This window comes from Dendrobates tinctorius, unplaced genomic scaffold, assembly GCF_039654945.1.
Source record: "Dendrobates tinctorius isolate UK_male_01 unplaced genomic scaffold, ASM3965494v1 ptg000184l, whole genome shotgun sequence".
Taxonomy (NCBI): domain Eukaryota; kingdom Metazoa; phylum Chordata; class Amphibia; order Anura; family Dendrobatidae; genus Dendrobates; species Dendrobates tinctorius.
In genome coordinates this window covers 8,162,044-8,306,222 of record NW_027361851.1, presented here as the reverse complement: position 1 = coordinate 8,306,222, position 144,179 = coordinate 8,162,044, and the positions used below count along the sequence as shown (strand labels likewise).

At 47.8% G+C, this 144,179-nt stretch overlaps 2 protein-coding genes across 2 annotated transcripts; one reads left to right on the top strand and one right to left on the bottom strand.

Moving 5' to 3' along the window:
• Nucleotides 1-32,991: 32,991 nt before the first annotated feature.
• LOC141055096 (protein NYNRIN-like) lies at nt 32,992-37,928 on the bottom strand. Its single transcript, XM_073552049.1, has 2 exons — nt 36,534-37,928; nt 32,992-33,021 (listed from the first exon to the last, which is right to left on the bottom strand). Exons 1-2 carry the CDS (start codon nt 37,926-37,928, stop codon nt 32,992-32,994), a joined length of 1,425 nt encoding a protein of 474 aa, XP_073408150.1.
• Nucleotides 37,929-75,328: 37,400 nt separating this feature from the next.
• Nucleotides 75,329-124,037, top strand: DBP (D-box binding PAR bZIP transcription factor). The gene is made up of 4 exons (XM_073552096.1): nt 75,329-76,066; nt 84,625-84,957; nt 113,198-113,418; nt 115,762-124,037. Exons 1-4 carry the CDS (start codon nt 75,904-75,906, stop codon nt 115,975-115,977), a joined length of 933 nt encoding a protein of 310 aa, XP_073408197.1. The 5' UTR covers nt 75,329-75,903; the 3' UTR covers nt 115,978-124,037.
• Nucleotides 124,038-144,179: the final 20,142 nt, after the last annotated feature.

Genomic DNA, 144,179 nt, shown 5'->3' with positions numbered 1-144,179 from the left:
CAGCGCGGTGCCTGGATCTCTATCATGTGACCTTGTTGACACCTGGGGCCGCTATCCAGCAGTGTGCGCCATCTGCACATGTGCATTGTGACAGCGCGGAGCTTGGATTGCTGTCATGTGACCTTGGTGACACCAGGGGTCGCTATTCAGCATTGTGTGCCATCTGCACATGTGCTCTGTGACAGCGCAGAGCTTGGATTGCTGTCATGTGACCTTGGTGACACCTGGGGCCGCGATCGACCAGTATGCGCCGACTGCACATGTGCATTGTGACAGCACGGAGCTTGGATTGCTGTCGTGTGACCTTGGTGACACTTGAGGTCGCTATCCAGCAGTGTGCGCCGTCTGCACATGTGCATTGTGACCGCGTGGAGCTTAGAACGCTGTCATTTGACCTTCTTGACACCTGGGGCCGCTATCCAGCAGTGTGCGCCGTCTGCACATGTGCATTGTGACCGTGTGGAGCTTAGATCGCTGTCATGTGACCTTGGTGACACCTGGGGCCACTATCCAGCAGTGTGCAGCATCTGCACATGTGCATTGTGACAGCGCGGAGCTTGGAAAGCTGTCATGTGACCTTGGTGACACCTGAGGCCGCTATCCAGCAGTGTGCACCGTCTGCACATGTGCATTGTGAACCCGTGGAGCTTGGATCGCTGTCATGTGACTTTGGTGACACCTGGGGTCGCTATCCAGCAGTGTGCGCCGTCTGCAAATGCGCATTGTGACAGCGCGGAGCTTGGATTGCTGTCATGTGACCTTGGTGTTACCTGGGGTCGCTATCCAGCAGTGTGCGCCGTCTGCACATGTGCATTGTGACAGCGCAGAGCTTGAATCACCTTAATGTGATCTTGGTGACACCTGGGGTCGCTATCCAGCAGTGTGCGCTGTCTGTGGGTCGCCCTCCCAGGGCTGTGGGGTACTCGGTACCGGGCCGGTGTCAGTGGGATGTGTCATAGCGGCGGTGACCCGGTCCATGGCCCTGGGCGCCCAAGTAATGGGAGAATTGAAATGGTGGAATGTAATTGATTGAATGAATAGTTCGTGACGCCACCTGTGGTGTTCGGCAAGTGAGATGTTAAGCCGACACTGCATGCAGATCCTCTGGGACTGGTGGTGTGTTGCAGCCAAGATGGTGAAGCTTCCCACAGGTGGAGCTGTAGTCCCAGGGCAGTGTAGATGTAGGGGTAGAGGAGAGGCGCAGGTGGTGTAGAAGCTGGTACCCAGATGTAGCGGCACTGATTGTGTTAGCGTAGGAATGAATGGAGGACACCAGGGCTTGTAGTTCCAAAGTTTTACTCACAGTCTGTAGTACACACAGGTGCCTGCCTCCGTGCTGTGTCCTCCGGGTCAGGGACTCAGTCAACCTCCAGGTCAGATGGAATGCTCCCTTTCAACACTCCGCCAACATGTGCCTTTCTGAACGTCTCCTCTTATAGCGCCTTTGTTGTGAAGCACTCCTAGTACTGAGTTACACTGGAGTTCCTCCTTTAAGATGTTCCCAAGAACTATAATTGTACGGCAGACAGCTGTAGCCTGCTTCGGGGACTTCTTACTCCTAAGTCCCGGCTCACTATCCAAGTTGCTGTTGTCCCCACAAGTCTTAGATGGGAGTAATGCTTTTACAGCCCACTACTCCACCAGTGTCTGCTGTAGGACCCTTAGTATCCATACAACCTCGGGGACCGGACCCCGGCCTTGCGCTTAGAACTTCTAGGCAGGGTTCTTCCTCTAACCCACGTCCTCTGTTCCCTTTTAATCCTATGTTCCGTACTAGTCTTTCCTTCCCATGGAAGATCAGGTTTCTGTTCAATGTTTTTCTCCTTCTTTCCTTTCCCGTGCCAGCAGACTCAGGTCACTCAGATCTGCTGCAGCACCTCCTTCCTCCATCCCTCTCTCAGGGATCCTCACTCTCTGACTGACTGACTGAAATCCTAAACCTTCCCACTCTTTTATGTATTCTAACTCCACCTGCCTCCCAGCACGTTTCGTGTTCCAAGCAGGGAGCCACCAAAGGTGCTCTGCTACACTCCAAGCAGGGAGCTGCAATGTGGCTTTGCTGAACTACTGTGTTGTGTGGGATGCAGGTGTTGGAGCGTGGTCAGGAGCCTCCAACTTACCTGGATGGTGGGGTACCACACCTCAGGAGGAGGTGCAGTACCTCTGTGGCAACTGAACCCTCAGGGGCGCCACACTCCCCCCCATTAAACATAAAAGGTCCGCGGGCTGCAAGGTAAACAAAGTTGACAGTACAAGAACATACAAAATTTTGTAATGCTGAATAAACATTTCTTATACTAAACCTCCCTATATGGGAGGCACGGCTTCTTGAACGTTGCAAACAGTTTTAACTAGCTGTCTAAATTCAAAATTATGCTATATAATTTAACCCCTTCACCCCCAAGGGTGGTTTGCACGTTCATGACCGGGCCAATTTTTAAAATTCTGACCACTGTACCTTTGTGAGGTCATAACTCTGGAACGCTTCCATGGATCCCGGTGACTCTGACATTATTTTCTCGTGACATATTGTACTTCATGTTAGTGGTAAAATTTCATTCAAATAACTTGCGTTTATTTGTGATAAAAACGTAAATTTGGCGAAAATTTTGAAAATTTCGCAATTTTCCAACTTTGAATTTTTTTGCCCTTAAATCACAGAGATACGGCACACAAAAAACTTGATAACTAACATTTCCCACATGTTTACTTTACATCAGCACAATTTTGGAACCAAAATTTTTTTTTGTTAGGAAGTTATAAGGGTTAAAAGTTGACCAGCGATTTCTCATTTTTACAACACCATTTTATTTTTAGGACCACATCACATTTGAAGCCACTTTGAGGGGTCTATATGATAGAAAATACCCAAAAGTGACACCATTCTAAATACTGCACCCCTTAAGGTGCTCAAAACCACATTCAAGAGGGTTATTAACCCTTTAGGTGCATCACAGGAATTTTTTTGAATATTTAAAAAAAAATGAACATCTAACTTTTTTTCATAAAAAAAATACTTCAGGTTCAATTTTTTTTATTTTACCAAGGGTAACAGGAGAAATTGAACTGCAAAAGTTATTGTGCAATTTGTCCTGAGTACGCAGATACCTGATATGTGGGGGGAAACGACTGTTTCGGCGCATGGCAGAGCTCAGAATGGAAGGAGCGCCGTTTGACTTTTTCAGTGCAAAATTGGCTGGAATTCATATTGGACGCCATGTCACGTTTGGAGAGTCCCTGATGTACCTAAACAGTGGAAACCCCCTACAAGTGACCCCATTTTGGAAACTAGACCCCCCAAGGAACTTATCTAGATATGTAGTGAGAACTTTGAACCCACAAGGGCTTTACAGAAGTTTATAACGTACAGCGGTACAATTAAAAAATCATATTTTTTCCACAAAAATGATCTTTTCACCCTCAATTCTTATTTTTCCAAGGGTAACAGGACCCTAAAAGTTATTGTGCAATTTGTCCTGAGTACGCTGATACCCCACATGTGGGGGTAAACCACTATTTGGGCGCATGGCAGAGCTCGGAAGGGAAGCAGCGCCATTTGACGTGTTTGGCTGGAATTGAGATCGGACACCATGTCGCGTTTGGAAAACTCCTGATGTACCAAAACAGTGGAACCCCCCCATAAATGACACTATTTTGGAAACTAGACCCCCTAAGGAACTTATCTAGATGTGTGGTGAGCACTTTGACCCCCCCAGTGCTTCACAGAAGTTTACAACGCCCGGGCGTGAAAATAAAAAATTCGTATTTTTTCCACAAACATGATCTTTTAGTCACCATTTTTTTATTTTCCCAAGGGTACCAGGAGAAATTGGACCCCAAAAGTTGTTGTCCAATTTGTCCTGAGTAGGCTGATACCCCATATGTGGGAGAAAACTACTGTATGGGCACACGTCGGGGCTCGGAAGGGAAGTAGTGATGTTTTGGAATGCAGACTTTGATGGAATGGTCTGCGGGTGTCATGTTGCCTTTGGAGAGCCCCTAATGTACCTAAACAGTGGAAACCCCCCACAAATGACACCATTTTGTAAACTAGACCCCCCAAGGAACTTATCTAGATGTGTGGTGAGCACTTTGAACCACCCAGTGCTTCACAGAAGTTTACAACGCCCGGGCGTGAAAATAAAAAATTCGTATTTTTTCCACAAACATGATCTTTTAGTCACCATTTTTTTATTTTCCCAAGGGTACCAGGAGAAATTGGACCACAAAAGTTGTTGTCCAATTTGTCCTGAGTATGCTGATACCCCATATGTGGGAGAAAACTACTGTATGGGCACACGTCAGGGCTCGGAAGGGAAGTAGTGATGTTTTGGAATGCAGACTTTGATGGAATGGTCTGCGGGTGTCATGTTGCCTTTGGAGAGCCCCTAATGTACCTAAACAGTGGAAACCCCCCACAAATGACACCATTTTGTAAACTAGACCCCCCAAGGAACTTATCTAGATGTGTGGTGAGCACTTTGAACCCCCAAGGGCTTCACAGAAGTTTATAATGCCAGGGCATGAAAATAAAAAAATCGTATTTTTTCCACAAACATGATCAATTAGTCCCCAATTTTTTTATTTTCCCAAGGGTAACAGGAGAAATTGAACCCCAAAAGTTGTTGTCCAATTTGTCCTGAGTACGCTGACACCCCATGTGTGGGATAAAACTACTGTATGGACACACGTCAGGGCTCGGAAGGGAAGTAGTGACGTTTTGGAATGCAGACTTTGATGGAATGGTCTGCGGGTGTCATGTTGCCTTTGGAGAGCCCCTAATGTACCTAAACAGTGGAAACCCCCACAAGTGACCCCATTTTGGAAACGAGACCCCCTAAGGAACTTATCTAGATGTGTGGTGAGCGCTTTGAACCCCCAAGGGCTTCACAGAAGTTTATAATGCCCGGGCATGAAAATAAAAAAATCGTATTTTTTCCAGAAACATGATCAATTAGTCCCCAATTTTTTCATTTTCCCAAGGGTAACAGGAGAAATTGGACCCCCAAAAGTTATTGTCCAATTTGTCCTGAGTGCGCTGACACCCCATATGTGGGAGAAAACTACTGTATGGACACACGTCGGGGCTCGGAAGGGAAGCAGTGACGTTTTGGAATGCAGACTTTGATGGAATGGTCTGCGGGTGTCATGTGCGTTTGGAGAGCCCCTGATGTACCTAAACTATTGAAACTCCCCACAAGTGACCCCATTTTGGACACTAGACCCCCCCACGGAACTTATCTAGATGTGTGGTGAGCACTTTGAACCCCAAAGTGCTTCACAGAAGTTTATAACACTCGGACGTGAAAATAAAAAAATCATTTTTTTCCACAAAAATGATATTTTTGCCCCCAAATTTTTATTTTCCTAAGGGTAACAGGAGAAATTGGACCCCAAAAATTGTTTTGCAATTTGTCCTGAGTAGGCTGATACCCTACATGTGGGGGTAAAACACTGTTTGGGCGCATAGCAGAGCTTGGAAGGGAAGGAGCACCATTTGACTTTTTCAACTCAGAATTGGCTGGAATTGAGATCAGACGCCATGTTGCATTTGGAGAGCCCCTGATGTGCCCAAACAGTGGAAACCCCCAATTCTAACTTCAACCCGAACCCCAACACGCCCCTAACCCTAGCCCTAACCCTAGCCCTAACCCTAGCCCTAACCCTAGCCCTAGCCCTAACCCTAACCCTAGCCCTAACCCTACCCCAACACACCCCTAGCCCTAACCCTAGCCCTAACCCTAATGGAAAAATGGAAATAAATACATTTTTTTAATTTTATTATTTTTCCCTAACTAAGGGGGTGATAACGGGGGGTTTGATTTACTATTTATGGCGGTTTTTATGTTTGGCGGCTGTCGCACGCTAAAAGACGCTTTTTATTGTAAAAATAGTTTTTGCATCACCACATATTGAGAGCTATAATTTTTCCGTATTTTGACCCACCGAGTCATGTGAGGTCTTATTTTTTGCGGGACGAGTTGATGTTTTTATTGGTACCATTTTCGGGCACGTGAAATTTTTTTTTTCTGATTTTTGGGACGCAGAATGAACAAAACCCAGCGTTTCATGAATTTCTTTTGGGGGGTGCGTTTACACCGTTCCGCGTGCGGTAAAATTGATAAAGCGGTTTTATTCTTCGGGTCAGTACGGTTACAGCGATACCTCATTTAGGTTGTTTTTTTATGTTTTTGTCGGTTTTATGCAATGAAAACTATTTTATATAAAAAATAATTATTTTTGCATCGCTTTATTCAGCGAGCTATAACTTTTTTATTTTTTCGCTGATGATGCTGTGTGGCAGCTCGTTTTTTGCGGGACAAGATGACGTTTTCAGCAGTACCATGGATATTTACAGTGGGGCAAAAAAGTATTTAGTCAGTCAGCAATAGTGCAAGTTCCACCACTTAAAAAGATGAGAGGCGTCTGTAATTTACATCATAGGTAGACCTCAACTATGGGAGACAAACTGAGAAAAAAAAATCCAGAAAATCACATTGTCTGTTTTTTTTTCATTTTATTTGCATATTATGGTGGAAAATAAGTATTTGGTCAGAAACAAGCAATCAAGATTTCTGGCTCTCACAGACCTGTAACTTCTTCTTTAAGAGTCTCCTCTTTCCTCCACTCATTACCTGTAGTAATGGCACCTGTTTAAACTTGTTATCAGTATAAAAAGACACCTGTGCACACCCTCAAACAGTCTGACTCCAAACTCCACTATGGTGAAGACCAAAGAGCTGTCAAAGGACACCAGAAACAAAATTGTAGCCCTGCACCAGGCTGGGAAGACTGAATCTGCAATAGCCAACCAGCTTGGAGTGAAGAAATCAACTGTGGGAGCAATAATTAGAAAATGGAAGACATACAAGACCACTGATAATCTCCCTCGATCTGGTGCTCCACGCAAAATCCCACCCCGTGGGGTCAGAATGATCACAAGAACGGTGAGCAAAAATCCCAGAACCACGCGGGGGGACCTAGTGAATGAACTGCAGTGAGCTGGGACCAATGTAACAAGGCCTACCATAAGTAACACACTACGCCACTATGGACTCAGATCCTGCAGTGCCAGACGTGTCCCACTGCTTAAGCCAGTACATGTCCGGGCCCGTCTGAAGTTTGCTAGAGTGCATTTGGATGATCCAGAGGAGTTTTGGGAGAATGTCCTATGGTCTGATGAAACCAAACTGGAACTGTTTGGTAGAAACACAACTTGTCGTGTTTGGAGGAAAAAGAATACTGAGTTGCATCCATCAAACACCATACCTACTGTAAAGCATGGTGGTGGAAACATCATGCTTTGGGGCTGTTTCTCTGCAAAGGGGCCAGGACGACTGATCCGGGTACATGAAAGAATGAATGGGGCCATGTATTGTGAGATTTTGAGTGCAAACCTCCTTCCATCAGCAAGGGCATTGAAGATGAAACGTGGCTGGGTCTTTCAACATGACAATGATCCAAAGCACACCGCCAGGGCAACGAAGGAGTGGCTTCGTAAGAAGCATTTCAAGGTCCTGGAGTGGCCTAGCCAGTCTCCAGATCTCAACCCTATAGAAAACCTTTGGAGGGAGTTGAAAGTCCGTGTTGCCAAGCAAAAAGCCAAAAACATCACTGCTCTAGAGGAGTTCTGCATGGAGGAATGGGCCAACATACCAACAACAGTGTGTGGCAACCTTGTGAAGACTTACAGAAAACGTTTGACCACCTCTGTCATTGCCAACAAAGGATATATCACAAAGTATTGAGATGAAATTTTGTTTCTGACCAAATACTTATTTTCCACCATAATATGCAAATAAAATGAAAAAAAAAATAGACAATGTGATTTTCTGGATTTTTTTTTCTCAGTTTGTCTCCCATAGTTGAGGTCTACCTATGATGTAAATTACAGACGCCTCTCATCTTTTTAAGTGGTGGAACTTGCACTATTGCTGACTGACTAAATACTTTTTTTCCCCACTGTATATGCGTCTTTTTGATCGCGCGTTATTACACTTTTTGTTTGGCGGTATGATAATAAATCATTATTTTTTGCTTCGTTTTTTATTTTTATTTTTTAAGGGGTTCACTAAAGGGGTTAACTAATGGGACAGTTTTATAGGGCGGGTCGTTACGGACGCGGCGATACCTAATATGTGTACTTTTATTGTTTGTTTTTTTTATTATTTCCAAAAAATGGATTTATTGGGGGAATTTTTTTTTTTTTCTAATATATTTGGCGATTTTTTTAAAATTATTTTTACACTTTTTTTATTTTTTTTTTTTACTTTATTAAATAGTCCCAGGTGGGACATCACTGTCCTGTGACAGATCGCTGATCTGTCACATCACAGATCACTGTGACAGATCAGCGATCTGACACAGGCACTGCAGAAGGCTTCCTCATGCCTGCGCTTTGCAGGCACTGAGGAAGCCAGCTTCCTGCAGGCCCCCGAAGGCCCCCGTCGCCATCTTGGATTCGGGGGCTGGAGGAAAGGAGTCCCCCGCAGCAGCGCTGCACATTGCGCTGCCGTGGGGGGCTCAGGGAAGCACGGAGGGAGCCCCCTCCCTGCCGATGCTTCCCTTTAACCCCCGGTACACCGCGATCGTGTTTGATCGCGGTGTGCAAGGGGTTAACGTGTCGGGGGCGGTCCGTGACCGCCCCTGACACATTGTGCCGGGTGTCAGCTGTGATAATCAGCTGACACCCGGCCGCGATCAGCGGCGCTCACCACGTGGGCGCCGCTGATCGCGCCGACGTACTATCCCGTCCATGGGCATAGGGGCCCAGGTCCCATGGACGGGATAGTATGTCGGATGGCAGAAAGGGGTTAAAGTGCTATGCAAGCAACTCAATATCAATTCACATTTTCTAGCAACACATCTCTTTTCTGTTACTTTACTCATTCTCTTACTTTCTTAAATGACAACCGCTGGTGTCTGGTTCATCACCTGTAACTTCAATTCTTTATTCACATTCAAGGCATTTGTACTTCAAAATTTCTTCAGTATACCATTTACTATACTTCTACATTTGTAAAACATTCACTGTATTCCTTTCTCAATTTTACCCTAAAATCTGTCATTAAACATTATCACTTTCTAGCTTTCTGTTTCAAAAATATGTTAACCATTATCAATAAGTGCTATTGTAGACACTGGTCCGGCCAACATGTCTAGAAATGTTCCTATGATGCCGGAGGGGCAGCAGAAGGAACAAGAGGAAATGGCACAACCGTGGACCAGCTGACGGTGCTGGAACACGGTTACTAAGCAGGAGGTACCTGTGCTAAAAAGCACTACCAAGGACCAGCAGACGTTGCTGGAACTCGGATACCGAGAAGGAGGCACCTAAGCCAAAGGCTCTGCTGAGAACCAGCTGACAGTGCTGGAACCAGGATGGGTAGCACAAGGTACCCAGGAAAAAAACAAAGTTGCAAGGCCGTGAGCCGGCCGCAGTTACCGAAACCCACAGTCCAGCAGGGGGTGCTTGTCCTATTGGCACTACGGAACCAGCCTTTATTACCAGAACCCGCAGCCCACATAGGAAGCACCAAAACTGCAGGCACCATAGACTAGGCTAACCCGACCGCAACACGACAGGACAACGTATTGGTGGCAAAGTGACGTTGACACTACCCGGAAACAGCAGGCTTGCTGAAACCAGGCTGGGCAGGAGGGAGTGCCCGTGCCAAAGACACTTCCAAGAACCAGCTGACGGTGCTGGAACCCAGATGGGTAGCATTAGCTACAAGAGTCAATGGAACTACCGAGAACCAGCTGACGGTGCTGGAACCCAGAGTGGCAGCAGAAGGAACAACAGCCAATGGCACAACCGTGGACCAGCTGACGGTGCTGAAACACGGTTACTAAGCAGGAGGTACCTTTGCTACAAAGCACTACCAAGGACCAGCAGACCTTGCTGGAACTCGGATACCAAGAAGGAGGCACCTAGGCCAAAGGCACTGCCGAGAGCCAGCTGACGGTGCTGGAACCCGGATGGGTAGCAGAAGGTACCCAGGAAAAAAACAAAGTTGCAAGGCCGTGAGCCGGCCGCAGTTACCGAAACCCACAGTCCAGCAGGGGGTGCTTGTCCTTTTGGCACTACGGAACCAGCCTTTATTACCAGAACCCGCAGCCCACATAGGAAGCACCAAAACTGCAGGCACCATAGACTCGGCTAACCCGACTGCAACACGACAGGACAACGTATTGGTGGCAAAGTGACGTTGACACTACCCGGAAACAGCAGGCGTGCTGGAACCAGGCTGGGCAGGAGGGAGTGCCTGTGCCAAAGACACTGCCGAGAACCAGCTGACAGTGCTGGATCCCGGAGGGGCAGCAAAAGGAACAAGAGCCAAAGGCACAATCGGGGACCAGCTGACGATGCTGGAACACGGTTTCTAAGCAGGAGTTACCTGTGCTAAAAAGCACTACCAAGGACCAGCAGACGTTGCTGGAACTCGGATACCAAGAAGGAGGCACCTAGGCCAAAGGCTCTGCCGAGAACCAGCTGACGGTGCTGGAACCCGGCTGGGCAGGAGGGAGTACCCGTGGCAAACACACTTCTGAGCAGCAACATGCGATGTTGAAGCCCAGGGGTCAATCATGCAGCGGGCTGAGGCCAACTTGGAGCGAGTTTTATATTGGTTGTACACAACTACTGATTGTAACCGTGCTCCACTTTGGCCTCTGGCTCTACTGTCTCTAGTATTTCCCCTGGCCTCCAACCACGCCAGTTGCTGCTCTGCAGTGTTGTCTGCACAATCCACACTTGTTCCTGAGTTACTGGGGCTCAGTCACGTCAGTTGATCCCCTGATGTGTGTCCGGCAAGGTGTCCTTCTCTGTCCACATTCCCACAACTATTAATGGGAATGGGAACAGAGCAGGAGACATTGCCGGACACACATCAGGGGATCAACTGACGTGACTGAGCCCCAGTAACACAGGAACAAGTGTGGATTGTGCAGATGGCACATCAGAGCAGCGACTGGCGGGGTTGGAGGCAAGGGAAATACTAGAGACAGTACATCCAGAGGCCTAAGTGGACCACGGTTTAAAGTCAGTAGTAGTGTGATGTTGGAGGCAGCAGGAGACTTTGCCATCTGCACAGCAGGGCAACAGCTGGCGTTACTGAACCCCACAGACACAGGAGCGAGTGTTTCTATGTGTGCGGACGGCACTTCCAAGCTACAACTGGCTGTGTTGAAGCCCAGGATCAATGCTCCGAGCAGGCTGAGGCCTACTTGGAGCAAGTGGAAAATAACATGTAGTGTGATGTTGGAGGCAGCAGGAGACTTTGCCATCCGCACAGCAGGGGAGCAGCTGGCGTTACTGAACCCCACTAACACAGGAGCTAGTGTGTTTCTCTGCGAAGACGGCACTTCTGAACACCAACTGGCGTTGTTGGAGCCCAGGAAGAGGCATGGAGCAGGCTGAGGCCTGATAGGGTTGGCATGTGGAGGCAGCAGGAGACTTTGCCATCTACACAGCAGGGGAACAGCTGGCATTACTGAACCCCACAGACACAGTAGCGAGTGTGTTTTTCTCTGCGAAGACGGCACTTCTGAACACCAACTGGCGTTGTTGGAGCCCAGGATGAGGCATAGAGCAGGCTGAGGCCAACTTGCAGCACATTTTATAGAGGTAGTAGACTACTACTGATTGTAACCGTGCTCCACTATGGCCTCCGGCTCCACTGTCTCTAGTTTTTCCCCTGGCCTCCAACCCCACCAGTGACAGCTCTGAAGTGGCGTCAGCACAATCCACACTTGTTCCTGTGTTACTTGGCCTCAGTTCCATCAGTTGATCCCCCGATGTGTGTCCGGCAAGGTCTCCTGCTCTGTCCTCATTCACACTACTAGAAATGGGAATGTGGACAGAGCAGAAGACCTTGCCGGACACACATCAGGGGATCAACTGACGTGACTGAGGCCAAGTAACACTGGAACATGTGTGGATTATGCAGACGCCACTTAAGAGCTGTCACTGGCGGGGTTGGAGGCCAGGGGAAATACTAGGGACAGTGGAGCCAGAGGCCTAAGTGGAGCAGGATTAAAAATCAGTAGTAGTTTGAATGTGGATGGAGCAGGAGACTTTGCCGTCCACACAGCAGGGGAGCAGCTGGCGTTACTGAACCCCAATAACACAGGAGCTAGTGTTTTTCTCTGTGCAGACGACACATCTGAGCGACAACTGGCTGTGTTGAAGCCCAGGGATTATAGTTCAGGTGGTAGAAACATGAACACAACAGGAGACCTGGATACAGTTGCCAACCAACTATTTAGTCGGGAAGAGGACTGGCAAATTCTGGGGAGATCCAGGCCTTGTTCATTTTCAGAAAAGTAAGCCGGTCGACGTTATCGGAAGAAAGTCGCGTGCCACGGTCTGTTAGTATACCACCTGCGGCACTAAAGATGCGTTCCGATAATACACTGGCAGCAGGGCAAGCCAGCACCTCCAATGCATACTGGCTAAGCTCTGGCCATGTATCCAGCTTAGAGACCCAAAACTTGAAGGGGGAAGAGCCATCTGGGAGTACACTCACAGGGCTAGACATGTAGTCTGTCACCATCTGACGGAAACGTTGCCTCCTGCTGACTGAAGTCATCAGTGATGGTGTAGACAATTGTGGCGGACACACAAAACTTTGCCACATTTGGGCCATAGTGGTCTTGCCTTGTGCTGAGGCGCTGCCTCTGCTCCCTCTTTGTGCCGAGTTTCCTCCACTGGCTCGACGCACAGAGGTGCTTTGTAAAGCACTAGCACCACTGCTGTCGGGTGGAATGGAAAACATGATGGACTGCACCAGTGTGTCTTGGTACTCCCGCAGTTTACGCTCCCGGTTCAACGTTGGTATGAGGGTTTGCAAGTTGTCCCGGTAGCGAGGATCTAGGAGGGTGTACACCCAATAATCAGCCGTGTAGAGAATGTGGGCAATGCGGCGGTCGTTTCTCAGGCACTGCAGCATGTAGTCAACGATGTGCTGCAGACTCCCAACTGCCAAAGAACCGCTGTCCCCTGCTTGAGGCGTGATCTCTGCCTGCTCTGCATCACCCCACCCTTGCTGTACATACTGACTAGAGCTTTGTGTACTTCCCTCCTGTGGAGAGATGTCTTCCTCCTCCATCGACTCCTCCTCATCCCCCTCACAAAGTGTCCCCTGCCTAGGCCTTTGTGAGGAAGCACGTAGCGCAGACTGTCCAGAGGCAGATGGCATTTGGGACTCCTCATCCTCCACCTCTTCCAAAACCTCATCCCTTAGTGCTTGCAGTGTTTTTTGAAGCAGGCAGATAAGGGGGACAGTCATGCTGACTAGTGCATCATCTGCACTCACCATACGCGTGGAATCATCGAAGGCACGCAAAACGAGGCAGATGTCCTTCATAGAGGCCCACTCAGTGGTGCTGAAGTGTGACCGGCGCACATTGCGACTTGTTTGCGCCTGATGCAGCTGGTACTCCATGACTGCTGCCTGCTTCTCACACAACCGCTCCAACATATGTAACATTGAATTCCACCTGGTGGGTAGATCACATATGATGCGATGTTCCAGAAGGTGTAATCGGCGCTGCAGAGCAGCAAGGTGCGATCTTGCCGTGCTGGAACGACGCAAGTGAGCGCACTCTATGCGGACCTTGTGCAGCAGTGCATCAAGATCCGGATAGTCCCTCAGAAAGCTCTGCACGACCAAGTTGAGCACATGTGCCAGACATGGGATGTGAGTGAGGTTGCCAAGGCCAAGAGCTGCCACCAGATTTCGGCCATTGTCACACACTACCAAGCCCGGCTGGAGATTCGCTGGCAGAAGCCACACGTCACTCTCCTGCTTGATGGCATTCCAGAGCTCCTGCGCTGTGTGGCTTCGATTCCCCAAATAAATTAATTTCAGTATGGCCTGTTGACGTTTGGCCACGGCTGTGCTCATATCGGTCATAACAGGCTCCTGCTGCGCTGTTTCAGAGGAACTTGAGTAGGAGGAGGAGTCAATGTGTACAGACTGGATTCCTGCAATCCGTGGAGTTGGCAGAACACGTAGAGCGCCACTCTCCAGATCTGTACCCGGCTCCACAACATTGACCCAATGGGCAGTGAGGGAAAGGTATCGTCCCTGTCCATGGTTACTGGTCCACGCATCGGCGTTTAGTAGCGCATGTTTTATGTTTGCCTCCACTTGTTTCTGCAGGGCAGGCACGGCTCGCCTGCTGAAATAAAAGTGGCTGGGCACGGTGTATTGTGGGACTGCCAATGCCATGAAGTCCCGGAAGGTGTCAGTCTCAACCAGCCTGAATGAGAGCATTTCAAGTGCCAGTAGTTTGGCAATGCCAGCATTCAGAGCCTGTGCTCGGGGATGGTTTGCCGAGTATGGCCGCCTTTTCTCCCATGCCTGTGCTACCGATGGCTGTCGAGTGGCCTGGGAGTGTGAGGATGACTTGGAACGTGGTCCTGTGGGTGGAATGTCACAGGGTCTCCGGACAACAGTGCCAGAGGTTCTTCCTTGGCGATCCTGTGAGGAAGCCGAACCAGCTGTGTGTGAGCTGGAGGAAGAGGCCCCAACACGAGCTGAAGAGGTGGTAGGTGGTGCTGTACGTTGGCCTACGTCTTCAGTGTGTCTGTGTAATTCCACCTCGTGCTTGGTCCGCACATGTTTCCACATATTAGTGGTATTGAGGTTGCTGACATTTTTCCCTCTTTTGACTCTCTGATGACACAGCTTGCAATTGACAAAGCAAATGTCATCTGCAACTGTCAAAAAAGGACCACACACTGCAAGTCTTGGGAGCGCTCGTTTTGCCTTTTGAAAGTGGAATGCTCCTAACGGGTGCCTAAGTGGAGGCTACAGGCAACCAAGTCTGCCCCCTCCCTCTCCCTCTGGTTTTGGCCGTTCGGGAAATCTCTTCCTCAGAGCTGCTCCCACTACCTTCCTGTTCCTCATGCCATGATGGGTCAAGGACCTCATCATCTACACTCCCCTCTTCAAACACCTGCTTCTCCTGGGTTGTCTCGCCAGCACCGTACGCACCAGAAAGTGGTAACTTAGTCTCGTCATCATCTGATGCGAGTAGGTGTGCTGACCATAGCCACTGGCCCACCCACCTCTTCAGGTTCAGAGGGACAAAGAAGTTGCGCATCACTGCATACTCCCTCTTCTTCACATTCTGGAATGCTGCTTGGCTGGCCCCCTCTTTCCAAACCCACAGATTCCGAGAACAGAAGTAGAGACTGTGATGGCTCCTGTCCAGGGCTCTCTGACTGCCTGGGCACTTTGGCAGGTGGTGAAGAGACAGATGGTTGCTCTTCAGTGCTCTGGCCCTGAGAGGATGTGGAAGTAATTGAAGTTGATGCGTTAGCTGCCATCCATCCGACAACGGCTTCAATTTGTTCCTCCCGCAGCAGTGGGGTACGGCGAGGTCCTACAAAGCTGCGCATAAAGGACTGTTGCCTGCTAAAACTGGGGGATGCTGTCTCACTGGTGCCAACAGCAGGCACAGAATCCCCACATCCTCTCCCTGCAGAATCCCCACGTCCTCTCCCTGCTGAAACTCCACGCCCACGGCCACGTGCCTTACTTCCCTGCCTTCTTCATCTTGCTAGAAAAGAGAGAAAGATAGGCAGAAAAGTACAAAGGGGGGCCTTAGTGTGCTTATTCCTGAACAGCTGGTTACAGGTATAAGAAACACTAATTTTATGAAGTGTGTGTGTCGACTACACTTTAAAGGGAGCTAATGTGGCCTACACAACTTTCAAATGTAGTGTTTGGTGAACTTTGTTGTTTTTTTTTTGGGGGGGAAACTAAAAGGATGTGACCAAAGATTTGAAAGTCAGAGTATCACCAACTTTCTGGAGCTATTACAATGCAGGCAGGTAACCTACAATGCAAAAGATGAGGCTCCAAAAAAATTGGGTAATACTAATCTGGCTGCAGCTGAAGGGCACAAGCCAGAAAAAAGGCTCCTCTATCTACTCCTGTATAGTGTTTGCAACCAACCAATGTAGATGGATAGGGATGGATGCACACTAATAGGAGAAGAAAAATGAGCTGCAATTAAAGAAAAATGTGTGAGGCAGTGACGCAAGCTGAGCGGCCTACAACCAGACATAGCTGCAGGACACACTACTCAGCGTGAGCTGCACTCACACACAGTCAGAGACCTCTCAGACAGCCGTGAACAGTGCAGCTAAGTGGGCACTAGCACTGAAAGGCTGCAGAAAGGCTCCGCTGTGTACTCCTAGAGTGTTTGCAACCACCGTATATGGATACGGATGGATTCACACTAATAGGAGAAAAAATGAGCTGCAATAAAAGAAAAATGTGTGAGGCAGTGACACGCTGAGCGGCCTACAGCCAGACGTAGCTGCAGGACACACTACTCAGCGTGAGCTGCACTCACACACACAGACCTCTCAGACAGCCGTGAACAGTGCAGCTAAGTGGGCACTAGCACTGAAAGGCTGCAGAAAGGCTCCGCTGTCTACTACTAGTGTTTGCAACTAACGTATATGGATACGGATGGAAGCACACTAGATAGAATTTTTTAAAAATAAGCAGCTCAAAAAGAAAAATATGTATGAGGCAGCCGTGAGGCACGCTGGGCGGCCTACAACCAGACGTGGCTGCAGGACCCACTCCACAGCATGAGCTGCACTCACACAGCCCTTGCAGACAGCTGAGAGCACTGCTGCTAGGGAAAAGAAAGCTACAGTGGTGGTTTATGTAGCCTGGGTAAAGCACAATATTGTTTTGAGAATCGCTATTTCTAACTGTCCCTCACAGTCTTCAACAGCAGCCTGTCCCTAACTGAATTCACAGCAGAGTGAACAGAAATGGCGGCGGTGGTGGCTTTTATAGTGCATCATGACATCATTTCAGCAGCCAATCACAGCCATGCCAATAGTTAACATGCCTACATGCCTAACAGGATGTGCCCACACTTCTGAGGATTCCCATTGGCTGAATCAAAGCGAGCGGGCTGATAGCATTATGGGAACTTCCGATTCCGGTATCCGATACGAAAAAAGTATCGGAAGTCAGTATCGGAATTCCGATACAGCTAATATCGGCCAATACCCGATATTTGCGGTATCGGAAAGCTCAACACTAGTTGTCCAGGCTTTTCACATTATCTCAGGGCATATCTGGGCTGCAGAATTGTGACAATTAGTATTTTACTTTCTGTCACTAGTTTGCACAGTTTTGTAGATATTCTTAACAGAACATCCAAGGCGGGGTGTGTTATGGCATTGAAATGACAACTGGTCGTTTCCTCCTACGCTACAAAAAACATGCCCTCTGTAGCAACAACCCCACCCTCCATAGCTACAGGCCCTCCCCGTCCACATAAAGAAGCCCTCCTCACACAGTAACAAATCCTCCCCGCCGCTCCATTCTGCCCCCTTCCCCCTGGCACCATTCCCCTCCTCCCTGCCACTCCATTACCCCCCACCATGCTGGTCCGTCTCACCCGATCTTCACATTGCTGGTGAAAGTGCAGCAGGGAAGGGGCGGGTTATGTGACAGGCTCTGTGCACGTCACTTCAGCCAGCCTGTCATATAACCCGCTCCTTCCCTGCTGCACTTTCACCGTTAATGTGAAGACCGGGTGAGATGGACCGGCGTGGTGGGGGGGGAATGGAGCGGCAGGGAGGGGGGGGTGAATGGCGCCGAGGGGAAGGGGGCGGAATGGAGCGTCGGGGAGGGGGCGGAATGGAGTGGCGGGGAGGATTTGTTACTGTGTGAGGAGGGCTTCTTTATGTGGACGGGGAGGGCCCATTGCTATGGAGGGTGGGGTTGTAGCTACAGAGGGCAGGTTTTTAGTAGCATAGGAGGAAACGACCAGTTGTCATTTCAATGCCATAACACACCCCGCCTTGGACGTTTTGTTAAGAATATCTACAAAACCGTGCTAACTAGTGACAGAAAGTAAATTACTCATTGTCACAATTCTGCAGCCCAGATATGCCCAGAGATTATGTGAAAAGCCTGGACAACCCCTTTAAGTGTGTAACAGAACAGACACAGAGGGCTAATGGATGCATAAAGCATGTGGGAACATGATGCGTGGAACCTGGTTATGGTAAAACTTTTGGCTGTGCCACACAGGGATAGATTAGGTTAATGTGTTGAGGCGATAGGCCAGTCTGAATAAATGCGTTTTCAGGGCACACTTAAAATTGTGGGGATTGGGGACTAATCGTATTGACCTGGGAAGTGCATTCCAAAGAATTGGCGCAGCATGCCTAAAGTCTTGGAGACGGGAGTGGAAGGTTCTGATTATTGTGGATGCTAACCTCAGGTCATCAGCAGAACGGAGAGTGCGGGTAGGGTGGTATACTGAAACAAGGGAGGAGATGTAGAGTGGTGCTGAGCCATGGAGGGCTTTGTGGGTGAGGGTAATAAGTTTATACTGAATTCTGGAGTGGATGGGTAGCCAGTGTAATGACTGGCACAAGTTAGAGGCATCGGTGTAACGATTGGTGAGGAATATGATCCTGGCTGCAGCATTCAAGACAGATTGGAGAGGGGAGAGTTTAGTAAGAGGGAGACCGATTAGAAGAGAGTTACAATAGTCGAGACAAGAATGAATAAGAGAAACAATAAGAGTTTTTGCAGAGTCAAAAGAAAGAAGAGGGCGAATTCTAGAAATGTTTTTGAGGTGCAGATGACAAGAGCGAACCAGTGATCGAATGTGGGAGGCAAAGGAAAGCTCAGAATCAAGTATGACCCCAAGACAGCAGGCATGTTGCTGGGGAGTAAAAGTGGAACCACACACAGAAATGGCAATGTTGGGTATAGGTACATTAGTAGAGGGAGGAAACACAAGGAGTTCAGTCTTTGACAGGTTCAGTTTCAGATATAGTGAGGACATGATGTTAGACACAGCGTTTAGACAATCGCCGGTGTTTTCTAGAAAGGCTGGCATGATGTCAGGAGAAGAAGCGTATAATTGGGTGTCATCAGCATAGAGATGGTACTGGAAACCAAATCTACTGATTGTTTGACCAATAGGGGCAGTGTACAAGGAGAAGAGGAGGGGGCCTAGAACCGATCCTTGAGGAACCCCAACAGTAAGGGGAAGGTGAGAGGAGGAGGAACCGGCAAAAGATACAGTAAAGGAGCGGTCAGAGAGATAGGAGGAGAACCAGGAGAGAACGGTGTCCTTGAGGCCAATGGAACGGAGCATAGTGAGGAGGAGCTGATGATCCACAGTGTCAAATGCTGCAGAGAGATCCAAGAGAATTAGCATGGAGTAATGACCATTTGATTTAGCTGTTAGTAGATCATTAGAGACTTTAGTGAGGGCAGTTTCAGTAGAGTGTAAAGAGCGGAAACCGGATTGGAGAGTGTCAAGAAGAGAGTTATCAGAGAGATAGCGGATAAGACGGGAGTGGACCAGGCGTTCCAGGAGTTTAGAGGTGAAGGGAAGATTAGAGACAGGTCTATAGTTAGCGGCAACGTTTTACATAGTAACATAGTAACATAGTTTTGAAGGCTGAAGGAAGACCTTAGGTCCATCTAGTTCAGCCTATTTTTAGTGCAGCTGTTCTGCATTGTTGATCCTGGGGAAGGCAAAAAACCCACAGAGTAGAAGCCAATTTTCTCCATAGGGAAAATAATACCTTCCCCTAAGCTGGGTCAATCATCTACCTATAATATTATGTTATTTATAACCTTCTATACTGTTACTCACAAGAAAAGCATCCATTCCTTTCTTAAATTCATTCAGTGAGTTGGCCATCACCACTTCCTCAGGAAGAGAATTCCAGAGCCTCACTGCTCTTACCGTGAAGAACCCTCTTCTATGCTGGTGCAGAAATTGTCTTTCTTCCAAACGAAGAGAATGCCCCCTTGTTCTTGTCACAGTCCTTGGTACAAATAGTTAATTGGAGAGATCTCTGTATTGCCCTCTGATATACTTGTACATATATATTAAGTCTCCCCTAAGTCTTCTCTTTTCTAGAGTAAATAGACCTAATTTTGATAACCTTTCTGGGTATTGTAGTGAACCAACTCCATTTATCATTTTAGTAGCCCGCCTTTGAACCCTTTCAAGTTCAGTAATGTCTTTCTTGAGCACCGGTGTCCAAAATTGCACACAATACTCCAAGTGTGGTCTGACGAGTGATTTGTATAGAGGGAGAATTATGTTTTCATCTCGTGTCCCCAGACCTCTTCTAATGCATCCCATGACCCTATTTGCTTTGGTGGCAGCTGCCTGACACTGGGCACTCCAATTTAGCTTCTTATTGACTAAGATGCCTAAGTCTTTTTCCATGTCTGATTTCCCCAGCAGTTTCCCATTCAGTAAGTAATTGTAGCATCTGTTTCTCCTTCCCATGTGTATAACCTTACACTTATCTGTGTTAAACCTCATTTGCCATTTTTCAGCCCAATTCTCCAATTTATTCAAATCTGTTTCCTTTGTGTTAACTACCTTACATAGTTTTGTATCATCTGCAAATACTGATATTTTACTGTGTAAGCCATCCACTAGATCATTAATAAATATATTAAATAGTAGGGGGCCCAATACAGAACCCTGTGGTACCCCACTAGTAACCCTGGCCCAATCTGAGTATGCACCATTAATAACCACTCTTTGTTTTCTGTCACTAAGCCAGTTACCTACCCATCTACACACATTTTCCCCTAGCCCAAGCTTTCTCATCTTACTTACCAATCTTTTATGTGGGACAGTGTCAAATGCTTTAGAGAAGTCGAGATAAATGACATCCAATGATTCTTCTTGGTCCATTTGAGAGCTTACATCCTCATAGAAGCTGATCAGGTTAGTTTGACAGGAGCGATCCTTCATAAATCCATGTTGATATGGAGTTAAACATTTATTAACATTGAGATATTCCATAATGGTATCCCTTAGAAATCCTTCAAAAATTTTACCCACAACAGATGTTAAGCTTACCGGCCTATAGTTTCCAGGTTCCCTTTTACACCCCTTTTTGAATATTGGTACCACACTTCCTTGCCGCCAATCAAAAGGAACAGACCATGTTTCTATAGAGTCTTTAAATATAAGGAATAGAGGCCTGTCTATCACATTACTTAACTCCCTTAATACCCGAGGGTGAATGCCATCAGGGCCTGGTGATTTGTCAATTTTAATCTTACTAAGGTGGTTCTGCACTTCTTCCTGGGTTAGGCAGGTAATACTTAATGGGGAGTTTACATTATCACTCTGCATTTCCCCTGGCAAATTCTTTTACTGTGTGAACCTTGTTGAGAAAAAAGTATTTAAAACATTTGCTTTTCCCACATCGCTCTCTATGATTTCACCCTCATTGTTCTTTAAAGGGCCTGGGAGGCAGCATACTTCTCGTGCGGTTATGCCCGGCCTGCAGATAGTTGCCTCTGTGCCTCTTAGTAGTGAGTCGCCCATAACTACCACTCTTCTTTTCTTTCCGAACGCACTGCTTGTTGCTCGTGAGTGTTTTTGAATGTCATTTGTTTCCGCCTTTGTTGACACAGTAACTTCTTTTGTTGATAGTGTGTCTTCTCTTGTAGATACGGTATCATCCTGAGCTGTGCCATTTTCGTTCTCCAGCATGAGGGCTTCATATTGGTTACTAAGCTGTGTGGGTGGTGATGACCACTTGATCCATTTGCTTCTTTTCATCACATGGCTCCACTTTTCAGCCTCTGTATGTGCTCTGAAGCTTTTCTCACTTTCTGTATCCTGAATGGTTGCTTCTGCTTCATCCAAGAAGTCCTCATGTTCTTTAATTACCTTCAATGTTGCTATTCTTTCTTCTAGTCCCTGCACCTTTTCCTCTAAGAGGGCAACAAGTCTGCACTTCTGACAGGTAAAGTTGAGTTTTTGGGCCAGAAGATCTGTAAACATGTAGCATGTGTTGCAGGTGACCATGTGGATTTTCATCCCTTCCATATTGCTGATGCAGGCTATGATGGGTGGAAGCTTCCTGCTTCTCCAATCCCTGGTTTTGCGATGTCCTCAAACAGCGAGACCCGGCAAGTCCCAGCGATCGATCAGCTTAAGGCGACTCTTTTCCTCTTCCCAGAATGCACCAGAAATATGCAGATGAGCTTCCTGCTTCTCCAATCCAATCCAATTTTGGTCGAGGGATGGTTTTTTAAGTAGTGGATGTATGATGGCATGCTTAAATGAGGAGGGAAAGATACCAGAAGAGAGAGAGGTTAAATATTTTAGTTAGGTGAGGGGTGACAGTAGGGGAAAGGGACTGGAGGAGATGTGACGGAAATGGGTCACTGATGTAAGTGGTTGGGCGAGAAGATGCAATGAGCCTGCTTACTTCTTCTTCTGTGACTGGTTCAAAATCAGAGAGTGATCTAGATGCAATGGGGGAGGGAGGACAGTGCATGGTATGTGGTGATTGGGAGATAATTTTCTGTCGAATCTAGTCAATTTTTTCTTTGAAGTAATTGGCCAGATCGTCAGCTCGGAGCTCCATGGTTGGGGCCTGTACTCTTGGGTTGAGTAGAGAATGAAAAGTGTCAAAGAGACGTTTCGGGTAATTGGACAGTGAGGTGATGAGGGTGTTGAAATAGGTTTGTTTGGAGAGGTGAAGGGCAGTGGTGTATGTTCTAAGCATAAAATTATAATGGATGAAATCTTTGTGTAGATTGGATTTTCTCCACAGATGTTCGACGCACCTGGAGCACCGCCGCAGGAAATGTGTTTGCAAGGTGTGCCAGGGTTGTCACCGTCTGTGTTGTGGTGTTCTATTTATAGGGGGTGCAAATTCATCCAGGGGACTTTGAAGTGTTTCATTGTAATGCTTCAATGCAGAATCAGGACATGAGAGGGAGGAGATAGGGGCCAATGAAGAATGCAAGTTCTTCATAAGTTTATGGGTGTTAATGGCCTGTATGTTTCTATAAATATGGACAGTGGGGGTGACCTGAGCAGCCTGACAGTTCTTGATAGAGAATGAAAGAAGATTGTGGTCAGAGAGCCGGAGAGGGGAGTTTGCAAAATCATCCACTGCACAAAGCCGAGAGAAGACCAAGTCGAGGGAGCTTCCGTCTTCATGCGTTGGAGAATTAGTAAGCTGCGAAAGGCCAAACGAGGAGGTTAGAGATAAAAGGTGAGTAGCAGATGGGGAGAGGGGAAGAGCAATGGGGATGTTGAAATCTCCCATGATGAGGGTAGGGATGTCACAGGAGAGAAAATGTGGAAGCCAAATGGCAAAATGATCCAGGAACTGTTGACAAGGGCCGGGAGGACGATACACCACCGCCACTCGCATGGAGAAGGGGGTGTAGAGTCTGACGGCATGATCCTCCAAAGAAGGGAAGACTAGTGAGGGTAGTTGAAGGATATCCTGAAAGGTACATTTTGGTGATAGGAGCAGACCAACGCCTCCACCTGCTCTATTGTCTGATCTTGGGGTATGAGAGAAGTGTAGTCCCCTGTATGAAAGAGCAGCAGCAGCGGTAGTGTCTGACTGCTGGATCCAGGTTTCAGTAAGAGCCAGGAGGTTAAGAGAATTAGAAAGGAAAAAGTCATGAGTGAAGGAGAATTTGTTACAAACTGAGCGAGAATTCCAAATTGCACAATTAAGAGAGACAGATGGCATGCAGGGAATATTAATAAGATTAGAGGGGTTTCTGAGTGTAGCAGTTGGGCGTTTGACTTTCTATAACATGAGGGACCAGGGTTGGGAGCAATGTCTCCTGCGACTAGGAGGAGGATAGAAAGAGTGAGCAGATGGTTAAGTGATTTGTGAGAGCGTCTCTTATGTTGAATGGTGGGACTGACTGAATCTGTGTAATTTAACAATGTGAAAAGAGCGTGAGTGCTATACATAGGAGAGGAAAGGAGCGAGGGGCCGATATGGATGGAGTGTAGAGAGTAAATGCCAGGGCGGTGGATGCGTGTGAATGCAGCGGCCAGGATATAAATTACACAAATGCATATGGTATATATTTGTTGTACTCCAAATGTACAGGGAATAGATTTATTTATTTGTCTTACCTGTCTCCTGCCCTGTCTAACTGCCATGTTATAACTGCCAGTAGTTTGATACATGTACTTCGATTACATGTGCATAGATGCCCCCTGCATAAATGCTCCCCCAAGCTATGTCTGAATATATAGGAGGCTAAAGCTTAGATTTTTTTTTTTGGGCTCTCTTCTCGTTAATCAATCAAACTAAATTGAGACAGCAGGACCCAATAAAATGTTGTGGTCAGATAAACAGATGTCCAGCACTGCATGGATCATAAAGCACTTTGAAAAGTTTCTTGACCTCACAACATAAGTGTCATGATCCATGCTGGATCATGACAGATAAAAGCACATGTAACCTTTTTTTTTCCTTAAGCTGTGTGCTTAAGTTTGGTTTTGCCCCGGTGGCCATTAGGATTATTACACAGTGGTGTCTTTTGTTCTAGTTTGCCCCTGGAGGTGCTGAGCATCATTGCACTCTGGTTTCTTTAGCTTAGTGCATGTGATATAAAGCAGGTGTGATTGCTGGCTCTTAACTATAAAAGAGTGTCAGGTGTTGCAATCACTGTTGGTGATAGTGTTCATTTCAACCATCCTTGGTGGAGGAAGGATCTAGAGAGAGGTCCTGGCAGCTCAGTCAGAGCCCTGTTGTGGAAAGAGTCAGAGGGGATTTCCTTGCAGCTCTGACAGAGCTTGGTGGCAGCTATTTAGGAGGAAGGATCTAGAGAGAGGTCCTGGCAGCTCAGTCAGAGCCCTGTTGTGGAAGGAGTAAGAGGGGATTTCCTTGCAGCTCTGACAGAGCTTGGTGGCAGCTATTCAGGAGGAAAGCTGCATTCTGATGGTGGACTCTGTTGCTGGGAGCAAGAGCAACAGAGCAAAGCTAAGTAGTGTTTCCCTGTCTGTATTTTTCCCTGGTGTGTATTAGTACAATGGTGGGGCCAGTGCCTGCATCACCCAGCTCCATAGCAAGGGATAGGTGTAGGGTGTGCTAGGGTGACAGGTATCCTGATCGGTGCCCGGTGCGGAACCGGCCTAGGGAATGTCGTTTGGAGTGTGAGGGACACTGACTCAGGGGAGTGTAGGAGGTCTCCACGTCCCTGTTCCCTATCGCAGTGCCCACCATTGTAACTGTTTCCCCTTTCCCCGTGTCTTGTTGTTTTAGTTACCAGCCTGCGGGCCGTGTCACACAGGACAGTTTCACGTGCCGTGTCTTGTTGTTTCAGTTACCGGCCTGCTGGTCGCGTCACACAGGACGGGTCCACGTGACAATAAGGGGACAAGCAGAGTAAGTTGAAATAGCTATATAGCAGATATAAGCTTGCATAGTTGAAAATACATATATAGCATTTAGGATTAACTGCTTGCTGACATTGAATGGAGTAGAGAAAGACAGGAGTTGATTCAGAGCAGAGATTGAAAGAGCTGGTTACCAGATATAAGCTTGCATAGTTGAAAACACATATATAGCAATCAGGATTAACTGCTTGCTGACATTGAATGGAGTAGAGAAACACAGGAGTTGATTCAGAGCAGAGATTGAAAGAGCTGGTTACCTGTATGAAGAGAATAGAGATGCGTGTCACATTCATCCATGTTATAACTGCCAGTACTTTGATACATGTACTTTCATTACATGTGTATAAATGCCCCCTGCATAAATGCTCCCCCAAGCTATGTCTGAATATGATCACTGTCAAGTGACCTTGGTGACACCTGGGGTCGCTATCCAGCAGTGTGCGCTGTCTGCACATGTGCATTGTGACAGCATGGAGCTTGGGTTTTGATCTTGTGACCTTGGTGACACCTGGAGTCGCTATACAGCAGTGTGCGCCGTCTGCACATGTGCATTGAGACAGCGCGGAGCTTGAATTGCTGTCATGTGACCTTGGTGACACCTGGGGCCGATATCCAGCAGTGTGCGCCGTCTGTACATGTGCATTGTGACAGCGCGAAGCTTGGATCGCTGTCATGTGACCTTGGTGACACCTGGGGCTGGTATCCAGCAGTTTGCGCTGTCTGCACATGTGCATTGTGACCATGGGGAGCTTGGATTGCTGTCATGTGACCTTGGTGACACCTGGGGTCGCTATCCAGCAGTATGCGCCGTCTGCATGTGCATTGTGACAGCGTGGAGCTTGGATCGCTGTCATGTGACCTTGGTGACACCTGGGGCTGGTATCCAGCAGTTTGCGCTGTCTGTACATGTGCATTGTGACCATGCGGAGCTTGGATTGCTGTCATGTGACCTTGGTGACACCTGGGGTCGCTATCCAGCAGTGTGCTCTGTCTGCACATGTGCATTGTGACCATGCGGAGCTTGGATTGCTGTCATGTGACCTTGGTGACACCTGGGGTCGCTATCCAGCAGTGTGCACCGTCTGCACATGTGCATTGTGACAGCGCGGAGCTTGGAAAGCTGTCATGTGACCTTGGTGACACCTGGGGCCAAAATCCAGCAGTGTGTGCCGTCTACACATGTGCATTGTGACAGCACGGCGCTCGGAAAACTGTCATGTGAAATTGGTGACACCTGGGGCCGATGTCCAGCAGTGTGCGCCGTCTGCACATGTGCATTGAGACAGAGCGGAGCTTGGATCGCTGTCATGTGACCTTGGTGACACCTGGGGTCGCTATCCAGCAGAGTGCGCAGTCTGCACAAGTGCATTGGTACCATGCGGAGCTTGGTTCGCTGTCATGTGACCTTGGTGACACCTGGGGCCGATATCCAGCAGTGTGCGCCGTCTGCACATGTGCATTGTGACAGCGCGGAGCTTGGATTGCTGTCATGTGACCTTGGTGACACCAGTGGTCGTTATCCAGCAGTTTGCGTTGTCTGCACATGTGCATTGTGACAGCGCGGAGCTTGGATTGCTGTCATATGACCTTGGTGACTCCTGGGGTCGCTATCCAGCAGTATGCGCCGTCTGCATGTGCATTGTGACAGTGCGGTGCTTGGATCACTGTCATGTGACCTTGGTGACACCTGGGGCTGATATCCAGCAGTGTGCGCCGTCAGCACATGTGCATTGTGACAGCGCGGAGCTTGAATCGCTGTCATGTGACCTTGGTGACACCTGGGGCCGATATCCAGCAGTGTGCGCCGTCTGTACATGTGCATTGTGACAGCGCGAAGCTTGGATCGCTGTCATGTGACCTTGGTGACACCTGGGGCTGGTATCCAGCAGTTTGCGCTGTCTGCACATGTGCATTGTGACCATGCGGAGCTTGGATTGCTGTCATGTGACCTTGGTGACACCTGGGGACGCTATCCAGCAGTGTGCTCTGTCTGCACATGTGCATTGTGACCATGCGGAGCTTGGATTGCTGTCATGTGACCTTGGTGACACCTGGGGTCGCTATCCAGCAGTATGCGCCGTCTGCATGTGCATTGTGACAGCGTGGAGCTTGGATCGCTGTTATGTGACCTTGGTGACCCCTGGGGCTGGTATCCAGCAGTTTGCGCTGTCTGCACATGTGCATTGTGACCATGCGGAGCTTGGATTGCTGTCATGTGACCTTGGTGACACCTGGGGTCGCTATCCAGCAGTGTGCTCTGTCTGCACATGTGCATTGTGACAGCGCGGAGCTTGGATTGCTGTCATGTGACCTTGGTGACACCTGGGGTCGCTATCCAGCAGTGTGCACCGTCTGCACATGTGCATTGTGACAGCGCGGAGCTTGGAAAGCTGTCATGTGACCTTGGTGACACCTGGGGCCGAAATCCAGGAGTGTGTGGCGTCTACACATGTGCATTGTGACAGCACGGCGCTCGGAAAACTGTCATGTGAAATTGGTGACACCTGGGGCAGATGTCCAGCAGTGTGCGCCGTCTGCACATGTGCATTGAGACAGAGCGGAGCTTGGATCGCTGTCATGTGACCTTGGTGACACCTGGGGTCGCTATCCAGCAGTGTGCGCAGTCTGCACAAGTGCATTGGTACCATGCGGAGCTTGGTTCGCTGTCATGTGACCTTGGTGACACCTGGGGCCGATATCCAGCAGTGTGCGACGTCTGCACATGTGCATTGTGACAGCGCGGAGCTTGGATTGCTGTCATGTGACCTTGGTGACACCAGTGGTCGTTATCCAGCAGTTTGCGCTGTCTGCACATGTGCATTGTGACAGCGCGGAGCTTGGATTGCTGTCATATGACCTTGGTGACTCCTGGGGTCGCTATCCAGCAGTATGCGCCGTCTGCATGTGCATTGTGACAGTGCGGTGCTTGGATCACTGTCATGTGACCTTGGTGACACCTGGGGCCGATATCCAGCAGTGTGCGCCGTCAGCACATGTGCATTGTGACAGCGCGGAGCATGGAAAGCTGCCATGTGACCTTGGTGACACCTGGGGCCGATATCCAGCAGTGTGCGCCATCTGCACATGTGCATTGTGACAGCACGGAGCTTGGATCGCTGTCACGTGACCTTGGTGACACCTGGGGTCACTATCCAGCAGTGTGCGCCATCTGCACATGTGCATTGTGACAGCGCGGAGCTTGTAAAGCTGTCATGTGACCTTGGTGACACCTGGGCCCGATATCCAGCAGTGTGCGCCGTCTGCACATGTGCATTGTGATAGCGCGGAGCTTGGATCGCTGTCATGTGACCTTGGTGACACCTGGGGTCGCTATCCAGCAGTGTGCGCTGTCTGCACATGTGCTTTGTGACAGCGTGGAGCTTGGGTATTGATCTTGTGACCTTGGTGACACCTGGAGTGGCTATCCAGCAGTGTGCGCCATCTGCACATCATGTGCATAGAGACAGCGCGGAGCTTGGATCGCTGTCATGTGACCTTGGTGACACCTGGGGTCGCTATCCAGCAGTGTGCACCGTCTGCACATGTGCATTGTGACAGCGCGGAGCTTGGAAAGCTGTCATGTGACCTTGGTGACACCTGGGGCCGAAATCCAGCAGTGTGTGCCGTCTACACATGTGCATTGTGACAGCACGGCGTTCGGAAAGCTGTCATGTGACCTTGATGACACCTGGGGCCGATATCCAGCAGTGTGCGCCGTCTGCACATGTACATTGAGACAGCGCGGAGCTTGGAAAGCTGTCATGTGACCTTGGTGACACCTGGGGTCGCTATCTAGCAGTGTGCGCCGTCTGCACATGTGCATTGTGACAGCGCGGAGCTTGTAAACCTGTCATGTGACCTTGGTGACACCTGGGGCCGAAATCCAGCAGTTTGTGCCTTCTACACTTGTGCATTGTGACAGCACGACGCTCGGAAAGCTGTCATGTGACCTTGGTGACACCTGGGGCCGATATCCAGCAGTGTGCGCCGTCTGCACATCATGTGCATAGAGACAGCGCGGAGCTTGGATCGCTGTCATGTGACCTTGGTGACACCTGGGGCCGATATCCAGCAGTGTGCGCCGTCTGCACATGTGCATTGAGACAGCGCGGAGCTTGGATCGCTGTCATGTGACCTTGGTGACACCTGGGGTCGCTATCCAGCAGTTTGCGCTGTCTGCACATGTGCATTGTGACAGCGCGGAGCTTGGATTGCTGTCATGTGACCTTGGTGACTCCTGGGGTCGCTATCCAGCCGTATGCGCCGTCTAAACGTGCATTGTGACAGAGCGGAGCTTGGATCACTGTCATGTGACCTTGGTGACACCTGGGGCCGATATCCAGCAGTGTGCGCCGTCTGCACATGTGCATTGTGACAGTGCGGAGCTTGGAAAGCTGCCATGTGACCTTGGTGACACCTGGGGCCGATATCCAGCAGTGTGCGCCGTCTGCACATGTGCATTGTGACAGCGCGGAGCTTGGATCGCTGTCAAGTGACCTTGGTAACACCTGGGGTCACTATCCAGCAGTGTGCGCCGTCTGCACATGTGCATTGTGACAGTGCGGAGCTTGGAAAGCTGTCATGTGACCTTGGTGACACCTGGGGCTGATATCCAGCAGTGTGCGCCGTCTGCACATGTGCATTGTGACAGCGCGGAGCTTGGATCGCTGTCATGTGACCTTGGTGACACCTGGGGCCGATATCCAGCAGTGTGCGCCGTCTGCACATGTGCATTGTGACAGCGCGGAGCTTGGATCGCTGTCATGTGACCTTGGTGACACCTGGGGTCGCTATCCAGCAGTGTGCGCTGTCTGCAGATGTGCTTTGTGACAGCGTGGAGCTTGGGTTTTGACCTTGGTGACACATGGAGTTGCTATCCAGCAGTGTGCGCCGTATGCACATCATGTGCATAGAGACAGCGCGGAGCTTGGATCACTGTCATGTGACCTTGGTGACACCTGGGGTCGCTATCCAGCAGTGTGCTCTGTCTGCACATGTGCATTGTGACCATGCGGAGCTTGAATTGCTGTCATGTGACCTTGGTGACACCTGGGGTCGCTATCCAGCAGTGTGCACCGTCTACACATGTGCATTGTGACAGCGCGGAGCTTGGAAAGCTGTCATGTGACCTTGGTGACACCTGGGGCCGATATCCAGCAGTGTGTGCCGTCTACACATGTGCATTGTGACAGCACGGCGCTCGGAAAGCTGTCATTTGACCTTGGTGACACCTGGGGCCGATATCCAGCAGTGTGCGCCGTCTGCACATGTGCATTGAGACAGCGCGGAGCTTGGATCGCTGTCATGTGACCTTGGTGACACCTGGGGCTGATATCCAGCAGTGTGCGCCGTCTGCACATGTGCATTGTGACAGCGCGGAGCTTGGATTGCTGTCATGTGACCTTGGTGACACCAGGGGACGCTATCCAGCAGTTTGCGCTGTCTGCACATGTGCATTGTGACAACTCGGAGCTTGGATTGCTGTCATGTGACCTTGGTGACTCCTGGGGTCGCTATCCAGCAGTATGCGCCGTCTGCACGTGCATTGTGACAGTGCGGAGCTTGGATCACTGTCATGTGACCTTGGTGACACCTGGGGCCGATATCCAGCAGTGTGCGCCGTCTGCACATGTGCATTGTGACAGCGTGGAGCTTGGAAAGCTGCCATGTGACATTGGTGACACCTGGGGCCGATATCCAGCAGTGTGCGCCGTCTGCACATGTGCATTGTGACAGCGCAGAGCTTGGATCGCTGTCATGTGACCTTGGTGACACCTGGGGTCACTATCCAGCAGTGTGCGCCGTCTGCACATGTGCATTGTGACAGCGCGGAGCTTGGAAAGCTGTCATGTGACCTTGGTGACACCTGGGGCCGATATCCAGCAGTGTGCGCCGTCTGCACATGTGCATTGTGACAGCGCGGAGCTTCGATCGCTGTCATGTGACCTTGGTGACACCTGGGGCCGATATCCAGCAGTGTGCGCTGTCTGCACATGTGCTTTGTGACAGCGTGGAGCTTGGGTTTTGATCTTGTGACCTTGGTGACACCTGGAGTGGCTATACAGCAGTGTGTGCCGTCTGCACATCATGTGCATAGAGACAGCGCGGAGCTTGGATCGCTGTCATGTGACCTTGGTGACACCTGGGGCCGAAATCCAGCAGTGTGTGCCGTCTACACATGTGCATTGTGACAGCACGGCGCTCGGAAAGCTGTCATGTGACCTTGGTGACACCTGGGGCCGATATCCAGCAGTGTGTGCCGTCTGCACATCATGTGCATAGAGACAGCGCGGAGCTTGGATCGGTGTCATGTGACCTTGGTGACACCTGGGGTCGCTATCCAGCAGTGTGCTCTGTCTGCACATGTGCATTGTGACCAAGCGGAGCTTGGATTGCTGTCATGTGACCTTGGTGACACCTGGGGTCGCTATCCAGCAGTATGCGCCGTCTGCATGTGCATTGTGACAGCGTGGAGCTTGGATCGCTGTCATATGACCTTGGTGACACCTGGGGCTGGTATCCAGCAGTTTGCGCTGTCTGCACATGTGCATTGTGACCATGCGGAGCTTGGATTGCTGTCATGTGACCTTGGTGACACCTGGGGTCGCTATCCAGCAGTGTGCTCTGTCTGCACATGTGCATTGTGACCATGCGGAGCTTGGATTGCTGTCATGTGACCTTGGTGACACCTGGGGTCGCTATCCAGCAGTGTGCACCGTCTGCACATGTGCATTGTGACAGCGTGGAGCTTGGAAAGCTGTCATGTGACCTTGGTGACACCTGGGGCCGAAATCCAGCAGTGTGTGCCGTCTACACATGTGCATTGTGACAGCACGGCGCTCGGAAAGCTGTCATGTGAAATTGGTGACACCTGGGGCCGATGTCCAGCAGTGTGCGCCGTCTGCACATGTGCATTGAGACAGAGCGGAGCTTGGATCGCTGTCATGTGACCTTGGTGACACCTGGGGTCGCTATCCAGCAGTGTGCGCAGTCTGCACAAGTGCATTGGTACCATGCGGAGCTTGGTTCGCTGTCATTTGACCTTGGTGACACCTGGGGCCGATATCCAGCAGTGTGCGCCGTCTGCACATGTGCATTGTGACAGCGCGGAGCTTGGATTGCTGTCATGTGACCTTGGTGACACCAGTGGTCGTTATCCAGCAGTTTGCGCTGTCTGCACATGTGCATTGTGACAGCGCGGAGCTTGGATTGCTGTCATATGACCTTGGTGACTCCTGGGGTCGCTATCTAGCAGTATGCGCCGTCTGCACGTGCATTGTGACAGTGCGGTGCTTGGATCACTGTCATGTGACCTTGGTGACACCTGGGGCCGATATCCAGCAGTGTGCGCCGTCAGCACATGTGCATTGTGACAGCGCGGAGCATGGAAAGCTGCCATGTGACCTTGGTGACACCTGGGGCCGATATCCAGCAGTGTGCGCCGTCTGCACATGTGCATTGTGACGAAACTGTCGGGATCCCTCAGATTACCTCTTTCACCTGAAGGACCGATGTTCTTGGGTGTGAGACACCATATGTCTCTAATTGATTGCTCCGTCGAGAAGAATAACACAGACATACGCTGTATAGTACAACTCGGGAAGCCTGCTGAGACGCCTCTGGCTTATCAGTTAGGTTTCCATTCTTTATAGCAAAGAAGTTAAACATTTACAGACATGCGTAGTATAAAACAATTTCACAACTGGTTTCAACAAGACAGGGGAAGCCACGTAGGCTGAAAAACAGGAATTCATCTGTTATCTGGTTTTAGTTCTCAAGGGGACAGGAAAGATGAGTCTAAACAAGAAAATACAACATAGACAGAACTCAATTTAACTCCTTCAGTTCCTATCAGTCCCCCCTTTGACATCTTCATTCTTCACAATCTGGAACACTGGATCCTGTAATGACAGCTGATAGTGTCCTATTCACCAGGTTCTATCCCAGGCCGACGGGTTGCCCGAGGGAGACAGATATCTTCTTTTACCCTCTCCATCCCCCAGTTACTAAGGCCACGTCTGTCATCACAAGAGTACGCTCCTTCATGTCAGAAATGAGATGTCAACCTAAGACTTAAAGGAAACAATTATCAACTTTGGTAAGGGTTCTGTCATTAATTCATCTTTCTCATCTGTTTCTGTATCTTTTCTTACACACAGTTAAACACCAAAAAACGAATTTTAAAAATACATATATTACGAAAAGACAAACAAAGATACGTAGTAAGCTTAATATAATTCCAGCTATCCAACCCCCTATACCTTTAAACCAATTGGCTGGATTCAAAAAGGAGAAGGTATCTGACCACCAACTATCTTTATTGCGATCATTGTCTTTATCATACTGATCTCTGAGTCTTTGAACATCCTCTAATTTTAGTTTTAATCTTAAAGTTTTGTCAGGATCTATATAATGACAGCAAGCGGGTCCGATGACTTGACACATACCTCCTTGTGCTGCAGTTAAATAATCTAATACTATGGTATGCTGATTAGTGACTATGATAAGCTGATTTTGAACAGCAACAGTGGTGTTCAGTATATCCAATATATCCCATATTTGGTCATCTAAATAATCTGTAGCTCTAACTAATTTATCCCACATTTGAGTGATCATTGGGTAGATAAAAATAGAGCTAACAATTTTATTGGCCACACTCATCTGCACTATGTGTGGTCTTCCAGAGAGGCGAGGTGTATTATCAGCAGCTCTTTTGTACAACGTGTGTTTAGGTATGCTCTGAGTACTCAACTGGTCATTCGGAATAACAAAGGTAGCTGAAGTCAAACGACCCAGAGTACAAGCACCTTTTACCCCTACTGGCAACCATTTATATGCATTGTCTCCACATACCCAGTACATGTCACTAGGTAGGTCCCATAGGGCTGAATGTTGTAGTACTAGTCTATGAACTAAATCTATGAACGCAGATGCATTCTGGAGCATGCACCAATGTGAAAATTGTCCTAAAGGACTACAATAACCTGCATCAGGGTTTCCACAAGGGGAGGTTCCCTTCTTATATTCCGAGGACTCGTTACAAGGCATATTACCAGGAATATTAATACAAGTTTCGTTAGTGCCCTGGGGAAATAAATTGGAGTACTCCCATGACATATTATGTAACTTTCTTTCTAGCAACATTGGTTTGAAGGCATCAGTAGAATGGGAAGTTACATTAAAGCTAACTTGTAAACCATACGTTGGAACTTGTCCCAAGTAGGTTAACCGGGTTCTATTCCTAGGTACCCAAGGCCCCCCCTTATATGCCAGATATTGAAGGTGTGTATTACTTCCTGAAAGGTTACCTTGCCACCAGGGATATCCTACCCATCCCACAATGGGTATACCAACCGTTGTGTTCCATAACTTCACATTATTTGTGGCATTATTAGCAAGTGTATCAGAACAACTGGTCCAGGCAAATAATTCCTTGGGTGGCACAGGAATAACAAGGAACGGAATACTGGTGGCTGATACTGGTGAATGTGTGCAGATCCAGCAATCTGCTGGAGACTGAGTGTCATTTGACCAATCATTCAGTAATTTTTTATGATGTTGTATAAACTTATTATTCAAGGACATTGGAGAATTTAGACTGTCCCACGCAGCTACCATTATTACAGATAATGCAACAAAACCAAACCAAAACATTATGCACTCTTATGCTTTGTTAATTCCTGTGGCTAGTTTGCAATGCGATGCGTGGATCCAGGTTGGTCTTCCTTCCAACTTAACAGAAGTAGGCGTTGTTAGGAGTACTTGGTAAGGTCCTTGATATCGGGGTTCAAGGGTCTTTCTGGAGTGTTTCTTGACATATACGTAATCACCGGGTTGTAGACAGTGAGTTCCTTCCACACTATCTGGATCTGGAATGGAAGAGAAAACTAGAGAATGCATTTGAGTTACCGTATATACTCGAATATAAGCCGAGATTTTCAGCCCGTTTTTTTGGGCTGAAAGTCCCCCTCTCGGCTTATATTCGAGTCATATACACCGGGGGGTCAGAGGGGGAGGGGGGTGGGGGTGTCAGGTCATACTTACCCGTCCTGACGCTGTGTCTTGAGCCCCCAGCTTCTCCCCGTGCTCTCTCTTCCTGCCTTCAGCGGTCACGTGGTGCCGCTCATTAAAACTCATGAATATGCGCATATTCATGAGTTTTAATGAGCGGCACCACGTGACCGCTGAAGGCAGGAAGAGAGAGCGCGGAGAAGCTGGGGACTCATGCGACAGCGTCAGGACGGGTAAGTATAGCGATACTCACCTGTCCTGCGTCCATGGCTGCTTGCTGCTGTCTGTCATCGGTCAGTGACTTCAGACAGCAGAGGGCGCGGTGACGTGATTAGTGCGCGCCGCGCCCCCTGCAGTCTGAACGTCACTGACTGATGACGTGGCAGATAGCGGTGAGCAGCCATGGACGCAAGACAGGTGAGAATCTGACACCCAGCGACGGAGAGGTGAGTATGTCATTTTTTTTATTTTTACATGCAGCAGCAGCGGCAGCATATGGGGGAATAATCTTAAGGAGCTTCTAATGGGGGCAGTATATGGGGGAACAATATGGAGCTTCTTATGGGGGCAGTATATGGAGCTTCTAATGGGGGCAGTATATGGGGGAACAATATGGAGCTTCTAATGGGGGCAGTATATGGGGGAACAATATGGAGCTTCTAATGGGGGCAGTATATGGAGCTTCTAATGGGGGCAGTATATGGGGGAACAATATGGAGCTTCTAATGGGGGCAGTATATGGGGGAACAATATGGAGCTTCTAATTGGGGCAGTATATGGAGCTTCTAATGGGGGCAGTATATGGGGGAACAATATGGAGCTTCTAATGGGGGCAGTATATGGAGCTTCTAATGGGGGCATTATATGGGGGAACAATATGGAGCTTCTAATGGGGGCAGTATATGGGGGCACAATATGGAGCTTCTAATGGGGGCAGCATATGGGGGAACAATATGGAGCTTCTAATGGGGGCAGTATATGGAGCTTCTAATGGGGGCAGTATATGGGGGAACAATATGGAGCTTCTAATGGGGGCAGTATCTGGGGGAACAATATGGAGCTTCTAATGGGGGCAGCATATGGGAGAACAATCTATGGAGCTTCTTATGGGGGCAGTATATGGGGGAATAATCTATGGAGCTTCTTATGAGGGCAGCATATGGGGGAATAATCTATGGAGCATTTCCCACCCTAGTCTTATACTCGAGTCAATAAGTTTTCCCAGTTTTTTGTGGCAAAATTAGGGGGGTCGGCTTATACTCGAGTATATACGGTAAATGCTTTTGCAACTGGATTACATAACTTGTCAAATTATCCACATTGAGTGTTGAGACCTGTGGGTAGTACAACCCTGTGTTTGGTGGTCTTCCAAACAATATCTCGAAGGGTGACAGTTTAGTTTTCCCCGTGGGTGTGTACCTTACTGAGAATAATGCTAATGGGAGACACTCTGGCCATGGTCTATGGGTCTGCTCCATGGTTTTCTGTATTTTTAATTTTAGTGTCCCATTCATTCTTTCTACCTTCCCTGAACTCTGTGGGTGATAGGGTGTATGAAATGTTTTTTCTACACCTATCATTTGCATTACATTTTGCATTACCTCAGCAGTGAAATGTGTGCCTCTGTCTGATTCAATTGTTTCAGGAACACCGAATCGTGGTACTAGTTCCATCACTAGTTTCTTTGCAGTGGCTCGAGCTGTAGCCGTTTTCACCGGGTAGGCCTCTGGCCATCCAGAGAACATGTCAACACACACCAGAACATATTCATATGGTCCACTTCTGGGGAGTTGAATGTAGTCGATCTGTAGTCTCTGGAAGGGATATAATGGCCTAGGACTGTGTTTCCGTGGAGTTTTCACTACCTGTCCGGGATTGTGTGCTAGGCATATGGGACAGGAGGTACAGTGTAGCTGCGCCACCTTCCCAAACCCAGGAGCAATCCAAACCTTCGTGACTAGGCGTGTCATTCCATTGGCGGACATGTGAGTTGGAAGGTGAACTGCTTCTGCCATCCTTGGGTACAAAACCCTAGGCAAGCAGTACTTCTGATCTTTCGTCCACATTCCGTTCGTCTTCTCAGCTCCCATCTTTTCCCAAGTTTCCTTGTCCGTCTGAGCGGAGTCTTCTTGGAACCTTTGTAAGTCTGTAAACAATTCTGATGCATCCTTGTGCACTATGTTTACTTTTTCTGGAGTCCCCAAGGCAGCTTGCTTCGCCGCCTGGTCTGCTTTCTCGTTGCCTTTTGCTTCCATGTTGTCTTTTCTGGTGTGTGCTGGCACCCTCATAACGGCCACCCCCTGTGTCTGGGCCACATTCTCGAGGATGTCTCTGATCAGTGTGGCATGTTTTATGGGTGTTCCTGCTGCTGTCATGAAACCCCTTGTGCGCCACAAAACCCCAAAATCATGTACTATCCCAAAGGCATATCTTGAGTCAGTGTAGATATTTGCTGTTTGTCCTTTGGAAAGTTTTAATGCCTCATTCAGAGCTGTCAGCTCAGCCTCTTGTGCGGACATGTGGGGTGGAAGTGCCTTTGCTACAATAGTCTCATGTGGTGACACTACCGCATATCCTGTGTGGAATTTTCCACTTTCATCGGCATATCTGCTGCCATCCACAAAAAATATAAAGTCTGGATTTGACAATGATGTGTCTGTGACATTGGGCAAGCCAACAACTTCTTGCTGCATCAGTTCTATGCAATCATGTTCAACCTCGTATGAAGGCTCAAAAGAAAGCGATAATGTGTTCTCATCTATATCCCCCCCCTTCAGAATCTGCAATTGGCAACAATGTAGCCAGATTCAGATTCTGAGTTTTGGTAAACGTAACATTAGGAGGCATAAGCAAGGCACATTGCAATCTGAGTTGTCTTGCCATAGAAATATGTTTAGAAGAAACCTGATTCAGGATACCGTATATATCATGTGTGGTACAGACAGTTAGTGGGTTATCCAGTACAATATCAGAAACTTTGTCAAGTAGCAATGCAATTGCAGAGACCGCTCTAACACAGGATGGTGTTCCCTGTGCTACTGAGTCTAGTTTGGCAGAATAGTATGCAAGGGGTCTATTCTTTTTGTCATGTTTCTGTGTCAAAATGCCAGTAGCATGCCCTCTAATTTCAGCGGCCATCAGTTGAAAGGGTATATCATAGTTAGGTATACCTAATGCTGGGGCTGACACTATGGCCTTCTTCAGATACTGGAATGAGTCTCGTGCAATGTCAGTCAGTTGAAAAGGTATTGTGTTGATGCAATCATACAGTGGCTGCATATGTTCAATAGCATTTATGACCCATTGGCGGCAAGACGAAACTAAACCCAAAAATGCTCTCAACTGCTTGTGGGTTGTCGGTTCCTTCATTTGTTGTACAATTGTAATTCTGTCATTGGTTAAGTGTCGGGTACCGTGTGATAGACAATGTCCTAAGAATATAACTTTTGGTTGGCAAAACTGTAATTTTTCTCTGTTGACCTTACATCCATTGTCTGATAAAAACATCAGTAGTGAAAGTGTATGGATTCTACATTTAGCCTCATCAGGTGCACAAAGCAACGGGTCAGCCACATATTGTAAGAGCACAACATCAGGTGGGTGTGGCCAGCCGGCCAACACAGATTGCAATGCCTACGTGTACAGTGTGGGTGAATGCTGCATGCCCTGTGGTAGTCTGGTCCAGGCATATTGTTTGCCCTTAAATGTAAAAGCGAACAGATGCCAACAACTTTTGTGGAGGGGCACTGAGAAAAATGCGTTTGACAAATCAATCACTGAAAAACATTTCGATTGACTAGGGATTTTTGCCAATAGCGTGTGTGGGTTAGGTACTACTGGTGTCAAAGGAACAAGGATTTTATTTATTTCTCTCAGATCATGTACCATGCGATATTTCGGGGCATCACCTGGTCCTCCTTTCTTTTTGACAGGAAACAATGGCGTATTAGCTTGTGATTTAATTGACACCAATGCTCCATTGTTTACAAGATCAGTGACTTGTGCCTCAATAGCAGCCTCTTGTTGGGCACTGATAGGGTACTGCCGCAGCTGTGGCAATCTTGTGTCTGCGGGCACCTCTACCACAACTGGGGATACGGGAAGTAAGCCAATATCCGCATTCCCTTTTGCCCATAAGGTATCAGGTAATTCGTCTAGGGCTGAGTCCCATGGTTGTGATGTGGTGTCATCATGATTTTGTGACTCGAGAGCTTGAATTATCATGCAAGCCTCAATAGCATCCCCTTCCTCATCTGGAATGGTAAGGTGTACTGTACCATCTTCAGTAAATTTGATATCTGCCTGCAGTTTCTTTAGTACATCTACTCCCAATAGGCAAATTGGTGCTTTTTTGACAAACAAAAATTTATTCAGAAACATTTTAGGTCCTACTTTAACTGGCAGAGGTTTGCTAAAAGGGATTAAGCTAGATTGTCCACTAAATCCTGAAACAAAGGTCGAGTTTTCTGAAAGGAGATCTGGAGTTATTACTTTGTCATTAACCACTGAAGAGGTTGCTCCGGTATCTACTAGAAAGGGTACCTTTTTTCCATTTACTTTGATTTTAACTACTGGTTCCCTAGAATCAAGTTGCATTCTAACTGCACCTAGTCAGTTAGTAGGTTCCTCCCTCCTAGGCTGAGATTCTCTATCCGCTTTTCATTTACGGCAATCTCTCTGGAAATGACCTGGCTTTTTACAGTAATGACATGTAAAAGTTCTCCTCCTAACCTCATTGATTGGATGTCCTTGGTTGTCAAATTGGGTCACCGCTACTCTTGTTTTAGCCGGTGGTGCATTCTTCCTTTCCTGCAAATCTAATTCAATGCCCATAGCTTTTTTTTTGTCTTAATCCATGGACATCAGGTACTGATCTCCAATCAGGGGTGCTTATTTTCAGGGGATCTCGTATTTCTTTGAGCAACCCTTCCATAAAGGCTTTTGCCAATAGTCGTGATACCCCCTCATTATTTGTATCAAGACCCTCATCTTGGAACGCCGTTTCCAATATCCGAAAGAAATAGGTCACTGACTGTCCCGGTTTCTGCGGTATGGCTGTCATGTTACCTCTCTGTCTCTGCTTCGTCTGCATAAAATTGTCAAGGGCAGTTAAAAAGGGCTCTCTCGAAGCCTGAGTTCGAGGATTACCTTCTTGATCATTATCAGCGGGTCTATTTGGTCCAACAATCTGTGAAAACTCCCCTTGGGTAGTTATTGGTAGTTTTAATCTGCATAAGTCTTCCCCATCCAACCAGGTCCCTCTGTGTACAGTCAGTACTTGTCTTATGTATCGGGCAAACCCCATAGGAAAGGTAGTGGGATCTGGAGCATTAGACAATAATGCCATACATTCTGGAGCGGACCATGGAGTATAATGGGTAGTCTGAATCTGTCTGGTGAGGGTAACACCCTGTTCATCTGTTTCCCTGAAAGGGCGTGTTTGGGTCCTAACGGGGGCTAATCTGCTAGGGTGATGGTAACGGGGTGCTCCACAGGCTAGACACGTCTCTCTCCAGTCTGGATTTTGTTGACCACAATTATTACAAGTCCATCCTAGATTGCCATTGCTAGATAATGGTGATTGTACATCAGGGCACAGTCCGGTGGGCAGTGATATAACCGGTGCTGCAGGTGGGGTTGTTATACGGGCTGGGGCAGGATATGGTGGTGGTTCCTGCTTCTCTGACACAGGGCTAAATTCTTTGGGACGAATCCATCGTTTTGTTTTCTCATTATATGCCCAGTTCTCTCGCTTAGCAACCTGTGATACTTTAATGCATGCCTCCACTTGTTCCCCCCACTCATTGTCTGCAATTCTTCCTGATTTTATGTCTTTTATCTCCTTCCACTTTTCTTCATCTAGAGCTTCTTTACCTTTTAACTTAAACTCTCTTAATACTGCTTTTAGGTCCTTTGCTGCACTACTTCCACATCTGTCCTTTATTATCTCACTTAACAATTTTCCTTCTACCACTGTTTTCCCCTGACTGTTTCCCATTTTCTTGTCCCGTATCACTTATCCCTTCTGTTAATCCCCTGCCTTAGGTGGTGTATTGGGTAAGCTCAAGACTCAGCTCTACTATACCTCGTTACCTTCTTCCTAAGGTGCTAACAGACTGAATGGAGTTTCTGTTCCTCTTTGTATTATATGTTTCGTATACTTATACGCTATATACACTGCAAACAGAAGCACTCCCACGATACACAGGGATGTGAACAGGACATCCATTCACTGGGTTTCTTCAGTCATATCTTGTCACAGGCTTATATTGTTATCCTGTGCTCATTCAATCACACTCTTATCTGTCACAAGGTTTATTCGTAAAGGGTGTTGATTTAAGCTTAGGCGGTGACCTCCCCGAAAGGACGCTGTCACATGACCCAGTTAGGCAATATCACCACTCTTTGAACGAATACCTGCTGTGCAGCTTATTTTCTACTTTCCACAATCCTTCAACTCAGAGCAGCCACTCAACAACCTCCCTGATTCCTAACACGGAATCTTCTATTGTGGAAAACTTGTCCGTCTGGGCTTTGTAATATGAACTGTTCACCTAGCCTTATATTCCGTAATGTCTGACCTCTCAACGTATTACTCAATGGGATATGTGTATTCAATGCTAACAGTATCCACCACTGATCTCCCTTTTTGGCATAATGAAACTTTCTTATATTGGTGTCTGGGGTTGTTCCTGCAAATATCCAATCACCATACCCGTTATGATTTGCATCAGTTCTTCTCCTGAAGATAGCAGTACACAGACAGAATCTGCAATGACCTCTTATTCGAGCAAAAATTACATATGCGTATCACACCCGATTTCCTCAGAGTTCTTATATAGACCTGATCCTACGGCCCCCTCCTCTACTAGATTCCCCTTTACACGGACCTTAGTTATAATGATAGATTATGAAGAGCAGAGAAGAGAAGAATTAATCTCTTACCTGGCCAGGTGTTTAGGTCTGCTGTTCACAATTTCATCAGTAAGTGGAATGGTCTGTAGATCGGGTAGTCTTGGAGAGGTGCCTATATCAGGTCCCTGTTTCGGGCGTCAGGAAACTGTCGGGATCCCTCAGATTACCTCTTTCACCTGAAGGACCGATGTTCTTGGGTGTGAGACACCATATGTCTCTAATTGATTGCTCCGTCGAGAAGAATAACACAGACATACGCTGTATAGTACAACTCGGGAAGCCTGCTGAGACGCCTCTGGCTTATCAGTTAGGTTTCCATTCTTTATAGCAAAGAAGTTAAACATTTACAGACATGCGTAGTATAAAACAATTTCACAACTGGTTTCAACAAGACAGGGGAAGCCACGTAGGCTGAAAAACAGGAATTCATCTGTTATCTGGTTTTAGTTCTCAAGGGGACAGGAAAGATGAGTCTAAACAAGAAAATACAACATAGACAGAACTCAATTTAACTCCTTCAGTTCCTATCAGCACGGAGCTTGGATCGCTGTCACGTGACCTTGGTGACACCTGGGGTCACTATCCAGCAGTGTGCGCCATCTGCACATGTGCAATGTGACAGCGCGGAGCTTGTAAAGCTGTCATGTGACCTTGGTGACACCTGGGCCCGATATCCAGCAGTGTGCGCCGTCTACACATGTGCATTGTGACAGCACGGCGCTCGGAAAGCTGTCATGTGACCTTGATGACACCTGGGGCCGATATCCAGCAGTGTGCGCCGTCTGCACATATACATTGAGACAGCGCGGAGCTTGGATCGCTGTCATGTGACCTTGGTGACACCTGGGGCCGATATCCAGCAGTGTGCGCTGTCTGCACATGTGCATTGTGACAGCGCGGAGCTTGGATCGCTGTCATGTGACCTTGGTGACACCTGGGGTCGCTATCTAGCAGTGTGCGCCGTCTGCACATGTGCATTGTGACAGCGCAGAGCTTGGAAAGCTGTCATGTGACCTTGGTGACACCTGGGGCCGAAATCCAGCAGTGTGTGCCTTCTACACTTGTGCATTGTGACAGCACGACGCTCGGAAAGCTGTCATGTGACCTTGGTGACACCTGGGGCCGATATCCAGCAGTGTGCGCCGTCTGCACATCATGTGCATAGAGACAGCGCGGAGCTTGAATCGCTGTCATGTGACCTTGGTGACACCTGGGGCTGGTATCCAGCAGTTTGCGCTGTCTGCACATGTGCATTGTGACCATACGGAGCTTGGATTGCTGTCATGTGACCTTGGTGACACGTGGGGTCGCTATCCAGCAGTGTGCTCTGTCAGCACATTTGCATTGTGACCATGCGGAGCTTGGATTGCTGTCATGTGACCTTGGTGACACCTGGGGTCGCTATCCAGCAGTGTGCACCGTCTGCACATGTGCATTGTGACAGCGCGGAGCTTGGAAAGCTGTCATGTGACCTTGGTGACACCTGGGGCCGAAATCCAGCAGTGTGTGCCGTCTACACATGTGCATTGTGACAGCATGGCACTCGGAAAGCTGTCATGTGAAATTGGTGACACCTGGGGCCGATGTCCAGCAGTGTGCGCCGTCTGCACATGTGCATTGAGACAGAGCGGAGCTTGGATCGCTGTCATGTGACCTTGGTGACACCTGGGGTCGCTATCCAGCAGTGTGCGCAGTCTGCACAAGTGCATTGGTACCATGCGGAGCTTGGTTCGCTGTCATTTGACCTTGGTGACACCTGGGGCCGATATCCAGCAGTGTGCGCCGTCTGCACATGTGCATTGTGACAGCGCGGAGCTTGGATTGCTGTCATGTGACCTTGGTGACACCAGTGGTCGTTATCCAGCAGTTTGCGCTGTCTGCACATGTGCATTGTGACAGCGCGGAGCTTGGATTGCTGTCATATGACCTTGGTGACTCCTGGGGTCGCTATCCAGCAGTATGCGCCGTCTGCACGTGCATTGTGACAGTGCGGTGCTTGGATCACTGACATGTGACCTTGGTGACACCTGGGGCCGATATCCAGCAGTGTGCGCCGTCAGCACATGTGCATTGTGACAGCGCGGAGCATGGAAAGCTGCCATGTGACCTTGGTGACACCTGGGGCCGATATCCAGCAGTGTGCGCCGTCTGCACATGTGCATTGTGACAGCACGGAGCTTGGATCGCTGTCACGTGACCTTGGTGACACCTGGGGTCACTATCCAGCAGTGTGCGCCATCTGCACATGTGCATTGTGACAGCGCGGAGCTTGTAAAGCTGTCATGTGACCTTGGTGACACCTGGGCCCGATATCCAGCAGTGTGCGCCGTCTGCACATGTGCATTGTGATAGCGCGGAGCTTGGATCGCTGTCATGTGACCTTGGTGACACCTGGGGTCGCTATCCAGCAGTGTGCGCTGTCTGCACATGTGCTTTGTGACAGCGTGGAGCTTGGGTATTGATCTTGTGACCTTGGTGACACCTGGAGTGGCTATCCAGCAGTGTGCGCCATCTGCACATCATGTGCATAGAGACAGCGCGGAGCTTGGATCGCTGTCATGTGACCTTGGTGACACCTGGGGTCGCTATCCAGCAGTGTGCACCGTCTGCACATGTGCATTGTGACAGCGCGGAGCTTGGAAAGCTGTCATGTGACCTTGGTGACACCTGGGGCCGAAATCCAGCAGTGTGTGCCGTCTACACATGTGCATTGTGACAGCACGGCGCTCGGAAAGCTGTCATGTGACCTTGATGACACCTGGGGCCGATATCCAACAGTGTGCGCCGTCTGCACATATACATTGAGACAGCGCGGAGCTTGGATCGCTGTCATGTGACATTGGTGACACCTGGGGCCGATATCCAGCAGTGTGCGCTGTCTGCACATGTGCATTGTGACAGCGCGGAGCTTGGATCGCTGTCATGTGACCTTGGTGACACCTGGGGTCGCTATCTAGCAGTGTGCGCCGTCTGCACATGTGCATTGTGACAGCTCGGAGCTTGGAAAGCTGTCATGTGACCTTGGTGACACCTGGGGCCGAAATCCAGCAGTGTGTGCCTTCTACACTTGTGCATTGTGACAGCACGACGCTCGGAAAGCTGTCATGTGACCTTGGTGACACCTGGGGCCGATATCCAGCAGTGTGCGCCATCTGCACATGTGCATTGAAACAGCGCGGAGCTTGGTTCGCTGTCATGTGACGTTGGTGACACCTGGGGCCGATATCCAGCAGTGTGCGCCGTCTGCACAAGTGCATTGTGACAGCGCGGAGCTTGGATTGCTGTCATGTGACCTTGGTGACACCAGGGGTCGCTATCCAGCAGTTTGCACTGTCTGCACATGTGCATTGTGACAGCGCGGAGCTTGGATTGCTGTCATGTAACCTTGGTGACTCCTGGGGTCGCTATCCAGCCGTATGCGCCGTCTAAACGTGCATTATGACAGTGCGGAGCTTGGATTGCTGTCTTGTGACCTTGGTGACACCAGGGGTCGCTATCCAGCAGTTTGCGCTGTCTGCACATGTGCATTGTGACAGCGCGGAGCTTGGATTGCTGTCATGTGACCTTGGTGACTCCTGGGGTTGCTATCCAGCCGTATGCGCCGTCTAAACGTGCATTGTGACAGTGCGGAGCTTGGATCACTGTCATGTGACCTTGGTGACACCTGGGGCCGATATCCAGCAGTGTGCGCCGTCTGCACATGTGCATTGTGACAGCGCGGAGCTTGGAAAGCTGCCATGTGACCTTGGTGACACCTGGGGTCACTATCCAGCAGTGTGCGCCGTCTGCACATGTGCATTGTGACAGTGCGGAGCTTGGAAAGCTGTCATGTGACCTTGGTGACACCTGGGGCCGATATCCAGCAGTGTGCGCCGTCTGCACATGTGCATTGTGACAGCGCGGAGCTTGGATCGCTGTCATGTGACCTTGGTGACACCTGGGGCCGATATCCAGCAGTGTGCGCCGTCTGCACATGTGCATTGTGACAGTGCGGAGCTTGGATCGCTGTCATGTGACCTTGGTGACACCTGGGGTCGCTATCCAGCAGTGTGCGCTGTCTGCAGATGTGCTTTGTGACAGCGTGGAGCTTGGGTTTTGATCTTGTGACCTTGGTGACACATGGAGTGGCTATCCAGCAGTGTGCGCCGTCTGCACATCATGTGCATAGAGACAGCGCGGAGCTTGGATCGCTGTCATGTGACCTTGGTGACACCTGGGGTCGCTATCCAGCAGTGTGCTCTGTCTGCACATGTGCATTGTGACCATGCGGAGCTTGAATTGCTGTCATGTGACCTTGGTGACACCTGGGGTCGCTATCCAGCAGTGTGCACCGTCTGCACATGTGCATTGTGACAGCGCGGAGCTTGGAAAGCTGTCACGTGACCTTGGTGACACCTGGGGCCGATATCCAGCAGTGTGTGCCGTCTACACATGTGCATTGTGACAGCACGGCGCTCGAAAAGCTGTCATTTGACCTTGGTGACACCTGGGGCCGATATCCAGCAGTGTGCGCCGTCTGCACATGTGCATTGAGACAGCGCGGAGCTTGGATCGCTGTCATGTGACCTTGGTGACACCTGGGGCTGATATCCAGCAGTGTGCGCCGTCTGCACATGTGCATTGTGACAGCGCGGAGCTTGGATTGCTGTCATGTGACCTTGGTGACACCAGGGGACGCTATCCAGCAGTTTGCGCTGTCTGCACATGTGCATTGTGACAGCGCGGAGCTTGGATTGCTGTCATGTGACCTTGGTGACTCCTGGGGTCGCTATCCAGCAGTATGCGCCGTCTGCACGTGCATTGTGACAGTGCGGAGCTTGGATCACTGTTATGTGACCTTGGTGACACCTGGGGCCGATATCCAGCAGTGTGCGCCGTCTGCACATGTGCATTGTGACAGCGTGGAGCTTGGAAAGCTGCCATGTGACATTGGTGACACCTGAGGCCGATATCCAGCAGTGTGCGCCGTCTGCACATGTGCATTGTGACAGCGCAGAGCTTGGATCGCTGTCATGTGACCTTGGTGACACCTGGGGTCACTATCCAGCAGTGTGCGCCGTCTGCACATGTGCATTGTGACAGCGCGGAGCTTGGAAAGCTGTCATGTGACCTTGGTGACACCTGGGGCCGATATCCAGCAGTGTGCGCCGTCTGCACATGTGCATTGTGACAGCGCGGAGCTTGGATCGCTGTCAAGTGACCTTGGTGACACCTGGGGTCACTATCCAGCAGTGTGCTCCGTCTGCACATGTGCATTGTGACAGTGCGGAGCTTGGAAAGCTGTCATGTGACCTTGGTGACACCTGGGGCCAATATCCAGCAGTGTGCGCCGTCTGCACATGTGCATTGTGACAGCGCGGAGCTTGGATCGCTGTCATGTGACCTTGGTGACACCTGGGGCCGATATCCAGCAGTGTGCGCCGTCTGCACATGTGCATTGTGACAGCGCGGAGCTTGGATCGCTGTCATGTGACCTTGGTGACACCTGGGGTCGCTATCCAGCAGTGTGCGCTGTCTGCAGATGTGCTTTGTGACAGCGTGGAGCTTGGGTTTTGATCTTGTGACCTTGGTGACACATGGAGTGGCTATCCAGCAGTGTGCGCCGTCTGCACATCATGTGCATAGAGACAGCGCGGAGCTTGGATCGCTGTCATGTGACCTTGGTGACACCTGGGGTCGCTATCCAGCAGTGTGCTCTGTCTGCACATGTGCATTGTGACCATGCGGAGCTTGAATTGCTGTCATGTGACCTTGGTGACACCTGGGGTCGCTCTCCAGCAGTGTGCACCGTCTGCACATGTGCATTGTGACAGCGCGGAGCTTGGAAAGCTGTCATGTGACCTTGGTGACACCTGGGGCCGATATCCAGCAGTGTGTGCCGTCTACACATGTGCATTGTGACAGCACGGCGCTCGGAAAGCTGTCATTTGACCTTAGTGACACCTGGGGCCGATATCCAGCAGTGTGCGCCGTCTGCACATGTGCATTGAGACAGCGCGGAGCTTGGATCGCTGTCATGTGACCTTGGTGACACCTGGGGCTGATATCCAGCAGTGTGCGCCGTCTGCACATGTGCATTGTGACAGCGCGGAGTTTGGATTGCTGTCATGTGACCTTGGTGACACCAGGGGACGCTATCCAGCAGTTTGCGCTGTCTGCACATGTGCATTGTGACAGCGCGGAGCTTGGATTGCTGTCATGTGACCTTGGTGACTCCTGGGGTCGCTATCCAGCAGTATGCGCCGTCTGCACGTGCATTGTGACAGTGCGGAGCTTGGATTACTGTCATGTGACCTTGGTGACACCTGGGGCCGATATCCAGCAGTGTGCGCCGTCTGCACATGTGCATTGTGACAGCGTGGAGCTTGGAAAGCTGCCATGTGACATTGGTGACACCTGGAGCCGATATCCAGCAGTGTGCGTCGTCTGCACATGTGCATTGTGACAGCGCAGAGCTTGGATCGCTGTCATGTGACCTTGGTGACACCTGGGGTCACTATCCAGCAGTGTGCGCCGCCTGCACATGTGCATTGTGACAGCGCGGAGCTTGAAAAGCTGTCATGTGACCTTGGTGACACCTGGGGCCGATATCCAGCAGTGTGCGCCGTCTGCACATGTGCATTGTGACAGCGCGGAGCTTCGATCGCTGTCATGTGACCTTGGTGACACCTGGGGCCGATATCCAGCAGTGTGCGCTGTCTGCACATGTGCTTTGTGACAGCGTGGAGCTTGGGTTTTGATCTTGTGACCTTGGTGACACCTGGAGTGGCTATACAGTAGTGTGTGCCATCTGCACATCATGTGCATAGAGACAGCGCGGAGCTTGGATCGCTGTCATGTGACCTTGGTGACTCCTGGGGTCGCTATCCAGCAGTATGCGCCGTCTGCACGTGCATTGTGACAGTGCGGAGCTTGGATTACTGTCATGTGACCTTGGTGACACCTGGGGCCGATATCCAGCAGTGTGCGCCGTCTGCACATGTGCATTGTGACAGCGTGGAGCTTGGAAAGCTGCCATGTGACATTGGTGACACCTGGAGCCGATATCCAGCAGTGTGCGTCGTCTGCACATGTGCATTGTGACAGCGCAGAGCTTGGATCGCTGTCATGTGACCTTGGTGACACCTGGGGTCACTATCCAGCAGTGTGCGCCGCCTGCACATGTGCATTGTGACAGCGCGGAGCTTGAAAAGCTGTCATGTGACCTTGGTGACACCTGGGGCCGATATCCAGCAGTGTGCGCCGTCTGCACATGTGCATTGTGACAGCGCGGAGCTTCGATCGCTGTCATGTGACCTTGGTGACACCTGGGGCCGATATCCAGCAGTGTGCGCTGTCTGCACATGTGCTTTGTGACAGCGTGGAGCTTGGGTTTTGATCTTGTGACCTTGGTGACACCTGGAGTGGCTATACAGCAGTGTGTGCCGTCTGCACATCATGTGCATAGAGACAGCGCGGAGCTTGGATCGCTGTCATGTGACCTTGGTGACACCTGGGGCCGAAATCCGGCAGTGTGTGCCGTCTACACATGTGCATTGTGACAGCACGGCGCTCGGAAAGCTGTCATGTGACCTTGGTGACACCTGGGGCCGATATCCAGCATTGTGTGCCGTCTGCACATCATGTGCATAGAGACAGCGCGGAGCTTGGATCGGTGTCATGTGACCTTGGTGACACCTGGGGTCGCTATCCAGCAGTGTGCACCGTCTGCACATGTGCATTGTGACAGCGCGGAGCTTGGATTGCTGTCCTGTGACCTTGGTGACACATGGGGCCGATATCCAGCAGTGTGCGACATGTGCATTGTGACAGCGAGGAGCTTGGAAAGCTGTCATGTGACCTTGGTGACACCTGGGGTCGCTATCCAGCAGTATGCGCCGTCTGCACGTGCATTGTGACAGCGCGGCTCTTGGATCACTGTCATGTGACCTTGGTGACACCTGGGGCCGATATCCAGCAGTTTGCGGTGTCTGCACATGTGAATTGTGACAGCGCGGAGCTTGGATCGCTGTCATGTGACCTTGGTGACACCTGGGGCCGATATCCAGCAGTTTGCGCTGTCTGCACATGTGCATTGTGACAGCGCGGAGCTTGGAAAGCTGTCATGTGACCTTGGTGACACCTGGGGCCGACATCCAGCAGTGTGTGCCGTCTGCACATGTGCATTGTGACCGTGCGGAGCTTGGATTGCTGTCATGCGACCTTGGTGACACCTGGGGTCGCTATCCAGCAGTATGCGCCATCTGCACGTGCATTGTGACAGCGCGGAGCTTGGATCGCTGTCATGTGACCTTGGTGACACCTGGGGCCTATATCCAGCAGTGTGCACCGTCTGCACATGTGCATTGTGACAGCGCGGAGCTTGGAAAGCTGTCATGTGACCTTGGTGACACCTGGGGCGATATCCAGCAGTGTGCGCCGTCTGCACATGTGCATTGTGACAGAGCGGAGCTTGGATTGCTGTCATGTGACCTTGGTGACTCCTGGGGTCGCTGTCCAGCACTATGCGCCGTCTGCACGTGCATTGTGACAGTGCGGAGCTTGGATCGCTGTCATGTGACCTTGGTGACACCTGGGGCCGATATCCAGCAGTGTGCGACATGTGCATTGTGACAGCGCGGAGCTTGGAAAGCTGTCATGTGACCTTGGTGACACCTGGGGTCGCTATCCAGCAGTATGCGCCGTCTGCACGTGCATTGTGACAGCGCGGCTCTTGGATCACTGTCATGTGACCTTGGTGACACCTGGGGCCGATATCCAGCAGTTTGCGGTGTCTGCACATGTGAACTGTGACAGCGCGGAGCTTGGATCGCTGTCATGTGACCTTGGTGACACCTGGGGCCGATATCCAGCAGTTTGCGCTGTCTGCACATGTGCATTGTGACCGTGCGCAGTTTGGATTGCTGTCAAGTGACCTTGGTGACACCTGGGGTCGCTATCCAGCAGTATGCGCCGTCTGCACGTGCATTGTGACAGTGCGGAGCTTGGATCACTGTCATGTGACCTTGGTGACACCTGGGGTCGCTATCCAGCAGTATGCGCTGTCTGCACGTGCATTGTGACAGCGCAGAGCTTGGATCGCTGTCATGTGACCTTGGTGACACCTGGGGCCGATATCCAGCAGTTTGCGCTGTCTGCACATGTGCATTGTGACAGCGCGGAGCTTGGAAAGCTGTCATGTGACCTTGGTGACACCTGAGGCCGATATCCAGCAGTGTGCGCCGTCTGCACATGTGCATTGTGACCGTGCGGAGCTTGGATTGCTGTCATGCGACCTTGGTGACACCTGGGGTCGCTATCCAGCAGTATGCGCCGTCTGCACGTGCATTGTGACAGCGCCGAGCTTGGATCGCTGTCATGTGACCTTGGTGACACCTGGGGCCGATATCCAGCAGTGTGCGCCGTCTGCACATGTGCATTGTGACAGGGCGGAGCTTGGATTGCTGTCATGTGACCTTGGTGACTCCTGGGGTCGCTATCCAGCAGTGTGCGCCATCTGCACGTGTATTGTGACAGTGCGGAGCTTGTATCACTGTCATGTGACCTTGGTGACACCTGGGGCCGATATCCAGCAGTGTGCGCCGTCTGCACATGTGCATTGTGACAGCGCGGAGCTTAGATCGCTCTCATGTGACCTCGGTGACACCTGGGGTCGCTATCCAGCAGTATGCGCCATCTGCATGTGTATTGTGACAGTGCGGCTCTTGGATCACTTTCATGTGACCTTGGTGACACCTAGGGCCGATATCCAGCAGTTTGCAGTGTCTGCACATGTGAATTGTGACAGCGCGGAGCTTGGATCGCTGTCATGTGACCTTGGTGACACCAGGGGTCACTATCCAGCAGTATGCGCCGTCTGCACGTGCACTGTGAAAACGCGGCTCTTGGATCGCTGTCTTGTGACCTTGGTGACACCTGGGTCCGATATCCAGCAGTTTGCGCTTTCTGCACATGTGCATTGTGACAGCGCGCAGCTTGGATCGCTGTCATGTGACCTTGGTGACACCTGGGGCCGATACCCAGTAGTGTGCGCTGTCTGCTCATGTGCATTGTGACCGTGCGGAGCTTGGATTGCTGTCATGTGACCTTGGTGACACCTGGGATCGCTATCCAACAGTATGCGCCGTCTGCACGTGCATTGTGACAGCGCGGAGCTTGGATCGCTGTCATGTGATGACCTTGGTGACACCTGGGGCCGATATCCAGCAGTTTGCGCTGTCTGCACATGTGCATTGTGACAGCGCGCAGCTTGGATCGCTGTCATGTGACCTTGGTGACACCTGGGGCCGATATCCAGCAGTGTGCGCCGTCTCCACATGTGCATTGTGACCATGCGGAGCTTGGATTGCTGTCATGTGACCTTGGTGACACCTGGGGCCGATATCCAGCAGTGTGCGCCGTCTGCACATGTGCATTGTGACCGTGTGGAGCTTGGATTGCTGTCATGTGACCTTGGTGACACCTAGAGTCGCTATCCAGCAGTGTGCGCCGTCTGCACATGTGCATTGTGACCGTGCGGAGCTTGGATTGCTGTCATGTGACCTTGGTGACACCTGGGGCCGATATCCAGCAGTGTGCGCCGTCTGCACATGTGCATTGTGACCGTGTGGAGCTTGGATTGCTGTCATGTGACCTTTTTGACACCTGGGGCCGATATCCAGCAGTGTGCGCCATCTGCACATGTGCATTGTGACCGTGCGGAGCTTGGATCGCTGTCATGTGACCTTGGTGACACCTGGGGCCGATATCCAGCAGTGTGCTCCGTCTGCACATGTGCATTGTGACCGTGTGGAGCTTGGATTGCTGTCATGTGACCTTGGTGACACCTAGAGTCGCTATCCAGCAGTGTGCGCCGTCTGCACATGTGCATTGTGACCGTGCGGAGTTTGGATTGCTGTCATGTGACCTTGGTGACACCTGGGGCCGATATCCAGCAGTGTGCGCCGTCTGCACATGTGCATTCTGACCGTGCGGAGCTTGGATTGCTGTCATGTGACCTTGGTGACACCTGGGGCCGATATCCAGCAGTGTGCGCTGTCTGCACATGTGCATTGTGACCGTGCGGAGCTTGGTTTGCTGTCATGTGACCTTGGTGACACCTGGTGCTGATATCCATCAGTGTGCGCCGTCTTCAAATGTGCATTGTGACCGTGCGGAGCTTGGATCGCTGTCATGTGACCTTGGTGACACCTGGAGTCGCTATCCAGCAGTGTGCGCCGTCTGCACATGTGCATTGTGACAGCGCAGAGCTTGCATTGCTGTCATGTGACCTTGGTGACACCTGGGGCCGATATCCAGCAGTGTGCGCCGTCTGCACATGTGCATTGTGACCGTGCGGAGCTTGGATTGCTGTCATGTGACCTTGATGACACCTGGGGCCGATATCCAGCAGTGTGCGCCGTCTGCACATGTGCATTGTTACCGTTCGGAGCTTGGATTGCTGTCATGTGAGCTTGCTGACACCTGGGGCCGATATCCAGCAGTGTGCGCCGTCTGCACATGTGCATTGTGACCGTGCGGAGCTTGGATCGCTGTCATGTGACCTTGGTGACACCTGGGGCCGATATCCAGCAGTGTGCGCCGTCTGCACATGTGCATTATGACCGTGCGGAGCTTGGATTGCTGTCAAGTGACCTTGGTGACACCTGGAGTCGCTATCCAGAAGTGTGCGCCGTCTGCACATGTGCATTGTGACCGTGCGGAGCTTGGATTGCTGTCATGTGACCTTGGTGACACCTGGAGTCGCTATCCAGCAGTGTGCGCCGTCTGCACATGTGCATTGTGACAGCTGTGAGAATCATGTGGGAATAGTGGATGAGGGCAGGTATATCTCGCCCAGATTCCTTTCCTATGTGGCCTAGTCTGGTCAGTATCGCACCTGCTTACTAATGGATAATGGGAGGTGGATATAAAAGGATGCCAGGTGGTTGTGTGAGTGTCTCAGCCTGGGAACACAGAGAGCCTGTCTGTGTGAGAGACACACGTGAGTGGAAGCAGTGCCCACTGCAACTGTGGTTTGGCTGGACGGGAGAAGCCCGCCAGTTGGTAGTTAGGTTGTCCATTGTTTAGTTAGTGCCGGACAGGCAAGGATTTGTTTTATGTTTTATTTCCTTTTGCATTGCTTTCACCGTTAATAAACCTGACCCAGGGTCAGTTACACCCGAATCCCAGCTCTGCGCCTGAGTTTTATGCTGAACGCACGTGACCTTTGACCCCAGCAAAGGCGATCCCGGAGTGTTTTATCACATTGTGGTGGAGAACGCGGGCATCACGTTGCAAGCATGAGCATGGAGGACGTGGTGAAAGCGCTGGTACAGTCCACCACCGTCCAGCAAGAAGCTAATCGGGTGATGATGGCCCAGCTGAAGGAGTTGGTGGACATGACAGCTACCGATCGTTCGCTTCTCCAGCAGGTGGCGCAGTGCCTGGCAAGCCTACAGGAGGTTAACCTGGAAGCCGAGTCGAGAGTGATTCACGTGAGTCGGTACTGGCAGAAGATGACGACCGAAGATGACGTCGAGGCATACCTGACCACGTTTGAACGGACGGCGGTGCGAGAAAAATGGCCGAAGGCACGATGGGCCGGCCTGATTGCACCGTTTCTTTCCGGTGAGGCCCAAAAGGCTTATTATGACTTAGAACCTGAAGCTGCGCAGGACTTTGACAAACTGAAAGCCGAGATCTTGGCCCGGCTGGGAGTGACGACCGCTGTCCGTGCACAGAGAGTGCATCAATGGACTTATCAGCCGGATAAACCACCGCGGTCCCAGATGTTCGACCTGATCCACGTGACGAAGAAGTGGCTACAACCCGAGGTGTTGACAGCGCCAGAGATAATCCAGAGAGTCGTCATGGACAAGTACCTGAGAGCTCTACCTCCAGCCCTGAGGAAGTGGGTAAGCCATGGAAATCCTACGACGGCAGATCAACTGGTGGATCTGGTTGAACGTTACTCCGTGGCGGAAGGACTCCGAGACGACGCTTCCCCACCTCGCTCTTCATCATCTCCACGTGGAACCGGTAAGACTGTTCCAGGGAGTAGGGGAGATGGAAAAATCCCTAAGACAGTGGGGGAGGAAAACGGGACTGCCCGCACTGCGAGGCTGAGAGTAACGAACTATGGTCTAAGCAAGGGGCCCGTTAGGTGTTTCCGCTGCCAAGAGATGGGACATATTGCTGCGAACTGTCCGGTCACTACTGAACCCATGCAGTGCGACGTCACAGACTCTAAAAACCGCATGTCTATGGTTGCACGGGTAGTGAGTGTGAATGCCGGTCAAAAGGATGTGGAAAAACACTTGTGTGATTTAACTGTTGATGGCAAAAATGTGGTGGCATTGTTAGACTCGGGAAGTGTGGTGACTCTGGTGAAGGCCAGTCTGGTGTCAGCCCCGACTGGACCAGCAGACAAATTTTCTGTAACGTGTGTGCATGGAGACACCTGTTCGTACCTCACCACGGTCATATGCATTACAACTTCCTATGGGTCTGTGCAACATAAAGTGGGACTCGTCCCGGCGTTATTGCATGATGTTATCCTGGGCCGGGATTTTCCCCACTTCTGGCAATTGTGGGAGAATCAGTTGATACCCCAGGGTAATAGTGTACATGATTCTTCTCCCAGGGCACGTGTGGGTCCAGAACCCCTGGAAGAGGTCTCCCCGGAAGACTCTGGGGAAGAGTCTGCGGGAAATGACCTGCAGTTCCCGTTTTCAGTTATGGCGGGTGATACGGAGGAGACCGGGGAAGAGGAGGAGGCCGACAGCCGTCCACCTCCCCGTTTGCCGGATTTAGAAGTTCAGAAAGATGACTTCCAAAGCGAGCAAATAAAGGATCCTACCCTTTCTCAGGCTAGGATAAATGTAAAAGTGATAAATGGGGTACCCGTAGAACCTGGCTCTAGGCTGGCATATCCTTACATGGTTCTGGAGAATGATTTACTCTATCAGATAGAGAAAAAGGGGGAAGATACGGTGCAACTATTAGTCGTGCCAAAACCCTACCGGCGGCAGGTACTGGACCTGGCCCACGGAGATGTGATGGGAGGTCACCTGGGAGTCCAGAAAACCACCGAAAGGATATTACACTGTTTTGTTTGGCCAGGCATGCATCACGATATTCGTGTATATTGTGAGTCTTGTCCTGACTGTCAAGCCTCTGCACCTAAGCCCCGGTTCTGTAGCCCTTTGGTACCCCTACCTATTATTGAAGTCCCGTTTGAGAGGATTGGGATGGATTTAGTTGGGCCCCTTCCACGGTCTGCACGTGGACACCAACATATCCTGGTCATCTTGGATTATGCCACTCGTTACCCGGAGGCCATCCCTTTGCGTAACACGGCCACCAAGACGATTGCCAAGGAACTGGTGCATGTGTTTAGTCGGGTCGGTATACCAAAACAGATACTCACCGACCAGGGGACCCCCTTTACGTCCAGGGTAATGAAGGAGCTCTGCCGATTGTTACAAATTGAACCGTTACGCACATCCGTGTATCACCCTCAAACAGACGGGTTGGTCGAACGGTTCAATAAAACTCTGAAGCAGATGCTGAGAAAGGTGATAGACAAGGATGGGAAGAACTGGGACTATTTACTTCCGTATTTGCTTTTTGCCATCAGGGAAGTACCCCAGTCTTCCACGGGATTCTCGCCTTTCGAGTTATTGTACGCCCGACGTCCTCGCGGACTGTTAGACGTTGCAAAGGAAACCTGGGAGGGTCAGGTCACTCCGTTTAAAACAGTGATAGATCACGTCACACAAATGCAGGACCGTATTGCGGCTGTTATGCCTATCGTCAAAGAACATATGTTACAGGCCCAAGGAGCCCAAAAAAGAATCTATGATAGGGGCGCCAAGATCCGTACGTTTGCACCCGGAGATAGGGTGTTGATCCTGGTCCCCACTGTGGACAGTAAGTTCCTGGCAAAGTGGCAGGGCCCCTTTGAGATCAAGGAAAGAGTTGGTGAAGTAAACTACAAAGTATACCAGGCAGGTAAACCGAAACCTGAACAGATTTATTATGTAAATCTGATAAAGCCCTGGAAGGATCGGTCTGCCTTGTCAGCGGAGCTGGCCCGTCCCGTCTGCTCACATACCGTACCGGAGGTACGGGTTGCAGAGACTCTCTCGGAGCGGCAAAAGACTGAGGTCAGGCAGTTTTTACTTCACAACCAAAAGTTTTTCTCAGAAAAACCCGGGCAGACTACGCTAATGAAACATGACATCGTAACGGAACCTGGTGTCACTGTTCACGTGAAACCCTACAGAATTCCGGAAGCGCGCCATGAAGCCGTTTCCCGAGAAGTGAAGGCAATGTTAGAGTTAGGTGTCATTGAGGAATCGCACAGTGCTTGGTCCAGCCCGATTGTGTTAATTCCTAAACCGGACGGCACCATCCGGTTCTGCAATGACTTCAGGAAACTGAATGCGGTCTCAAAATTTGATGCCTACCCTATGCCCCGGGTCGACGAGTTAATAGATCGGTTAGGAAAAGCCCGGTATATTACGACCCTAGACCTAACAAAGGGGTATTGGCAGATCCCTCTGGTGGAGGCTGCCAGAGAAACGACGGCATTTGCTACGCCGGAAGGTTTATTTCAGTATGTGTATATGCCGTTTGGACTGCACGGGGCACCGGCGACCTTCCAGAGACTGATGGATCGAGTCTTGAGGCCACATAGGCGGTACGCTTCGGCCTATTTGGACGACATTGTCATTTACAGCTTGGACTGGGAGACTCATCTCCAGAAAGTACAAGCTGTGATTGACGACCTGTGGGAGGCAGGTCTAACCGCGAACCCCAAGAAATGTCACGTCGGGCTAGAAGAAGCCCGGTATTTGGGGTATGTAATTGGGAGGGGTGTTGTTAAACCCCAGGTTGATAAGATTCAGGCGGTTCAGGACTGGCCACAACCTGTCAACAAGAAGCAGGTGCAAGCCTTCCTGGGGATCGCCGGCTATTATCACCGGTTCATACCCAATTTTGCAGCCATCGCTACCCCCCTGACGGATCTTACAAAAGGGAAAGACTCCGTCATGATTAAATGGAGTTTAGCGGCTGAAGAAGCCTTCCATAGCCTAAAACGGGCACTTTGCTCTCAGCCCGTACTGGTGACTCCGGACTTCCGCAGCGAGTTTGTGGTACAAACGGATGCCTCTGATACCGGTATCGGGGCCGTACTCTCACAAGTGAGGGACGGAGTGGAACACCCAGTCCTCTATCTCAGCAGGAAGCTGAATAAACACGAGCAAAGGTATGCAGTCGTAGAAAAAGAGTGCCTCGCCATTAAGTGGTCTCTAGAGGCCCTCAAATATTACCTGGTGGGCCGAAAGTTCAGGCTGATCACGGACCATGCCCCTCTCAAGTGGATAATAATAATAATAATAATAATAATAATAATAAATTTTATTTTTATAGCGCCGACATATTCCGCAGCACTTTACATTTCAGAGGGGATTTGTACAGACAATAGACATTACAGCATAACAATAATCACATACAGTAGATTATAACAAAAACCAAGAGGAAAGAGGGCCCTGCTCGCAAGCTTACAGTCTATGAGGAAAGAGGGAGACACGAAAGGTGGGTGGTAACAGTTACCCTGATTGTATGGACCAGTCATAATGTTAAGTGTGTAACAGTACAGACACAGAGGGCTAATGGAGGCATAAAGCATGTGGGAACATGATGCGGGGAACCTGGTTATGGTAAAACTTTTGGCTCTGCCACACAGGGATAGATTAGGTTAATGTGTTGGGGTGGTAGGCCAGTCTGAATAAATGCGTTTTCAGGACACGCTTAAAATTGTGGGGATTGGGGACTAATCGTATTGACCTGGGAAGTGCATTCCAAAGAATTGGCGCGGCACGTGTAAAGTCTTGGAGACGGGAGTGGGAGGTTCTGACTATTGAGGATGCTAATCTCAGGTCATCAGCAGAACGGAGGGCGCGGGTAGGGTGGTATACTGAAACAAGGGAGGAGATGTAGGGTGGTGCTGAGCCATGAAGAGCTTTGTGAGTGAGGGTAATAAGTTTATACTGAATTCTGGAGTGGATGGGTAGCCAGTGTAATGACTGGCACAAGGTAGAGGCATCGGTGTAACGATTGGTGAGGAATATGATCCTGGCTGCAGCATTCAAGACAGATTGGAGGGGGGAGAGTTTGGTAAGAGGGAGACCGATTAGAAGAGAGTTACAATAGTCGAGACGAGAATGAATAAGAGAAACAGTAAGAGTTTTTGCAGAGTCAAAGGTAAGAAAAGGTCGAATTCTAGAGATGTTTTTGAGGTGCAGATGACAAGAGCGAGCCAGTGATCGAATGTGGGGGGCAAAGGAAAGCTCGGAATCAAGTATGACCCCAAGACAGCGGGCCTGTTGCTGGGGAGTAATAGTGGAACCACACACAGAAATGGCAATGTCGGGTATAGGTACATTAGTAGAGGGAGGAAACACCAGGAGTTCAGTCTTTGACAGGTTCAGTTTCAGATATAGTGAGGACATGATATTAGACACAGCGTTTAGACAATCGCCGGTGTTTTCTAGAAAGGCTGGCGTGATGTCAGGAGAAGAAGCGTATAATTGGGTGTCATCAGCATAGAGATGGTACTGGAAATCAAATCTACTGATTGTTTGACCAATAGGGGCAGTGTACAAGGAGAAGAGGAGGGGACCTAGAACCGATCCTTGGGGGACCCCAACAGTAAGGGGAAGATGAGAGGAGGAGGAACTGGCAAAAGATACAGTAAAGGAGCGGTCGGAGAGATAGGAGGAGAACCAGGAGAGAACGGTATCCTTGAGGCCAATGGAACGGAGCATAGTGAGGAGGAGCTGATGATCCACAGTGTCGAATGCTGCAGAGAGATCCAAGAGAATTAGCATGGAGTAGTGACCATTTGATTTAGCTGTTAGCAGATCATTAGAGACTTTAGTGAGGGCAGTTTCAGTGGAGTGTAAAGAGCGGAAACCGGATTGGAGAGGGTCGAGAAGAGAGTTTTCTGAGAGATAGCGGATAAGACGGGAGTGGACCAGGCGTTCCAGGAGTTTAGAGATGAAGGGAAGATTAGAGACAGGTCTATAGTTAGCGGCACAGTTTTGGTCGAGGGATGGTATTTTAAGTAGTGGATGTATGATTGCATGCTTAAATGAGAAGGGAAAAATACCAGAAGAGAGAGAGAGGTTAAATATTTTAGTTAGGTGAGGGGTGACAGCAGGGGAAAGGGACTGAAGGAGTTGTGACGGAAATGGGTCACTGGTGCAAGTAGTTGGGCGAGAAGATGCAAGGAGCCTGCTTACTTCTTCTTCTGTGACTGGTTCAAAATCAGAGAGTGAGTTCGATGCAGTGGGGGAGGGAGGACAGTGCATGGTATGAGGTGATTGGGAGATAATTTCCTGTCGGATCTGGTCAATTTTTTCTTTGCAGTAATTGGCCATATCGTCAGCTCGGAGCTCCGTGGTTGGGGCCTGTACTCTTGGATTGAGTAGAGAATGAAAAGTGTCAAAGAGACGTTTCGGGTTATTGGACAGTGAGGTGATGAGGGTGTTGAAATAGGTTTGTTTGGAGAGGTGAAGGGCAGTGTTGTATGTTCTAAGCATAAACTTAAAATGGATGAAATCTTCGGGTAGATTGGATTTTCTCCACAGACGTTCGGCGCACCTGGAGCACCGCTGCAGGAAACGTGTTTGCACCGTGTGCCAGGGTTGTCGCCGTCTGCGTTGTGGTGTCCTATTTATAGGGGGTGCAAATTCATCCAGGGCACTTTGAAGTGTTTCATTGTAATGCTTCAATGCAGAATCAGGACAGGAGAGGGAGGAGATAGGGGCCAATGAAGACTGCAAGTTCTTCATAAGTTTCTGGGTGTTAATGGCCTGTATGTTTCTATAAGTATGGACAGTGGGGGTGACCTGAGCAGCATGGCAGTTCTTGATAGAGAATGAAAGAAGATTGTGGTCAGAGAGCGGGAGAGGGGAGTTTGCAAAATCATCCACTGCACAAAGCCGAGAGAAGACCAAGTCGAGGGAGTTTCCGTCTTCATGCGTTGGAGAATTAGTAAGCTGCGAAAGGCCAAATGAGGAGGTTAGAGATAAAAGGTGAGTAGCAGATGGTGAGAGGGGAAGAGCAATGGGGATTAGTGTTGAGCATTCCGATACCGCAAGTATCGGGTATCGGCCGATACTTGCTGTATCGGAATTCCGATACCGACTTCCGATATTTTTTCAATATCGGAATTCGGCATCGGAATCGGAAGTTCAGTTGATTGACAGCCTGACGTCATCATGATGCGCGGTGTGTGCGCATCATGATGCGCCGTCATTTCGGGCCTTCCGGGGGTCTCTGCCGGCCTGCCGGGGGGCTGTGCCGGCCTGCCGGGGGGCTGTGTGGACTGCCCGGGGTCTGTACCGGCCTGCCGGGGGGCTGTGCCGGCCTGCCGGTGGTCTGTGCACCCTGTGGGGGTCTGTACCGGCCTGCCGGGGGGCTGTGCCGGCCTGCCGGTGGTCTGTGCACCCTGTGGGGGTCTGTACCGGCCTGCCGGGGGGCTGTGCCGGCCTGCCGGGGGGCTGTGCTGATGTCCGGGGGTCTGTGCAAGCATCGTCCGATGGGACTACAAGTCCCATCTGGCGATGCCTGCTACCATGACAGTGATTGACACATTAGCCAATGATGGGACAGTAGTAGTCCCATCATCCGGCTAATGTGTTAAATGTTAAAAAAAAAAAAATACTACATACATACTACATGCATGCTACATACATACTACATGCTACATACATACTACATATATACTACATGCATGCTACATACATACTACATGCTACATACATACTACATGCTACATACATACTACATATATACTACATACATACTACATACATGCTACATACATGCTACATACATGCTGCATGCTACATACATACTACATACATACTACATACATACTACATGCATGCTACATACATACTACATGCATGCTACATACATACTACATGCATGCTACATACATACTACATGCTACATACATACCACATACATACTACATACATACTACATACTACATATATACTACATGCATGCTACATACATACTACATGCTACATACATACCACATACATGCTACATACATACTACATACATACTACATACATACTACATACATACTACATGCATACTACATACATACTACATGCATGCTACATACATACTACATGCATGCTACATACATACTACATGCATGCTACATACATACTACATGCTACATACATACCACATACATACTACATACATACTACATACTACATATATACTACATGCATGCTACATACATACTACATGCTACATACATACTACATGCTACATACATACCACATACATGCTACATACATACTACATATATACTACATACATACTACATACATACTACATACATACTACATGCATACTACATGCATACTACATACATACTACATGCATGCTACATACATACTACATGCTACATACATACCACATACATACTACATACATACTACATACATACTACATGCTACATACATACTACATATATACTACATGCATGCTACATACATACTACATGCTACATACATACCACATACATACTACATACATGCTACATACATACTACATATATACTACATGCATGCTACATACATACTACATATATACTACATGCATGCTACATACATACTGCATGCTACATGCATGCTACATACATACTACATACATACTACATGCTACATACATACCACATATATACTACATACATACAATACATTCATACAATACATACATAGACATACAGTACATATAACATAGAGTAACATACTTACCAATACTTGTCACATTGTTCCCCGAAGCCATTGTCTTTTCCGGAATAAATATTAACATAACAAACCACAAAAATACTCACCCACGATCCGAAGCAGTCCACGAGTGTGTCCCACGACGATCTTGGGTAGAGAACTGCAGCATCAGATGATGCTGCCGTTCTCTACGGGCTGCAGGAATCCAATGACGGAAGGTAGGTATCCTTCCGCACTGTATTCCTCCGCCACTTAAAAAAAAAAAGTCCCTAGTCTCACTTTATGCCATTGCTGTGTGGGAGCAATGGCATAAAGTGAGACTAGGGACTTTTTTTTTTTTAAGTGGCGGAGGAATACAGTGCGGAAGGATACCTACCTTCCGTCATTGGATTCCTGCAGCCCGTAGAGAACGGCAGCATCAGCTGATGCTGCCGTTCTCTACCCAAGATCGTCGTGGGACACACTCGTGGACTGCTTCGGATCGTGGGTGAGTATTTTTGTGGTTTGTTATGTTAATATTTATTCCGGAAAAGACAATGGCTTCGGGGAACAATGTGACAAGTATTGGTAAGTATGTTACTCTATGTTATATGTACTGTATGTCTATGTATGTATTGTATGAATGTATTGTATGTATGTAGTATATATGTGGTATGTATGTAGCATGTAGTATGTATGTAGTATGTATGTAGCATGCATGTAGCATGCAGTATGTATGTAGCATGCATGTAGTATATATGTAGTATGTATGTAGCATGCATGTAGTATATATGTATGAATGTATGTAGCATGTAGTATGTATGTGGTATGTATGTAGCATGTAGTATGTATGTAGCATGCATGTAGTATGTAGTATGTATGTAGTATATATGTAGTATGTATGAAGCATGTAGTATGTATGTAGCATGCATGTAGTATATATGTAGTATATATGTAGCATGTAGCATGTATGTAGTATGTATGTGGTATGTATGTAGCATGTAGTATGTATGTAGCATGCATGTAGTATATATGTAGTATGTATGTAGCATGTAGTATGTATGTAGTATGTATGTAGTATGTATGTAGCATGTAGTATGTATGTAGCATGCATGTAGTATATATGTAGTATATATGTAGCATGTAGCATGTATGTAGTATGTATGTGGTATGTATGTAGCATGTAGTATGTATGTAGCATGCATGTAGTATATACGTAGTATGTATGTAGCATGTAGTATGTATGTAGCATGCATGTAGTATATATGTAGTATGTATGTAGCATGTAGTATGTATGTAGCATGCATGTAGTATATATGTAGTATGTAGCATGTAGTATGTATGTAGCATGCATGTAGTATATATGTAGTATGTAGCATGTAGTATGTATGTAGCATGCATGTAGCATGTACTATGTATGTAGCATGCATGTAGTATATATGTGTTATGTATGTAGCATGTAGCATGCATGTAGTATGTATGTAGTATGTATGTAGTATATATGTGGTATGTATGTAGCATGCATGTAGTATATATGTAGTATATATGTAGTATGTATGTTGCATGTAGTATTTATGTAGTATGTATGTAGCATGTATGTAGTATGTAGTATGTATGTAGCATGTATGTAGTATGCATGTTGTATGTATGTAGCATGTAATTTTTTTATTTTTTTTTTAACATTTAACACATTAGTCGGATGATGGGACTATTACTATCCCATCATTGGCTAATGTGTCAATCACTGTCATGGTAGCAGGCATCGCCCGATGGGACTTGTAGTCCCATCGGACGATGCCTGCACAGACCCCCGAAGCCTGCACAGCCCCCCGGCAGGCCGGCACAGCCCCCCGGAGCCTGCACAGACCACCGGCAGGCCGGCACAGCCCCCCGACAGGCCGGCACAGCCCCCCGGAGCCTGCACAGCCCCCCGGCAGGCCGGCACAGCCCCCCGGCAGGCCGGCACAGCCCACCGGAGCCTGCACAGACCACCGGCAGGCCGGCACAGCCCCCCGGCAGGCCGGCACAGACCACCGGAGCCTGCACAGACCCCCTGGCAGGCCGGCACAGCCCCCCGAAAGGCCCGTACAGACCCCAGAGAGGCTGTACAAGGGCAGGAAAGGGTTTTTCTTATTCCGATACCGGAAGTCCCATAGACTTGAATGGGACTTCCGGTATCGGAATCGGCGATACCGATACTTTTTTTAAAGATCGGCCGATACCATCCGATACGATACTTTGAAGTATCGGACGGTATCGCTCAACTCTAATGGGGATGTTGAAATCACCCATGATGAGGGTAGGGATGTCACAGGAGAGAAAACGTGGAAGCCAAGTGGCAAAATGATCCAGGAACTGATGGGAGGGGCCGGGAGGACGATACACCACCGCCACTCGCATGGAGAAGGGGGTGTAGAGTCTGACGGCATGGACCTCAAAAGAAGGGAGGACAAGTGAGGGTACTTGAGGGATAACCTGAAAGGTACATTTTGGTGATAGGAGCAGACCAACGCCTCCACCAGCTCTATTGTCTGATCTTGGGGTATGAGAGAAGTGAAGCCCCCCGTATGAAAGAGCAGCAGCAGCGGTAGTGTCTGACTGCTGGATCCAGGTTTCAGTGGATGCACTTGAACAAGGAACGGAATAGCCGGGTGACCCGGTGGTTCCTTGCCCTGCAGGCCTACACTTTTACGGTGGAGCACTGCCCAGGGGTACAGATGGGAAATGCAGATGCCCTGTCCCGAGTGCACTGTTTGGTGGGTGTCATTGCTCGACCGGAGAGGTCTGAGCAGAGGGGGGGGATATGTGAGAATCATGTGGGAATAGTGGATGAGGGCAGGTATATCTCGCCCAGATTCCTTTCCTATGTGGCCTAGTCTGGTCAGTATCGCACCTGCTTACTAATGGATAATGGGAGGTGGATATAAAAGGATGCCAGGTGGTTGTGTGAGTGTCTCAGCCTGGGAACACAGAGAGCCTGTCTGTGTGAGAGACACACGTGAGTGGAAGCAGTGCCCACTGCAACTGTGGTTTGGCTGGACGGGAGAAGCCCGCCAGTTGGTAGTTAGGTTGTCCATTGTTTAGTTAGTGCCGGACAGGCAAGGATTTGCTTTATGTTTTATTTCCTTTTGCATTGCTTTCACCGTTAATAAACCTGACCCAGTGTCAGTTACACCCGAATCTCAGCTCTGCGCCTGAGTTTTATGCTGAACGCACGTGACCTTTGACCCCAGCAAAGGCGATCCCGGAGTGTTTTATCACACAGCGCAGAGCTTGGATTGCTGTCATGTGACCTTGGTGACACCTGGGGCCGATATTCAGCAGTGTGCGCCGTCTGCACATGTGCATTGTGACCGTGCGGAGCTTGGATCGCTGTCATGTGACCTTTGTGACTCATGGGGTCGCTATCCAGCAGTATGTGCCGTCTGCACGTGCATTGTGACACTGCAGAGCTTGGATCACTGTCATGTGACCTTGGTGACACCTGGGGCCGATATCCAGCAGTGTGAACCGTCTGCACATGTGCATTGTGACAGCGCGGAGCTTGGAAAGCTGTCATGTGACCTTGGTGACACCTGGGGCCGATATCCAGCAGTGTGCGCCGTCTGCACATGTGCATTGTGACAGCGCGGAGCTTGGATCGCTGTCAAGTGACCTTGGTGACACCTGGGGTCACTATCCAGCAGTGTGCGCCGTTTGCACATGTGCATTGTGACAGCGCGGAGCTTGGATCGCTGTCAAGTGACCTTGGTGACACCTGGGGCCGATATCCAGCAGTGTGCGCCGTCTGCACATGTGCATTGTAACAGCGCGGAGCTTGGATCGCTGTCATGTGACCTTGGTGACACCTGGGGTCGCTATCCTGCAGTGTGCGCTGTCTGCACATGTGCTTTGTGACAGCGTGGAGCTTGGGTTTTGATCTTGTGACCTTGGTGACACCTGGAGTGGCAATCCAGCAGTGTGCGTCGTCTGCACATCATGTGCATAGAGACAGCGCGGAGCTTGGATCACTGTCATGTGACCTTGGTGACACCTGGGGTCACTATCCAGCAGTGTGCTCTGTCTGCACATGTGCATTGTGACCATGCGGAGCTTGGATCGCTGTCATGTGACCTTGGTGACACCTGGGGTCACAATCCAGCAGTGTGCGCCGTCTGCACATGTGCATTGTGACAGCGCGGAGCTTGGATCGCTGTCATGTGACCTTGGTGACACCTGGGGCCGATATCCAGCAGTGTGCGCTGTCTGCACATGTGCTTTGTGACAGCGTGGAGCTTGGGATTTGATCTTGTGACTTTGGTGACACCTGGAGTGGCTATCCAGCAGTGTGCGCCGTCTGCACATCATGTGCATAGAGACAGCGCAGAGCTTGGATCGCTGTCATGTGACCTTGGTGACACCTGGGGTCGCTATCCAGCAGTGTGCGCTGTCTGCACATGTGCTTTGTGACAGCGTGGAGCTTGGGTTTTGATCTTGTGACCTTGGTGACACCCGGAGTGGCTATCCAGCAGTGTGTGCCGTCTGCACATCATGTGCAAAGAGACAGCGCGGAGCTTGGATTGCTGTCAAGTGACCTTGGTGACACCTGGGGCCGATATCCAGCAGTGTGCACTGTCTGCACGTGCATTGTAACAGTGCGGAGCTTGGATCACTGTCATGTGACCTTGGTGACACCTGGGGCCGATATCCAGCAGTGTGCACCGTCTGCACATGTGCATTGTGACAGCGCGGAGCTTGGAAAGCTGTCATGTGACCTTGGTGACACCTGGGGCCGATATCCAGCAGTGTGCGCCATCTGCAAATGTGCATTGTGACAGCGCGGAGCTTGGATTGCTGTCATGTGACCTTGGTGACTCCTGGGGTCGCTGTCCAGCAGTATGCGCCGTCTGCACGTGCATTGTGACAGTGCGGAGCTTGGATCGCTGTCATGTGACCTTGGTGACACCTGGGGCCGATATCCAGCAGTGTGCGCCATGTGCACATGTGCATTGTGACAGCGCGGAGCTTGGAAAGCTGTCATGTTACCTTGGTGACACATGGGGTCGCTATCCAGCAGTATGCGCCGTCTGCACGTGCATTGTGACAGCGCGGCTCTTGGATCACTGTCATGTGACCTTGGTGACACCTGGGGCCGATATCTAGCAGTTTGCGCTGTCTGCACATGTGCATTGTGACCGTGTGGAGCTTGGATTGCTGTCATGTGACCTTGGTGACACCTGGGGCCGAAATCCAGCAGTGTGCACCGTCTGCACGTGCATTGTAACAGTGCGGAGCTTGGATCACTGTCATGTGACCTTGGTGACACCTGGGGCCGATATCCAGCAGTGTGCACCGTCTGCACGTGCATTGTAACAGTGCGGAGCTTGGATCACTGTCATTTGACCTTGGTGACACCTGGGGCCGATATCCAGCAGTGTGCACCGTCTGCACATGTGCATTGTAACAGCGCGGAGCTTGGATTGCTGTCATGTGACCTTGGTGACACCTGGGGCCGATATCCAGCAGTGTGCGCCGTCTGCACACGTGCATTGTGACAGCGCGGAGCTTGGATTGCTGTCATGTGACCTTGGTGACTCCTGGGGTCGCTGTCCAGCACTATGCGCCGTCTGCACGTGCATTGTGACAGTGCGGAGCTTGGATCACTGTCATGTGACCTTGGTGACACCTGGGGCCGATATCCAGCAGTATGCGCCATGTGCACATGTGCATTGTGACAGCGCGGAGCTTGGAAAGCTGTCATGTGACCTTGGTGACACCTGGGGTTGCTATCCAGCAGTATGCGCCGTCTGCACGTGCATTGTGACAGCGCGGCTCTTGGATCACTGTCATGTGACCTTGGTGACACCTGGGGCCGATATCCAGCAGTGTGCACCGTCTGCACATGTGCATTGTGACAGCGCAGAGCTTGGAAAGCTGTCATGTGACCTTGGTGACTCCTGGGGTCGCTATCCAGCAGTATGCGCCGTCTGCACGTGCATTGTGACAGTGCGGAGCTTGGATCACTGTCATGTGACCTTGGTGACACCTGGGGCCGATATCCAGCAGTGTGCACAGTCTGCACATGTGAATTGTGACAGCGCGGAGCTTGGAAAGCTGTCATGTGACCTTGGTGACACCTGGGGCCAATATCCAGCAGTGTGCGCCGTCTGCACATGTGCATTGTGACAGCGCGGAGCTTGGATTGCTGTCATGTGACCTTGGTGACTCCTGGGGTCGCTATCCAGCAGTATGCGCCGTCTGCACGTGCATTGTGACAGTGCGGAGCTTGGATCACTGTCATGTGACCTTGGTGACACCTGGGGCCGATATCCAGCAGTGTGCGCCATGTGCACATGTGCATTGTGACAGCGCGGAGCTTGGAAAGCTGTCATGTGACCTTGGTGACACCTGGGGTCGCTATCCAGCAGTATGCGCCGTCTGCACGTGCATTGTCACAGCGCGGCTCTTGGATCGCTGTCATGTGACCTTGGTGACACCTTGGGCCGATATCCATCAGTTTGCGGTGTCTGCACATGTGAATTGTGACAGCGCGGAGCTTGGGTCGCTGTCATGTGACCTTGGTGACACCTGGGGCCGATATCCAGCAGTTTGCGCTGTCTGCACATGTGCATTGTGACCGTGCGGAGTTTGGATTGCTGTCAAGTGACCTTGGTGACACCTGGGGCCGATATCCAGCAGTTTGCTCTGTCTGCACATGTGCATTGTGACAGCGCGGGGCTTGGATCGCTGTCATGTGACCTTGGTGACACCAGGGGTCTCTATCCAGCAGTGTGTGCCGTCTGCACATGTGCATTGTGACAGTGCGGCTCTTGGATCGCTGTCATGTGACCTTGGTGACACCTGGGGTCGCTATCCAGCAGTATGCGCCGTCTGCACGTGCATTGTGACAGCGCGGAGCTTGGATCGCTGTCATGTGACCTTGGTGACACCTGGGGCCGATATCCAGCAGTGTGCGCCGTCTGCACATGTGCATTGTGACAGCGCGGAGCTTGGATTGCTGTCATGTGACCTTGGTGACTCCTGGGGTCGCTATCCAGCAGTGTGCGCCATCTGCACGTGCATTGTGACAGTGCGGAGCTTGGATCACTGTCGTGACCTTGGTGACACCTGGGGCCGATATCCAGCAGTGTGCGCCGTCTGCACATGTGCATTGTGACAGCGCGGAGCTTGGAAAGCTGTCATGTGACCTTGGTGACACCTGGGGCCGATATCCAGCAGTGTGCGCCATCTGTACATGTGCTTTGTGACAGTGCGGCTCTTGGATCGCTTTCATGTGACCTTGGTGACACCTAGGGCCGATATCCAGCAGTTTGCGGTGTCTGCACATGTGAATTGTGACAGCGCGGAGCTTGGATCGCTGTCATGTGACCTTGGTGACACCAGGGGTCACTATCCAGCAGTATGCACCGTCTGCACGTGCACTGTGAAAACGCGGCTCTTGGATCACTGTCATGTGACCTTGGTGACACCTGGGGCCGATATCCAGTAGTGTGCGCTGTCTGCACATGTGCATTGTGACCGTGCGGAGCTTGGATTGCTGTCATGTGACCTTGGTGACACCTGGGATCGCTATCCAGCAGTATGCGCCGTCTGCACGTACATTGTGACAGCGCGGAGCTTGGATCGCTGTCATGTGATGACCTTGGTGACACCTGGGGCCGATATCCAGCAGTGTGCGCCCTCTGCACATGTGCATTGTGACCATGCGGAGCTTGGATTGCTGTCATGTGACCTTGGTGACACCTGGGGCTGATATCCAGCAGTGTGCGCCGTCTGCACATGTGCATTGTGACTGTGCGGAGCTTGGATTGCTGTCATGTGACCTTGTTGACACCTGGGGCCGATATCCAGCAGTGTGCGCCGTCTGCACATGTGCATTGTGACCGTGCGGAGCTTGGATCGCTGTCATGTGACCTTGGTGACACCTGGGGCCGATATCCAGCAGTGTGCGCCGTCTGCACATGTGCATTGTGACCGTGCGGAGTTTGGATTGCTGTCATGTGACCTTGGTGTCACCTGGAGTCGCTATCCAGCAGTGTGCGCCGTCTGCACATGTGCATTGTGACCGTGCGGAGCTTGGATTGCTGTCATGTGACCTTGGTGACACCTGGAGTCGCTATCCAGCAGTGTGCGCCGTCTGCACATGTGCATTGTGACAGCGCAGAACTTGGATTGCTGTCATGTGACCTTGGTGACACCTGGGGCCGATATCCAGCAGTGTGCGCCGTCTGCACATGTGCATTGTGACCGTGCGGAGCTTGGATCGCTGTCATGTGACCTTTTTGACACCTGGGGCCGATATCCAGCAGTGTGCGCCGTTTGCACATGTGCATTGTGACCGTGCGGAGCTTGGATCGCTATCATGTGACCTTGGTGACACCTGGGGCCGATATCCAGCAGTGTGCACCGTCTGCACATGTGCATTGTGACCGTGCGGAGCTTGGATCGCTGTCATGTGACCTTGGTGACACCTGGGGCCGATATACAGCAGTGTGCGCCATCTGTACATGTGCTTTGTGACAGCGCGGAGCTTGTATCGATGTCATGTGACCTCGGTGACACCTGGGGTCGCTATCCAGCAGTATGCGCCATCTGCACGTGCTTTGTGACAGTGCGGCTCTTGGATCGCTTTCATGTGACCTTGGTGACACCTAGGGCCGATATCCAGCAGTTTGCGGTGTCTGCACATGTGAATTGTGACAGCGCGGAGCTTGGATCGCTGTCATGTGACCTTGGTGACACCAGGGGTCACTATCCAGCAGTATGCGCCGTCTGCACGTGCACTGTGAAAACGCGGCTCTTGGATCGCTGTCATGTGACCTTGGTGACACCTGGGGCCGATAACCAGCAGTTTGCGCTGTCTGCACATGTGCATTGTGACAGCTCGGAGCTTGGATGGCTGTCATGTGACCTTGGTGACACCTGGGGCCGATATCCAGTAGTGTGCGCTGTCTGCACATGTGCATTGTGACCGTGCGGAGCTTGGATTGCTGTCATGTGACCTTGGTGACACCTGGGGCCGATATCCAGCAGTGTGTGCCGTCTGCACATGTGCATTGTGACAGTGCGGAGCTTGGATCGCTGTCATGTGATGACCTTGGTGACACCTGGGGCCGATATCCAGCAGTGTGCGCCGTCTGCACATGTGCATTGTGACCATGCGGAGCTTGGATTGCTGTCATGTGACTCTGTGACACCTGGGGCCGATATCCAGCAGTGTGCGCCGTCTGCACAAGTGCATTGTGACCGTGCGGAGCTTGGATCGCTGTCATGTGACCTTGGTGACACCTGGGGCCGATATCCAGCAGTGTGCGCCGTCTGCACATGTGCATTGTGACCGTGCGGAGCTTGGATTGCTGTCATGTGACCTTGGTGACACCTGGAGTCGCTATCCAGCAGTGTGCGCCGTCTGCACATGTGCATTGTGACCGTGCGGAGCTTGGATTGCTGTCATGTGACCTTGGTGACACCTGGAGTCGCTATCCAGCAGTGTGCGCCGTCTGCACATGTGCATTGTGACCGTGCGGAGCTTGGATTGCTGTCATGTGACCTTGGTGACACCTGGAGTCGCTATCCAGCAGTGTGCGCCGTCTGCACGTGCATTGTGACCGTGCGGAGCTTGGATTGCTGTCATGTGACCTTGGTGACACCTGGAGTCGCTATCCAGCAGTGTGCGCCATCTGCACATGTGCATTGTGACAGCGCAGAGCTTGGATTGCTGTCATGTGACCTTGGTGACACCTGGGGCCGATATCCAGCAGTGTGCGCCGTCTGCACATGTGCATTGTGACCGTGCGGAGCTTGGATCGCTGTCATGTGACCTTTTTGACACCTGGGGCCGATATCCAGCAGTGTGCGCCGTCTGCACATGTGCATTGTGACCGTGCGGAGCTTGGATCGCTGTCATATGACCTTGGTGACACCTGGAGTCGCTATCCAGCAGTGTGCGCAGTCTGCACATGTGCATTGTGACCGTGCGGAGCTTGGATTGCTGTCATGTGACCTTGGTGACACCTGGAGTCGCTATCCAGCAGTGTGCGCCATCTGCACATGTGCATTGTGACAGCGCAGAGCTTGGATTGCTGTCATGTGACCTTGGTGACACCTGGGGCCGATATCCAGCAGTGTGCGCCGTCTGCACATGTGCATTGTGACCGTGCGGAGCTTGGATCGCTGTCATGTGACCTTTTTGACACCTGGGGCCGATATCCAGCAGTGTGCGCCGTCTGCACATGTGCATTGTGACCGTGCGGAGCTTGGATCGCTGTCATATGACCTTGGTGACACCTGGAGTCGCTATCCAGCAGTGTGCGCAGTCTGCACATGTGCATTGTGACCGTGCGGAGCTTGGATTGCTGTCATGTGACCTTGGTGACACCTGGAGTCGCTATCCAGCAGTGTGCGCCGTCTGCACATGTGCATTGTGACCGTGCGGAGCTTGGATTGCTGTCATGTGACCTTGGTGACACCTGGGGCCGATATCCAGCAGTGTGCGCCGTCTGCACATGTGCATTGTGACCGTGCGGAGCTTGGATTGCTGTCATGTGACCTTGGTGACACCTGGGGCCGATATCCAGCAGTGTGCGCCGTCTGCACATGTGCATTGTGACCGTGCGGAGCTTGGATTGCTGTCATGTGACCTTGGTGACACCTGGGGCCGATATCCAGCAGTGTGCGCCGTCTGCACATGTGCATTGTGACCGTGCGGAGCTTGGATTGCTGTCATGTGACCTTGGTGACACCTGGGGTCGCTATCCAGCAGTGTGCGCCGTCTGCACATGTGCATTGTGACCGTGCGGAGCTTGGATCGCTGTCATGTGACCTTGGTGACACCTGGGGCCGATATCCAGCAGTGTGCGCCGTCTGCACATGTGCTTTGTGACAGCGCGGAGCTTGGATTGCTGTCATGTGACCTTGGTGACACCTGGGGCTGATATCCAGCAGTGAATATGAAAGAAATGGAGGGCACCACTTATGGATCTGAAACAAGAGGGCTCATTAAGGGCCTGAGAAAAACATGACATGAAAAAACAAGAAGATCATCATGCCCATATATCAAGGAGCACCTCAATTGTATATAAAGAATAATGACACTTTATTAGACAACAATAGTACAAACAGCAAAAACACAATTCATTTTATGAAAGCAATGATTTCCCACACCTAATAGTCTCCCCAAAAAACACAGAACATGAGTGCACAAGAGGCACCATAAATGGCACTGCACATGGATACTGTAACTAACCAAGAGTAAATCCAAAGCAGATCTATTATACATACCGTGCACATCACTGCTGCCCTATAGGCCCAGAAAAGCAGAAGAAAAGACATGAAGAGGAGAGTAATTATCCTGTAAAATACAGGTCCCCCACAATGGCTCAGAGTGAAAAACTGGTAATGCCCAAGCTAAAGATGACAGATTGCTCAATGGTTATGGAGTGCATAGAAATAGCGCCATGTGGGCCCAGAGAGACACGCAAAAAAGGCACGACAGCACACAAATGTTAGCAAATATAATAAACCCATTCTCAGGCTAAAGTACACTCACACATCAGGGTGAATGTGGGACCTAGGATTTGAGCCAGGGCCCTGGAGCTAGGGAGAAAAGGAGTGTGCGCCGTCTGCACATGTGCATTGTGACCGCTCCGTGGGGGCGTTTCTCGGCTGCCTCATGTGATTGGGCGATAGGGCTTGGTTTCCATGATAACACAGACGCCTTACTCTGATAGGTGGGTTATAAACACGCCCTGAATAAGCCTCTATGTATGATATCTGGCGCGTTTCCATGGGAACCCTCTTATTGCTGGCCACAGAGAGGTGGTTAGTTACGTATTCATGACCCATTGGGGAAGGGAGTTTGGGTTTATGGTGATTGGTACATGCTGGTAACCACACAAGCTGATTCCTTGTATGATATAGAGCTATGTTACCTATGGGCACTGATCACACTGCCGCAGCATCGCCTCAGGTCTCCGTGCACACAGACACTCAAGAAACAGCAGCTGGAGCCCAGGGAGCCGTACTGCGCATGTGCGTCTTCTCCCAGAGGTCTCGTGTCCCTGCACAGCGGGGCGGCACCTGGGGGCGCGTCAGTGACGTCAGACATGAATATTCATTCCCTTATGGGCAGGTGGTGAGGAGCCGTCACTCACTGTAAGTGACAGACTGTAATGAGTCTCCTCACGGAGGAGCAGGGCGCCTCACCCGTGCGCTGCCATCACTGCAGCAGTCACACAGGCTTCTAACAGCAGCGTGCCACGTGACCAGCTATCAGTCAGCACACTAGGTCGGAGGACACGCCCCCCGGAGCGGAGGAGACGTGGATGTGCACGGCGCCCAGAAAGCGGCAGTACTGGCCGCTGTGCGCTGGCCGCCGGCCACTGGGAGGCGTGGGCCGGGAGCCGCCGCGCACACACACACACTCAGCGGCTCAGGGTGCACGGCCAGGTGACACATGCCCGGCCATGTGTACCTAACTCTCATCGCCACGCCCACACACGCTGCTCATTGGCTATAACTGGGTCAAGCCCCTCCTGCCCCGACTGTGATTGGACAAAAATAGGTCAGGGTCCTCCTGCCTCTCCCCATGTCACTGCCACATGACTAGCCCAGAGAAACTTGGAAAACACAAACACAGCGGGGCAGACGGCGGTGACAGCGCGGAGCGGACACACCGGGGCCGGACACACACACCGGGGGCTGCGCCGTACATGGACCTAGCTGCTGCCGACACCCCCTGTGTTGTCACCGCGGTGGAGCAGAAGGACACGAAACCCCAACACTGCCCCATTCACCAGGACATGGGGGAACTGCTGCCCTCACCCCCATCCCAGCGCGTCCGGTGCCTGCTGCCCGCCTGCTGAGCTCCCCCCCGGACACTCCGCGCCCACTGCAGCAGCCTCCGCGCCTCCACAAGAGAGCTCCGCAGCTGATCCGAGCGTCACCGTCAGGGCAGGAGAAGATGGCGCGGCCATCAGCCCAGCTGGCGGGCGCCGAGAGGCTGCAGGGAGCGCTGCACCCCACCCCCGCCATAGGGGCCGCAGGGGCGGGCATGGTGAGCCTGAAGAGCCTGCTGCAAGGGCCCATCAAGGGGCAGGAGCGCAGGGCCAAGGAGCTGGCCAGCTGTAAGTCTCTCCCATCTGTCAGCTGTGCATTCTGGCTCTACAAGCTATTAGCACTAATCTATCGAAATATCTATCATCTATCTCTCTATCATCTCTCTATCCTTCTATCCCATATATCTCTCTCTATCTATTGTCTCTATCCTTCTATCCCATATATCTCTCTCTATCTATTGTCTCTATCCTTCTATCCCATATATCTCTCTATCTATTGTCTCTATCCTTCTATCCCATATATCTCTCTCTATCTATTGTCTCTATCCTTCTATCCCATATATCTCTCTCTATCTGTCTCTCTATCCTTCTATCCCATATATCTCTCTCTATCTGTCTCTCTATCCTTCTATCCCATATATCTCTCTCTATCTGTCTCTCTATCCTTCTATCCCATATATCTCTCTCTATCTGTCTCTCTATCCTTCTATCCCATATATCTCTCTCTATCTGTCTCTCTATCCTTCTATCCCATATATCTCTCTCTATCTGTCTCTATCCTTCTATCCCATATATCTCTCTCTATCTGTCTCTATCCTTCTATCCCATATATCTCTCTCTATCTGTCTCTATCCTATATCTCTCCTATTATCTCTATCCTTCTATCCCATATATCTCTCTCTATCGTCTCTCTATCCTTCTATCCCATATATCTCTCTCTATCTGTCTCTATCCTTCTATCCCATATATCTCTCTCTATCTGTCTCTATCCTTCTATCCCATATATCTCTCTCTATCTGTCTCTATCCTTCTATCCCATATATCTCTCTCTATCTGTCTCTATCCTTCTATCCCATATATCTCTCTCTATCTGTCTCTATCCTTCTATCCCATATATCTCTCTCTATCTGTCTCTATCCTTCTATCCCATATATCTCTCTCTATCTGTCTCTATCCTTCTATCCCATATATCTCTCTCTATCTGTCTCTATCCTTCTATCCCATATATCTCTCTCTATCTGTCTCTATCCTTCTATCCCATATATATCTCTCTCTATCTGTCTCTATCCTTCTATCCCATATATATCTCTCTCTATCTGTCTCTATCCTTCTATCCCATATATCTCTCTCTATCTGTCTCTATCCTTCTATCCCATATCTCTCTCTCTATCTGTCTCTATCCTTCTATCCCATATCTATCTCTCTCTATCTGTCTCTATCCTTCTATCCCATATCTATCTCTCTCTATCTGTCTCTCTATCCTTCTATCCCATATATCTCTCTCTCATCTGTCTGCCTCCCTGTCCGTCTCTGGCATGTGACACATGTATTTGTGTGGAGCCTTCGTGTTTATTGTGTGCTTTGTTGTCAGCCATCCCTCAGTGAGTCCTTGTGGCCATTGTCACCCATTCCTGCCTGTGTCTGGAGCAGCCATTATTCTGTCACTGTGGTTCCTCACCCAGCTGTACATGGCGGACATTAGGGGGGCCGCACCTTCACTTCCGGTGGAGTTGTTGCGGTTCGCTGGTGGCCACCGACCTCAGGGGCCCTTGCACCTCATGATGCTTGGCGGGTGATATTGGCCCTCCACCTCTGGGCCTATGTGCCCGTGTATGTCCGGGCACCATTAGTCTCTGCATAGACAGTTTGCTGGCCCTCCCCGGCATATATCGGTGGTCGCCATTCCCTGTGTATCCCAAGGTGATTGCTCCAGTGTACAGCTTCTTGGATACATTGTAGCGGGTAAATATGATGAGTTTTGCAGAAATTGTAAAAGATTAAATAAAAACCACCCTTAAAATGCTAACGATCTGCTATTCCCAATAGTTCTCATTTATTCTAAGCATATCTGGTAAATATAGCAGCGGGTCACACGGTACAGTCGGGTGAAGGCCGATTCTGCCATCTGTATGTACTGTGACCATACAAGCAGCTTGCTAAAATCGCAATGGAGGAAAGCTCCAGAATCCAGCACGTAATTCCCAAAGCACGTGGATGGGGTTGTCACACTCCCATTTCCATGCCTTGTGGAGCCATTGATTGGAGTCCGGGATCATTATCACATGGATCCTGACTACACACCTACCAACATATTCCTGCTCGTACTAGTTTCCCATATGTCTTCTGCTATTGCACCCTAAAATTTTGGTGGATTTTTTTTAGGAAGATTTCATATTGCTTTGTGCCAAGAAGTACTTGTATGGGAACGTGTCGGAGATCTGGTGCTCCACATGGAATGGTCCCCAGTGTAGGGGGAAATTATGGTCCGGTATGGTGATGGCTGAACTGCACACAGTCGTGATTACAGGCCTCAAGGACGCGGCCATAATACACTTCTATCCAAAATCCAGCAGCCATGGAAAGCTAGGGATGCATCCATTACCCTTCATATGCCGCTCAGTATGGAGCTTTTTCTCCGAGATTCTTCAGGAGCTCCTGCTCCGCTCTTTTGCACATCGGGCAGCAGAGCTGGTGACGTCATGTGTTGTCCTGGTCTTTGCTTCTGGCTACATAACAGGCCTCGTGCAGTGGCGTATCATGCCACCACATCATGGTTTTACGATGCCTAGTAGGCACTAGGGGAGCCCAGGGCGCCAAGCGCAGAGGTGAACAGCGGCTGTCATGGAGGACTGGAATTAGTCCCAGACAATCGGATTGGTCATTTCTACTACAGCGCTACCTCATCCCAGTATATTGAATGTTACTGCGTCATTATGGGAAGCTCTGTGCACATCACCCGCTTTCGGTCCATCTCTGAGCCTCCACTGCTGCACCCTTTGTCTGGTAACAACTGGAGCAGCCAATAAGTAAGCCAATGTGGCATTGCCCGGGCTGATGGCGTAACCACTGGGCTGTGTTATTGGCTGCAGCGCTGTCAATGCAATAACCAATACTGAGAGTGGCAGGGACTTCGCGCAGGACCCAGAGGAGGCAAGGAAAGAGCAGTTTGCTGGGGGAGAGGAGTATTCTGAAAGTGAAAAATCCCTGAAAGTACTAGATGGCTTATAAAACCGAGGTCAGCGGTCACATCTTGGTCTTTGTATGTTGCTTGTTCGGTCTGTATGCGTGACATGTTAGGCCTCGTGCACACAGCAGAGCTGCATACATCATGCCATATGCTTCTGGTTGCTCCACACTAAGACTATGTGCACACGCTGCAGTTTTTGCTGCGGATCCGCAGCAGTTCTGCAAACAGTGTACAGTACCATGTAATTCTATGGGATTTACAATGTGCACATGCTGCGGATTTTTCACTGCGGAAAAGCTGCGGTTTTGAATCTGCAGAAAGAATTGACATGTTAATTCTTTCTGCAGATTCCGCTGCGGTTGGCCACCTATTCCATTGTCCAGGTGTCAAACCGCAGGGGAAAACCGCTGGCCAATCCGCAGGTAAAACCGCTGATCATTTTAGCTGTGGTTTTACCTGCGGATCCGCAGATACAAATCCACGGGTGAATCCGCAGCGTGTGCACATAGCCTAAGGAACCATGGGCACTCTGTGGACCCAGGTATGGCTCTCCATGCAGCAACACTATTTGGCATCATTCTAGAGCAGAGATGTCAAACTCTAATACATAGAAGGCCAAAATGGAAAACTTGGATAAAGTTGTGGGCCGACCTTGATATTTATTAAAAGCAAATGTCTACAATTGAGGAAGTTTTTTTCTTATCAAATGTAGCAAGGAACCTTTTCATATGAAAACAAATAAAAGGGGTTGTTCCTAGAGCAAAGTACATTATAATTAATATATGTTAAGAGTCATTCCCATGACTGGGTATTTCCTCGCTGGCAGGGGCGCACATATAAATTATATGGCCCCATAGAAAATGTTTTACTTGGGCACCCCTACCCCCCCCCCCCCCAACAAAACAAAAGAAAAACTTATTATTCAGAAGAACATATCTCACAACTTTGGTTCCCTTTCAAATTAATTTTTTTCCTATTGAAGCCCATAGATTGCCCTTTCATTGCCCCCATAAAGTACGATGCCAACAAAATTGCCCACCAAACATGATATCCCCACAGTGAATTATTCCACACGACCCTACTGTACCTCCATAGGTTCCCCAGCAAAGTATGGTGAACACATTAAAGTATGATGCCCCATCTGTTATCCCCACATAGCTCTCCACACAGTATAATGGGCCACACATAATCTTCCATACAGAATAATTGCCATCATACAGGATAATGGCCCCCACGTAGTCCTCCATTCAGTATAATGGCCCCCACGTAGTTCTCCATTCAGTATAATGGCCCCCACGTAGTCCTCCATTCATCATAATGGCCCCTCCTTAGTCCTCCATTCAGTATAATGGGTGCCACATTAAAAAAAAAATATATATATACTCTCCTCTCCTTGTTACACTGCTTCTTTGGTCCCGGCAGTGAGCGCTCTGAAACTATTCAGCACTCACCACAGCGGTGCGAAATAGTGAGACATTAGACGCAGAAGGAGAATATAGGGGAAGCAGCTGCATTTTTCATGCCAAGAGATGCAGAAATTTTACTTAACTTGTGCACATACCCTTAAAATGAGTATAAATCTGCACTGCAAGCAGAATATACCAATGTGGCCTACATTTCCACCATTAGATACTGGATGCATGCTGTATCACTGTGTTATGTCATTTTGAAACAACCAGCAGAGAGAGTACTAGACACCATCCAAATAATTTTGGGATTTGCTTGTTCACACATCAGTTTCTCACTTACATTTGCACCAGGGGTCTGCAGACATTGCCTTTGCTTGGGCCAGGGGTCTGCAGACATTGCCTTTGCTTGGGCCAGGGGTCTGCAGACATTGCCTTTGCTTGGGCCAGGGGTCTGCAGACATTGCCTTTGCTTGGGCCAGGGGTCTGCAGACATTGCCTTTGCTTGGGCCAGGGGTCTGCAGACATTGCCTTTGCTTGGGCCAGGGGTCTGCAGACATTGCCTTTGCTTGGGCCAGGGGTCTGCAGACATTGCCTTTGCTTGGGCCAGGGGTCTGCAGACATTGCCTTTGCTTGGGCCAGGGGTCTGCAGACATTGCCTTTGCTTGGGCCAGGGGTCTGCAGACATTGCCTTTGCTTGGGCCAGGGGTCTGCAGACATTGCCTTTGCTTGGGCCAGGGGTCTGCAGACATTGCCTTTGCTTGGGCCAGGGGTCTGCAGACATTGCCTTTGCTTGGGCCAGGGGTCTGCAGACATTGCCTTTGCTTGGGCCAGGGGTCTGCAGACTTTGCTTGGGCCAGGGGTCTGCAGACTTTGCTTGGGCCAGGGGTCTGCAGACATCGCCATAGCTTGGTGAGAAGTAATGTGTGATCTGCAGATTCACGCTCTGTTATGATGGCTTGATATGTTTCTGGGTTTAGGAAGACGACATCTGTCTAATCTTCATGTGATGGATGTGTGGAGCACACAGGAGAGCTACATTGCACAATGACCTGGAGCACGGCCCATACTCAGGGCAGGGCGCAGGTAGAGAGCATTCCAGGTGAGATGGGAAGTGCCGTGTCCTGCATGGCTGACACCTGACTGGGTGACTGGCTCTGTCACGTGTAACGCTAGGTGGTTACAGGACAAGCCATGTGGCCTCCTCCTGGATAATTGCGGCCATTGTTTACAGCGGCATGTGTTTACTAGCCTGTCATGTGCAGCACCATATGAGCAGAGGAGACCGCATCACCAAGTGTAGTCACCTACATGACAACTATTCAGTCATTTTTCTCTTAACTTTTGACTTCTATGGTGTAAAATAGAAACCTACATTATGGATACTAAAGACTAGACTTTACTGGGATTCATCTGTAGCAATAATGCTCCATAGCAAGTTTTTCTCTCCATCAATAAAATGTCTTTGCGTTTTTGCATTATGGTGGAAACGTTAAAGAGGTTGGTCGCTACTTTTTTCTTAATCACTTTTCCATAGGGGAGGTCATCAGCATCTTTTTGATGGGGTGCAACACCCGACGCCAGCGGTGGCCAGAAGTTCTGTGAAGCTGCCAGAAGAGGGCAGCTCCATCCAAACTATAGGGGGCCACTGTCCGCTGCTGCAGGTCCACCCCCTATGAATAGAGCCAGTGAGCCAGGTGGTGCAATAGAGGTTGCATGGAGGCTGGTTAGCAGACAGAGGAGTGCAAGCTGGAGAATGTAATTGGTCTTTCTGGTATTGCATTGTACATGGTGTGTTTTGGCTTGTGTTTACCTGTGAGTGTATTTAGAGCATGGCCATTGAATACTTCATGTTTTGTTTTTTTGAGGGGAGCTTGTAGCTTTATTATGGGCTATTAGTTTGTATATGTGTCATGTTTGACTTTTAATTGTTTTTAATTGGTCATGTTTGTTTGTATCCAATAAAGTATTTTGTATATTCAGGTGATCCTTGCTCTAGTCTGTAGCTTTTCTTCCTATTACTTATGTCTTGTTTCATACAGACTTCAAGTGTATCCCTTTATTGTGTGGTGCCCTCCAAACTTTTTTGATTGATTGGACCTGGGGATGTGGGGTCACCATTCAGGCAGCATATTTAAGATGAAATCTAGCCAGATTTCAAAATTACTTCTATAGGAACAATTGAATACACTTGCATGATTATTATTATGAGCTGACATCATTATTTTGGGACTAACTGTTTTTAAAAGTGACATTATAAGCACAACATGTGAAAGTACAGAAACGATGAAAAGGAAATTTGTCACCTTGCTTCCCCATCGCAGAGCAGCATCATATAAGGGCAGAGACCCTGATTCCAGTGATGTATCACTTACTGAGCTGCTTGCTGCAATTTTTAATAAAAATCCTTGTTTTATCTGCTGCAGAGCTCTGAATGCTGAGCTGTGCATAACACCACACCACTGATTGTCAGCTTTCTGTGTACACTGGAAATAGACAGAAAGCTGCGGGTATGCCTGGACTACATACCAGAAGATCTACTAGTCTTCTAGTGATAATCTTCTGCTGCTAAGTTATTTTATCAGAACTGCAGCTAGTCTCTCCATCATGCTGCTCTCGGATTAGGTGACACATTCCCTTTAAGGTACAGACACCGTATAACATACTAATGTCCGCTACGGGAACCATTATACTGAACCTTGAAAACAGACTAAGCCACGACATGGGGAAAAAATGAACTAGAAGGAAGACTGGAAGCATTTGGTGTTCTACAAGGCAGATGGTGTTTCCACCACGGTCTCATGGGTGACTGCTCTGCTCTCCCCTGGCCTAGAATTCTACTACAACCATCCAGGAGTGGGTACTGCAGTTAGCGACGTGTTATGTTAGGAGGTACCGGAATGTCTGGCAGCCTCAGGAGACTTTCATCTGATGTATGATGGGCATTACTGGTGGGAGCTGGGGCAGCTTTCCTCCATAAGGGTACATTCACCCGTACAGGGGAATGCAGGTCTAGGCTGTCTGTATGCCCCAGGTACCTACCATGCAGACACTGTGTCAGCAGCTCAGTGAGTGACCCACGGATCCGGACATAACAAGGCTGCAGCACTGCTTCAGTACTGCGTCCGTCCCCATCACAGGTTTTTCCTCATTGTAGTGGATGTGGCCAGGAACAACGCAGTGCGGGGCCAAACTGTGGAAAGTGCAGTGGCCCCTTAAGGGCGTGTGCACACGTTGCGGAATTTTCTGCAGAGAATCCGCATCTAGTGGCAGAAAACGCAGGGTAAAACGCTTGCGGTTTTTGTGAGAGAGATTTTTGGGCCAGACTGGAAAATGCTGCTGCGGATTCGCAAAAGAAATGACATGCTGCGGGGGAAAAAAACGCTGTGATTCCACAGCATGTACAGAGCATTTTTGCATTTCCCATTGATTAGCATTGTGATTTGATGCAATTCCACGCATCCAAAAACACTGCGGAAATGCATCAAAATCCGCAACATGTGCACATACCCTAAAGGGAATCTGTCAGCAGATGTAATCAGAAGACAGCGCGAGGTAGGGGTTATAACACAGATTTCAGCGATGCCTCTCAAGCTCCTGGTCTTGTTTGCTTGCTTTGTTTTATCATCAGGAGCTTATCATTGCTGTAACATAGTGGCTAGTACATGCTAGTCTGGCATGCCCCCTCCTGTGATGGGCAGCTCACTGTTTATGGACTTTGTACATAGGGAGCCTGGTAGGCGGGGTTAGCTTACTCAGCTCTGCTGCATTGCTAAATCTAAAAGCTGATTGTGTGAGAATGGCTGCACTCAGTAATCTAAGTGATAAATCGTTGGATTCAGCTTTTCTTTGGTAACACCAGGCTACTGTTTGATGAGATGGGAAAAAAAACTCAAAATGATGGGGATCTTAGCGGGAGACCCCAGAGATCACTGAGTGCTTTTTCTATCCTGGCACTTACTGACATGAATGCCCCTTTAACACGTTTCCATGTAAATGACAACTGTTGTGCTGATTTTGAGGAATTGACACATTGCAGAAGAACCGTTCCTGCTGACTACTGGCCGGTGGAGCAGCTAGCCGAGTATGCCCTTAGCCCATCAGCAATTCCAGGAATGACTGTGTGCTCTGCTGTGCCACGTGGCAATGGATTGATTTGTAGTTGGTCTGTCTTCGGGATCTTTTAATTTCTTCTTGTACAAGTGGTATTAAGAACTTGTGAAGCATCTGATTTTTCTTTTTGTTTGTTGCAGGTATTGTAAAAGATAAGGAGAGAAAACTGGAAGAGGAAATGTCTGGCCCTCGCCCTGCTCATTGCGCTTTCCTCGGCTCCCTTTTATGGGAACGCACTTTGCCGTACAATGAAATAGAATATGTTGATCTGGATGAGTTCTTATTAGAAAATGGTCTACCGTCAAGCCCACCTCACCAGCCTTTCTCACCAGCTAACTTGACTCCACCACCATCCAACCAGTCAGTCGTTGACCTCAGTCGACCAGCCTCCTGCGCCTCTTCTACCTCCGCTTGTTCCTCTCCCGTGCAGAGCATGATGGATAGCGAATTCGACCATCCAACCGGCACAGAAGGTATTACTAATTGAACTAGTGAACCATTATGTTGTAATGAATTACCTTGTGAATCCAGTGCCATAACACCAGCGGTCCCATGACGTGATCATTTTGTATGCAGTGATGACTTTGCCTCCTCTTCACCGCTGCAGCCAATCACCAGCCTCAATTCTGCTAGCACAGTCGACTAATGACTGAGATGATTTGTTGCATTGGTCACATTGGCCTTGCCGACATGTCACACTGACTGGCAATGCGGAGTGGCACAGGATTTACCAGCTGAGTTTTTGTTGGTAGTGTTGGGCAACCCCTATAAAGGTCATTATATCTTGATTTAAACACACGTGTTGAAGACATGATTTTGTAGCACTTAATGGAATATACTGTCAGTATTACAGGTTCTCCTCCTGCACTTGTTAGTGCCTGACTACACCGCACTACTGTCCTCAAAATAAAAAATGGGCATGCCACTAGATCTGTCCATCAACATCCTCCGATTGCAGGAGAGCCCAAAATACAGATATTAGCAAAGTGCCACAAAACCGCATCCCTGACTCCTTTATGTTCATTGCTTTGACCGTATACTCAGCAATGTATCGTGATGGATGACGTCGGGTGCAGTTCCATGTTCTAGACTTCTGACTTTAGCTTTCTATATAATGAGTTGTACCCAGACAGATGACTATTAAACCTGGGATGGGATTGTAGTGAGCCAGTTACCAGTAATTATACCCGTGGCAGTGTGGAGGAAACGCTGAGTGCTACTGTTCCGCTGGCAAGCGCATGGACAATGAAGACAGTCCAAAGCTCTCTTTTGATTTCAACAGGACTTTCACCCCAACCACAAACTTGTAACCAGATAGCCATGTTGTGCCGGCCAGGAACGTCCTGGTAGAGAAGCCTAAAACCTGAACAGGAGCCATAGTCTAATTCAGCTAGAATTGACTTTATGCTGTAGAAAGTTCTTCTGAAAATCACAATGTGGTCTTACAATATTGTGCACTGCACACTCATTGTGCCAATGGCACCATGACCCTCCAGCTGTATTTATCCCACAGTGCCAATGGCACCATCCTGGCTCTGGTTGATCAGGCGCAGTGAGTCTCACTTCGCTGTCTTCCTCTGCTCCGGGATGTGCCTAGAATGCCTCGTTCTACTGGGAGTGTGGATGTCATTAAAAGGGCAATGTCTCATTCATTATAGTGCAGCGTTCATGCCAGGAAGCAACTGTGCCTGTTTACTGGTACCTGAGAGGAGCAATGTTCTGCAGAATGGGGCTGTGTTCAGGGGCCAAGAGGAGAAATATAGTGTAGGAGGGGACTGTATAAAGGTAGCTGAGAGAAGAAATATATACTGCAGGAGGGGGCTCTATATAGAGGGGCTGAGCGGAGTATATACGGCAGGATGGGCTATGTTCAGGGGGCTGAGAAGAGAACTACACTGCATAAGGAAGTTATGTACAGTGGCCCAGAGGAAAGATATACTGCAAGATGGTGCTGTATATAGAGGTGCTGGAGGGAGCGATATATACTGTGGGAAAGTGCTCTGTATAAAGAGGGTAAGGAAATATATACGGCAGGATAGATTGTATTCAGGGGGTGAGAGTAGCACTATACTGCATAAGGAAGTTATTTACCGTGGGCCCAGAGGAAGATATACTGCAAGATGGTGCTATGTATAGAGGGGCTGAGATTAAATATATATAGCAGGGGAGTGCTCTGTATAGAGAGGCTGAGAGGAAATATATTCAGCAGGATGGGTTGTATTCCTGGGATGAGAGTATCGCTATATTGCATAAGGAAGTTATGTGCAGGAGAGGTATGATGTACTACAGGAAATGGCTCTGTGTAAGGGGGCTAAGAGGAGAGATATACGGCAGGATGGGTTGTATTCAGGGGCCTGAGAAGAGTGCTATACTGCATAAGGAATTATGTACAAGAGCAGAGACGAAAGGTATCCTGCAGAATGGCGATGTAGATAGACAGGCTGAAAGGAGAGATATACTGTAGAATGGGGCTTTATACATGGGCTGAGATTAGTTGAGCTTTGATTGTTTCCTGCTGCTGAGGGATCAGTGACTTGAAACAGCAAATACTGACCTATTGATGCATATAACAGAGGATTTTCTTCTATCATATGCATCAACAGAACTGCATTTGCAGTTTGAAATCACTGATCTGTCAGTATCAGGCAACAATCACAGCTCTGCACTGCCATTGTAGAGTTGGGCTATGCTATAGCCATCTATTGATGAAGGTGAATTCAACACTTAGTGTGATTTCTCAGAAATGTGTGGCCTGTCAAAAGCATAGCAGAGGAGATGGGGGTCTTCAGCACTGAGGAGAAGCAAGGCCTGCTGGGAAATGTAGTTTTAGTAGATAAGAATAGTACATAGTAAATGAACCTTACATTTACTATGTAAAACTGGATTCAGTGAGGGGCAGATAGATTAAAAAAGTCTGTATGTGAACAATATACATTTACTGGTGAGAAATAATGCTATTCTGGGACTAATCTGTAATGCCATCTTGCAAGGTTTACAAAGGGTCAGGTCACAGAATCCTGTTTGTGAATAGTAGGCCAGTGTGGTTTGGCTTATCTGACAAATTGGCCGTCTGTGTTGCTGAATTACCTGCGTCAGACTTTGCTCCTCCTTACACGCGTGTCTGAAACGTGAAGAGAGAACTAAGAAGCCTCCTACTGCACAGTCCACGTGATGATCTATAGCCAGGGCGGAACAGATGGCAGGAGGGCACGGCAGTGTGACACTGCATGCTTGGCTGGCACCCTGCATGTTTCTACCTGCCGCCCGGAGCTGCACTATGTGCCTTGTGCTTCCTGTAGCCGGGGTGATGCAGGGTGACTTGGCACTGTGGGTGAGACTGGCATCATGTCTGCAGCTCTTGTCACTTCTGAACATGCTGATAACGTTATTGCCATGTAGACCAAAATGTGAAAAATGTCACTGATCAGCCAGAACATTAAACTGATGTCACGTATCAAAGCGCAAAATATAACAGTCAGCACAAGAACAGTCAGTTCTTAAAGGGAATTTGCAATAAGGTTTTTGCCACCTAATCAGAAAGCTGCAGAATATTGCGACAGAGACCATGATTCCAGCAATGTTACTTACTAGGGTGCACGTTTGGTTTGGGCTGAGGAGCAGATGCCGGCTGTGTCACACAGAAACCACCTGCCTGGCGAGGGACTAGTTAAATGCTGCTGTCAGTCACAGATCAGTCATTGCACTTGGGCTACGTTCCCACCATGAGCTTTTGCTGTTGCAGGTTTCCTGCACCATGTCTGGGCTCCTTAAGTAAAATAGGTTGCGTGCATTTTATTTTTTAAACTTGCAGCGTAAAAAGCTCACCAAAAGTTCATTGTGGGAATGTAGCTTTACCCAAAAAATGCAATAAAAAGCAATCAGTATGTCGTATGTAATTAAAAAAAAAAAACAAGCCCTCATACTGCTCCAACAAAGGAAAAGTAAAAATGTGACTGTTCTCAGGAAACAGCCAAGACTTGTGTAGTCTTTCTTTGACTTTTGGTAGTAAATTCTAGTCCCTTGTGACCCAGTTTCCAGCTAGTCACTCACTGGCAATGGGGTTTTTTTTTTTTTTTTTGTCATGCCAAACCCTGACCATGCCAGGAAGATGCCCCCATCATACTTCACTCCCATTCATAAGGCCTCATTCACACATCAGGATTTTTTTTTTTATCAAAACCAGGAGTTTCTACAGAACCAGTATTAATTTTTCAATTCTAGTTTTTCTCTCTTCCACTCCTGGTTTTGGCCTACAATGAGGAAAATATTGACGTGTGAATGAAGCTTGGAAGAATCCCATAAGCCAGGTAGGTAGCCCAAGAGTTCATAACTGGGCAGAAGTCTGAAATCCATCCCTGAGGCTCCAGGTCTTCCAGGATTACTCCACCATTAACCAAATCTCCTCGGCATTTGATTCTGCCTTATACCCGAGGATCATTTTCTGTACATCCTCGTACCGGTGGTAAAGAGCAATGACCCTAAGGAGTCTGTAAGCAGAATGTAGTTCTTGAAGGGCACAAGTCTAAGTCCCTAATAACACTGGATTAAAGGGGTTGTCCACAGCCCTTATTAATGTGCCCAGGGAGATGGGAAAAATAAAAGATGATCCTGACCTCTTGGACCACACTTGCTCCTCTGAAGTCAGTGCTGGGTCCCCCATAGGTCTGCAGTGCTCACAGGACACCCCTGCCAGGTACTGACACCAGCAGTCAGTCAGTGGCCACGGCGGTGCTCAGTTTATCGGAGCCAAGCAGAAGACATAGCGTTGACACTCCCACCGGATATATCAACAGGTGCCCAACATGCGGACAGTCATATGGCAACTTGGCCACTTCCCGCACTCAGTACAAGGGGTTACATGACATAGATATTATTCTGTATCTACATCCTTGGGATGAATCTGGTGAGCGCTGCAGGCAATCGGCGGCCATTGATTGGCTGCATTGTTCGCATTTTGTTCCAGCTGAAGAAACAGTATTCTTCTGGCTCGGATGAATTGTGACAGTAGTGGACAACACGTTCAAGAAAGATGGAGCAGTCTCCCAGGGCTCACGTGATGTTGTTGCGCCTCGTGAACCCTGCAGCCAATTAGCGGCTGCAGAAGACTGAAATCCGCTGTGACAATCTGCAGCGTATCTCGTCATGCTGATAATGCTGTGCATTTAGCTCTGCAGACTTGCTGTTATCATATTTTGCTATGGATATTATTCTGCAGAGAATCACATATGGTCATGTTCTACACACTTGATGTGAAAATAGGCTTTCTCGGGTCCTTGGAGAAGTAGAACGTCTGGTATAGAAGATGCACCATTTTGATCATTGTTGCCCCTGGAGCGTCCTCTGTAGTTCAGGGGGTCAGGCAGTGTATGAAGAATCAGATGATTTTTGTACTATGCGTCAGTATTTTACGTTTGTGTGACTTCCTTTTTATACATTAAGTTTAAAATGTACGCAATCAAATACCACCCCTTAGGACAAAGTATTTGTATTTTTTCAGCAGACTGCTTTTTGAAAATCTCCAGTTTCTCAAAAATGCTACAAAAACATCCAGTATTGTATGTATGTGAGCCTGTCAGCATGTGATTGGGGTGGCTGAACTGGGCGAGAGCATCTCCAAAATGGCAGATCCCCTGGAGTGCTCGCAGTATGAAACGGTCAGTACATAAGGCTCACGGACACACATGGGGAGATGGTCTAACACAAACGGTGTGCAGAATGATGATGTTAAAGGGGGTGTCCATCATGTTGCCTGTCTGACCGTTCCATTGTACAGTGGATGAACATGGCTCCTCACCATCCGCTTTATCATACAGTAGATCACCATGGCTTTTGACCAACTGCTCCATCGAATTATATATAACCATGGCTCCTCACCAACTGGTACATCATATGGTAATGACTCCACAGACTGCTTGATCATACTGTGATGTCCAGGACTCCTCACCGACCAGTCCCCAGTCCATTGTACTGTAGATGATCATGGCTCCTCACCGACCGATCCATCGTACTTTATATGACCATTGCTCCTCACCAACCAGTCCATCGTACTGTAGATGATCATGGCTCCTGACTGACTGCTCCCCGGACATCTCCATCAAATTTTAGATGTCTGTGGCTTGCTCCTCACCAACCAGTCCATCGTACTGTAGATGATCATGGCTCCTGACTGACTGCTCCCCGGACATCTCCATCAAATTTTAGATGTCTGTGGCCACTGGGCGACTGTTCCATCGTACTGTAGATCACCAATATACTGTAGATGACCATGGCTTCTCACCAACCGTTCCACTTTACTGTAGATTATCATAGCGCCTCAACAAGTGGTTCATCGTATTGAAGCTGACTTTGGCTTCAATAATCTAAATTATGATGGGGCAGACCTGTAAATTACCAGTGATTCTGATCTCATCATACTGTAGATAACCATGGCTCTTCACCGGCTGCCCCATTGTACTGTAGATGACCATGGCTCTCTACCAACTGCCCCATTGTACTGCAGATGACCATGGCTCTTCACCGGCTGCCCCATTGTACTGCAGATGACCATGGCTCTTCACCGACTGCCCCATTGTACTGCAGATGACCATGGCTCTTCACCGACTGCCCCATTGTACTGCAGATGACCATGGCTCTTCACTGACCGGTCTCTTGCACTGCAGATGACCATGGCTCTTCACCGGCTGCCCCATTATACTGCAGATTACCATGGCTCTTCACCGGCTGCCCCATTGTACTGTAGATGACCATGGCTCTTCACTGACCGGTCTCTTGCACTGCAGATGACCATGGCTCTTCACCGGCTGCCCCATTATACTGCAGATTACCATGGCTCTTCACCGGCTGCCCCATTGTACTGTAGATGACCATGGCTCTTCACTGACCGGTCTCTTGCACTGCAGATGACCATGGCTCTTCACCGGCTGCCCCATTATACTGCAGATTACCATGGCTCTTCACCGGCTGCCCCATTGTACTGCAGATTACCATGGCTCTTCACCGGCTGCCCCATTGTACTGCAGATTACCATGGCTCTTCACCGGCTGCCCCATTGTACTGCAGATGACCATGGCTCTTCACTGACCGGTCTCTTGCACTGCAGATGACCATGGCTCTTCACCGGCTGCCCCATTATACTGCAGATTACCATGGCTCTTCACCGGCTGCCCCATTGTACTGTAGATGACCATGGCTCTTCACTGACCGGTCTCTTGCACTGCAGATGACCATGGCTCTTCACCGGCTGCCCCATTATACTGCAGATTACCATGGCTCTTCACCGGCTGCCCCATTGTACTGTAGATGACCATGGCTCTTCACTGACCGGTCTCTTGCACTGCAGATGACCATGGCTCTTCACCGGCTGCCCCATTATACTGCAGATTACCATGGCTCTTCACCGGCTGCCCCATTGTACTGCAGATTACCATGGCTCTTCACCGGCTGCCCCATTGTACTGCAGATTACCATGGCTCTTCACCGGCTGCCCCATTGTACTGCAGATGACCATGGCTCTTCACTGACCGGTTTTATTTTTATGTCATATCAAGAACATGAGCTTGCTTGTTCGTCGGCTGATCGTAGCACAAAGCTGGGGGACTGGATTCTTCTGCTCATTTGGCCAATTACTGGCCCATCTGTGAGCCTGTAGCTGGGGGTTGTAGTCCCCCTTACACTATGTGAGCCTGCAGCTGGAGTTGTGTAGTTCCCTGTACACTGTGTCAGGCTGGGGGTTGCAGTCCCATGTACACTATGTGAGGCTGGGGGTCGCAGTCCCATGTACATGCCTGTATGTATAGGGCAGACTTGTGCCCCCCCACCCCTGCAGCCAGTGCACACTGCGGCTCCGCTCCCCCCAATAAGCTGCAGGAGGAGGAGGCCGGAGTCGCTCTCTACCTCCCATTTCCCCCCCCAGGAATTTGGGATTTCACATCCATTAGTCGCGCTCGGCCGGCTTCCTTTGTACGAGTCCTCTCCCCGCACCTCCCACCCTCCTCTGACTCCGCCGCCCTCCTTTGCATTCCCTTCCCTGGGGCCACCTCACACTCCAGCTCCATGTGCGTGCTCACCGCAAACAAAGCCCTCCTTCCCGCCCGCCTCCAATGGAGGGCGGGCGGCCAGGGAAATCCGCTCTCACGGGGAGCAGCTGCAGACTCGGCCATGTGCGGGAGGCGGGGAGGTCGCGGCACATGGCAAGACACGACACAGGTCGGCGGCAACTCTTCGCTGCTCCAGGAGGGGGCGCTCGCCGGCCGCAGCGCGCGATTGGTGCGTTCTGTTACTGCACGCGGCAGTCACCCGACCAGATGGTATCGCCGGCGGCTCGCAGGCAGTGCCCGACCAGCAGAGGCAGGACCCGGCCTCAGGGTGGTCACACGCGACGGGGGCCGCATCTAGAGCAGGGACACTTGTCAACAGCCAAAGTGAATGCGGTTTTCAGCTTTCCCAGTCATTGTGACTCCTCGGGTCTGTGCAAACGTTGCAGATTTGTCTGCGGATTTTTCCTCAGGTTAGAATACCTGCGGATTCCTAGAAGGGAATAGGTGTAACGCTATGTACACACGTACGCTGTGGATTCTGCTGCGTTGTACAGTACCATTATTTCCTATGGAAATAAAAAAACACAGTGCACATGCTGCGGTTTTGCTTCGGTTTACAATCCGCAGCATGTCAATTGTTTGGAGCAGAAACGCTGCAGTTTCACACCTCATCCATTATGACGTGTAAGGGTATGTGCACACGTAGTTTTTAGTCTCTCTGCGGATTTTGTAGAGAAAACCGCAGGAAATCTGCAGGACAAAGTGCTGCGGTTTATCTGCGGTTTTGCCCTGCGGTTTTACACCTCATAATGGATGAGGTGTAAAACCGCAGCGTTTCTGCACCAAACAATTGACATGCTGCGGATTGTAAACTGCAGCAAAACCGCGCGGAAAAAAACGCAGCATGTGCACAGCTTTTTTTTATTTCCATAGGAAATAAAGGTACTGTACAATGCAGCAGAATCTGCTGCGTTTCTGCAGAGCCAAAAATGCTGCGGAAACGCAGCAGAATCCACAGCGTGTGCACATACCCTAAACTGCAGATAAACCGCAGGACTTTTGTCCTGCAGATTTACCTGCTGTTTTCTCTCCAAAATCTGCACACCCAAAAAACTACGTGGGCACATAGCCTCACCATTGTGAGGTGAGAAACCGCAGGGAAATCCGCAGCACTAAAAACTACGTGGGCACATAGCCTCACCATTGTGAGGTGAGAAACCGCAGGGAAATCCGCAGCACTAAAACTACGTGGGCACATAGCCTCACCATGAGGTGAGAAACCGCAGGGAAATCCGCAGCACTAAAACTACGTGGGCACATAGCCTCACCATTGTGAGGTGAGAAACCGCAGGGAAATCCGCAGCACTAAAACTACGTGGGCACATAGCCTCACCATGAGGTGAGAAACCGCAGGGAAATCCGCAGCACTAAAACTACGTGGGCACATAGCCTCACCATTGTGAGATGAGAAACCGCAGGGAAATCCGCAGCACTAAAACTACGTGGGCACATAGCCTCACCATGAGGTGAGAAACCGCAGGGAAATCCGCAGCACTAAAAACTACGTGGGCACATAGCCTCACCATTGTGAGATGAGAAACCGCAGGGAAATCCGCAGCACTAAAAACTACGTGGGCACATAGCCTCACCATGAGGTGAGAAACCGCAGGGAAATCCGCAGCACTAAAAACTACGTGGGCACATAGCCTCACCATTGTGAGATGAGAAACCGCAGGGAAATCCGCAGCACTAAAAACTACGTGGGCACATAGCCTCACCATGAGGTGAGAAACCGCAGGGAAATCCGCAGCACTAAAAACTACGTGGGCACATAGCCTCACCATGAGGTGAGAAACCGCAGGGAAATCCGCAGCACTAAAACTACGTGGGCACATAGCCTCACCATGAGGTGAGAAACCGCAGGGAAATCCGCAGCACTAAAACTACGTGGGCACATAGCCTCACCATGAGGTGAGAAACCGCAGGGAAATCCGCAGCACTAAAACTACGTGGGCACATAGCCTCACCATTGTGAGATGAGAAACCGCAGGGAAATCCGCAGCACTAAAAACTACGTGGGCACATAGCCTCACCATTGTGAGGTGAGAAACCGCAGGGAAATCTGCAGCACTAAAACTACGTGGGCACATAGCCTCACCATTGTGAGGTGAGAAACCGCAGGGAAATCCGCAGCACTAAAAACTACGTGGGCACATAGCCTCACCATGAGGTGAGAAACCGCAGGGAAATCCGCAGCACTAAAAACTACGTGGGCACATAGCCTCACCATGAGGTGAGAAACCGCAGGGAAATCCGCAGCACTAAAACTACGTGGGCACATAGCCTCACCATGAGGTGAGAAACCGCAGGGAAATCCGCAGCACTAAAACTACGTGGGCACATAGCCTCACCATGAGGTGAGAAACCGCAGGGAAATCCGCAGCACTAAAACTACGTGGGCACATAGCCTCACCATTGTGAGATGAGAAACCGCAGGGAAATCCGCAGCACTAAAAACTACGTGGGCACATAGCCTCACCATTGTGAGGTGAGAAACCGCAGGGAAATCTGCAGCACTAAAACTACGTGGGCACATAGCCTCACCATGAGGTGAGAAACCGCAGGGAAATCCGCAGCACTAAAACTACGTGGGCACATAGCCTCACCATGAGGTGAGAAACCGCAGGGAAATCCGCAGCACTAAAACTACGTGGGCACATAGCCTCACCATTGTGAGATGAGAAACCGCAGGGAAATCCGCAGCACTAAAACTACGTGGGCACATAGCCTCACCATGAGGTGAGAAACCGCAGGGAAATCCGCAGCACTAAAACTACGTGGGCACATAGCCTCACCATGAGGTGAGAAACCGCAGGGAAATCCGCAGCACTAAAACTACGTGGGCACATAGCCTCACGAGAAACCGCAGGGAAATCCGCAGCACTAAAACTACGTGGGCACATAGCCTTAGGGTAAGTGCACACGTAGTTTTTTGGGTGTGCGGATTTTGGAGAGAAAACCCCAGGTAAATCCCTATCTGCGGTTTTACACCTCATAATGGATGAGGTGTAAAACTGCAGCGTTTCTGCACCAAACAATTGACATGCTGCGGATTGTAAACCGCGGAAAAATCCGCAGCATGTGCACTGCCGTTTTTTTTTCCATTGAAAATAAAGGTACTGTAGAACGCAGCAGATTTCACTACGTGTGCACATACCCTCAAAAACAGGACTCCTTCCCAGAGAACGCGCGGTTTTTATTCAGTTTATTTCCGCGCGTCCCCAGACACATAGAAAATAGCCAGAAAGGCGGAATTTTCCGCGAAATTAATGAGCATGCTGCGTTTTTTCACTGTGAAGCATTTTTTTCACAGTAAAAAAACCCATTAAAATGAATGGGAAGCTTCTTTTAAGCCTTTTTTTGAGCGGATTTGTTGGTAAATGCGCGAAAAAAAACGCTGTGTGAACGCAGGCTAAGGGTATGTGCACACGTAAGCTTTTTTTCCACGTTTTTTAAGCGGTTTAAAAAAAAAACGCTCAAAAGAAGCATCCCATTCATTTTAATGAATTCTGCACTTTTTGCGCATACTGATGCGGTTTTTTTCCGCGTAAAAAATGCATTAATTTTGCGGAAAAATCCGCATTTCTAGCTATTTTCTATGAGACTGGGGACACTCCGGAAAAAAACGCGCGTTTTCTGGGAAGGAGTCCGGTTTTCAGTCAAGACTTTTCTGCATACGTGTGCACATAGCCTTAAACCACTGCGGAATCCACACAAAGAATTGACATGCTGCGGAAAATGGACCGCTGTGTTTCTGTGTGGAATTTTCTGCAGTATATGCACAGCGGTTTTTGTTATCCATAGGTTTACATGGTTACTGTACACTGCATGGAAAACTGCTGCGGATCCACAGGACCAAATCCACAATATGTGCACATGACCTCAGGGTGAGGTGTTTTCTAGTCCTGTAATAATAATAATAAATGTTATTTCTATAGCGCCGACATATTCCGCAGCACTTTACATTTCAGAGGGGACTTGTACAGACAATAGACATTACAGCATAACAATAATCACATAGATTATAACAGATACCAAGAGGAATGAGGACCCTGCTCGCAAGCTTACAATCTATGAGGAAAGAGGTAGACACGAAAGGTGGGTGGTAACAGTTGCCCTGATTGTATGGACCAGCCATAATATTAAGTGTGTTACAGTACAGACACAGAGGGCTGATGGATGCATAAAGCATGTGGGAACTGAAAATATGTCGTCTCCAGTAGTGTAGGGTATCGCAGCCACCGTAGATGCCACACCTGGGGGTACATGTGTTGTTCACACTTGGATTCTGGGGTACTTGTCGTTAATAGTAGGGGTCCTCCCTGACGGGTCACAAGAGCAAGCACCGGGCGCTGCGGTGTGTCTGAGCGAGCACCGGGCGCTGCGGTGTGTCTGAGCGAGCACCGGACGCTGCGGTGTGTCTGAGCGAGCATCGGGCGCTGCGGTGTGTCTGAGCGGGCACCGGGTGATACGGTGTGTCTGAGCAACGGGCACAATGTGCGTTGTGTCTGAGCAGGCACCAGGCACTGCAGTGTTTCTGAGTGAGCATCGGGCGCTGCGGTGTGTCTGAGCGAGCACCGGGCGCTGCGGTGTGAGCGGGCACCACCCGGTGCTACGGTGTGTCTGAGTTGGCACCAGGCACTGTGGTGTGTCTGAGCGAGCACCAGGCACTGCGGTGGGTCTGATCAGCGAGCAACGGGCACAACATGCGGTGTGTCTGAGCGGGCATCAGGCGCTGCGGTGTGTCTGAGCGGGCACTGCGGTGTGTCCGAGTCCCCCATGTTTCTTTAAATGTGTGGTGCGTTGTCACAAAGGGTAGGTTATTTTTCTGATGGGGCTAGGAAGGCTGCCTGCCTGTTGCTGGTCCCTGCCGGCTCAGAGCGGTGTCTCCAGTTTCATTTTATCTCCTGTCATCAGAGCAGCACCTTCTCTTCCACCATGTTGCCACTGCCAAAATCATTCTGATTGACAGCCGGCTCCCCGCAGTTGGGCAGCAGGGAGCTGGCTGTCAATCAACGGTAGTCACGCCTGTTGGCAGAGCAGAAAAGAAGCTGCTCCGTCAACTTGACGTCAACAGAAGCAGAAGCATCTCCAGCAACAGGACGGGCGGAAAAAATAACCCGTCCCACATAACCCCTTGAACCAAGGAAATATGAACATTTTCAAATTCTACTCCATCAGTGCCGATGCCATTCAGCCATATAAAAGGCACATGACATTTAGAGGATTTGTCTGATTTTGTGCTTTTTTTGTTTGTTTTGCTGCTGTTTTACTGCAAAAAATGCACTGCAGTTGCAAAGTGTGAATGCAGCCTAATAGCCATGATATAGCGGGTATCCCACCATTGTGCTTCAGGGAGCATCGTCATAGTGGTCCTCCTCGTGTCCGACCAGACCGGCAGCTCTTCTCGCCCCACCGGCAGAGATGCTTTACATTGGAGTTGGTCTTCCAGCTAAAGTCTTGCTCTGAATGCTGGGCAGAGATTTCATCCAGAATCCAGGGCCTGATTCCTCAGTGCATTCTCTGCATGTTTGGGGATGTGATCAAATTAATTGCGCTTTTTCTAGTTCGTTTTTTTATTTATTTATTTATATAGCACCATTGGTTCCATGGTGCTGTACATGAGAAGGGGGTTACATACTAATTACAGATATCACTTACAGTAAACAAACTAACAATCACAGACTGATATAGAGGGGAGAGAGGACCCTGCCCTTTCGGGCTTGCATTCTACAGGATGGTGGGGAAGGAGACAGTAGGTTGGGGGGTTACAGCAGCTCCAGTGATGGTGAGGCAGTAGCTCCAGTAGTGGTGAGGAGGCAGCGGGGATCATTGCAGGCTGTAGGCTATCCTGAAGAGATGAGTTTTCAGGTTCCATCTGAAGGATCCGAATGTGGTTGATAGCTGGACGTGTTGGGGCAAAGAATTCCAGAAGATGGGGGCTATTCAGGAGAGGTCTTGGAGGTGGTTGGATGAGGAGCGAATAAGTGTGGAGGAGAGAAGGAGGTCTTGGGAGGACCGGAGATTACGTGAGGGAAAGTATCGGGAGAATAGTTCAGAGACATATGGAGGAGACAGGTTATAGATGGCCTTGTAGGTCAGTATTAGTAATTTGAAATAGATAAGCTGAGGGAATGGAAGCCAGTGAAGAGATCTGCAGAGGGGAGAAGAGGAGGAGTAGTGAGGAGAGAGATGAATTAGTCGGGCAGCAGTCTTAAGGATGGACTGGAGAGGTGCGAGGGTGTTAGCAGGGAGACCACAGAAAAGGATGTTGCAGTAGTCGAGGCTGGAGATGATGAGGGCATGCACAAGCATTTTAGTAGATTGAGGGTTAAGGAAAGGACGGATTCTGGAAATATTTTTGAGCTGGAGGCGACAGGAGGTGGAGAGAGCTTGGATGTGGGGTTTGAAGGACAGGGCAGTCAAAGGTTACTCTTTTTTGACCTATGTGGTTTTCCAAATGTTCAACTGATCAAATGCCACTTGTAAATGTTGCAAATCTCTTCCTGTCCTCCCTAGAGTTATGATGTGGGCGCCTGATGTTTTTGCATCATTCTGCAAATTGTTCAACTTTTTGCACTAAAAATAACTGTCAAATCAGGTCAAAGACGAGCGTTTTTGATTTTACATCAAATTCAAGACGCACGGGCACCATTTTGAAGAATTTTGGGCAACAAATATTACAAGACATAAAAGGAAAGTGAAGTAAAAAAAGATGATGAATCTGAGCCAAAGCCTCAAATAGCAATACTAATGACCATGGACACACAGGAAATCGAAGGGTATTTCTTCTAAGGCTAAGTGCACACGTTGCAGAAAATTTCTGCTCAAAAACCTGACTCCCTTCCCAGAAACCGCACCTATTTTTCCGTGGCTTTTTTTGCACGGTTTTGATGCGTTTTTTTCTGCAGCGGTTTCAAAACGCATGGAAGAAGCCAAAACCCTGGAAAAATCCGCAAAATTAATGAGTATGCTGCGTTTTTTACCGCAATGTGGTTTTTTCCCGGCAAAAAAACCACATCAATGTGCACAAAAAGTGCAAAATGCATAGAAATGACTGGGAAGCTTATTTTTAGCGGTTTTATTGTGAAAACCGCAGTAAAAAATGCTGTGTGTGAACACAGCCTAATCGATTGCCAAGTTGCTTTTTCTGTGAATGGAATAGTTTGAGAAAGTGTAAATAGCCTGTAATCTCCCCCATCAGGACCCCCTTTATGAGCCAGAGAGGAGCGTTCTTCTGATTAGCTACAAGGAAGGCCACTGCTCTGAATCTCACAAGGTTGGGGATTGTCCCTAGTCAGGTTTCAGGCTAGTCGTTTATCAAGTTTGCTTATCGCCCCAACAGACCTGGATTGTGCCTTGTCATGTTGTGAAGCACGCCCTGTGTGGTTCAGGGAAGGAATGTCCTTGGTGTATGGGTGTGTGGATTTACTGTACAGTAAGCTGTGGAGCAGCTCATCCTTGTGTGTGCCTGAGCCCGTGCACAGAGCTGGTTTCCTCCTCCACACGTGCCTGTCTGGCAGTAATGTGAGGGCGCTCCAGCTGTTCCTCCGAATGCTGTAGGCTTGCTAATCTCTGAAGAGGTTGGATTGGAACGTGAGGGACATAAGCTGCCTGTGCAAACCCGTGCTGCACAAATGTATTCCTAGCAGGGGCCTCTTATGTGCGCCGAGAAAAGGTTACCCGTCTGAAAATGTCCCCCTCATGTCTGCAAAGACCAAGCATTGACTGATCTACAAGATCTAGAAGACCTCTTCCAAGCAATGTTAGTACTGTACAACATCTGCAAGAATTTCTGTGTTCTTCCCATGTTTGCCTGGGTTTCCTCCCACATTCCATACAATAATGCAGTGATGGCGAACCTTTCTGAGACCAAGTGCCCAAACTGCAACCTAAAACCCAATTATTTATGACGAAGTGCCAAATGCCCCATCATGATCCCCTTCATGTAGAAATATGCCCCATCGTGATCCTCTTCATGAAGAAATATGCCCCATCGTGATCCTCTTCATGAAGAAATATGCCCCATCATGATCCCCTTCATGTAGAAATATGCCCCATCATGATCCCCTTCATGCAGGAATATGCCCCATCATGATCCCCTTCATGTAGAAATATTCCACATCATGATCGCATTCATGCAGAAATATGCCGCATCATGATCCCCTTCATGTAGAAATATGCCCCATCATGATCCCCTTCATGTAGAAATATGCCCCATCATGACCCCTTTCATGTAGAAATATGCCCCATCATGATCCCCTTCATGTAGAAATATGCCCCATCATGATCCCCTTCATGTAGAAATATGCCCCATCATGATCCCCTTCATGTAGAAATATGCCCCATCATGATCCCCTTCATGTAGAAATATTCCCCATCATGATCCCCTTCATGTAGAAATATGCCCCATCATGATCCCCTTCATGTAGAAATATTCCCCATCATGATCCCCTTCATGTAGAAATATTCCCCATCATGATCCCCTTCATGTAGAAATATGCCCCATCATGATCCCCTTCATGTAGAAATATGCCCCATCATGATCCCCTTCATGCAGAAGTATGCCCCATCATGACCCCTTTCATGTAGAAATATGCCCCATCATGATCCCCTTCATGTAGAAATATGCCCCATCATGATCCCCTTCATGTAGAAATATGCCCCATCATGATCCCCTTCATGTAGAAATATGCCCCATCATGATCCCCTTCATGCAGGAATATGCCCCATCATGATCCCCTTCATGTAGAAATATTCCACATCATGATCGCATTCATGCAGAAATATGCCCCATCATGATCCCCTTCATGTAGAAATATGCCCCATCATGATCCCCTTCATGTAGAAATATGCCCCATCATGACCCCTTTCATGTAGAAATATGCCCCATCGTGATCCCCTTCATGTAGAAATATGCCCCATCGTGATCCCCTTCATGTAGAAATATGCCCCATCGTGATCCCCTTCATGTAGAAATATGCCCCATCGTGATCCCCTTCATGTAGAAATATGCCCCATCGTGATCCCCTTCATGTAGAAATATGCCCCATCGTGATCCCCTTCATGTAGAAATATGCCCCATCGTGATCCCCTTCATGTAGAAATATGCCCCATCGTGATTCCCTTCATGTAGAAATTTAAAAATTGCCCATCCACCACCTCCATCATTTCCTCCTCCCCATCACTCCCATCATTGTCCCTCTCCCCATCACACACACACTCACACACACCAGCGGCCACACTCACCTTTCTGAGTGCCGGCAGCTTCCTTCCTCTTACACATTGAGTGGCGCGGCCGTGGCTGGATGACATCATCATTCAGCTCCGTGGCCGCCGCTCAATAAGTGAGAGAAAGGAAGCTGCAGCTCCAGAGCAGTGCGTCGAGGCCGCTTGCCAGCTGAGAGGGCTCTGCGTGCCATAGGTTCGCCATCACTGCGATAGGGAATCTAGATCGTGAGCCACAACTGGAACAGTGATGATATTGTCTGTAAAGCGCTGCGGAATATATTTGCGCTATATGAGTGAAAGAATATCACCAGGAGGGACATGCGGAAGGCTCCTAGGTAAAAGAAGTGACCTGGCAGCAAAAGCCTCTAGGAACGCAGAGCTGCCCAAGGTTGTCTTTGCCATGGCATCCACATGCACTTTCAGGAGTACATTTTTGAATAAATAGTGTATATTTTCTTTGGAATGAAAAGTGCTTTGTAATTTTAACTTTCCAGTGTTTCTGTAGTTTTGGGGAACGTTTTGGAGATGGGTGCACGATTAACGGACATTTGTATCGATGCCGGTAAGGATAGTGGATAGAATTATGTTGGTTCATCAGCTGCCAGTTTCAGATGCATGCTTTAAGGGCAAATTCAGACATCCGTGACAAATGGTCCATGTATGGATTTGGGCTGTATGCCCAGGACTCGGGTCTCCTGACCCAGCTGGTTTGACTCGGGTCTCCTGACCCAGCTGGTTTGACTCGGGTCTCCTGACCCAGCTGGTGGGACTCGGGTCTTCTGACCCAGCTGGTGGGACTCGGGTCTCCTGACCCAGCTGGACAGCCTCGTACATACGTATGAGTGCTGGTTCGGTCATACATGAGATGCATGGCCAGGGCTTGCATCACTGTTGGTACATGCACCGTGTTTCACGGACATGGGGTCTCGCCAAAAGCAGGATTGAAGCTAATTTGTATGAATCGAACAATCATATAGGTTTGGCAATAATTTCCTTTTGCTAATCCCGTCTCCCAAAGCTGAGGTACAGAGTGCATTTGGTACAGCTGCTCCTTGAAAATGTAAGGCAAGAGTTAAGCTTGGTTACATGTCCAATGTAAAATTTAGATCGTGACTTAGGAAACCTAGGATTTTGGAAGATTTTCTGTTTTTTTTTTTTTTTTTTTTTTTTTGTTTTTTTCATGGGAAATAAAAATGGAGCAAGATGTGGACTGGGTTAAGGTGACAAAATATGGCATAGAAATCCTGCCTGGGTGGGGGTTGTGTGAATTGTGTAGGTCTTCTCAGGCAGAGAGATTGTGGAAGCCATGGCGCTAAGCTCTGTGATTGCTGAAGTGCAGCCCTGTATCCTCAGATGTAATGCTCCGGCTCATCAGCTCCTTCGTATTGTTGGCGTGGGAGTTACTGCTTCAAGCAGAAGATGATGGGAATAAAAATAGACATGTCTTCCATTTTCTGGACTTTATCTGAATTATGCACACTTGAATTAGCCGCAGAGCTGCAGTAGAGCTGAACATGGAGCGTTTGCTTCATAGTCTGCCTGCATGGCACAGATGTGTGCCTGCCATCCAAGGGATTTGTTCCACCTTAACAAATACTCCCTTTTACAGTTCACTTGCAGTGTTCCTGCTGATATACACAAGCGTCTGCTTCCATGTATTAGCCATGTGTGCAGTCGTCTTTATTGCATGCTTCTGATACAGTGATGAAACAAAAAATGAATTAGAAAGAGTAGCTACAGTTGTGGCCAAAAGTATTGACACCCCTGCAATTTTGTCAGATAATACTCAGTTTCTTCCTGAAAATGATTGCAAACACAAATCCTTTGGTATTATTATCTTAATTTAATTTGTCTTAAATGAAAAACACAAAAAGAATTGTCCTAAAGCCAAGTTGGATATAATTCCACACCAAACATAAAAAAGAGGGTGGACAAAAGAATTGGCACTGTTCGAAAAATCATGTGATGCTTCTCTAATTTGTGTAATTAACAGCACCTGTAACTTACCAGTGGCACCTAACAGGTGTTGGCAATAACTAAATCACACTTGGAGACAGTTGACATGGATTAAAGTTGACTCAACCTCTGTCCTGTGTCCTTGTGTGTACCACATTGAGCCTGGAGAAAAGAAAGAAGACCAAAGAACTGTCTGAGGACTTGAGAAACCAAATTGTGAGGAAGCATGAGCAATCTCAAGGCTACAAGTCCATCTCCAAAGACCTGAATGTTCCTGTGTCTACTGTGCGCAGTGTCATCAAGAAGTTTAAAGCCCATGGCACTGTGGCTAACCTCCCTAGATGTGGACGGAAAAGAAAAATTGACAAGAGATTTCAACGCAAGATTGTGCGGATGTTGATAAAGAACCTCGACTAACATCCAAATAAGTTCAAGCTTCCCTGCAGTCCGAGGGTACAACAGTGTCAACCCATACTATCCGTCGGCGTCTGAATGAAAAGGGACTGTATGGTAGGAGACCCAGGAAGACCCCACTTCTTACCCCGAGACATAAAAAAGCCAGGCTGGAGTTTGCCAAAACTTACCTGAAAAAGCCTAAAACGTTTTGAAAGAATGTTCTCTGGTCAGATGAGACAAAAGTAGAGCTTTTTGGGCAAAGGCATCAACATAGAGTTTACAGGAGAAAAAAAGAGGCATTCAAAGAAAAGAACACGGTAACACCAGTCAAACATGGCGGAGGTTCCCTGATGTTTTGGGGTTGCTTTGCAGCCTCTGGCACTGGACTGCTTGACAATGTGCATGGTATTATGAAGTCTGAAGACTACCAACAAATTTTGCAGCATAATGTAGGGCCCAGTGTGAGAAAGCTGGGTCTCCCTCAGAAGTCATGGGTCTTCCAGCAGGACAATGACCCAAAACACACTTCAAAAAGCACTAGAAAATGGTTTGAGAGAAAGCACTGGAGACTTCTAAGGTGGCCAGCAATGAGTCCAGACCTGAATCCCATAGAACACCTGTGGAGAGATGTAAAAATGGCAGTTTGGAGAAGGCACCCTTCAAATATCAGGGACCTGGAGCAGTTTGCCAAAGAAGAATGGTCTAAAATTCCAGCAGAGCATTGTAAGAAACTCATTGATGGTTACCGGACGCGGTTGGTCGCAGTTATTTTGGCTAAAGGTTGTGCAACCAAGTATTAGGCTGAGGGTGCCAATACTTTTGTCTGGCCCATTTTTGGAGTTTTGTGAGAAATGATCAATTTTTTGCTTCATTCTCTTTTGTGTTTTTTTTCATTTAAGACAAATTAAATGAAGATAATAATACCAAAGAATTTGTGATTGCAATCATTTTCAGGAAGAAACTGAGTATTATCTGACAAAATTGCAGGGGTGTCAATACTTTTGGCCACAACTGTATCTATGAAAGTCCAGTTTATCCATGGGGTTGTAGCATTTTTCTTATTCAAAATTTTATTGTTTTAAAATGCACAGCAAAAACATAAACAGGTTCAAAAGAACACACTACATGGAATAGTAATTACTGAAATAGAGAATTGTGTAGTAACAAGAAAACAAACAACTCTATACAGTAACAACAGTAGTTTGTAAAAGAAAATTGACAACCTATTAAACTACCGTAAGCCGAGATTTTCAGCCCATTTTTTTGGGCTGAAAGTCCCCCTTTCGGCTTATACTCGAGTCATATACGCCAGGGGGTCGGAGGGGGAGCGGGGGTGTCAGATTAAACTTACCCCCTCCTGGTGCGTCTCTGCAACCCCCCTGCTTCTCCCACGGTCTTCGGTACCTGCCTTCAGCGGTCACGTGGTACAGATCATTAAAGTCATGAATATGCACATATTCATGACTTTAATGAGCAGTACCATGTGGCCGCTGAAGGAAGGAATAGCAGCCGGAGACCGTGGGAGAAGCAGAGGGGCTACAGAGACCGCGCCAGGAGGGGGTAAGTATATGCAATATTCACCTGTCCCCGTTCCACCGCCACGCACCGCTCTGTCCTCCGCGTCCTGTCAGTGACGTTCAGGCAGCAGAGGGCGTGATGATGTGGTTAGTGCGCTCCCCGCCCTCTGCTCCCTGAACGTCAGTGACAGGACCCGGCAGACAGAGCGGCACGCAACGGTTGAATGGGGACAGGTGAATATCTCAGATGTCGGGTCCTGAGCCAGCGGCGACACCTGCACCTGGCCCCCATAGCGCACTAGTGTCCTCGCCTGCTCAGCACACGGTCACCTGACCCCCAGCGAGGAGAGGTGAATGTCTTTTTTTTTTTTTTTTTGCAGCATATGGGGCATAATCTATGGAGCAGCAAATGGGGGCATAATCTATGGAGCATCTTATGTGGCAGCATATGGGGCATAATCTATGGTGCATCATATGGGGCCATAACCTTTATGGAGCAGCATATGGGGCATATTCTATGGAGCATCTATGGGGCAGCATATGGTGGGGGCATAATCTATGGAGCATCTTATGGGGCAGCATATGGGAAATAATCTATGGAGCATTTTATGGGGCAGCATATGGGGCATAATCTATGGAGCATCTTATGGGGCCATAACCTTTATGGAGCAGCATATGGTGCATATTCTATGGAGCATCTTATGGGGCCATTATTAACCTTTATGCAGCATTATATGGGGCTTATTTTGTATGGAGCTTCTTATGGGGCCCATCATGAACTGTATGGAGCATTATATGGGGCTTCTGATTCAATATGGATATTCAGAAACATTTAACCTACTGATGTCTCAATTAATTTTACTTTTATTGGTATCTATTTTTATTTTTGAAATTTACCAGTAGCTGCTGCATTTCCCACCCTAGGCTTACAGTATATTCAAGTCAATAAGTTTTCCTGTTTGTTTTTTGTGGCAAAATTAGGGGGGGTCGGCTTATACTCGGGTTGGTGTATACTTGGGTATATACAGTAAATAATGAGAAGAGAAAAAAGAAATGTTTATAGAGACCATGAGGACAAAGCACTAAGACAGATGGAGTATGAACTATGATACCAGCATATTAAATATCGTAAAAGGATAAGATCGCAATTATCTTAGCATATTTTGGTACATCGATGAGGATAAGGAGGATTCCCAGTTAAACCATTTTGCAGCCACTTTTTTAGCTGCCTCATGTGTATGGGCTATCAGGGATTCCATCCGGTGAACTCTAGCCACCTCCACAAACCATTCCTCTAGCGAAGGCGGGTCTAAGGACTTCCAGTGTCGTGAAATTACCACCTTAGGGGCCTGAAGAAGGTGCTCAATAACGATTTCTTTAGAGCCTTCTTGGGCATGGGAAACAAATAGTAGAATTGCTTCCGGGCTCTTAGAGATTGACACCCCCATCATTTCTTTATTCACATAAACATCAGGCGATAACGCCTGCGTGTTGTGGATGCCCCAGATCCTGCCCGCAGTGTGAATACATCATAACACACACACACTGCAGGGCAGGATATGGGGCCTCCACAACACGCAGGCGTGATCGCCTGATGTCAGTTCACGGGCAGCGCGCACTGTGCATGCCCGAGAACTGTTTTCACAGAGCAGGCGCCGGCATAGGAGACAGAAGGAGGCGGGGCACAGACGGCAGAGCAGGGGCATGATGGACGGCTATGGGAGGCAGGGCACAGACGCTGCAGAGACATGATTGACGGCGGGAAGGCGGCTGCTTCAGGGGGACACACCAGACACAACATACCTATAGGACGCATTACAGGTATGAGGACCTATTTATAAGGCTGGCGTCACACTAGAGAGAAGTACGGACGAGTGAGAGGCGTTAAAAACACGCATTGCACACGGACCAATGATCCTCTATGGGGTAGCTCCCAACAGCCGTATATTTCTGGTGTATATTTTACGGGCCGAGACAATCGCAGCATGCTGCGATTGTCAGCATAGTACGCCCGTAGTATGCCAATGCAAATTTATGGGTGTGCAAAAAAAACGCATTACACACGGACCAGATGTGTGACTTGCGAGAAATACGCACCCGGTGTCCTTTAGAAAAGCCGGCAATTAATTTTGCGATACAGTAAAATCACACTGACAGGTTTAATAAAGAAACGAAAGAATAGATAGACACATAGAATGTGAATGTGTATGTGTATATATATATATATATATATGCATTCTATGTGTCTAGATCTATTCTTTCGTTTGTGTATGAAAGCCTGTCATTGGGCTCCATTATATGTCCATTCTGCAAGCCTGTGAGAAATTCTTGGCATACGGATTACATATGGATGCTTACATGGAAAAAATACACAGCCACACCCTGACAACGGATGACATACGGATCACTATTTAGGGACCATTTATACGTATTACGGCCGTACAATACAGTCCGTATTTTTAGACGTTGTGTGTGACGCCGGCCTAAAAGTTAATATATCGGCATTACTGGGGGTCAGAAACGGAAGAGCCACCTTCACAGAATGCAGCTTTAGTGCTGCTGAAGGTGGCTCGTTTAGTTAAAAACGCTCGGGGGGTGACAGGTTCCCTTTAAGAACACCTTCCCGGAAGGCCGCCAAGGCCATATATGTGACATTGAACCCACATGGGTCCCACATCGCCAGCACAAGTTGGATACTCCTGGGAACCATTTGTGCAAGACCGAAGGAACACGATACCATCTAGATACTATTTTATAACTAGTTTCCTCAGCATTAATGGTTATATTACATTTATGAGAGAGATGGAAATATTTATACCATTGTTCTCTTTGTAAAGGATTGATGAAGCTCCCTTTCCCGCGCCTTACAAAAGGGGGGAAGCATATCCGGATCACTGTTGTGAATTCTCTTCCTCAAAGTTCTGAGCCAAAGCTCCCTCTGCTCCCTCTGATGGTTACTGAGAGTAGTGGAGCTGGCCAGGTGGATGGAAATTCTCCACCTCATGACAATTGGGAATCTGGGATTACTGGCTGGGAGCATATAATTGAGCTGTCTGCTCTTGGAGGTTGCTGGTTATTTCCTCTGTGTGCATTTGGAGTTCTTTTGTCCCCTGCCTGATCTGCATGGTTCAGCTAAGTGATTCTTTTCCTAATCCTTTGCATCTAATCTGGTTGTGTCTTTGTTTTGCTGCTAGGGTTCAGCTTGCTCCCTGCTGTGGGCACCACTGGGCCCTGCTTCATATGTTGCAGCTTGTTCAGTCCCCTGTTATGATAGTATCTTTTTGCTTTGCTGCCAATTTATACCAGAGTGCTGATCTAGCGGGGGTGAGGTCGTGTGACCTCAGGTTTTTTATATATCAGAAGTGTTGGACTTTTTCAGGGTTTTGTGCATGATTGCAGACACTATCTTTTCTGTCCTGTCCTGTCCTGTCTAGACAGCTTTGGTCCCACCGTTTGCTTAGTCTGTTCTCTGCCTTTGTGTCTCATCTTGTCTCACCAACAATATATGTTTGGGGGCTGTCTATTCCTTTGGGGATCTGCTCCGGGGCAGTTTAGATTTCACCTTTCTGGCTTTAGGCTTAGTTAGTCCTCCGGCTGTGACGAAGCATCTAGGGCATCGTAGGAACGCTCCACGGCTACTGCTAGTTGTGTGGCTAGGATCAGGGGTCTGCAATCCGCTTAGTTACCAACCTCTCTGGTCTTCTGGTGGCTTAGCCTGTTCCTGCCATCCTCCTCGGTGACCCATTCATAACAGATCACTATCTAATAGAAGCTTATAGATATCGGAAATTGCATGCGCAGGAAAGTAGGAGCCATACATAGGGACTCAAACGAAGAAAGGGGGCGCACCCATTCGATTGGCAAATGTAGAGAAGAAAATGCCCTAGTTGAATATATTCAAAAGAATATCTCGCTTTCTGTGGACGATCACCTAGAATAGCTGAGAGGGGAAGTGGTACACCTGCAGGTGCCACATGATAAAGACACAAGGGTTTTTCTTGGAGCTGCCCAGAAAAAAGCTTGAGGAGATACCAGATGGAAATTTTGGGTTATCTGTTATTGTGGATAACTGTCCTAATGGGTCAATTAGATTTCCGTTTATACTGGGAATGTGGACAGTTTTGAGTGTTTGCCTCAGACTAAATGGAATAGTGATGTTGTTTTGGGCCAAAATAGGCCAAGTCCATGGTAGGGTGGAAACTGATGTATGACAAGACTCATAGGCCATATGTACTCACTGTTTAGATTCTCAACAGTGTAGAATATCTAAGATTCTTGCATGGGCGGACGCCAGATAATGCTTTCTGCAGTCTGGCAAACCTATACTCCCAAAATCTTTTGGAAGCACCAAAACAGTACTACGAATTCTTAGGCGTCCCATCGACCAAACAAATTGACTGAATTTACGTTGGACCCTCATCCAGAGGGAGGATGGGATATATATCGGCATAGTATGTAGTAAATACAAAAGTCTAGGCAATACAGTCATTTTGAGGATGTTAACCCGGCCAAACCAGGAGAACTCTCCACGGTTCCAGAAATTAAGATCCCCTTCCAATCTGGACAAAAATCGACCAAAGTTCAAGTGAAACAATTCCGATAAATCCGCCGAAATAATGGTGCCCAAGTAGTTAATATGATTATTTGAGGGCCATTTAAATGGAAATTAGTTTTCAGAATATTCACCATGTGCAAGGGTAGGGAAATATTTATGGCTTCAGATTTTTCGAGATTGATCTTAAAATTGGACCAACTGCTAAAACGCGCCAGCTCGGACATCAGGAAAAGAAGCGAGGTATGAGGATCAGTTAGATAAATTAGCAGGTCATCAGCAAATGCAGAACACTTATACTCTGAACCTGCTATTTTGATTCCCCGTATTTCAGGATTAGCACATATGGCCTCCATAAGATGCTCCTTTATCAAGATATACAACATTGGGGAAAGGGGCAAACCTTGTAGAATACCATTCTTTATAGTAAAGAGGGCCGAAAGGGAGCCATTAATTTTTAGCTGGGCTGAGGGGAAGTGGTACAGGGCTAAGATTTTTGAAGTAAATACAGGACCCAAACCGATGTGACTCAGTGTTTGAGAGAGAAGACCATGAGATGGGGTTGTAGCATTTTTCTACTAGCTTCCATCCCTTGTCAGGTTTATGCAGCAACTCTTCTGCATTATGAGGTGAGAAGTGCTGGTGACATGGCTCGTGTTGGCCGCTTGCTGGAGATCTTGCCCGGCTGGCAGATACTTGAGCACCTATCCTTTGCACAATATCAGACAGGCGGCGGAATGGGCACCACGTCAGCAGTGCCCATTTCCCTACAATGTAGAAGTGAGAGCTTCTGAATGGTGCTAAGGGTTATGGCACACATGGCAGGTATTTAGGAGAACTAAACTGGCCATTTACATGAGACAAGAGCAAAATCAGCACAGTGCTTGAATGTGGAGCAGTCTGGAGAAATAGTTGTAGGATGTTCATTTAGTCAACTGATATCTCAAGTCTGTGGCAGGCTTTAGGCCTAACAGGCGTAGGTATTGGTTAACTATCGGTTTAATAATATTGAGATCCCCACTTTGAATACAATATTGCCTTGCTCCCTAACAGTTACAGTAATATCTGTCCACATACAGATCAGCTGCGCCTGATTTAGGACTTGCTTTAAAGTAAAACCTATTCTTGCTACCCAATCTACGAGGAGAATAAATCAGAGTTTGGCTGTTATTGCAGCCATCAATGTTTTACTCTGGAACTCTGGCATTATAGAGATCACATGCCTAGATGAACTGTCTGGGCTCTAGTCCCTGTCCGGAGATCACATGCCTAGATGAAGTAGCTGGGCACTAGTCCCTGACAGGAGATTAAATGCCTAGATGAAGTGGCCGGGCACTAGTCCCTGACCGGAGATCACATGCCTAGATGAAGTGGCTGAGCACTAGTCCCTAACAGGAGCTAACATGCCTAGATGAAGTGGCCGGGCACTAGTCCCTGACCGGAGATCACATGCCTAGATGAAGTGGCTGGGCTCTAGTCCTTGTCCGGAGATCACATGCCTAGATGAAGTGGCCAAGCACTAGTCCCTGACAGGAGATCACATGCCTAGATGAAGTGGCTGAGCACTAGTCCCTAACAGGAGCTAACATGCCTAGATGAAGTGGCCGGGCACTAGTCCCTGACCGGAGATCACATGCCTAGATGAAGTGGCTGAGAACTAGTCCCTAACAGGAGCTAACATGCCTAGATGAAGTGGCCGGGCACTAGTTCCTGACCGGAGATCACATGCCTAGATGAAGTGGCTGGGCTCTAGTCCTTGTCCGGAGATCACATGCCTAGATGAAGTGGCCAAGCACTAGTCCCTGACAGGAGATCACATGCCTAGATGAAGTGGCTGAGCACTAGTCCCTGACCAGAGATTACATGCCTATATGAAGTGGCCGAGCACTAGTCCCTGACAGGAGATTACATGCCTAGATGAAGTGGCTGAGCACTAGTCCCTAACAGGAGCTAACATGCCTAGATGAAGTGGCCGGGCACTAGTCCCTGACCGGAGATCACATGCCTAGATGAAGTGGCTGAGCACTAGTCCCTGACCAGAGATTACATGCCTAGATGAAGTGGCCGGGCACTAGTCCCTGACCGGAGATCACATGCCTAGATGAAGTGGCTGAGCACTAGTCCCTGACCAGAGATTACATGCCTAGATGAAGTGGCCGGGCACTAGTCTCTGACTGGAGATCACATGCCTAGATGAAGTGGCTGAGCACTAGTCCCTGACCGGAGATCACATGCCTAGATGAAGTGGCCGAGCACTAGTCCCTGACCAGAGATCACATGCCTAGATGAAGTGGCCGGGCACTAGTCCCTGACCGGAGATCACATGCCTAGATGAAGTGGCTGAGCACTAGTCCCTGACCGGAGATTACATGCCTAGATGAACTGGTTTTCTAAGTATGTTATCTCTGAAATGCTGCAGGGTTCCATAGTAAAATATACTGCTCAAAAAAATAAAGGGAACACTATTCCAATCGCAACAGGCTGTTTGTGTTCCCTTTATTTCTTTGGGCAGTATATTTATAGATGCAATAACGCAACATAACTCTGATTTTTTTTTTTTCTGTCTGTGGTTTTGGGCAGCATAAATTAGGTGACAAGTTCCATTTAAATTCTGAAATGCTATGATCATAACATTGAGCATATCGCTGTGCGGGTAAATGAAAGAGATGCAAAGCATTTGAAAAATTATTTGTAATGAGATCAGTAAGGCGAAAACATGGAGTTACCAAGCAGTGTTTTATCCGTAGTGAAGATGGCCAAATTCTCATTTTGGTAGCTTTGAACATGCATCGCAGCACACATTTCTCTACAGGCGGGCGATGGGTTTTATAGTGTTCCCTTGTATAAAGGGAGGTGGGGGTAAGGATACATATCTGGTGGTCTGAGTGGTTGATGACATTACCTGTTGTACGTTTTCCTTCAATGACAAGGAAGGTCTTCTAACATGAAATGCTTTGCTCTATAGGTCACATATCTCCTTCATCCAGAGAAAGCCCAAGTCCTGTTGACCCAGAATCAGTGGAAGTAATGATGAACTTTGACCCTGATCCTGCTGACCTTGCCTTGTCCAGTGTGCCAGGACATGAAACATTTGACCCTAGGAAGCATAGATTTTCTGAAGAAGAACTGAAACCTCAGCCGATTATGAAAAAAGCAAGAAAAATCCAGGTGCCAGATGAACAGAAGGTAAAAATAAACCGCAAAACTTTTGTGTTTTCTAGAAGTCAGTTTCAGAGGGCCCATTAAGAGAGTGTTCACACCTTGCTTGCCAGTGGTGGTGTGCTCCTTCGGATCGATAATGTGGACCAGCAGCATGGCCATGCTGCATCCTACCAAGAAGTCCAGTGATGCGGCCAGCTTCAGCTCTAAAGCTTAAATTGACAACTGGGTGTTACCATTTCCCTTTATCAGATTAGATAGGACACACCCTATCGGCAGGACAAAAAGTAATGCCCAGTTGTCAATGTATTCACACATTTCCAGGAGGAATAACTTGGAAGCAGTACATCACACAAAACTTTAGGAACGATGCAGCATAAGTTATTTCACGGGGAACACACATAGTAGTTAGGTCTGTGAGTGGCCAGGACAACACTTTTCCACAACTTTAGGAACATAAAATACCATAGTGTCATAAAGTCCTGCAAAATGTTCCTGAGACGTATTGGGAATTCATGAAATAGCAGTTCCTAAATATAATACTATGATGGATGCCGCTCTACCAGCTGCACAGCTGTGCCAGGAATAACCTGCAAGAAACCTGAAAGAAGTGATTTTTCATTTTACGTCTGCGGGTTTCCTAGCTTTCATGCTCTTTTGGTTTACATCTTGTAAGCGCTGCTCTCGAATCCTCTGATCTGGCCAGATGCACAATCCCCTGCTGCTTCTCCAATGCTTCTTTTACTAACAGTATTAGACAGTCATGTTACCAACCCAAACTCTGAATTTTCAGGCATGCACCGCCCCCAGAGGCTGGAGATTAAACATGAGACAACCCCTTCCAGGAGCCTGTATTGCCTCCAATTATTGCCACAGTAGGTCCCATCCAGTCTACTCTAAGCACATTTTGAACAATTGAAAATAGCCTAATTTTTACAAATATCTCGGCAGTGGAAAGTAATGGTACAGAATCCATTGGCTGAACGATAAGCAGCATAATTTTCAAGTTCAAGGTTGACTCAACTGAGACGAGTCCATCTTATTTTTATTACAACAGTAGGTAATTATATATTTATTTAGATGGTAAAAAATGTATTTTGCTTCTAAATTTTTCAGTGTGGGAGTCAAAGGGGAACTGACAGCTAAACTTACAGTGTCAAAAGAATGAGTCACGTGCAAGTCTACATTTTCATAGACGCCGTAATAATCTAATGACTGATATGATGCCTTTAAGGACCATATAGCTTCTTTCACTAAGGGGTCCCATCCACTGTAGATAGCTGTCCACTGAAGGGTCGACCTGATAGTGCGGCCAGCATCTGTCTCTCCTAATTCCCTCAATATTCAGCCAATCTCACTGGTGTTCTCAATGAAAGAGACGCTGCTAAACCTCATCGGGGGCTCATCTCTCCGGGAACAAAAGGATCAGACATTTCCGATCATTGTCTCCCCCAACATAATCTGTCGAAGGAGAGTTGGGAGGACCCCATTAGACTGTTGGACAGTTCCTGTTGTGTATGGGCGACTTGGGAATCTGTTTTTCTTACTTTACATTTCTGGTCTTTAAACCAAAGCAATACCCAATGTCATTTCATAAATGAGGTGTAAGAAAAGGTGTATCCTTTGTCAAATCTTGTAATCCATTAGCCAGGGTTGGCTATTCTGCATTTCTTATTATTTCTATTGTAAACAGCGGAAAACAATATCATCTATAGGCACTGTTCACACTTGCCTTGTCAGTTCCATGTTTATGTTCACGGAGGTGTCAGAAATGTTACATGACAGACACCAATGGTACTAGACGTACCCTATTGATTGTAATGAGGTCCATTTGAGCTTAGTCATGGTGTCGTTTTACAAGATAAAAAGCCCAGCGCACCTTGGAATCTCCATTGCCGATGTGACGGAAGCATAAAGCAGCATATATCTTATAGAATATCGGCTTAATGATCTAAGTTAAAGTTTCTCTGCACAAGCTTTTATAGCTTATGCTAGGTGCTAAATCTACCTGCAAGTCAGTGAAAGTCCAGGTCCTGAGGGCCAAACTGGCCAATGCCTAGCACAGTTTTATATTTATAGTGTTATGTCTCAGAAGCATACTGTATTCTGATTCTGAGGTTGTAAAATGTAGTATTTTCATTTTTTTTTTTTTCTAGCTTTGTGATCGAGAGGTAGCTGCCAAACTAACCAGTTGAGTATTCAGCATTGCCAGGTTTTCTTGCTCCTATCTGGACCTTTCCTATCAACCAAACATTATGGTTTCAGAGATAGTTTTCAGAGATCCTTTTCCTTTGGCAGCTGTAAGGCCACGTTCAGACTTCAGTTTTGTAATTGTTAGCAACTCATGGTACTTTTTTATTTCACATTTAGGATGAAAAATATTGGAACCGGCGGTACAAAAACAACGAAGCTGCCAAACGTTCTCGAGATGCACGTCGGCTAAAGGAAAACCAGATCACGGTCCGTGCTGCCTTTTTGGAGAAAGAGAATTCAGTTCTGCGCCAAGAGGTAGCCAAAATTCGCCAAGAACTTTCTCGCTACCGAAACATTCTGTCAAAATATGAGTCTCAGCATGGAGCCTTGTAAAAAACTGAGAAAATGTGTAGCTGTCCCACCTAGTTGCACGAACTAACACAACGTCACAAGAATCGTTCCCACAATTCCTTTTTTCTTTCCTGACGAAAGGCCATTATTCGCTAAGAAATCTCACAAGAGGTAGAGGGCATGAGGGACACATGGGAAGCAGGCCGATGTACAGTTATTTTATTGCCTTGCTTTCTTCCTCCAATTATCAGCGGTCCATCTTGATCTCCTTTTCTGCAGGACAAAGGTGCTATAGTGACTACCGGACACTATGGGGTATCACCAGCGATTAGGCAAACAGAGGTGAGGAAAAGGAAGCCAAATCTGACTCTGAACACTGGCACCATCCAATACACCAGCCACCACGTAAAAGGCCAATGTCCCCGTATCTGACAATCCTTTCACACGACTGTCCAGTAGCATTGCATTTTTTTATATAATTGTTCTGTTGGAGAAAGCTTGGTGAATACAGCATGGATGATAAATATATGTACAAAGATGTAAATATGTGAAATGAATATTCTAAATGAAAAGGTATTACAATTAAACAAGCAGGAAAAGGGTGAATGCATTAAAAAATATATATTGAGTTAGGTCTGCAGGGATTTCATATTCAAGTATCTTACTAAATCAAGGATGTTCCACCTCTAAAAGCCAGACACTGACCACTACTGTGACACATGACAACTGAGCACTATTCATTACTTCATTGTTAATTAACTTCTAGGCCGAAAATGAGAACTAAAATGTGTGCATGAAATGATAGCCATAGTGGTGGGGAGACCTCTCATGCTTCGCCCTTTGCTAGGACCTCCTAACACAAAGCTGGCACGTTCTCTTTTAGAATTAGATTCTGTATCTGCTTTTTTCTTTCAATAGTCATCAAAATCTTGGGAATAAGTGTTTGTGAGAAGTCACTAAATGATTTTCCAGCCTTACTAGAGCCATATGTTATAATGAAGTTAGTAATTTCTTACCAGTTATAAAACCACTTTTACCTGGTTATCTTCTAGGGCCAAGAGATTGTTCACAAGAATGGGGCCAAGCAGCAAAACAGGGCCGACCCTTATAGGTGTGTTCCTAGGGGGGCTTATACGCATATTTCAAGAACATTTTGATTTCGGTTAACCTCCACTGGGGTCATATCAAATTATTATGCAGATGCTGAAGCAGATTCTACCCTTTGCAATGTAAAGTGTGAACTGTTCAGTAGATCTGTAGCATTTTGGCAAAGTTATCCGCAACGGTTTATTCCAATGCAGATTTTGATTCCCTATGGGAACATACCCTGAATCTAATTCCAGACATTGCCGTTAAAGAATTTAAAAAAAAAAAAAAATTGGCCCATGCAACAATCTCTAAAAATTAGACAATCAGTCTGTGGGAAAACCTTTCTGTGTCGCTTTTCCGAGAATTAGTGGTTTCAGCACAATGTGAGTCCAGGTCATCGCACTTCTCATCACATATTGGCTTTATTCAATTTTTATTATTTTTTTTGGTCACAGATTTTGCTTTGACTTTTTATGGTATTATTTACAGAAAAATAATGTAAAAATATTTTGGTGAAAGGTTTATCCAGTCTTAATTGATGGACTATAAATAAGCTTGGATGGGCATCAAATGCTGATAGTACATATGAGGTGCACTGGGCATATCATTTAATGTGGTTTCTCATCTTGGAGTTTTTTAGATATCAAAAGAAATTATTAATGTGTTTCAGTAACAGATGCCTCACATTACCAAGGGCGATAATCCCATAGTTTTTTTTTCTATAGGACTCTGCCTACATGACCCTATCTATTTGCACAAAAAAACAACCCCATCTCTCCATAGGCACAGCAAAATTAGTTAAAAAAAAGGTTGTTTTTTCCTAAAAGTGGAGTAGTTCTGATAATCTTGATTGTCACCAGCCACATTATAGAAAAATGAGTGATTTTTGGTTATTCCTTGTACACCCGGAGCAGTATGTGTGCTTGTATGCAGCCATGCACCTGGCCCTCCTGCCTGACCGGCACTGAATATAGCTTCCCATCATCTTAGACATATACTGCCTTTAACATTTTCCATCTTTTGCACTTTAAAAGACACCTAATGTAACAGCAGCCATAGTTATAGCTATCAAGCAAGGTATGAACGGCAGCAATGAGAAATTCCTACAAGTTTGGCTTTTTCTGAGCTTTGTCCTGTGATATCTTATAAATAGGGCCAGTTTCTCCTTGGCACCAGACTACACATTGATTAGTAACAGACTATACCATGTGACAAGTCTAAGAAACTACCCAAGGCAAAAGTTTCATGTTGGGTTTTCCTGTCTTCCCTACCAAACTCTGATGGACACATTGCCGGGTCCCATTAGCCATCTCTTTGGTAGTTCTGCGACAGGAACACCCCATGAGAGTGACAGCCGGGGAGGCGTCTGCACTGTGCATAGATGTGTGAACCCACAGGAGGAACATTTGGTAAATTGTGTAACACCTCAGGTGGCTGACTTTGAAATTTGAAACCACTCGACACCTGGTGTATATCAGGATTATGACGATACGTTGCTGGACTTGGGGTCTTCCTTTAAAGTGTAACTGTTGTTTCCAGCTCCATTCCAGCGGTGTATTTTTTTATTGCAGTGTTCCCCAAACCTATATGCTAACCAGACACTGTGTTCACCTTCCGTCACTGACGCTCCCTTCGGTCTGCAGCAGTTTATGGCCTACCGGATGACGCCGGTATTTGCTGGGCAAGCTAGAGGTCACTTTTCAATGCAAGTCTATGAGCGCTTCATTCTGGCTGTCATAGACTAGCATTGAGGGCTTATGACTTCTGGACAGTCAAAAGTTGCTGTTACAAGATAGCGCCAATAGGAGGTGAAGACAGCGGCGTTTAATTGGGGGAGGGGGGATACATGCTGGCCTGGTGCTTTCAGGAAAACTTGCAGCAGAATGTCTGTCCTTCTCGCCTCCATAGAACTTTATAAGCACCAACTGCCATCTCCTATCTTGTGAATGGCAAAATCTGTATTCACTGAAGACAGATTTTACTTGTAAATTGAGAATAAAAGATTATTTAGCTCAGGAGAAGAAAGAAGCAGATTTCCCTATAAAACATATAACAAAGTTTATTATTTTCATGTGTATTATTGGTTTACAGGGGGAAAAAAACAACAGTTGCCCTTTAAAATATTATTAGACTTTTTAGAGAAGACGTCTGTGGTTACTTTATGCCTTTATCACTTTATATGTTGTGTCCAGTCTCACATCAGCAAATTGGTAATGCAATTTTTCATCTAAAGTATTCATTGCTGATAGGATGTGTTTTTTTTTTTTTTGCCCTCTGACACATGGTGAACACTTTGGGCCTGATTTATAGTAGTCTTGTGCACTCAAAAAGTGGATTGATGAACGTTTCAGGCTGTCTGGGTCTCTTGACCTCTTTGTATGAGAGCGTGCGGTGTGTCTGCAGACGGTGTGCTCGCACCTGTGATTTGCACTAGTTTATACTGGATACAAAAGAACGATTCTACTTCTAGGTGTTTCCACTTTTCCGATATAAATAGAGCATGACTTTTTGTTTTCTACGATAATGTTTGTATTTTCTAGATACTTTCTATATTTACAGAGGTCTCAGATGTTCTTGTCTTTTAAATGGCAAGTCAAAAATATGTTTGACTCCAGTTTATTTTCTTGCAAGAGGCACTTTTGAGAAATATTGTACGTGGTAAATTGGATGCACCTTTTGCACTATTAACAGATGTCCTAGAGAATCACTTGGTGACAGATAGGAGAATATCGCAATGAATTAGTACTAATACAATAAGACGTTAACGCTGTTAATTGCCATTCATAGCTGACTACCCCTTGTGATAACTGGAATTACTGCAATAACAAAGGACACATTTATTGCACATGTACTGTAGGCTCTGCTTTTCTACTTCATAATTACCAAACAATCCACAACCCTGGGTGCCTTATTGTATGGTACAGATTGTATGATAGTCTTCAGTAACCTTTGTCTTCTCTATACATAGAAACTGCATTCTACAGGGGGAAAAAAAAATTATATATATATTATATAATTACACACACATGTATACTTGTGCATATATTTATATAATATACCGTCATGGCCGAAAGTGTTGCCACCCTTGAAGTTGTTCCAGAAAATGAGGTATTTATCCCAGAAAAGTATTGTGATTAAACGTTTGTTTTCTTTGTGTGCATTGGAACAACCCCGAAAAAAAATATAGAAAAAAAGGCAAATTGGACACACAAAATCCCCCAAATTTGGGCAGAGGAAATTGTGGATAAACAACTTTGTTTCAAGCATCTGATGCTCATTCAAACTCACCTGTGGCAAGTAACAGGTGTGGGCAATATGAAAATCGCATCGGAAACCAGTTTAAAATGGGAGAAGTTCACTCAATCTATTGCATTGTGTTTAAGCATGGAGAACAAAAAGAGGAGACGAGAACTGTCTGAGGACTTGACAACCAAAACTATTGAACAATATTTTTATGGAACAATTTCAAGGGTGTCAACACTTTTGGGTTGCACATATACGCATGTGTGTGTGTATATAAATATATTAGAAATGCAGCAAAAGAAACAAAACAAGTACTAGGAAGACAAATGAGGGGACCAATGTACAGATTCACACACCCTCATGGTAACTGACCTCAGTGCAATGTTATTGATAGCACTCGGCTTAGGTACCTGCTACCATACAATGTGCTAAGTAAAATCTATTTTTTCCAATACAAAGAAAAACCACTGTTGGTGGAGCATGTATATTTTAAATCTCTTTATACAGATGACAACTCTAACTTTATTATCATTGAAATGCCTGATTAATATGAGGGGCACTCAGTTACTCTACCTAAAATCGGAGCCAGGACCGATGAAGGGGCCCGTCTTACGGACTTCCACCAATGTGATCCTTGTGTTTCTTTGGGAAACCCCTTTTAATATAAAAGATATGATATTTTCTCACAATGAAAAATAAATTGGGGGAAAGTATAATGGGAGACAGAATGCCTTATCATTAATCTCACTTTCCTCTGCTAACCGATTCATTCACACTGGCATTATAATCAAGAAATGAAAAATAATCCCGGTAATGAAAAAAAAAAATGTTTTCTTGTTTTATTTCTATATTTGTCTTATTCTGCACCATATAGAAAAATCATCTTGTCATGCTAGATAAAAACTGTAATAATCTGCTGCTCCGAACGGAATATTGGTCTGACTGTTTCATTACTATGTAACCAGTGCAAGAGCTACAGTATACTTGTTAATAGATGCCAGGCAGCAACATGAGAATTTTTCTGCAATGTTGTTATAGTTCATATATACTTAAAATTCAGTACAATTTAAAGGGACTCTATCGCCAGGTTTTTGCTTCCCCATCTTAAACCACATGATGTAAGGGCAGAGATGTTGATTCCAGTGAGGTATCACTTACTGAGCTGCTTGCATCAGTTTTAATAAAAATCCTTGTTTTACCTGCTGCAGAGCTAGCAGTTCTCTGAATGCAGAGTACTGTATAACCCTGCCCACACCACTGATTGGCTGCTTTCTGTGTGCATAGGCAGAAAACTGCCTATCAGTGCTGGTGGGCAGGGTTATATAGAACTCCTAAATATACTTGGCAGCAGGTTTCTTAGTCCTCTAGTGATAAACCCCTGCTGATAAAACACTGATTTTATCAAAACTACAGCAAGTAGACTAGTATGTGACAAATTGCTGAGCCTCAAATTAGGTTGCAAAACCTGTTTACAGGTTTCATTTACTTCTTTGTTGGAAGCAATTTAAAAACTTTGTCCCTTATTTATAAAAACTAGCGAAGTGAAGAAATGACCCAATACAAACTAACTGAGAAACGAGAGTCGTAATGTGATCGGGTCCTGTTGTATGCTGTAGTGATGAGCGAGTATACTCGATAAGCCGGGGTCACACATGCGAGAAATTCAGACGAGTCTCGCACGTCAATACCCGGCACTGCCTCTGGCAGTCGGGAGCGGAGCGGGCAGCTGCATAGAAATACATGCAGCTGAGCACTCCGCTCCTGGGTGCCGGCTGCAATGCCGGGTATTGACGTGCGAGACTTGTCCAAGTTTCTCGCATGTGTGACCTCGGCCGTACTCGGGTTTCCCTGAGCATGCTCAGGTGTCCTCCGAGTATTTTGGCGTGCTCAGACATCTAGTTTGTGTTGCCGCAGCTGCATGATTTGCGTCTGCTAGACAGCCTGAATACATGTGAGGAATGCCTGTTTATTAGGTAATCCCCTCATGTATTCAGGCTGTATTCAGCAGCCGCAAATCATACAGCTGTGGCAACACAAACTAAATGTCCGAGCACACCAAAATACTCGGAGAGCACAGATTCATAGATGAAGCCCAGTGTGTCCATTACGGTTTAAAGCTACTATGGGGAATGCTTGGACCAAACTGGAAATGCAGAAGTGTTTTATTAATCTATCATTTTGATGTTTTTAAAGATCAGTTCCCATTTTAATTTCTGATTCCCTTCCAAAAGACAGAATCATGGTAACGGCAATGGCCACCATGGTTTCTGTCCTGTAGGGCGGCAACATTTTCCAATCTGTAATTGCTACATCCTATTGCAAAAGTGTGGACAGTAGGGTAAATGTTCTCAGGGAATCTGAGGGCCACAGAATATAAGCCTTGAATTTTATCTTTGAAATTTTCAACTAAAATCTGCCTATTGATGTACTTGAAGTCATAATTCTTAGTTCATAGGTGGCATAGTTCTCCCTCGTTATACTCGATTAATACTTTCTGGTATTCATAACCATTAAAACTGAGCAGATATTACACTCTACACAAAGGCACCAGTGATCTTAATTTCAACTAAACCCCCTATTGTCAACATATATCTAGATGTTCATAAAGAGGATGAAATATTAATTAGCATTGAGATGGTTTAAAGGAGACCTACAAGAACAAAAAAATGAAATCCTTTAAGCTATGACAGTGAAAACCATCACTAAAAAAGAATCTGTCAACAGGGCAAAAGTGTCCAGTCTACGCTCTGATTTTATTCCCACTGTTCCCCTTAGTGTTCTATTTTTGTTTTGTTTTTAAATCCTCCATACGCTTTCCGATATATGGGTCGTTTTTTATTTAGTGCTAACTTTATGGCATTTCCAGGGGGCGGTGCTTACAGGGTAATTATGCAGAGCAGCATAGACCTTCCCCTGAGGATCCCGAGAGACACGTCCCCTTTGTAAATACCATAGAAATTAGCAGTAAATAAAAAGCTCCATCTATTTAGTATTGTAGGGTGGATTGAAAAAAAAATGGAATACTCAAGGGAGCGGTGGGAATAAAAGATTAAAAAAAATATCACTTTTGAGCTGATGACAGGTCTTTAATAGCTTTTGTACCAAGGTTTGTTAAGACCTGAAGACCAAGTCTGGTTTTTGAGACACAATGGTTCCTACTTTGGTAAAGTGTTGCGGTTCACTTCTATGTCCACACATGTACAAAGGGAGATATATGGTGTCTGACAAAAACACACCTGATCGAATTCAGAAGAACACATGTTCTCATGAGAACCTGAGTCGGATTTTAGGCCTGTAAAAACGGTTTTCTTTTCTTTGATCTTCTCTCATTCTTCCCTAGAAGGACGTACCAGATATTGTTTGTGATCCTCTTTATCGCACTACCACGCACAACTGAGTTCTTTATTTTAGGTGTAAAGAGTTACCTGGATCACTTTTAATTTTCTTCTTTTACTAAGCTGCCAAATGACGGTTATATTTAGCACAAGATAATATATTCCGAGAAAAAGAACAATATATATAGAGAGAGATATATAATATAAATGTATAGATATATTTATTTTATCATCCAAGAATTATATTTGTAAGCAATAAAGGTTACAGATATGTGGGTCATGTTTTTCTTCTGAGATAAAAACGTATAGTTTGGTGCTTGTGTCTTGTGTTTTTTCCTTTTGCTATTGTTATTGCTGAAGAATATTGTGGATGGAGCATTTTGTACCAATTATTGCAACCTTGTAATATATAGTAAAGCTTATGTGTTTTGTGTTTCCCCGAGTTTTGCCTTTTTATTTTTTTTAAATGATATTTACTTGGTTTGAGGTCCATATTTTAAAATAATGGCACGTGTACACTACGCATATATTGTAGGTCTTTACATCATGCTGTTTATAGACTTTGTGGTCTCCCATTTCATACAGATGAAAAATTTTTTACATATTCTGTTCAAAATGAAAATGTTAATTGGCAATGTTGCGATGTAAGGGCACAACTCTGTAGGATTTTAAGTGGCAGAAAACCTAAGCTTTTCTTAAAGGGCTTATCCGACCTTGGGCTACAAGTCAGTCTATATGTCTGCAGCCTTGTTAATCCTTACATCAGGGATACTGTGAAGATTCTCTGTTACCGAGAGCTACCATTGCGTGACCACAAGTATGCGATTTGCATACATGCCTACTAGACGTGAGTGAAGAATGAGGATGAATGAACTCATGGAGATCAACATCCAACACTGTGGAGACACCATCACATGTTTCTCAACACAGTGATTCTAGAGCAATGCCCCCATCCCTTATGGGAAATATGTAAAACATGCAAAACAGAAGCCGCGGAGACACCATCACGTGTTTCTCAACGCAAGCAATGACCAGCCAGGTCTTTGCCCGGGAAGGAACAACCACGGGAAGGGCAGTCTCCAATGAAGGAAACCACATATGCCAAAACATGGTATCCATCCACAGACAGCTGTTTCGGGGTATTGCCCCTCATCAGTGTGGAGTAGGAAACTGGCCAGTAGGAGCAATGCCTAGTAGAAGACTGTGAAAAATGAGGATGAATGAACTCATGGAGATCAACATCCTACACTGCGGAGACACCATCACATGTTTCTCAACGCAGTGATTCTAGAGCAATACCCCCATCCCTTATGGGAAATATGTAAAAACATACCCCGAAACAGCTGTCCGTGGATGGATACCATGATTTGGCATAGGTGGTTTCCTTCATTGGAGACTGCCCTTCCCGTGGCTGTTCCTTACCGGGGAAAGACCTGGCTAGTCATTGCTTGTGTTGAGAAATGTGATTGTGTCTCCGCGGCTTGTCTTGCATGTTTTTTCATATTTCCCATAAGGGATGGGGGCATTGCTCTAGAATCACTGCGTTGAGAAACATGCGATGGTGTCTCCACAGTGTTGGATGTTGATCTCCATGAGTTCATTCATCCTCATTTTTCACAGTCTTCTACTAGGCATTGCTCCTACTGGCCAGTTTCCTACTCCACACTGATGAGGGGCAATACCCCGAAACAGCTGTCTGTGGATGGATACCATGTTTTGGCATAGGTGGTTTCCTTCATTGGAGACTGCTCTTCCTGTGGTTGTTCCTTCCCGGGGAAAGACCTGGCTAGTCATTGCTTGCGTTGAGAAACAAGTGATGGTGTCTCCGCGGCTTGTGTTTTGCATGTTTTTACTAGACGTGTAGAACACATCTAGTTAGAATGTGGCCACAAGTATGCAAATGGCATATGTGCGGTCACATGGCATCCCATTCCCGGTATGGACGGCGGAGAATCCTCACAGCGCAGGGAGTGCAATATGAGGATTCACTAATCTGGATCCATATAAAGTGACTGCAGACTTGTAGCCCAAGGCCAGAAACTGCTTTTGAGAAGCTTGGGTGCTTGATAAAACAGTTTTCTGCCAGTATGAGGAGCTCACTACATATGGATCTATTATAGAGTTCAATGGGAACTGTATAAATTGATATGCAAGTACTTCCCCTAGAGGCCGCTGCAGGCAATGTTACATGACTCATTACAAGCCCCTTAGAATGAGAACCCCGTAAACACTTGTAGGCCTATTTAGATAAGTAGAATTGTATTTTCCATACTTTTCCATGCCCTTAATCATATAATTTAATACACTTTTGAGATATTTGGAAATAAGTAACATATAATTGAGGTTAGATGTTCCAAGATACTAGGCATACAATGCTCTCCCTTCTGTTACTTTACTAGCTCCTTACCAGCCACTACATCCATGATGCAAGAATAAGAAATTGCACTGAAGAGAAAGTTACCGTACCTGCATATTCCAGATGCTCTGCAAGCCTTCATTGCTTTCTAAAGTTTATATGTGGCTTGAAGAAAAGTTTAAAGTGGTTGATTATAACAAGACAGAAAATACATGAAAAATTTGAAAGAGGATGAAAACTAATTGCTAATAATAAAGTTAACATAAAATATGAGTTCCTGCCTTTGATGCAGGCTCAGAAACTGAGCATACATTATTGTCTGCAGATGCTGTGTTATTCAGCCATCATCTTCCTCTACAACAGCGAGTGGAGCTGGGCTCCGTCCACTTCTGTTAACTTATTACATGCTGGTGTCATTCTCTGTCAGTGGCATCTAATGCACAACCCCTACTCTGGCTTCCTGATGTGACTGTGGGGTGCCATACTTGGTAGATGTCTGCGGAAGACCCCAGTGCCTCCCATTTTAGTGATCCTATGATGACCAGCCTGGGGCTAGCATTCATAGGAGACTGGCATTTCTAATATTCAATACTATGTACCTAGTATATAGTATAAACGATCGGACAATCACAGGTTCAAGACCCTTGAGGTGACTAACAAAGTAAAAACAAAAAGCTTCCCCCAATTAAAAATGAAAAAATACAATTTTTTTTTAAATAATAACATGTTTAGTATCTCCATGTCCAGTAAAAGGCCAGTCTATCATAAAATTATCTTGATGGTTAAACAGTAAAAGAAAAAATTCAGAATTGCTGTTTTTCAATTACTGCAACACAGCAAAAAAACGCAATAAGAGGATCGCAAAATGTCATTACATACCAAAAAATTGTATCAACAGGAAAAGTCAGCTAGGGGCTCAAACCCAAGCACTCGTACAGCCCTATCGACCAAAAAATAGAAACCGGTTCAGCTCTCTGAAATTGGCAACAAAAACAATTGTTTTTTTTACTAGGAACGTCCACATTTTTTTTCTTGACTTAAATTTAAAAATAAATACCAGTTTGGTATCGCCATAATCCTCCTGTCCTGGAGAAAGCGCTTAGAGACTTGGGGTCTTAATCATTTTAGGATAGGGAGTTTTCATACTAAAAATATAAATGTTGATATGAACATTTGGTGAATGTTAAAAAAGCCAAATATTGTTCGAGGTCAGCTTGGACTTTCATCTGAACGCAGACTCAGGCATTGACCGCTTTGGGTGGGTATATTTCTCCACATCTGAGAAAAACGGTTCGATTATTCTAATCAGAGGTTGATCAGAGAGGCGTTAGTCTTTCTTGGATGTGGAGAGAAAGAAAAAAGTTTCTCCACTGTGTTAGTCTGTGAAAATTGGACTCCACTTGTATTTCATCCAAGCGCAATCTGATTTCTTTCACGGACCCATAGACTTGAATTGCTGATTTTGATTTCACACTTTGTCCAAGGAAAAGGTTGGACTTGTGCACAGCAGCCCCATAGAATATCATAGGTATGAGTTCTATCCGTGAAAACCACATATAGCACTCGTCCGAGCCTTACTCTCATTCCTTTCTATAGGAGTTATACCCATCTGAGCCATCATGCCTTAAGTAACAAGTGTGTGCATTGTTTGTTTGTTTTTTAAGCTTAATAAAGTCACTTTTCTCGTGGACTGTCCTGAGGCAACGCCCGCATAATGAGGATTCTTCTAGCAATTCCTGTCACTGGGATATTTCATGCCCTATTCACACACACTAGAGAACAATCTGCTCCCAATAATGACTGTGCCACTCTGAAGCACCGTTGTATTACAGTAGCCAATGGCACCGCAATCCATGGCAATGAAGTAAGACGGTCACATTTATGGTCACACTGACATAGCCATGTCACTGTATGCTGTATACGGACACTGAAAATAAGTGCACACATTCTAGAAATGCATGGCTCTAACGAAACGGCCCAAATGGAGGACTCTGGGAGGGCTTATGTCACTCCACACAGGAGAAACGCTTCATCCCCTGTTTTCTGGGGAAGTGCAGACAAGCCACTCTGGGCAGGAAACCAAATCTTTACCCCTGGGGAAGGAAGCCCAAGCTATGACTCAATCATTTGGGCGTACTGTTTTTTTAAGTCAATTTTATATACCCTGTTAGTACATGTGAAAAAACAATGCAGTAAATGAGAATTTCAACAATCAAGAATTTACAATGCAGTAAATGAGTTAATTTCAACAATCAAGAATTTCTCCTCTGCTAATAATTAAACCTGCTGCATATAAAGTGTAATCAGACGTGTATCTAGGTTTTCTAGCACCCGGAGCAAGAATTCGGTTCTGCACCCCCCCCCCCCCAGCACACATGCGATTTGCACACTTAGTCATGACGAGCTGCTCTTCGTAATGCTCTCAATGTTCAGTGACAAAGTGAGAGAAGCAGGAAAAGAAGCTCGTCACAGGACCATAAATATGAAAATTGCATATGAGTGAAGTTTACATGTGATGACTATATACCTCCCAACTTTTGAAGAAGGGAAAGAGGGACAAAGGCTGTGTGCAGCTGTAACTTTTAGGCCATGCCCAGCCACACCCATTTCACAACTAGTCACACCCATGTTCACACCCAACAGCACCCATTTAGCACTGCTGATCACACTGGTACTGAGGGCACAGTGGCTGGCATTATGGGCACAGTGGCTGGTACTGTGGGCACACTGACTGGTACTGAGGAACAGAAAGAAAGAAAACTGAGAATAAAGAAAACAAAGAAAGAAAGGAGAGTGAGAGAGAAAGAAAGAACAGAGAGAAAGAAGAAAACAGAGAGAAAGAAAGAGGGGAAAGAGAACATAGAGAGAAAGAAAGAACAGAGAGAGAAAGAAAGAGGGGAAAGAAAGAACAGAGAGTGAAAGAAAGAACAGAGAAAGAAAGGGGAAAGAAAGAACAGAGAAAAATAAAGTATGGAAAGAACAGAAAAAGAAAGAACGAGAACACAGAGGGAAAGAAATAGGGGACAGAAAAAAGAACAGAGAGAAAGAAAGAGGGGAAAGAAAGAACAGAGAGAAAGAGAAAGGAAGAACAGAAGACAGAAAAAGGGGAAAGAAAGAACAGAGTGAGAGAAAAAAGAGGAAAGAAAGAACAGAGAGAAAGAAAGAAAAATGAGGGGAAAGAAAAAAGAACAGAGAAAGAAAGAGGGGACAGAAAAAAGAACAGGGAGAGAGAAAGAAAGGGAAAGAAAGAACACAGAGAAAGAAGTAAAGAAAGAACAGAGAGAAAGAAAGAAAGAGAGGAAAGAAAGAACAGAGAGAAAGAAAGAACAGAGCGAAAGAAAAAAGATTAGAGAGAAAAAGAGCAGAGAGAGAAAGAAAGGGGAAAGAAAGAAATAGCAGAGAAAAAGAAAGAGAAAGAACAGAGAGAAAGAAAGAGGGGAAAGAACAGAGAGAGAGAACAGATAGAAAGCACAGAGAGAAAGAGAAAGGAAGAACAGAGAGAGAAAGAGGGAAAAGAAAGAAAGAACAGAGAGCAAAAGAAGGAACAGAGAGAGAAAGAAATGGGAAAGAAAGAACAGAGAGAAAGAAAGAGGGGAAAGAAAAAAGAACAGAATGAGAGAAAGAACAGAGAGAGAGAAAGAGGGGAAAGAAAGTACAGAGAGAGAAAGAAAGAGGGGTCAGAAAAAAGAACAGAGAGTGAGCGAAAGAAAGAACAGAGAGAGAAAGAGGGTAAAAAAAGAAAGAGAGAAAGAAAGAAATAGAAAAAGAAAGAAAGAACAGAGAAAGAAAGAAAACGAACAGAGCGATAGAGCGAAAGAGGGGAAAGAAAGAGAAAGAAGGAAAGAGAAAAAAAAAAGAACATACAAAGGAAGAATGAGGGGAAAGAAAGAAAGAACAGAGAGCTAGAGAGAAAGAAAGAAAGAGGGGAAAGAAAGAACAGAGAGACAGAGAAAGAACAGAGAAAGAGAAAGAAAGAGAAACAACAGAGAGAAAGAAAGAGGGGAAAGAAAGAACAGAGAGAGAAAGAAAGAAAGACCAGAGAGAGAGAGAGAAAAAGAAAGATTAGAAAGAAAAAGAGAGGGAAAGACAGAACAGAGAATGAGAAAGAAACAGAGAGAAAGAAACAACAGAGAAAGAAAGATTCTATAAAGATACTATAGCAGCCCAGCTCCCATTGTAATACCCACCTGAGCTTCCCGATGCAGGACATATCATGATCCGCTCACATGGCCGGCAACCCCGATTCCAAGGCGATCCCGCTGTCCGCCCTGTCAGAGGAGGACATGGTGATGGATCTGAAGCATTCCCTGAAGTGCCTCCATGGTTCTGTCACAATCTCCTCCCAAAATTACCTCATTTCCAGTCAACTTCCAGCACATCACTTCTGGTGGACCGTCATGTGCGAGTTTTAAACTGCTCCTTGGGGCTCCGCCATGTACTCCTGTGTAGGTGTGAAAAGCCCGCTTTGTATGCCTCGTACACACTTGGCTCTGCACCGTACATCCCGTACACACGGCTTCGCTCTACATACCCCATACACACAAGGCTCCGCTGCGGACACCTCATACACACGCAGCTCTGCTCCGTACACATGCGGTTCCGCTCCGTACGCCCCGTACACATGCGGCTCCGCTCTGTTCACCTCATACACACATGGCTCCGTACACCTCGTACACACGCGGCTCCGCTCCGTACGCCTCGTACACACGCGGCTCCGCTCCGTACACCTCGTACACACGTGGCTCCACTCCATATGCCCCGTACACACACGGTTCCATTTCGTACACCTCATACACACGGCTCCACTCCGTACACCTCATACACACGTGGCTCCATACACCTCGCACACACGCGGCTCCGCTCCGTACACCTCGTACACATGCGGCTCCTCTCCGTACACCTCGTACACACGTGGCTCCACTCCATATGCCCCGTACACACACGGCTCCGTTTCGTACACCTCATACACGCGTGGCTCCGTACACCTCATACACACGTGGCTCCGTACACCTCGCACATGCGCAGCTGCGCTCCGTACACCTCATACACACGTGGCTCTGCTCCGTACACCTCATACACACGAGGCTCCACTCCGTACACCTCGTACACATGCGGCTCCGCTCCGTACACCTTGTACACACACAGCTCCGCTCCGTACACCTCGAACACACACAGCTCTGTTATATCCACACTGTAAACCCCTCCTGACCCCACACAGAAACTTCACCTCATCCAGCACCATGACAAACAGCACAGCAGAGTCCTGCAGACAGGAGGCCCCTGATCATGTGACCCCTGACTCCTCCCCACCAGTGACCTCATCACAGGTCCTGTGCACACCAGCACAGAACAACGCATCCACATCATTGCAGGGCTGGCTGCGGTGGGTCTCTGGGAGGGCGAGGATGGGGTTGGTGCATGGGGTGGTGGCGGCTCAGTGCAATGTGGGAAAAATAGCGTCCCAGGCGGGACGCAGGTGGGGGGTGTCAAAAACGGGACTGTCCCGCTAGAATCGGGACGGTTGGGAGCTATGTGACTACTGGAACCTGCAGAGCTGAGTCCTGACACTGCAGGCTTCTGAATTCTCACAACGAATGCAACTGCACACTTTTAGGATTCTCCCGTACCGGTGGCAAGAGTACACGGTCATGTCAGCACAAGAATGTGATTTATACACTTCTGGCCAAATTCTGACTAGACGTGCCCGGCCTCACTCTGTTCATTTTCATTGAGTGAGGCCACACATGTCTAGTCAGCATGTGACTGCATGTATGTAAATTACCAGCATGAGAGAATCCTAACAGAGTTCAGTGAGCACTGTGAGAATTCAGAAGTCTGCAGTCACATAGAATGACTGCAGTCTCAGCACAAACCTGGACAACCCCTTTAATGTTCCTAACATAAATAAAAACATGAGAATAAGTCAGTTTCACAAATAATATTTACATCCAGGTACCTTATAGATGACGTCGTCTCTGGAGTCATTCTTCTTTTCTTCCTGTCCAGACCCCTTGATGAGTTTTCTCATCCACAGCCGTCTCTACAGACCTCCATCCTCTCCAGTCTTCTGCAGCAATTCTCCACATGATGCCCTTAAAGATAAGTGTTATTATAATGTTCCTAAATAAAAATATCTGCAGTACACTGAACCCCTGAATAAATAATTGCCCCTCACTATATTGTCTGCACAAAATATGACCCCACACTGTCCCTCTTATGGTACATGCTCTTCACACTGACCTCTCCTTTCCAGACTGGGATACCTTTTCACACTGTCCTCTCAAACTGTGTCCTCCCTATAGGGCTCAGTCTCTATACTGTACCTTTTCATCACATTCCCCCTCCTTGGTATACTGTCCCCTCCTGGCTGTACCCTTACACTGTCCCCCCCATGCTACGCCCCCACTACTCAGTCTCTTTTCTGTGCCCACTCACTTTTCTCCCCCCATACTGTCACCTCACACTATTTCCCTCCCTCCTGTCTCCTCTAACATCCCCCCTGTTCACCATTCTGTCTCCTCATATATTTACCCCATCACTCTATACTGTGTGCTCACACATACCCCTGACTCCCCATACTGTCTGCACACATCCCATCACCCTCACTCCCGATACTGTGTTCACATATATTTTTTCCATCGCAACTCATCCACTGTGTCCACATACATTTACCCGTTCGCTCCCCATACTGTCTGCACCCATCCCCCACTCACCATACTGTGTCTGCACCCATCCCCCATAGTGTTTCCTCATACATGCCCTCATACCTACATACTTTTCATTTTGTGTCCTCAAATTTACCCACACACATTAAATCCCCCATCCCAACTTCAAATCTCCACACACGTTAAGTACCCTCACCCCCACTCCAAATCACCCTACACATTAAATCGCCCCATCCCCACTCCAAATCTTCCCACACACATTAAATCCCCCATCCCCACACCAAATCCCCCTCACATATTAAGTACCCCCTGTGAGGCAGTGACCCCTGTTACAGCTAGGGGGCGCTATGTGTTCTCCCCAGGATACGCACAGAGGTGCATTGAGGCTATGGGAATGCATTGCGGTCACAGGCATAGCTGGGATTGCAATAGTGAAGCAGTGACCGATGTCACAGGTAGGGGTCGCTGTGTAGTCTCCCCAGGAGATGCATGGAGGTGTAAAAAGGCCATAGGTATGCATGGCAGTCACGGACGTAGCTGTGACTGCAATGCATACTGATAATAAAATTAAGTGTTAGTCTTGGACATGTTAGTGTCCAAGACAAAAGTAGAGAAAACCTGCTCTGGATGTTGTGATTGAAACAGATTGCAGTATGATAGTGTTGCAGTCTGTTCCATTCCGGATCCAGGTAATCAAATGTCCCCTAGTATGTTTTGTTCAACAAATCCAAGAAAAACCTGGTTGAACTGTATTGTTTTTTTAAGTGCGGTTCAAATTGCGGCAGAACATGCAAACATGCGCTTGTTACTAAAACCTTCCTTAATAGCGATGAATCCATGTGTTATGTTATAAAGCAATATATTAATTGTAACTCAAACCATGTTTATAAAATTAATTGTACATCTTGTAATTTATCTTATATAGGATGTACTACTAAGAAATTGAAAACTAGAATTTCTGAACATTTGCAGGATATAAAAAAAACACTGTTAGGCTGGTTTCACACGTCAGTTCGTGTAGTGACAGTTTCCTCACGTACCGGGGACACTGACACACTGTGGTGTAGTGACCACTGCATCTGCTAGGGGGCGCTGTGTAGATGTCCCAGGAGAGAGGATGAGTGGCAGAATACTGAATAACCGTTATGTATCTCAAGGTGGGTGGCCTTGGGATGGAGACTTGTGTGTATATTGATCAGCAGTGATACTGCTGAGGTGCTGTTTCAATGTGTTTGGGAAGTCTCTAGGTAGCTGGTGAGACGGGTGTGACCAGTTACCTACAAACCCACCTGGGGGGTGTTTAAGAATGCTATTGTAAAGTGTGTATGAGTGGTTGAAGGACCTGTGATGATGTCATAGCCATGTGACCCGGTGGGCGTGGCTACGGATCATATAAGGTGGCCAGGGTAGGTCACATGGGGTGAATGCTGGGACCTGGTTGGTCCGTTTTGGAAGGTTCCATCTGAGAGAGATGGGGCTGTCTTCCTGACAGCAAGTGAATGCTGTGTTTAATGGCTGCACATGCCTGATAGTTCCCTATGGATCCCTAGGGAATGGATGTCTGCAGTGAGCTGAAGCAGCCATGAGGGAACCCTGACGAGTGAGATAACTGTGAGGCTGAAAAGCCTGCTTATGGAACATTGCATAACCTGTGTGACCACAGGCTGGACAGAGTGAAGCTCTGTCATGGACGCTATGCTGTTTTCTATGGCTTTTATGTTTTATGATGCATGAATAAACCGCATGGACTGAGACTTTTATGGAAAACCCGTGCCGGATCTGATTATTTGGCTGCCAAGTGAGTGTCCCCTATCTGAATGACCACGCTACCTTACAATATGTAGACACATTAAAATTAATGTGTCTCTGCACATGTCAACGTGTTTTCACGGACACACAGTCCATGTGAAAAACATGGAGACATGGCAGTGTTCGTGGGAGTGCACGGTCCACAAAAGTATTGAACACATGCACACAGAGAACAGTTCATACTGTCCTCTGTGCTCACAGATGGCTGCCGGGGAAGAAGCGCTACTGTAAGCGCTGTTCTCCAGCGGCTGGTGCTAACCGCGGCTGTCATTCTTCTCTCTGCTCTGCTGGCAGCAGCGAGCAGGAGAGAAGAATGAAAAAAACTCGACGTTGGGTCCCCTTAAATTTGTAACCAACCCGGTGAAAATCACAGCTGGGGGCTGCCATTTTCAGGCTGGTAAGTGGTCATTGATCCTGGCCCCCACAGCCTAAAAAAAGCATCCCCCAGCTGCCCAGAAAAGGCGCATCTATTAGATGCACCTATTCTGGAGCTTTGTTGGGTTCTTCCCACTTGCCCTGTAGTGGTGGCAAGTGGGACAATAAGGGGTTAATGCCACCTTACAATAGAAAGACCTCTTTCACACTTCAGTCTTTTGACGTCATTTGAAATCCCCAATTTTTAGAAAAAAAGGATCCGTCTCTCTCTCTCTCTCTCCCCCTCCCCTCCCTCCTTTTTCCAGAGTTCTGTTTCTTTAAATTTCATGCACTGGTGGCTGCAGTGTATCCATCCAAAAAGCAGATCCAGTGCATCCGTTTTTTGCAGAGTGGAAACGGATCCGTTTTTTCACACTTTGGCGGATTTCAACTGACGTCAAAAGACTGAAGTGTGAAAGAGGCCTGAGCCCGGATTAGTAATGGAGAGGTGTCAATAAGACACCTCTCCATTACTAATCCTATAGTGATTAAAGGGTTAAATAAACACACACACACACACACACTAAGAGCAAAGTATTTTAATGAAAGAATACACTACACACAGTTTTAAAATCTTTATTAGACTCCTAATTCCATTGCGATGCCATTGTTCTCCTGTAAAAAGTTTAACATAATAAACCAACAATATACATTACCTGTCCAGCGCTCAGTCACGTCCCATGGTGTAATCCATCTCAGGGGATAATCAGTTTACAGGCAGAGCGCTGCTAACACAGCTGCTCCGACTGTAAACTACTGTAGAATGAATGGAAGCAGAGCGCAGAATCACTGATGAGCGGTGACATCATCGCTAGTTACTGAGCATGCGCCGGCTGTCATAAGGATCGTCACGTCAAAACGCGTCGCTTTGCCTTGACCTGGCATTTTTTCAAGGAGCATTTGCTGTCATGTTCATGTTTTAAATTTTGGAATAAGGAATCAATATTTTTTATGGGAGCTGGAACATGAATCCTTGTTGCCTTCATTGCAAGTCGTCTGATTAGGCAGAGTTCTGTGCTGGGCCTTTCTGACGTTTCCCAGTGCCTGCGCACTACAGTACTGTGCTCTGCCCTCCATAAGGCAGATAAAGTATGCTCGCGCAGGAGTCACGACAGGCAGCAAGGAAGAGGACGTCATCGCATAAAGATGGGAGGAGCCAGACCTGGACCGCGACACTCATCGGACTGGACCGCCCCCTGGTGAGTATAATATAACTCATTTTTGTTATCTTTCAGGTTACATCGGGGGCTTATCTACAGCATTACAGAATGCTGTAGATAAGCCCTTGCTGGCGGTGGCTGCAGCTTATATACGAAAAAATAGGTGACAGATTCCCATTAAATAACCCCCCATCCCTACTACAAATCTCCCCACACATTAAATAACCCCCATTCCCCAATCCAAATCTCCCTACACATTAAATAACCCCCCATCCCCAATCCAAATCTCCCCCATATATTAAATAACCCCCTATCCCCAATCCAAATCTCCCCATACATTAAATAACTCCCCATCCCCACTCCAAATCTCCCCACACATTAAATTATACCCATCCCTACTCTAAATCTCCCCTCACATAAAGCACATTTCATCCCCACTCCTAATCCCTGACACGCATTAAATAACCCCCATCCCATTCCAAAACTCCCCCATACTTTAAATAACCCCCATCCCCACTTCAAATCTCCCCACACATTAAATAACCCCCATCCCAACTCCAAATCTCTCCACACATTAAATAACCCCCATCCCTACTCCAAATGTCTCCACACAAAGTAGCCCACATCTCCACTCCAAATCCCTCACACAATAACCCCCAATTCCCACTCCAAATTTCCCCCATACATTAAATAACTCCCCATTCCCAATCCGAATCTCCCCACACATTAAATAACCCCCCAGCCCCACTCCAAATCCCTCCACACATTATATAACCTCCCATCCCCACTCCAAATCCCCCACACACATTATGCATCCGCCTTCCCCACTCCAAATCCCCCGACACAATAAATAACCCCCGATCCCCACTTCAAATCTCCCCACACATAAAGTACCCCCCATCCTTACTCCAAATTCCCCAACACATTAAATAACGACCAATACCCACTGCAAATCTCCCCACATATTAAATACCCCCCATTCCCACTCCAAATCCACCACATATAAAAAAAAACCCATCCCCACTTCAAATCTCCCCACACATTATGTACCCCAATCCCCACTCCAAATCCCCCTACAAATTATGTACCCCCATCCCCACTCCAAATCTCCCCACACATTATATAACCCCCATCCTCACTCCAAATCTCCCCCACACATTAAATAACCCCATCCCCTCTCCAAATCCCCCCACACATTACGTACCCCCATCCCCACTCCAAATCACCACACACATTAAATAATCCCCACATACCCACTCCAAATCTCCCCAAACATATAGTACTCCCATCCCCATTCTAAATCTCCCCACACATTAAATAACCCCCATCCCCACTCCAAATTTCCACCATACATTAAATAGCCCTCCATCCCCACTCCAAATCTCCCCACACATTAAATAACCCCCGATTCCCACTCCAAATTCCTCCACACATTACATAACCCGCCATCCCTACTCCAAATCTGCCCACACATAAAGTACCTCGATTCCAACTCCAAATCTCCCACACATTATGTAACCCCTCCCAACTCCAAATCCCCAACACATTAAATAACCCCCGATCCCCAATTCATATCTCCTCACAGAATGTACCCACCATCCTTTCTCCAAATTCCTCCACACATTAAATAAACCCCAATTCCCACTGCAAATCTTCCCACATTTTAATACCCCCATCCCCACTCCAAGTTCACCACACATTAAATAACCCCCGATCCCCACTCCAAATCTCCCCACACATAAAGTACCCCCCATCCTTACACCAAATTTGCCAACACATTAAATAACAACCAATACCCATTGCAAATCTCCCCACACATTAAATACCCTCCATTCCAACTCCAAATCCACCACATATAGAAAAAAACCATCCCCACTCCAAATCTCCCCACACATTATGTACCCCCATCCCCACTCCAAATCCCCCCACGCATTATGTACCCCCATCCCCACTCCAAATCTCCCCACACATTATATAACCCCCATGCCCTCTCCAAATCTCCCCACACATAAAGTACCCTTTCTCCACTCCAAATCCCACCACACATTACGTACCCCCGTCCCCACTCCAAATCACCACACACATTAAATAATCCCCACATCCCCACTCCAAATCTCCCCAAACATATAGTACCCCCATCCCCACTCTAAATCCCCTCACACGTTAAATAACCCCCATCCCCACTCCCAATCTACCCACATATAAAGTCCCCCCATCCCCACTCCAAATCCCCCACACATAAAGTATTCTCCATCCCGACTCCAAATCCTCCCACACATAAAGTACCCCCATCCCCACTCCAAATCCTCCCACACATTAAATAACTCCCACATCCCCACTTCAAATCTCGCAACACATAAAGTACCCCCAATCCCTACTCCAAATCTCACCCTACATAAAGTACCCCATCCCCACTCCAAATCCCCCAACACATTATGTACGCCCATCCCCACTCCAAATCCCTCCACACATTAAATAGCTCCTCATTCCCAATCCAAATCTCACCACACATAAAGTAGCCCCCATCTCAATTCCAAATCCCTTCACATTAAATAACCACCTCATCCCCTCTCCAAATCTCCCCACACATAAAGTACCCCCAATCCCTACTACAAATCTCATCCCACATAAAATACCCCCAACCTCCACACTAAATCCCACCTCACATTAAATAAACCCCTATCCCCACTCCAAATCTCCCCCATACAAAAAATAACCCCCATCTCCATTCCAAATCTCCCCATTCATTAAATAACCCCCATCCCCACTCCAAATCTCCCCAACACATTAAATTACCTCATTCCCACTCCAAATCTCACCACACAGAAAGTAGCCCCCATCCCAACTACAAATCCCCCACAATAAATAACCCCCATCCCCACTCCAAATCTCCCCTCTCATAAAGTACCCCCAATCCCTAATTCAAATCTCACCCTACATAAACTACCCCCCACCCCCACACTAAATCCCCACACATTAAATAACCACCTATCTCCATCAAAATCTCCCCATACAAAGAATAACCCCCATCCCCATTCCAAATATCCCCATATATTAAATAACCCCCATCCCCACTCCAAATCACCCCAACACATTAAATTACCCCCATTCCTACTCCCACTCTCCCCACACAAGTAGCCGCCATCTCCACTCCAAATACCTAACACATTAAATAACCCCCATCCCCACTCTAAATTTCCCCCATACATTAAAGATAGCGCCCAATCCCCACTCCAAATCTCCCCACACATTAAATAACCCCCATCCCCACTCCAAATTCCTCCAAACATTACATAACCCCCCATCCCTACTCCAAATCTCCCCACACATAAAATTCCCCCAATTCCCACTCCAAATCCCCCACACATTATGTACCCCCATCCCAAATCCAGATCCCCAACACATTAAATAACCCTCAATCCACAATCCAAATCTCCCCACACAGAAAGTAACCCTCATCCTTACTCCAAATTCCCCCACACATTAAATAACCATCCATCCCCACACCAAATCCCCCACACATTAAATAACCCCATATCTTAACTCCAAATATCCACACACATTAAATAAACCCCATTCCTATTCCAAATCTCCCCACACATAAAGTACCCCATCCCCACTCCAAATCCCCCCACACATTATGTATCCCCCACCCACACTCCAAATCCTCCCACACATTACCTAACCCCCATCCCCACACCAAATCCCCCCACACATTAAATAACCCCAATCCCCAAAACAAATCTGCTCCATAAATAAAATGAACCCCCATTCCCCACTACAAATCTCCACATTAAATAACCCCCATACCCACTCCAAATCCCCCCCCACATAAAGTATCCTCCATCCCCACTACAAATCCCCCATATATTAAATAACTCCCACATCCGCACTTCAAATCTCCCCACACACAAAGTACCCTCAATCCCTACTCCAAATCTCACCCTACATAAAGTACCCCATCCACACACCAAATCTCCCAACACATTATGTACCCCCATGCCCACTCCAAATCCCCCCACACATTAAATAACCCCTCATTCCCACTCCAAATCTCACCACACATAAAGTAGCCCCATCCCAACTTCAAATCCCCCACATTATATAACTCCCCCATCCCCACTCCAAATCTTCCCACACATAAAGTACCCCCAATCCCTACTTCAAATCTCATCCCACATAAAATACCCCCCACCCCCACACTAAATCCCACTGCACATTAAATAACCCCCTATCCCCACTCCAAATCTCCCCCATACAAATAATAACCCCATCCCCATTCCAAATCTCCCCAAAACATTAAATAACCCCCATCCAAAAAGAAGAAAAAAATCCCAGCTTCTAAAAGATCCATTATTTGAGTAAAAAAATTGTAAGACAGTTCTTATGAATGTCTCAATATTGAACTCTGTCTTACAATTTTTTTACTCAAACAATGGATCTTTTAGAAGCTGGGATTTTTTTCTTCTTTTTGGATTGATTACACCCTGGACTACGTGATCCCATGCTCCCACACACCACAGGCTGTTACAGGTGAGCTGGTAGGATTTCTCTTTTATTAAATAACCCCCATCCCCACACCAAATCTCTCCAACACATTAAATTACCCCCCATCCCTACACCAAATCTCACCACACAAAGTAGCCGCCATCTCCACTCCAAATACCTCATGCATTAAATAACCCCCCATCCTCACTCCAAATTTCCTCCATACATTACACTGTGTTCCAAATTATTATGCAAATTGGATTTAAGTGTCATAAAGATGTAATTTTTTGTTTATCAAATAAACTCATAGATGGTATTGTGTATCAGGGCTCTTTGGATCACTGAAATCAATCTCAAATGCCTGTGATAATTAGTTTACCAGGTGAGCTCAATTAAAGAAAAGCTACTTAAGAATGATGTTCCACATTATTAAGCAGGGCACAGGTTTCAAAGAATTTAGGAAATAAAAAGGATCTCTCTGCTGCTGAAAAGCATCAAATAGTGCAATGCCTTGGTCAAGAGATGAAAACATTAGATATTTCCCAAAAACTTAAACGTGATCATTGTACTGTTAAGAGATTTGTGGTTGATTCTGAGCACAGACATGTTTGTGCTGATAAAGGCAGAATGAGGAAGGTTTCTGCCAGGCAAGTTCATTGGATTAAGAGAGTGGCTGCTAAAAAGCCATTACAAACCTGCAAACAGATATTTAAAGCTGCTGGTGCCTCTGGAGTCCCTCGAACCTCAAGGTGTAGGATCCTTCAAAGGCTTGCTGTGGTGCATAAATCTACTATTCGGCCACCCCTAAACAGTGTTCACAAGCAGAAATGGTTGCAGTGGGCCCAGACATACATGAAGACTAATTTTCAAACAGTCTTGTTTACTAATGAGTGTCGAGCAACCCTGGATGGTCCAGATGGATGGAGTAGTGGATGGTTGGTGGATGGCCACTATGTCCCAACAAGGCTGCGACGTCAGCAAGGAGGTGGAGGAGTCATGTTTTGGGCCGGAATCATGGGGAAACAGCTGGTAGGGCCCTTTAAGGTTCCTGAAGGTGTGAAAATTACCTCTGCAAAGTATATAGAGTTGCTGACTGACAGCTGTCTTCCATGGTATAAAAAGCAGAAACGTGCCTTCAGGAGCAAAATCATCTTCATGCATGACAATGCACCATCTCATGCTGCAAAGAATACCTCTGAGTCATTGACTGCTATGGGCATAAAAGGAGATAAACTCATGGTGTGGCCACCATCTTCCCCTGACCTCAACCCTATGGAGAACCTTTGGAGTATCATCAAGCAAAGGATCTATGAGGGTGGGAGGCAGTTCACATCAAAACAGCAGCTCTGGGAGGCTATTCTGACTTCATGCAAAGAAATACAAGCAGAAACTCTCCAAAAACTCACAATTTCAATGGATGCAAGAATTGTGAAGGTGATATCAAAGAAGGGTTCCTATGTTAACATGTAATTTGGCCTGTTAAGCTATTTAACTCCAAAATATCCTTTTTGTTCAGTGAATGTGACCTCCTAATGCTGCAAATTCCACAAATGAGCATTTTCAGTCCTTTAAAACATATCAAATGTTTAGAAATTCTACTGTGCCTAATAATTTGGAACAGTGCAATTTGAGTTTGTATTCATTTTGGAGATTATACTGTTATCATTGGGAGGTTTCTTCAATAAAATTTGATGTATACTCTAACCGGTGATGACTTTTATTAGACTGACTGTCATTTGTACCGACTATTTAGGAAAATCAGAGAAAAATATCATTTGCATAATAATTTGGAACACAGTGTAAACAGCTCTCCATCCCCACTCCAAATATCCCAACACATTAAATAACCCCCCATCTCCACTCCAAATTCCTCCACACATTACATAACCCCCATCCCTACTCAAAATCTCCCCACACATAAAGTACCCCGATTCCCACTTCAAATCCCCCACACATTATGTACCCCCAACCCAACTCCAAATCCCCAACACATTAAATAACCCCCGATCCCCAATCCAAATCTCCCCACACAGAAAGTACCCCCCATCCTTACTCCAAATTCCCCGACACATTAAATAAACTCTCATCCCCACTGCAAATCTTTCCAAACATTAAATACCCCCCATCTTAACTCCAAATCTCCCCACACATTAAATAAACCCCATTCCTACTCCAAATCTCCCCACACATTAAATAAACCCCATTCCTACTCCAAATCTCCCCACACATAAAGTACCCCATCCCCACTCCAATTCCCCCCACACATCATGTATCCCCCACCCACACTCCAAATCCTCCCATACATTAAATGACCCCCAACCCCACACCAAATCCCCCCACACATTAAATAACCCTAATCCCCAAAACAAATCTGCTCCATGCATAAAATAAATCCCCATTCCCACTACAAATCTCCACATTAAATAACCCCCATACCCATTCCAAATCTCCCCACGCAATAAATTACCCCCAATCTCTACGCCAAATCTCCCCACACAATGTACCCCCTGTTACGGCGGCAGAACATGCTTAAAAAAAATATAAATAAAGCGTGTTCGCCGCCCGGGGTCCACCATGCGGCAGATGTAATAACCGCTGCTGAAAAGGCAGAGCACCAGGACGGTAATGTGCACAGGGAAGGACTGCACCTGATGCACAAAAGCAGGCTCTGTTGGAACTCACAGAGCTGCACACAAGAACAAAAACACAAAAACGCTGAGTCTGTTTATACTGCACAGATAATCAGCGGCACACGTGCGGTAGCCAGAGATTGGGGTAGTTAGAGACGTCACTACCACCAAATGGACTTACCGTGACTGGACGTGTGCACGGAGTCGCAACTGCGGACGCCCAAAACGGCTGCAAGTGCAATTAGAAGGCGCAATGCAAGACGCTGGCTGCTGTAAAAGGTGGAGCTTGAGAGCGCTGGCGCTAGTGCACACACTGGCTGTATCCCAATCACTCACATTCGTATTATCAGAGAGAAGGGGTTTCTTAATAAGTCATTCACCAGTCCAAGCATCCATCACCAAACACACAGCAGCAAGTATGGAAATTACTAGCGCATGGCATAGCGGCCATGCGCACTTTTTATAGCGTACGGGACCTGCCGGAAATCTCCAGAGCCCCGAGCATAACCAATCAAATCAGGAGCAGGACCTGAGCACCTGACTCCTGAACTCCAATGAGAGCTAGTCCCGTGAGCATGCTCAGAAGCAGGGAAAAAGGACTTAGCCTCTGGAGACAAATGTGAGAATCTGGGTTGCTGCATATGCATAGAATGACCCAGATTCCAAACATTACGCCCCCTCCTAGGGCCCCCTCCTCCCTGAACCCTCCGATCCACCAGCCTGTGCCCGACAGCAGCACAGGTCTCAGACGCGTCAAAAGGCGAGCCTGATCTCCCGGTAGGTGAAACCAAAAACCAGGAGATGCGGACGGTATCGGGGAGACCAGATCACCAGGTCTCAGGAGGGACACCCGGAAAACAATGGGAGTTTTAGGAGAAGGTCGCCATGTATCGGCAGGCGTAGCCGCTCTCCGTTCGGGAAGGCTATCCCTAGCACATAGGGTGCATGCCCGAATGAATTTCTTTACATCCTGAGCCCTGTGCGGCCACCAATACGAACCGGCCAGTGACTTTGTGGTCTGCATATAGCCACGATGGCCGTCCGCATTGGGCGCG

Excerpts from the sequence above, each read along its gene's own strand:
- DBP (XM_073552096.1), top strand. The coding sequence starts at position 75,904 with ATGGCGCGGCCATCAGCCCAGCTGGCGGGCGCCGAGAGGCTGCAGGGA. Across the intron at positions 84,958-113,197 it reads CCATCCAACCGGCACAGAAG|GTCACATATCTCCTTCATCC; the intron begins GTATTACTAATT and ends TTTGCTCTATAG. Across the intron at positions 113,419-115,761 it reads AGGTGCCAGATGAACAGAAG|GATGAAAAATATTGGAACCG; the intron begins GTAAAAATAAAC and ends TTTCACATTTAG.
- LOC141055096 (XM_073552049.1), bottom strand. The coding sequence starts at position 37,928 with ATGCAGCAAGAAGTTGTTGGCTTGCCCAATGTCACAGACACATCATTG. Across the intron at positions 33,022-36,533 it reads TGGATAATTTGACAAGTTAT|ACTCATCTTTCCTGTCCCCT; the intron begins GTAATCCAGTTG and ends TTTCTTGTTTAG.